Genomic DNA, 137,382 nt, shown 5'->3' with positions numbered 1-137,382 from the left:
GGGTTTTAGCGAGATCTCGGATGTAACGAAAACCGTATACGAATAACGGAAACATTAGTTTATGATTTTCTCCATACGTTTATTCACTTTTATAACGAGCTACTTATCGGTTATACCGAGCTAAAATATAGTCAAAATTTTCATAAAACTGTTAATGTGTCGATCGTTTAAAAACATTTTCGACCCTAAGCAATAAAATCCGACCGGATAGGATGCCGCCGGAATCGTATTACGTTCATGACACTAGTTAAGTGTCTAAGTACCTACCTAATTGGTGTTTTCGCCGACAATTTGAAAAAGAATACACGCATATGGTTGAAATTGCATGTAAAAAATCCAAGGTTTGTGAAGTCACTTGGTACTAGGTTTGTGAAGTAACCTACCAGCGTTCATTACAATAAAAACTCTTTTGTAGTTTATGAAAGTCATGCTTGTTTCGGGGACAAAATCTAATTATGTATTTTTGTTTGAATAGCGACTTTTTGTGTTAAGTGACCGCTCATTTAAAAATACCAATTCTCTGATATAACAAGTAACGCTTATAACGAGCAAATTCAGTCGGTCCCATCTTCCTCGTAATAACCAAGTTCGAATGTATAATATAGAAAAAAAAATAACAATATTTTACACACTACAATGAAGTAATATGTGTTCAAATAAATTCTCATACGTTCAAATTCATTTTTTTTATTTTACTAATAATGAACATTACAAATTATTAATTTAAGACGTTCACAACATGACATTTAGCAAACAAAGAAATATTATTAAAACAATATAATATAAAAGTTATTAAACAGTAGAAAAGTGTAAATACAAAAATATATACAGATACAAGGAAGTACACCAAAAAATGAACTAAGCAGACACACGTACATACATACGTAATACATAATTATGTAGGTAGCACATATTTAGTTATTTAAAAAATATATATAATCATAATAATTATTCTCCCTGCCTAAATAATTGTCGAGTAACTTTCCAATTTAGCTGGATTGTAATTATACAATGTTTGAGAATCACTTCAATATTCTTACGAAGATTGACTGAAGTGATCCTAGGTCAGCCATTATTGATAATACAAAGAATTTTGTTTCATACACAACACATCTTGTCCTCTCGTGTATGTACACAAATTATTCTGATAACAGATTCAGAATGAATGACTTTATTACAGGGTGTTTGGAAAATCATCGCGTAGGCACTCCAATTGACAAATAATTATACATTACTACGTACTCGTAGCAAGGTCAAAAACTCCACGTGGAAGAAAAACACGTAGGTACTGTGACACCCCCGTATGGTCCCCATTTGGGGATGTCTTTGTGTATCTGAAGAGGCCCGAATCGGTATCGAAGCCAGCAAATAATAAAGCGCTGATTACGAAAATAAAGAATGTTAAAAGTCGGCCGGCAACATTGTCTTTGACCGTTGGAGATATGCAACGTCGCCCAAGAAAAAAAAACCGTTGGGAATGATTTTTCAAGATGGCGCGCAGATCGCGACAAGCAGCAAAATAGCGAACGCGTACATTTCGCCCTCCGTAGAATAAAATTTTAAAAAAAATGTAACCATATAGTATATTAACGTAAATAAACTCGCCGCTTTCCATCATAATTCCGGTGTATCAATTATCTACCTCCAAATCCTAAAACGCAGACGATAAACCAGAAACTAAAAATAAAAGTGACAGTTGAAATATTCTCTTACCAAAATGGAGGGGAGTGATAGTACCCACTAATTATGAAAACAAAAAAAAAATGTTTTCAATAAAATTTTAAGACAGTTATTTTTTAATATTTTTTTATTGATTTAAATTTTACAGAACAAACGCTCAACTACCAATCAACAATGTCAATGTCAGTGACGTCACGTGAGAATAGGCAGACTATGCGTTAGTACTATCGGCGGCTATCGAGGGTAGTTTTTCATATTTTTGTATTGATGTATGATAATACATTTTGAAAACACTTCTGAGAAAATATATTATAACCAATAGAAAAAATGTTTTTGAAAAAAGTAAGACACCCGACAGGAATCGAACCTGCGTCTCTTGGATACCGCGCCATGTGCATTACCAGTATGCTACGACTGCCATGCTTAATTGCAACAAATTTTAACTAAAATATACTAATTAATTAAAATTAAAATATTTTATATAATTTACCTACAAACCATACCTCTTATTTAGTTAATTTTAGTTGTATGACACTATTTAAACCCCGCATAGTACGTATCACAACATGATTAAGTAAATTCATTCATTTGTCAAATTAATAATAATTACACCATGGCCCCCACAGGTGGGGGACTGACAGGGTTTTAGCCTGGGGACCCGGGCTTAGAGGGGGCCCGACGTGGCAGGTCGACCGTTTAAGTGAGATAAACACACACCACAAATTTTCTCGTATAGTAAAAAAAAGTCGCCTGCGTATTTTATTTAAAGAATATTAACATGTAAAAATATGTGGCTATGTGATGCAATTCGGCGTGATATGATGATTGATATAATTAAATGATAATACACGTGAAGAAATTTATGTTAATTGTTTTTAGTGTGTTTCTTGACTAATAAAAATGGCTATTTATCAAATATATTGAAGGATCGCATGTTACTTGACTACCACAAAAGGGAGTCGCAATCAGTTCTTCATAATTGAATGCCAAGTCCCGATAACTGAATAATTTAAGTGGGTTTCGTTAAAAAATACACAGAACGCCCTTAACTTTGCTTTGAAGAACCCTAGGGTTCTATTAGGGATACTATTTAGGGAACACTAAAGTGTAGCTGTAGAACATCACACTGCCCTTAACCTTAGCGGTAGGTATAGGGGCCGGCTTCAGGATATGGGGGCCATGGTTTACACTGTCTACTTGTGATATTTGTATAAATAAAAAACACTACTATTTCCACTAATTTTTGATTAAAAAAAATCGGTGCAGTTCGGTTATGAGGAATACAGTGGCAAACACATTTTGAAAATAGCCAATATACTGGATTATTTGTTAGGTTAACCCAATGACATTAATATGGACGAATCATCTGGAAAAGAAAATGACACTCACTTTATTGTCGGGTCTGCCGAATGGCATAATCTGTTCTAACGCCATTACAATAAAGATGATATTGCTATAAATTCCTGATGCTTTTTGTTGGGTCTGCCGAATGGTTCGGTTCGAACGGGTTCGCTCAAATGAACATTGAAATTAGAAACACAACTCTAACGCCATTACAATAAAGGTCATATTGCTATAAATTCCCGAAGCGTGATATCGCATAATGGAAATTGCGTGACGTCTACCTATACATGCGAATGCGCGAATTTACTTGCTAGCTACTAACTGTATTAAGTGCGTCGTGCATTAATAATGTTATTGGGTTAACCTAACCAAACCTAACCTAAACTAACCCAAACTAACAAATAATCCAGTATATCGGGTATTTTCAAAATGTGTTTTCCGCTGTATTCCTCATAATCGAACGGTACCAAAAATTCTTCTCACAAAAAAAAACCCCAAATATTTTTCGTGTCTTGGCTTGACTTCCAACGACTCATTTGCAAAATTAATACCATAAAATTTGCCTGACAATAATATAAATCAGCTAGTTTTTTTATGTCGTCTACAATAGCCATTATGTTTGACTTAGATTGTTAGCGGTAACCGTGACCCGTATGAAAATCCCCTCGTAGAGATGTCAACAAAGTATTGAAACTTTTATTCAAATACGTCACGGATACTGAGTATAAATACGCGTGTCTCTCTCTCCTTAGAGCAGTGACGTCCCGTGGGGGTAGGCAGATTGCGCGTCGCTTGGGGGCGGCAGTTACTCGAAGGGCCGCAAATCGAGGAGAATCATTTGTTATAAGAAATAACTACCTAAACTTACTAATAACGAAAATATATTTCCATTAAAAATTCAGATCACTGGTTGGAAACAAATGTATTAAATAACATAAAAGGTTTAACAGGAATGTATTTTTTGTCGGGTTCACGATGTCTAGTTTACTTCCGTTGCCCTTAGACGTCCTTGGTAACCAGAAAAGACGCGCTCACGGATGATAAAAAATAGTGTATAATAAATGGAGCGGCTTTTTGGTGCTGCCCAGGGGCAGCATTTTGTCTACCTAGGGACGTGACTGCCTTAGAGTCTTTTATTTTGGAAAGGTATTATGTGGTAGTTACTCGGATATGACTCTGGTGGTTGTACGGCAGTGGCGAGGGGTGGAGGTAGGCTGTTAAGATTCGACATAAATAGTGCACGTTAAACTTTGTCAGTCATATTTATTTCTTTTCGCCGAACTAAGAATAAAATTTGGTGCTGGTTATTTTTTTAAATTCATTTAAACCCTGCTAAAACTAAACGACAATAGTTTAGGTGTGCTATGGGTGATCTGTCAAAAATAGTGCACACCTTTCAGTCATACGTATTTATGTTTGTTGAATTAAGAATAAATATTACAGATGGTAATGTAATGATGTAAACGTGCCTAACCAAACTATAATACATAAAAAATTAAAAAGGGAGTAAACCCAAGAGATGCAGGTTCAATTCTTGTCGGGTGTCATACTGTTTTCAAAAAGATTTTTTCTATTGGTTATATGTTTTTTCAGAAGTGTTTTTCAAAATTATGTATGTTACATAAAAAAATATTCTTCTAACTATAAAAATCTAAAATTATGTCTGGTTTGATGGCATATTTTTTTAGATAGTATTTTACACATAAAAAATATTTTTTTTATTATCATCTACTATGGCTTGGATTAGGCAGGGTTTAATTGAATTTTAAAAACTAACAAACACTATCTACATTCTACACAACAGATTGGTTTTACTGACGAAGTTAAAGTTTAGTGTACACTATTTATGGCGGATCTAAAAAACCTACCTTCACCCTTCGCCACTGCTGTACGGAGGAGAAAAGGATTTCCAGGTTCTCTGTAATATGTCTATCTGATGTTTCAGGGCAAGAGAGATGGTGGAAAGCGATATTGGATACGGCCAGAGCTCACACAGTGATGTAGCACTATGCATAACTAACAAAGACATAAACAAATTACTCTCGGACAAATTCTTTCAATACGATATCGATACCGAGTATTGATAAGTTTACTTTGTACGTGACATTCCTACCCCTTCCCCAATATTAAACAATATTTATTTAGCAGTGTTGCCCGCCTCAGACACTGTCTAAAATAATATGCAAGAAAACGGACGGACGTGACGTCACGAGCTGTGCCAAGCACGCCTTTCCCCGCTCGGCACATTTAATAATATGACGGCAGGCAACATCGGAAGCTTTCCGCGGTTGGCAACTTTTTCCTGAAAAGTTTGTTTTTATTTCGTACTAGATAGTCGCTCGCGCGTGCCTGCTAGTATTTAAAGAGAAATTATTCTAAGTGTACAGTTTTCGAGTGAAATATGAAAAGAGCAGTTTAATAATATGGCATTATTAGACTCAATCAATAAACTCTATGGTTGTGTAGGTAAATATTTTAATTCGATTATTAAGACACCTACCTACTACATGTAGTAGGAATGTTGCTAAAAACGAAAGTGAAGAAAATATTCTAATTTTAAATTATTGTGTTCAAGGATTTGAAAATTGGCGGGAATGGGTGTGTACTTTCTCGATACACCGATGGTAAGGCAATTTAAAGTGCATTAATAATTTGTTAAAAATTAGACAGTAAGTATATGTACTTATAATATAACTGTCATATCGACTTTGTTTAGGAAAAAGGACGTAACCCTCGATTTTTCGAAAAGTGCTTTTATTAGATATCCAGTTAAGTGCCCAGAGCGTCTTTGGACGCCTTAATTACACCGATTCTTATGTTAATTACTATCAATTAACTAATTGCGGCATAGAAATGAATATTAACGATGTATACAACTAAATACACGTTCTGTAAAAAGGAAGTAAGCCGCAAATGCCGATTTATTATCTAAATTAAGGTTTTAATTGAGCTTTAATTAAGTTGTAATTTAAGGAAAAATGCATTTACCATAAATTTTAATGATTTTTCTGTAATAACTTCTTTAATTATTAGTAGATCGAAAAGATATTACACCAAATCATCAATCATCATGCACCTAATGTCTGTGCCTATTTTTTCTCAATATTTAACCAAAATCATTAAAAATACATTTTTTGCCTCTCTTGTAAAATTTGTTCTGTGTGAGTTACGCCCTTTTTCCTAAACACAGTCGATATGACTACAAAAATCATTAATCTTAGCATTCTATAGATTGTGTAGCAGTAAATTTAAATTATTTGACTTGACAGTGAATGATTGTGGAGTAAATTCACTTATTTTCAAAACTTGACTCCATTTATTCAATTCTGCCGTAGTCCCACTATATTATTATAATATTTTTCTATGACATTATTATTATTGGCATTATAATCTATTGATAAAGACTTTATCCATCACCACTCATATGAAATGGGGCCTTATTATCGTTTCAAATTCCACCTCAAGGTGTGTGGAATTATGTCCACGGAACAGATCGGCTTACCTACACGTCTACTCGGGATGACATCCCAGTCCAGTCTGTTGCAGTATAGCAAGCATGGCCCCCATATTCTGAAGCGGGCCCCCAGGCCAGGATCTTTGTCGGGCCCCCTACCTATCGCTAGGGTTAAAAGCAGTGTGACGCTCTACAGAAACTTTTTCCAAATGGTATTCCAGGTAAAATTAAGGGTACCTATTCAGTGTATTTTTAGCGATTTTTTGTATTTTTCAATCCACTTGAGTTTTGAAATATTCGAATATCGACATACAGTAATCAAAATTTGCATCACACAATCACATATTTTAAAATGTTATTCTTAAAGTAAAATAGCGCCGCAGGCGACTTTTTGATCATTAGAGCAAATTTGTGATGTGTTTTTATCTCATTTATAAGATAGTCGCGCCACGCGGGGCCCCCAGGCTAGAGACCTGTCAGCCCCCCCTTGTGGGGGCCATGGTGGCAAGTAACCACCTAAGCAGCTGATATCTACTTAAACACCAGTAGCTAAGTAGTACACGGAGATAACTAGATTGACTCCAGACCATTGGGCTTCGCAGTTCTTAACCGAACACAGTGGTTTTACCTCCAAGCTCTGTCAGCTTGGCCTAATAGAATCTCCGACTTGATTACGTGGCTAATTGCATGATGCCGATAACATCCTCTGGAAGTGTCCCCATATGTCTGTTGAAACGGAAGAACTTCTAAAGTCGGTCCGACCCTCAGTCGGACCAGTCGACCAATGCGACCTTGTATCTACGAGGAAAAACTCTCAGCATTTAAAAAGCTTGCGGCGTATTACATTATATCGAAGTACGAATCACGCACACTCTGGTGCACGCCAACCAAGGATCTTAGGAATTTGCTCCTGGGAACATTGAAGAGCATCTAACATTCGTTATGCCACGGTATACGTCTGCATAACGGTTGTGGAAACATTGCGAGTTTAGTTTTGATGTCCTGTTTTCTCAATCTATATCTGAGACCCACTAATTTGGACAGGTACTGGTACTGCACTATCGGCCTTTCTGTTCAATGGATTTTTTGATGATAGAAAAGTTGTCAGATTTCCACGTCTTAGCTTTTTGAATATTAGATCATTATGCATTATACATCATATTAATTGTCAATTAATTTGAAATAATTACAAGATAAAAAGAACTTTTTATATACCATGTTTTTAAATTTTCTGTTGAATCATATAAACTTGACAATTCTATGTACTTATTAATAATTTAGGACAAATAAGGCAACTGTCAACAAATCATTTTTTTGCTATTTTGCAACAAACAAATAAAAATACTATAGAATACTGAAATGTCACTTTGATTTCCATAGTAACGCACGTATATATGAATAATTTAGTTGCTAGGACCACCCCCTTAGCAACCAATAATAGTGGATTGGATTACGGATTTCTTCCGAAATAACTTTTCATACAAAACATAATTAACTGAAAATGAATTCAATTCTACTTAAAGATGGCTAAAAGTAGTAAAAGAATGCATTGGCATCGTGTTCTGATATATTCTAAAAGCTTCAAATGTCTAGCTAGTCGGGAAGTTAGTTAAAATCTATTGCAAGATTTGTACTGGATAAACAACCACCGGACAAATAAGAATACGAGCTAAGAGAAACGTGGTAATAAAAAATAAACCATCTTATGATAGTCACTGCATAACTACAGTGTTTAACCGTATTTCATTATTTTACTTCATTGTAAAATAGAATAGATTATTATTAATATACCTAATAGAATTTGAAGATTTACTCTTTAACTATTACAGTATAAAACTTATGTAGAATTTCATATATGAAAAAACGATTTTTTTAAATACTTACTTAAGTTTATAACCAAATTAATAAGTATCTAATTTTATATTAAGTAGCTAAGTGATTAAAATGGTTGTCGATCTATTTTATTATGAAAATACAATAAAAGTCTGAGTTGAATACAAATGCCGCATCCGTGACTCTTCCGTTTGATTTATTATAACGATTTTCACTAAACCAATTTGGGGCGCAGTCAGACAATATTATTTATTCATCACAAAAATTGAATAACAACATTTTTAACACCATCTTCTTTTCATGCCGTCACATCTAAGAAGGAATCTTCAAAATGATCTCCACCTTTGAGACCGCTTGACCGGAACAGCGAAACCATTAGAGATGGTAAAACTGGTCGATTTTGAAGACTAAGTATACTTACTACTAGTATAAAAAAATACTTAGTATAGAAACTTGTTCCAAAATACTTACTAGTATTTGGAATACTATATAGAGCGTTTGGCGTGCGTATGCGACAAAAGTTTCATACTCAACTGAAACTAAAACCAACTCCATATTAGTATTTGAAATACGTATCGGCTCAGACTGTGTATCGGCTTCAATAGAATCGATAAAAATACGCTGAGCTCTGCTTGTCGAAAAGTCCCATTTATTATAAAATTTTAAACACATTTTAAATTTATGAGTTATTTTTCTGTTAGGTTACAATATTCTTGTTAACAAAAATGAATAACAGTGATTTTTTTTCATTTTAAACATGTTTTGAGCGGTAATATAACAAGCCTAAGCCTATGCGTCATCTCACCACTGTGCTGCGACACAAAATTTATGACCTACTATTCATACATTCGAACACAATAGACTAATAAATTAAAATATGCCTATACTCAATTGCTATCTCGTTCGCGCGCAATTAATGTAAATAGTGTTGAAAGTCTACCAACTGACGAGTGCACAGAACAGCGATATCATCACAAGTTTTTTGGAATAAGTTTATTCGGCCACACATACTGAGTATGGGTAGTTTCATCCGAAAGTTGAGTACACAAACTGTTGACAGTATTTCCAGCTCACCTCTAGAAACCATGTCATAAGTTTCTTCAGCTACGATATTCGCCTTTTACTTCGAACTATTTTTCCTGCAGTTATCCTTGTAGGTATACGTTGTAGAATGTAATAATGATACTCATTTTCAATTAAACTCGTTGACACTAATTATTAACACACTACTTATGATAGCTACTCAATTGTAAATAAATTTATTATAAAGATAGGTAAATTAATATTTTAACTTCGCACAATAAGGATATTTTAATTGATTTTTTCCGAGCATTGGTTATTGGAATAAGTTATAGGGTCCATGCACTTGGTTTCTTGTGTATTATTAATTCTTCTCGACGTTTTGTGGTCATGACAGAAGCGAGAACCATAGAACAGATAATCAATAGAATTCCGATAGACTATATACCGATACAGTAAATTTTGACGCAGGGTTTTGAATGTGTGAGTGTCTTACGAAAACGAACCACGCATTATAGACGTGCAATAGTATGTGTAATATACAGAGCAGTTCTCAGTATTCGACGTATGACGTATTCTTGACACGTGTTTAAAGTTATCCCTTATTCTTCCTTACTCGAGATCGGTTGACTGCTTCTCCTTACCCGTTAGGTATTTCAGTTCCCATTATTTCTGAGTTCCCTGATGAGAACTCTTCCAGAAAGAATAAAAAATGATATTATATATATTTACACATATTATATTCTTTTAATACTACAACATGTCACGAGGCTTAATGACGGTAGTGTAATTATTAATAGAAGAGAAACAATCACAAACACCCAGGCTTTGATAAAATCACATAAATATATTATGACCTCACCGGGAATCGAAACCCCCGGATGAAGCCAGCACCTTATGCACTGATGTATTTCTGAATTCGTTAAAGTTGGTAGACTTCAATGGGCGGGTCATCTAGCAAGAATTGACAGTGCACAATCCCCAAGAGGAATCCTAGATACTAGACTGGACGGTCGAAGGTCGATTGGCAGGCTCAGACTTTGGTGGTTGGACGATGTCAACGAAGATGCTACAGCGACCGGTGTAGATACCTGGATGATACTGGTGTAGGATAAAAGGGGATGAGTGAAGTTCTAATGATGACAGATAACATTCTGAAGATGTTGTGTCCTAAGATATACATAATTACTGTTATTATGTATTGCAAAACAACGTGTAAATCGTCGCCCCAAAAGCAAAAGGGCACTTGTGCATAAATTGAGTTTTGAGAAACACACATTTTAAGTGTTTAAATTTGGAACACATGTGACCTAATTACTCAAGATTGAAATGCAAGTTTTATTTTTTTTATAATTTGTCATTTTTTGATTTTTAAGAGGTTTTAAGTCACATGTTACCTTTTTCCTATATGCATTTATGAATAGCTTTATCTTCATCTTTTAATTTGCGAGCGTCCACTTTACGCTTATTGTGATCTTCCAAAATATTTATTTGGGCCTCTTTGTCCGCTGCCAACATGTTTTAAAATTTTTCACAAATTTCACAAGTGCCCTTTTTCTGCAACGAAATTATTTTTTCTGTACAAAGGCCCTTACTCACTTTTAAATAATTACACTTGTTACCTTTTTCCTATATTATTTTTGTAAACATTGCACATAGTTCCTAAAATCGTGTACATGTTACCTTTTTCCTATACATTAAATGAAGATCAGTTTACAAAATACACAAGTAACCTTTATTTTCTTTGCTCAATGGTGAATTCATGGGTTTTGCTTCACAAATGCCGTTTTGCCCATAATGTAGAGAAATAATTACGAAGAAAACTGCATTCATAACTCAAAACCGTCAAAATTGCACATGTGCCATTTTGATTTTGGGGCGACGAAATATTGTTTAGTATGATTTGAGGCCATGATCTTCTTCTTCGTCGTGTCGGGTCTTCAATCGCTATAATGTGTCGCTCCAGAAGTTAGCGAAGGCTAATCATTTTCCTCTGCTAGTAGGATCTCGTCAAAATTGCAGCTGACTTACTGGGCAAGCCTTGCATGAAAATAGGTGATAGAAAATATTTCAAATACATGCAAAACGAGGCGATAATCAATATATAAGAAGTACGATGCACTATCTTCAGTTCTCGGCTCTAGGTTACTAACAAATTGTGATACGTTTCGAGGTCACAGTAAATACATTCTACCTATACCTACAACTTTCTTAACCACGTGTCTATTATATATTATAAGGTCGTGAGTTGTATGTACGAGTAGTTCGTACTTACATACTTAGGAACCGACATAAAAAATGTCTTTGTGAAAAATTTAAAATAGCTCCTTTGATTAATATTACTTTTCAGTGATAAAAAAACGTGAAAGTGAAAAATGAAATGGTACCATACCGGTTTTTTATTATCATAACACCCCATCGATATTTTAGTAGCTGAAAGAATACAATTTTCACATGGCACTAGTGGCACAGTTGGAAGAATAAAAATATAGACTAAATATAATATATAATATTTGAATATGTACCTAACCAATTTTTTTTAAACGGTACATGTTCAAACACGCGCGTGAACAACATTTTACTTCCTACTTCAATTATAGTTTGTCAATTTATGGCTACGGTCGTATGTTGTAGCTTAACCACTGGGGAATGCCAAAAGAAATGGCGTATTTCAAAAAAACACTACCTTATTCTTAGGTCAATAATTATTATAAAGCAATCATTGTTCGTAGGATGTTTATCACACTTGAATGGTCAAAGACATAGCTTATAATCAGTATCTTTAGAATCATCTTCAAATATTGTGTTAATCTTGCCCATTTTTTGAATAATAAAATGCCTAATTCTTGTCAAATTTGGGATCACAGAGATTATCAATATAAACTTTTATCGTAAATATTTCACTATAACAATGTCGATATAAATTATACTGATGGTTTTATAAATGCGTTTAAAAATTAATAAATGTAAAAAATCTTAACACCACTGCACATTTATGTACTGAAATATGACTATATTCTAAAACATTAGAGCGAGAGGTTTAAAATAATACTATTTTATGTAATAAAAATACTTTATGCAGTCACCAAATTTTTAAAATAAATATAAAGGATAATAAGGCTTCAAAATTATATAAATTGATTATCTACAACGTTTAAGGTATGTCCAGGATCATGCTTTGAAAATAGAACAAAACCTCCATTTTGACCTACGCTGAGCATGTCCCCCTTAAGGATAGCGATATGCGACTGGTCTTGAATTATATTATTAAATAATAATTGCCTCTTTATTTCAAATATTTTTATTTCCATGTAATATTGTGACTTCCCTGCCCAATTCTGAGATTTGTCGTGACTTGTTTGAAGAAAAATTAGCTCGATACACGTGTATTATATTAGCGTGTAGATATATTATTACGATATATAGACATGTATATATTTTAAACTGTTTATCTATATTTGTTGCGAAATCGAATATAATATTCCTTTTTAAACAGTTAAATTTGGCAGTCGAACATCACAGACGTTTACGGAGACAAAGTGGTCAATAGGTAACACATATTGATTTTTTCTTTAACTTCTCTAAGTTTCATATCTACAATTTTACTAGATTTCTATTTCTAATGCTAAATTAATCATGTCTATACTATCATTATAAAGTCATTTATCTCAGCACGCGCTTATATCATTATCATCAGCCTGAATCTATCCAATGCTTGATGAAGGCCTCTCCAAGCTGATTCCACTTCTCTCGGTCCTGTGCGTTGCGTTGCTACGTACTTCCGCAGAAATTTATCATTTCATCGATCCATTGGCCTCTAGGTCTACCTTGCGGACGTTTTGTACCTATTGGATACCACTGGATGACTAAATTTTAAAACGATTGTCCCTTCTTCGAGCTATGTGTCCACCGCATTTCCATTTGAGGTTTTTAGCAAACTCTATTACAGCGCAAGCCCTTGTCTGTCCCCTTATCCACTCATTCCTCTTTTTGTCCTTTCGTGTTATGCCCAGCATGCACCTCTCCATACCACATTATATACTATATCCATACCACACTATACACGACACTAGAGTTGGGGTTTTCCCGAGAAATCCGCGAATATAAAATAAATTACGCGAATTTTCTTAAAAAGCAATTTTCATCGATTGATTGAATATAATGGTACCATCAGCACACTCCAGTTCGCACAGATTCACGAAGCGCGTGAAGCCCATACCTCGATTTCGAAGTTATTGACTTTCGTAATCGAGGAGGATGGTAAAGGAAAACGGAGCAAGGATACAACCCTATCTGACCCCGGTCATGACCCCTAGAACTATTTTATGACAGTTTAGCCTATATCAACATAGCAATAATGTAGATTTAAATTATATGAACGGTCTTGGGAGGGATTCCGTATAAATTCAGTGTCCTTCGAAGGTAAAGGGGTGTGGAATGTCTTAGGCCAGAGGTGGGGAACCTGCCCTGCAGCCGTGGATAAATTTTGCAGATTAAATATTTTTACATGTTTTAATTAATATATTTTTGTTAGTCTTTTATTACTTTTATTTTAATATTAAAATTTAAAAAATACTATTCAAACTCTTTCCTACAAAACAGATACATAATAAGGAAGTCTAAAAAAATACGTTATCTACACAATTTTCTCACGCAAAATAATGTCAATAAATTATCAATCCGTCATTATTTTAAGCTAATTAGTAACTATTCAGTTATTTTTTTACAAAATAATGTACGTACAACTAGAAGTTTCTTAAATGCGGTCATATAAGGTTACAGCTAACGTAATGCGGCACCCCAACATAAAAAGTTCTGAGACCCATGCGGCTTTCCAAATTTAAAACATCTCAAAAGATATTTTTTTTTAAAAACGCGTTTAATTGTAATTTTAAATAGACGTTCTTGCCTGTATTTTCTTTAAATGCTTAATTTTCGAGATATTCGGCATTTAAAAACTAAGCAACTACGCCTTGCCAATGTTGTCAAATTCATTACATAGTATCCTACAAAAACAATTTGCTGTTAAAACCAAGTTGCTGTTTTTTGCTTTCCTGAAGTCCCCTAATTTTGACAGCTGCCTGTTTTAAGCCTACATGTAATCCACAAAGCAAAATACCGATCCTATGCTGCCCTTCCAAGGAAGAAGGCAGTAACTCGCAAAATTTGTGAAATTGAGTTATGAATACCATCCGTTAGGTAATTTTGAAAGCTATATATTCTGTTCACTTTAAATCAGAATTATCACTAAAATATCGTTAAAATCCTTAGTGAAAAAATGGACATCTGCTAAAATAATACAAATTTCTTAGCAAACACCCAGTAATTGCACCTATTTATTGCAGTTACTGTTTGTTTATTATTACTTTATTTGTATTTTAATATCCTACTAATAAAAATTATCACCGTTTTTTATTAATTCACAGTACTTAAGTTGGAAAAAAACCACATTATGTCATTTATCTCGAAAGTGTGTGAGAGTCAGTTACTGCCTTCTTCCATAGAAGGGCAGTATGGGCCTCCACAGAGTGGAGGTTTGTATTAACAGATTTTGTTTTTACGAGAAATGGATGTCAGCCACTTGCTCAACCTATTAGGACCATACTCTGACTCACAAAAATTGAAAAACAATATGTGTACTTTTGCCAGACCCAGGATTTGAACCTGTAACCCACGACGCTATAGGCCGACGCTTAAGCTGTGCGGCCAACGTGGATGTCTACATAACAACTTCAAATCCAAACCTCGTTATAATTTATGCTATTTTTATTTCCAGACTTCAATTTTCTACATTCTTCAGCTTCACCAAACTTTATTTGACGAACCTCCGCATAGTTTATCATCACACCCGTCTTGCTTCCTCATTTTTTGCGACAAGAAGATGGCGTCGAAAGCAAAGCGGCCTGCCGTCAGATTTCATCTGGGATCCTTGCAGAAGACAACGGCATTCGAAGGAGTGAGAAATAATAAAATAGTGTTACCTACTTATCAAAACAATCACCGCTGACCTTTTAATTACCACATTTAAATAACACGTTAATTATATCTAATGGCCAAGTACTCCAAACGCGCCAGTATCACTAAAGCGTCAATTACATTGAGCTTCTTTACGAGCTGTTTGTTGGCGAATTTAAAAGCGGGCGAATCAGCTACTGTGATTTGATGATTACACACAAAACTTTCCATTCGCTGAGAAGCCACAAGCCAGCGACTATTTTGACAGAACGTAGTTCGTTTTTTTACCGGGAGGTTGCTACTGCGCTCTACTGCGCAGACGCAGTAGGCCTACACGCCGGCGTGTAGCGTGGAAAGTTGACCGGCTTTCAACTTTTCTCGGTAGAGTGTTTACAACCTGCTTGTCAGCTTGTTCGATGATTACACTGGACGACTTTACAGGCAGATTATAAATTCGCCAACAAACAGCTCGTAAAGAAGCTCAATGTAATTGACGCTTAAATGAGTATCAATATGTAAAACAATCAACCAAGTGTACGGAAAAAAATATTCCCACAAAAAATTGTAAATCATCGGTCACATTCGTTCTAAACAGAGAGAAACTATATCAAAATGTAACCTATAATAGTTACTAATCAAATACTCCATGTTTTAAGTAAAGTTTCCACGGAACTCTAATAGAATTATTATTGTTTCCACGACGGTTATACTGTACAAGCTCGTTGTCTATATTTAACTATTTTTGAATCACTTTGTATGCGCTTTGAATTTACTCTTTAACGACGGTCAAGCTGTAACAAGCCTACTTGCGCTCATTGTCTTGATGTAACTAAAGTTTATTTATTAATCACGGTCAACTGGTGACCAGTAACTGAGTTCCGGATAGACTTGCGATAATAACGAGGATTTGAGGTAGGAGGGAAATATTGAGATGAAGGCGTCGATTGCCCCAACCATATATTATATTTATTTCATAATTATATAGGATAAACGAAAAAATATCTAAATTCTTGTTCATTATTAAGAACTTTCTGCTGGCAAGATAATTTATTAACGTGCCTCGTGTAAAACAGAAAAAATGCCTCAAGTCCCCCTATAGAATTGGTACTAAATCCCCTCATCATTTTTCACTACTACCAAAGAAAAGTATTTCATACCTATTTATGTTAAAGTTTTTTTCCCCAATTAATAATTCGCAAAATCATCTGTCTTCTAAAACCTTCCAATAAATCTTATTAATACTTTTAAAAATTGTCTCCAATTTTTTTAGAAACCACCACAATACATGTATAATATGCACGAATATTTTAATTAATAGTTACCCAATTATTTTTCCATACGTACAAATGAAATCAATGCTATATTTACTTGTTTTGTTCATCTGTTATTGGCTTCAATATAACGTTTTAAAAATAGAAACTGCGCAGAAGACCCGTGTGCTTTTCGGGCTGAAATTTTCGGGAAATGTTAAATTATTACATAAAGCCAATTTGATTAGAGTTCACCAGATAGCCCTGCTACTGAAATGTTTATTCAAAATCTTGTACTGGTTTTATATAAGTGTTTACATATTACTTACTTTGCAAAGGACTTAACGAAAGAGAACGACCACGCCATCTTGGAACAAGGAAGAGACTCTGGCGCCCCAAGCCCGGACCTGGCTCCCGCGATGCAGCCGGCCAGTGCCAGACTGCTGCATAATCAACAACGTAAGAATTTTTCATTAATACATTTTTTTTCTTTTCCTCAACAAATCTCATCGAGTTCCACTTGCCGTGTCAAAGGTTCTATGAGAATTCGAAATAAAAAAAAATCGAGAAATACAGTTGTCCACAATGAACGTTACCGCCCACTGCGCACTGTTAATTTTATTTCATTCGAAGCTTTCAAAGCGTTTAAAATATGCACGACAGTAGTGTACTGAAACAGCCGCGCAATTAGTAATAGAAGTGACGCAATCACAAATACCCTGATTATAATCATATAAATATATTGTAACCTCACTGGGGTCGAATCCGGAGGCCCCAGATGAAAGGCTAATGCCCTACGCACTGGAGTACGAGAGCCGCCGCAATTACTTGGGATCCAATGTTTCGCGTTCCAAAGCGCGGACACAATCATTATTAATAAATATTTCCATGCGCATTCAAATAAACACTTGTAGATGCGACAGGTCGCAATAATTTGCCGACGAGTACGTACAGTTATAGCTAAAGGCTAGGAATTCATCGCTAAGAATGTCTGGGTATAGTGAATTTACTCGGAAAAGTGCATGCGACCGCGGTTGAAACGAAAAGAAACTATAAGTAAATACGAAAATCAGTGGGACCTGTTAAATTTTATTAACACTGCCTTAAGGGCGGACGTGCTCAGCGTGGGTCAAAATGGAGCTTTTTTCTATTTTAAAAGCATGATCCTGGACATACCTTAAACGTTGTAGATAATCTATTTATATAATTTTGAAGCCTTATTATCCTTTATATTTATTTTAAACATTTGATGACTGCATAAAATATTTTTATTACATAAAATAGTATTATTTTAAACCTCTCGCTCTAATGTTTTAGAATATAGTCATATTTCAGTACATAAATGTGCAGTGGTGTTAAGATTTTTTACATTTATTAATTTTTAAACGCATTTATAAAACCATCAGTATAATTTATATCAACATTATTATAGTGAAATATTTACGATAAAAAATTATATTGATAATCTCTGTGATCCCAAATTTGACAAGAATTAGGCATTTTATTATTCAAAAAATGGGCAAGATTAACACATTTGAAGATAATTCTAAAGATACTCATTATAAGCTATGTCTTTGACCATTCAAGTGTGATAAACATCTTACGAATAATGATTGCTTTATAATAATTATTGACCTAAGAATAAGGTAGTGTTTTTTTGAAATACGCCATTTCTTTTGGCATTACCCAGTGGTTAAGCTACAACATACGGCCGTAGCCATAAATTGACAAACTATAATTGAAGTAGGGAGTAAAATGATGTTAACGCGCGTGTTTGAACATGTACCTAACCGATTTTTTTAAACGGTACCGTTTAAAAAAATGGCTACGGCCGTATGTTGTAGCTTAACCACTGGGGAATGCCAAAAGAAATGTCGTATAATTAATAAACAATTTTGAAAACTTCTTTTTGAAAAAAGTAAGACACCCCGAAGAAATCGAACCTCCATCTCTCGGGTATCGCGCCCACGCACATAGACCACTACTCTAAAGGAGTCATACTTAATTGCGACAAATTTTAACTAATGGCTTTTAATACTCACTGAGGGGCTTTCCAAATTGAGCTACTATTGACGATCGGCTTTTGTATTTTTATCCAATGGATGGAGGAGCCACTGTCGAAAACTACCCAATCAAGACTCGCAACTAGACAGAATCAGACATTCGAATGAAGTTTTCAAAATGGCGTCCATATGGTAGTTTGTAGAGTCTGTATTCTATAAACTGGCGTACACGTCACACGGAAAGCATTGTGCATCGCGTTCAACTGTTGCAAGTTTTCAATGGGAGGGAACGAGGTGGATGCTGAAGCGGGGGGGGGGAGAAACCGGCACGCCAGCTTATAGAAGACAGACTCTAGTTCCATCTTTGACCGTTCTTTAGATAAGTTTGTAGGACTGGATTTCTCGATTTCTCGGTGCGTGGGCGCTTGGGACTTTGTAGTTAATTAAATATTTATAATATCTTATTACAGGAATCTCGATATTGAACAATATCAACGACGTGTTGCGTACTCGCGTCGAGCACGAAGCGTCTCGCTCCACGCTGTCGAGATTGCACGACGAGCTGCGAGCGCGACTGCACGCCAAAGCCAGAGACTGCAGAAACGCCAAAGCTGCAAAACTCATTTCGACCAGAAAAGCCCGGACCGCTCTGGAGCTAGAAAGGGACACACTTATCGCTCAGGTCACGCGATTGAAAGAGCACGCTGAGGCCCATGAGAGGGAACACGCCGGCCACACGGACTCTACTGACGAAATAAATGCCATTCCTGATAATTCGAATATTACTGCTGACGTTAAGGTTTCTAAGGATAAGAAGCCTTCGAAAAAGGTACATACTGTGGATCCACATCTGGATATGTCCATTCTCTACCTCCTGCCACTTAGCATGTTCCTTAGCGCATCGCTGTCACATAACATATCGGGCGATCATCAAACAGAGTGTATGTTTCATGGCTTCATCCACTTCATCGAAACGTGTATTCGGCGTATTTTCATTTGTCTACCACACCGTATTATTTTGTTTGTTTTTTTTATACACTAATTTCATTTATAGTTTTAACTCATTATACCTTTCATGCACCGTTTCATGTCGTCATATTGTGCAACTCTTGGTTCCATGGCCTAACTAGCTGAGATCAGCTCTCTGGCCACCTTCGGCTCCCGCCAGAACGCCTGGCCTGGTCTGGCAAGTACACATACTGTTTTTCAAATTGTGTATGAGTCAGAGTATGGACCTAATAGGTTGAGCAAGTTGCTGACATCTATTTCTCGTAAAAACAAAATCTGTTAATACAAAACCTTCACTCTGTGGAGGCCCGTATGATCTTATTAGGATCGGACATGGTCGGGGAATTATCTCGAAATTTAGATCAAAGATAACCGTGTTTTATGTTTTATCTGAAAGCCGTACACGAGGTATCTGTTTGCAATGGTTTCAGATCGATTGCGTTATTAACACCGTAAAGTAAGTCTTTGATGCCCACAGTGGCCAAGTGTATAAGAGTATAATGTCGTGCAAATACAAATCTGTTTTTCAATGTGTATTAAGAGTATGGATCCAATATGTTGAGCAAGTGGTTAGCATCCATTTAACGTAAAAATAAAAATCTATTAATCAAAACCTCCACTCTGTGGAGGCCCATATATGATCTTATTAGGATCGGATATGGTCAAAAAAAGTTTTTGAAGGAAATTGTATGGAGATGCCATGTTTGGAATACCGTACCGCCCCCTAATGTTAAATCTAAAAATACGGGTTAGCACTAAAAAAGTTGAGTCCCACAGAAAGAAAGGTTAAGATTTTAAACATTAATAAAGTCGATAGGTGTGTATAAATTACAAGCAAACTTTAAAAGATTTTTCAAAAGAAAACAAAGTGAATTATCTTCTATGTCGAAGACAATAGAAATCATCATGCCTATTTAAACTTTCACTCCAACAACTTTAACAGAACCTTTACGCAGTTAATCTAATCATTTGATTATTAATTTAAATAAAACTCAAATGTAATTGTACCGATTCCACTTTTATTAAATATAACTGGAATTAGTACGATAAAGTTTTCGTTTTATTAAAATTACTAACACAATGCATTTCCACCATGAATTGACAGTTAACAACCATGCCTCCACATCCTAAATCGGGCGCCCATGCCAGAATATTTGAAGGGACGCCTTACCTATCGCTAAAATTAAGGGCAATGTGATGATCTACTAGTAGTTTTTTCCCCTAAATGTCATTCCACGGCTCCCCAGGGTTTTGCATGGTAAAATTAAAGACAGTCCGAGCATTTTTAGCGATTTTTTTTATTTTTAAATAAATCCACTTGATTTATTAAGTTGTCGGCACATAGAAATCTTCACATCATATTATGAAACACTGATCTTCATTCCTTTTTGTGGTAGTCAAGAAGCCAAATTTAACATGCGACCCATCGCCATATTTGATAAATAGCCATTGTTATTAGTCTGGAAAGATACTAAAAATAATTAATAAATAAAATTCCAATCGTAAATTATCATTTAATTATATTATTCGTAATATCACATCAAAATGGATCCCACAGCCATATATTTTTTAATAATAATATTCTTTAAGTGTAATAGCGCCGCAGGCGACTTTTTTACAATTATAAAATTTGTGGTGTGTGTTTATCTTACTTAATTAGTTGACTCACCATGCCGCCCCATCCAAACCCCAGGCCCCCGGGTTAGAGCCTTGTCAGCTCTCTCCTTGTAAGGCCATGGTTAACGCAATAAATGAAATTAAGCAGTTCAATTAGTCAATCAGGAAATTAATAGTTTTTCCTGCATTGGTGATATTTGAACTTATAATTATTGAACCTTCAGTTATCATATAAATATCTACTTTCACAATAATATGTACGAGTATGTAAGTAAATACGAGTCAAAGTTAATTGAATTACCAACACGAGGAACCTATTTTTCCAGGCTGATCAACGGTTAGCTGCTGGTCGATTGCTTCGAGAAGTTCAGCAGCTACGCAGTCGACTCACAGCTCTGGAAAAAAGAATTCTGGCAGAAAGCAGAGTAAGTTAATTTTGAAATAATTGATCGAATAAAATAATATTTGTAATAATAACGAGACATGGAAAGAAAAAAACATTGGTAATGTCATCATCATCATCATCATCATCAGCCTGAATCTATTCACTGCTGGATGAAGGCCTCTTCAATCTGCTTCTACTTCTCTCGGTCCTGTGCGTTGCATTGCCACGTACTTCCGCAGAATTTTATCATTTCATCGATCCTGCTGCCTTTAGCTCTACCTTGCTTGGTTGTGTACCTCTTGGATACTACTGGATGACTAAATTTGTCCAACGATTGTCTTTTCTTCGAACTATGTGTCCAGCCCATCATTGATAATGTAGCCAAGACAAAACACAATTTCATCGTCTGAATCTCGCTTCAGTAAGTGATTTATAGTTTAAAGAACTTGCAATGTACACAAATTCTACTCGAGCGCATCTATTCTATACACAAGACTACTATCGACGGCTATCGACGGCTATCGAGGGCAGTTTATCTTATTTATGTATTGAGGAAGTTAATTGTTACAATAAGTTAACCGTCTTAACTGTCAAAAAATGCTATGTTTTAACAACACTTCTCTTAGCTGTGTTAACTTTTAGAGCGAGATAGACAGTTTTGACAGTTTAGACATATTGCTTTAATAACATTTTAAGAATGTTAAAAATATTTGAAAATGGTGATTTAAGATAAACTATAACAGAAAATTATAAACGGGCGAAAGTTTTAATTAGATTTTCTTTGTACTTTTTCAGCGCAAAAAGCAAGCAGAAAGTGAACTGGCGATTCTTAGAGCAGCCGTTTCGAGGCAAAAGGGGAGCCGCACTGAACGAGCTCCTCTAAAACCACTCTGGACTGGGAATTAGCATAGCAATAACTGAGTTATAATTAAATAATTCAATTTGGAAGAATATAGTTATGATACTAACAGGAAGGATATCGGTTTCTCTTACGAAAGCATTTTCTTAAATGAAAAACATTGGTTTGAATACTTTGATAATATCTAGATTTTTTTGGGATTTTTAGATATAAAATTGAATAAAAGATACACGATGAAAATGAATGATATTATATTGTTCATATTTGTATTATGTAGATAATATACCAAGTACATAATATGCATCATAATAATTCTCACTTTCCACTATAATATCATAAAATAATGGTACCCAACAGAATATCTTATATCTCACTATATTTAACTGATAAATGTAATGAGTCATTCATTCACAGATTCACACTTAGTATTGATGTGTCACCTAATTACACAGAACCTCCAGGAAAATAATTTTCTAGACGAAAAATAAGGCATGTATTTCTGAATAGGCGGCAATCATTTGCCGGCCATGGGCTATATGATTCGTAGATCGCCCTCTTCATAATGGTGACCTCGTACATTCACCTTACTTGTGCTATTGTGAAAGGCAGAATGATAATAAACGATTATTAATATTTCTCATATAACATCAAGACCGTGTGCCAATGTTTGCAGAAAATGAAGATTTTCGATTGCAATTTTCGTTAATAAATTTCATAATTTTCAATATGAACCTATTATCATTTTCTACAAACAGTTTCCCATACTGCATTCGAAGATAAGCAATAACTAGCACAATATCTAAATTCACAGTATAGTTGATATTATGTAATACGTTATATTACCAAAATCGAGAAGTGATTACCTAAATCGTATTACAATTAACATTGGTTAATTGAAAATAATCATTGGTATAGTTCGCGCAACCAGAGTTGGGGCGGCCGAATACTCATACAGACGCATTCAAAAAAGGAACAGCCTCTAAAAGAATACTGTATTCTTCATAAATTCACCAATACACACAATCTTTCGTATCTGTGTCGCACCAACTCTGGTTGCGCGATCTATAGCACAACATATCAAATGAATAATTTATTGATTGGATTTTAGTGAGGAGAGTCACCATCTAAAAGCTCTAGGTCAATTTAAAACAGCTGATCATGAAGACATGTAATTACATTATATAATTATTAAGTTACAATTGATTATGTACTCACTCACTGAGAATGCATTTTGATAAGTATAAAATAAAATGGAGGACTAAATATGTTGTATTTTTATTATTCCCTGGATTATGGATAGCAGGATACCTGGACGATTGAATGATTAACGAGAGCACCTCGTCAATATTTTCTAGGTCTGCGCATCTATTCTATACACAAGACTACTTTCGGCCGCTACAACAGCTATCTAGGGTAGGAAAGTATTAAAGTATTAGTACTTATTGTAACAATTACAATACATTATTTGTAATTGTTACAATAAGTGCTATGTTTTAACAGCACCTCTCTTGGCTATGCTAAATTTCAGAGCGAGACAGTCAGTTTAGACTGACTGTTTAGTTGATGTTGATACGTTCCTTCCTACCCTAGATAGCGGGCCGAAAGCAGTCTTGTGTATAGAATAGATACGCAGGTAAGTGGCGTAAACAACAACTTGAGTGGAAGACAAATTATATTTTTAAGATCAAGAGAGACAGCGTACAGTTAGTTGACAAGAAATATTCTATATATCAAATAATTAAAATGAAGTCCGGCGAGGAGTGAGGTCCCAACTGGGGTTACCTGCAATTTTATTATAATGCAATAGCAAAAAATGACGATAATAAATCTAATCGTCGTCCCCTCCCATATTATACCTTCTTCTTATTGTGCCATCCCCTAGAGGAGGTCGGCCACCATCAAGGCGATCTTATCTTTGTCGTCTGCTATCCGGAACAGTTCGGTGGAGCTGCACTCGTACCAATCACGGAGGTTCTTAAGCCACGAAATGCGGCGCCGTCCTCCGCTACGCTTCCCATTGATCTTTCCTTGAATGACAAGTTGAGGAATGCTGTATTTTTGTCCTCTCATAATGTGGCCGAGGTATTGTAGTTTCCTGGTTTTGATACTACGTATAACTTCTCGGTCCTTCCCCATTCGGTTGAGAACTTCAACATTTGTCACCCGGTCAGTCCAAGGAATTTTGAGGATGCGTCTATAAAGCCACATCTCGAAAGCTTCAAGTCTCCGTGACATTTCTTGGTTTAGCGTCCATACTTCCATACCATAGAAAAGAATTGAGAGCACATAACAACGTACCATACACAGTCTTAGACCAAGGTTAAGATCTCGATTGCTAAGGAGGCGTCTCATTTTGAGAATCTTGCGATCTCAATTCTAGTTTTTATTTCCTGAGACTGGTCCCATTCCTCATTGACCCATGTACCTAAATATTTATAATGGGTCACACGTTCGATTGGTTCGCTGTTAATGACAAAATTTGTGTTGGTGTCTGGTGTCGCTGTTTTTGATACTAGTAATAGTTTTGTTTTCTTGAGGTTCATTTTTAAACCATAAGAATTACTGACCTCATTAACCTTTTCTACCAGTTGATGTAAACTCTTTAAACTATCAGCAATCAGCACAGTATCATCGGCATATCGTATATTGTTATACTATATTATACTTATAAGTATACCACTTAATAGTAAAACTGCACGGAAGCGGCAACCTAGCGAATTAATCATAAAAATGCTTATAATAATTTTTGGAATTGTCTGCGTGAATCAATCAATAATAATTGCATTGAAGCTTTTTTTAAACTGGCGAAAATAGTGAGGCTTGAAACAAATGAATCCGCAATTATCGAGTCATTTTTGGCATTAATTTTATGATTTTAGACTGCATCTAGAGAAAGTTTTTTTTTCTATTTTAGGTATAAAAATAATTACAAGATAAAAAGAATTTTTATATACAACGTTTTTAAATTTTCTGTTGAATCGTATAAACTTGACTTGACTCTTAAACGATCAAAAAAAATTGTACTTGATAGAAATAATACTGAAATGTCATATTTATTTCCATAGTAACGCACGTATATATTAATATTAATAATTTAGTTGCTAGGACCCACTTAGCAACCAATAATAGTTTTACTGTTTACGGATTTCTTCCGAAATAACTTTTCATTCAAAACAGAATTAACTGAAAATGAAATTAATTCTACTTAAAGATGGCTAAAAGTATTAAAAACATACACTGGCATCGTGTTCTGATGTATTCTAAAAGTTTCAAATGTCTAGCTAGTCGGGAAGTTAGTTAAAAATCGATTGCAAGATTTGTACCGGACAAACAACCACCGGACAAATAAGAATACGAGCTTAAAAAAACGTTGTAATAATAATTACTATGCCGTAGAGCTTCGTAGACCCTCTACGGCCTACGCCATATAGAAAAGTTGTATTGGAATTTGGCGTCTGACGAATTTGGAAAATGGTGTCTAGCAAACGATGTAAAACTCTGTAATTTTTCACCTATCTGCGCAGCCATAGTAAATTTTGTTAAGTTGGGACGCTTGTGATGAAAGGATCTAAAAATATTATCAACAACACACCCGGACGGAGACCCAAAATGCAATGCGATGGCTTGGCTGCATTCATAGCGACGTCACCACGCTAAGCGTTTAACACTGAAGAACTGCGGCCTCTATGACAGCCAGGCATAGATAGGTATTCTAGAGGTAGCTGAGATCCAAACAGGACTGTAGAGCAATTGATGGTGTTGATATATTTTGTCTGATTATAATATTTTCACAAATTTTGTTTAATGAAAAAATAATGTCTTATATACACGGAGAGCATTAAGTAATATCTACTCTTTTCATATCCCTAGAACTAATTTCCAAACCTTTTTCAAAAGCCTGATCATGCACATCGCCAGGAAAACAAAAGAATTCCTAGAAGATAATTGTATAAAGAAGTGAATATGGTCAATGTTGAACAATAGTTTTGCTGTTTTTATTTCGTGACAATTTGGAAAAAGACTTCCGCCTCGAATATTATTGGTACCTTTTAAGCCATGTGGCAAAACATCCATGCGTGCAATTTATATATAGGCACTATTCCAATACCAAATATATTATATAAAATCATATGGCGAAATCCAAAATAATTACAAGATAAAAAGAACTTTTTATGTACAACGTTTTTAAATTTTCTGTTGAATCATATAAACTTGACTTGACTAGCTTAAACTATTAAAAAAAATGTATTTGATAGAAATAATACTGAAATGTTATTTTGACACTCATATTGATTTCGTATATATTAATAATTTCCTAGCAACCAATAATAGTGGATTGGATTACGGATTTCTTCCGAAATAACTTTTCATACAAAACAGAATTAACTGAAAATGAATTTAATTCTACTTAAAGATGGCTAAAAGTATTAAAAAAAATGCATTGGCATCGTGTTCTGATATATTCTAAAGGTTTCAAATGTCTAGCTAGTCAGGAAATTAATTAAAAATCGATTACAAGATTTGTACCGGACAAACAACCACCGGACAAATAAGAATACGACCTAATAAAAACGTTGTAAAAATACGAGTAGCGTACTGTGGCATGGAAATGTGCATGTTGGGCATAACGCGTAAATATCACAAAAGAAACCAATGGATAAGGAAGCAGATAACAGTACGAGATGTGATAGAAGTCTCTAAGCAGATGAAATGGCAATGGGCTGGACAAATGCCATAATAGAGTGGTCTCCAATGGGGCACTAAACACCCACGCCACGCTGGATAGACGAACTCATAAAGTTAAATAGATGTAGGTACCAGGCAGGAAAGAACTATGGACCGAGAAGCTGGGGGATGCCTTCATCCAGCAGTGGATCCACCCCGGGTGACGATGACGATATGGCGATAGTAAAAAAATAAACAAATAAAACATTTTGTTTAAAAAGAAAAATACATCAGAAAACAAAACCACGGAGTTAGTCATATGATTATGTAAGCTCTCAATGGATCTGGCAAGGCATGAATTCACGTAATAATTTCCGGGTCTATGGTTGAAACTCTTCCTTGGAAGGTATACATGTTACGTCATGATTCCATGATGTATTCCATTATCTGAATCTCACCACACTCGCATATCTAAGAAAGTTTTGAAGGCGAATACCATAAAAGGATATATTGTATGTTTGGTTAAATAGCGACTAATACCCATTATTAATATAATACATACGATACCAGGCATGACTCCCACATCCTGAATCGGGCCCCCTACCTATCGCTAAGGTTAATGGCAGTCTGACGCTCTATAGTGGCGTTTTCGAGGTCAAATAAAATTCATTGTATTTTTTTGCGATTTTTTAACACATCAAATTATGGAGTTGTCGAGTATCAACACATATTAATCAAAAATTTCATTGCACAGACATATATATATATATTTTTAAGTAATAATCCCGAAATGAAATAGCGCTTTTTTACTATTAGAGCAAATTTAATATATTTGTTTATCTCATTTATGGTCCTCCCTTAGCCCGGGCCCCTAGGCTAAAACCCCTCTTGTGGGGGCTATGATATCAAGTGTGAACCGCACTAAACTATTAAGCTAATGATAACCAACATCTACTTATCCGTCAAAAAAAAAACAAAACAAAAAATTACGGAACAAAAATGGCCGAAAGATATTTTATTTTATATTAATTAACAGGGTCGCCCTAAAAGCCGCTGGATTGACGAACTGATAAAGTTCGGCGGAAATACGTGGCAGCGAACGACACAGGACCGAGAGAGTTGGAGAAAGCTTGGGGAGGCCTTCATCCAGCAGTGGATTGACCCCGGCTGATGATGATGATGATATCTACTAATCAGAGAGGTACTGATTTATTATACTATTCAATATATTTAAATAGACAAACAAACATATTAATTAATTACAGGAGTTATCAATATAATGATAGTTTTATTTTGGTACCAATATACAATATGAAATTAATGTCATACAGAATATTTATGGGCCTTTAAAAATCCTGTTTGCATCGGATTGTCTCCGTTGGCCATAATGGTAAAAGCATTCGTGTTATACGCATGTAAAATTTATACAAAATCACGTTAACTATTTACCGTTTGCGGTTGGTCGGAAACTTTTCGTGGTGGCCACCATATTTATTTTGTCGTGATTTTCAAACAGCTGTGGCCGTGTTGTTTTCCATTATTATTACCATGAATGGAAAGCGCGCATGCGCAAAACTAACCCGACTCTAACCTGAAACACTCCCACAATATGTGAGGTCGACAACCAGTTTTACTATTTATGGTCAATAAAATTTACTTATACATTATTTCTGTTATGACATTTGAAATTATTTTGACATTTTATAACTCAAGCAATGGCATCCATTTTTTATTTTAATAGTGATTTTACACAAATTTTATAGGATTGTTCAACTGAATAATAATGCCGAAGTGAGATTGACTTTTATACGCCCTGAAAATTGGTATTTATGTATAATAACAGTAGTGTGAAGTTATCTGCAAATGAACGTTCAATGTGAAGTCACTTGTAACTAACTTTATCAGTGGACCAGTGGTCCTCTTTTTGCTCAAATTTGATACATTTATGCTCAATCTCTGTAGAAGAGGTTTTTGTCTACATCTTTGCCACATTCGGGTGTGCTTTTATTTTAGTCTTGAAAGGACGTTGGGTTGATACAAATCGGTAGCTTCACACAATAAATGATTGTTTTTAATTAAATTTATTTTAATTACGTATATTTATATCAAGTTACCCAACAGCTTTTGTTATAATACAAAAAAACACATATATTACCATTTAATAAAAATATAATAAATCTAACATTTCAAACTATGTACCTATATTATATGACTATAGACAGGTACATTAGAGGAAATAAAAATTATCGATGTTGACCAATGGTGTTGCGTAAATGATTTTAAAATCATGACAATCTCGAATTGGACTTTTCCTCCTGGCCAATTAGCTGGGGAGCCTTGAAATATGGCCCCTTTAACCATACTTATACACTATACATGTAGGCCTTGGTACACTATCCTTCTTACTGATCTGCGGCTTGACCTCTAGTTTCTTTCTTATCGAAGAATTTCTCCGGCATTCGTGTCTACGGCATAGATAATATACTGCCTATGAGTTTAATGAAGGTGAAGAGTTTCCAAACTTGATCCAACCAAGAATACATCGCACCTTGATACCATATAGTTCATTTCTGAAAATACTTTTTTCACTTTGTAGAAATACCTTTATTGATAAGTAATTAAAAGTTACACTCAAAATAAGATTTTTCTAAAGCTTGTATATTTTTTTAATCAAAATATGAAAATAATACAATATAGTGGACCGCCATATTATAATTAGGATAGACTTTTGCGTGTTTTGTTTTCTTAAAATTAATGTAATTTATCTAGAGTCTTGAATGTCGATTTTAATATTTATCATATTCTCCGATAAAGAAATATAAATTTTGGGAACGGTTTACCGTATTTAATTATAAATGATTTTTTTTAAAAGACAAACCTACTTAGTAAATAGGCGAGTAATTATTATTAAAAAAAATTCTCTGACGTGATGGTTTACGATTTCTGTAGGTTAGATTGTCGATCTCTGCCGAAGATTCACGATGATTCGAGTCGGCGCTATCGACCCATAAGACAGTACAATAAAATTAGGGTTGTGCCATTTTTTGCAATGTAAATATTGTTTTAAACACCTGCGTAATAATATTGTGATTCAGAAAGTCAATCTGTTCATTCCGGAAACTATCATGATGGAATATCTCATACGCATAAGTAAAATAATGTTACATAACAAAATTATTTCTAAAGAAAATCTTCTTAACAAAAGTGAGAGTATCTTTTCATTCCAGAATATCTCATAATACCATAAGTAAAATGATGTTACTTTCTGTTTTTATTACGATAATCGGCAGTAAATACAATACCAGCACCTTTATTACAACTGTGTTTAAAAATTATTTCATCGAATTATCAATAAACTATACTTATTAGGTAGGTAAATAAAATTATTTCAGGAATTGCATTATATCTTTTTTATTAAAATGAATAATAGTCAGACCTACTAGCTAATTTTTTATTCTCCTTTCATTCAAAAACTTTATTAGATAAAATATAGCAGGATTAAAATCCTTGCATACCTATATACAACGTCAAAATCCTGAAATATATTGATGAAAGAATGAAAGATGAAAATAATCGAACCACTATTCTTTCTAAAATATAGAACGATGATGCCTTATAAAGTAATTCATGACGATCTTCATCTAAAAAGAATGGTAAGTGGCAAGTGCCGAACAATAGGAAACGTTTTCTTACAAAAAGAATACTTCCAAATTTTATGTTTTTATTGTGTAACGACGTATGTATACGTTTAACTAATAATGATAATTTTACTAAGAGCACTTACTCAATATCCTCTAAAAAATGTTTCATAAAAGAAACCCATTTCCTTGTATGGCAACCATGATTTTGCACCCACCGCGGCGATCCAAGTCCCTCCCCTATTGTATAAACAACATCACACCATTCTATATTCGTCCCTACAGTACATCCAAATTTTACATATTAAATTACTTAACCAATGTAAATATACCTCCATTTTGTAGCCATAAAAGTAATAAAAATAAAGTAAACCAAAAAGTGATTCGAGGAAATTCCAAATTCAAATGTAATGCGAGACAATCAAACGTCAAAAATTGGACGGAAATATTTTCCGGATGTGTACGTGCTTTTAACCAATATTTATTTTATGGTGTCATAATAATACAAATCGAAGTGCGGCAATGTTTTAAACTTATAAATAGATCAAAAATATAGATATCTATATATTGTAAGTAATAATTACATAATATTATAGCATGAAACATCGCATGAAGTAATGTTATTATTATTTTGATATTTTGTAACAGGAAGATAATATTATTGTAGTTTGACATACATATAGGTGATCCCCGACTGTTGTTTTTCGCTGAAATTCTGCGCAATTACACTAATAAAATAAAATTTCATGGAATAATTGAATGAATTAGACGAATGATGTAATCTTTTGCACGCAATAGTTTCGGTGACAAGATACGTGTTGTGTTTTATGAGAATTTGTTTTGAAATAAGACGTGTTACGTGTTACGTCAGTGGCCTAGTGTTTGAATTTCGTTCAGGTGTGTCTAGTTCATTTATTTTTATATTGTCAGTTGTCACACCTTTACCTATATAATATAGAGATAATGTAATAAAATACATAGAAAACTATAATATGTTGCTAAAATACTTGATTAATAATGGAATAGGTAGGTATATTATGCATGTTATCTATCAACAAAAAGTGGAATAGAATTTTTATGGAAAAAAAATCAATTTCATTCGTTATTTGACCAAAGTAATGCCATCATTAGGTATATTTATTAATGCAATGTTGTCGTCAAATTGTTATTCAATTCAAACCAAGAAATGAAAATATAAATAATATTAAATTCTACAGGTTTTGTCGATAGCTATTTCGGTTGTAATACCAATATCAAAACTAGCCAGTCTAGATAGTCTTGATAATGCTGTTACAACCGAAATAGCTATCGACAAAACCTTTTTTTTTTAAATAAAAAAAACTTGTAGAATTTAATATTATTTATATTTTCATTTCTTGTAAAATGGAATTCTTCCAAGTAAATACTAACCCAATAAATACATTCAAAACCATTTAAATAGGCAGGTAAAAAACTGATTTAATTGACATTGTATACTATACCTATTATATCCTGAGGATTGAACAAATAGAATTATACCGGCAAAATAAATCAAATTAAAAATTAAATACGTCATGATCCAAATGTCTACATAGTCGTTTTCAGCATTTTATAAACGAAATATTGTATACAAATGTCTCATTATTAATTACTGTTCTAAGATATAGAATATTGATATGTTTTTTTAACGTTTTTAGTGTTAGGATAAGAACAAGTCAGTCCTAACCATTTGAATTAAATATGTTGCTATGAAAATAATGACAACATTTTATACAGCATGAAATATAATTCGGTTTTACAACTAAAATGTTTTTGAAAGCTGTAACATGCTTGAACCCTGTTAATTTTTATAAGTATACGTCACATGTACCTACTTGTTTAATTCTCGCCACCTGAATTATTATTGTTTCAAATGGTATATTGTCAGATACATAATATATTCATGACATTGTATGATTTTTTATTATTATTTATAGGTATCTAATTTAATATAATAGTGTAATAATTAGTTGGGTATTTTCTGAAGATTTTTAGTGGCACATAGAGCAAATCGGATAAAGCTTAGATCAATTTTCCCTTTATGAATTTATTAATTTCTACACTTTCCAAATGATTTTTTTGTATTATAGTCTAAATAAGGCTCCAAAAAATATTTACGAATGCTTTAATATATAGCTATCGTAATATTACGAATTAAATAAGTAGATGCTTATTAATAAAATAAACATCATTAACTGTAAAAAATAAATTAGTTTTACAATAAGCTCGTCATATACCTACCTATAAGTCAATTACCATAAATAAGGCATTCTATATTTAATAATATTTCAAAAATGCTGTGCTTCGTCTTATTGCATGTTTTCTTTCGTAAATAGAATACATAAATTTTAAATATTAAAATACCTACACGACCATCAACATATCATGAAAAATTAAACAATTGATCTGCTCAATAATATTCTCGAATAAACATTTTAAATAATTTTGACGAGTGGTTCGACTCGAGACCTTTAATTGTTTAATTTTGTTTGTGATATTTTTTTTAAGATTTATTTTCACTTTTTCTAATTTAATAATTTCATGACTGGTTTGAACTGTTTCGAGGCCCCAAATCGATTGCGTCAAAGAAAATCGCCGTTAATTAAAAAAATATTTTTTTCGGGAAAAAACCACTGCAAAAATGTAATAAAAACTACCTTTAAAATGCTTATACTAATAATAATATAATTAATAAAATTATTTATTTGCAATGTAGAAAGAATTGAAAAAAATATTTTATCTAGATTTTTTTACTTTTCAGCGTGTGAAATAAAAAATTCTGTCCATCGATTTATTCAGACATCATAGGACGAAAATAACAAGGTTAGTTCGAATAATAGTCATTGTATAGCCGTGTGTGTATCAGTCAATTAGTCGATTAGCATTGTTGCTGGAAACATATTAAATGAAAAGATAAAAACAGTTTTTTTATATAGACATTATTAATTGAAGGCACGAGGATTCAAGGGGAACAAGCGCTGTATAAGTAATAATTACAAGATAAAAAGAACTTTTTATACCTATACCACGTTTTTAAATTTTCTGTTGAATCATATAAACTTGACAATTCTATGTATTAATTAATAAATACTTTTTTTGTACTTGATAGAAATACTAATAAATATAGAATACTGAAATGTCATTTTGACATTTCATATTGATTTCCATAGTAACGCACGTATATATTAATAATTTAGTTGCTAGGACCCCCTTAGCAACCAATAATAGTGTTTTACTTTTTACGATTTTTTCCGAAATAACTTTCCATACAAAACAGAATTAACTGAATATAAATTCAATTCTGCTTAAAGGTGTCTAAAAGTATTAAAAGAGTGCATGCGTCGTATTCTGATATATTCTAAAAGTTTCAAATGTCCATCTAGTCGGGAAGTTAGTTAAAAATCGATTGCAAGATTTGTATTGGACAAACAAGAAAAAAATTGTACTGGACAAACAAGAAAAGATTTGTACTGGACAAACAAGAATACGAGCTAATAAAAACGTGGTAAAATGAGTTTCGGAGCAGTAGTTGTCATATGATCGTCTCTGTATGAAACCTAATAAGCATTTTATTCTTATCATTGGATACCATTCTATGAACACCTTTATATTATAAAACGTTTTTATGTTTATCAACATCTCTAATTTAAACGTGTTGCCATAGCTTGTACCCCTTCATACTAAACATACAGAAATATAGATATATATATTTTAAAATTATGAATTACTTTAGAAACAGAATTCTGAAAATAGATGTTAACTGTTTTGTATGGCAATATTGAATATAATATAAGCATCTGAATCCATAATACTGGATTACACTCTCCATGTGTATAAAATGTTATTATTTTCAGAGCAATGTAATATGTATCTTATTTTAAAGGTTTTTGCCTGATGTTGTACTTCTTCAAAAACAAAAACAAAAACACGATGAAAAATAAACGTTTTTTTATGTTAAAGTTTTTTATGGTTTTACCGAGGCGTTGACTGCGACTCGCTGTCATATCGCCTTTTTTCATCTAGAAGAGGATCCGCCGATCAGGCCCTCACTCCAATTCTGTTAAAGAACTTTACAATTCTGCCAAGCTCTTCCGTCTTACCGACCGCCAGGGCACCTTTCAATTCGTCGACATTCTCGAAGGTATCCGCAATTCGCAGCTGTACTCTGTGTCGTTCATATAAATATACTCATGTACTGCTATATTATGTACAATGTCCTCCAGAACATCACATTCATCGCAGAGCTGCGAATCGCTTCATCCCATGAGCCCAAATCTTCAGCTTAAGCTCATTTCTCTTCAAAGGAGACTATACAAACCAGGGCACCGAACGTGGGGATGGTTGAATGGATTTACTCCATTTCCCCTTTTCTAAGGATGCCTGTGGTGAAAATCTATCCACATGCTTTGGCACATTTTCTTTATGTATGTTGAAGTTATATTGAGTCTTTTAAAAACAAGACGTCATTTACAGAATATTATAAACAGATATAAAGAATTTATAATCGCATTTAACTTTAAAGTCGATTTACTTAAGTACATCAACGGACTTGGATACATTTAATCTTCAATTTTTAGATTTACAAAATATTATACTTTAATGGCCATATTGCACCTACAATACTTTTAATTACCAACTTAATTAATTCATAATATTCGTTATTAACTACACAGCAACTGTACTTAGGTACATAGGTAATAATTTTACTATAGTGACACCACGGATTCTAGTCGTTGTATTATGTGTATTAAAACAATCATAAATATTGTCAGAATAATTAATACTATGTGTTTCAATAGGGAAAATAGGCGAAGAGCGACGCAGAAGAAAAAAAAATATAATCCACAATGAATTCGTGCGATAAAGTCCGAACGATGCTGCGGTCTCCGTCGCATGAGTCCATCAACACGGATTTGTCCCTGCTCTCCGTGTCGTCACTTTCCGTAGGACGCCACCTCACGTGCAAGGTAATAATCAACCTTTACGTTGCCTAATGACGATACATGTAAAACCTCCCTAAACGAAAGCTTTCAGAATCTACGTCATTACGTACTGATGTGGATATCACCGTTTACATCTACGTGTTTTTATATTTGTTGAGGCCATCTGCATTAATGATATTGTTCTCTGCATTCTGGCTTAAAAAAATAGATGGGCCTAACGAATGACTAACACAAATTAGCGTAAACGGGGGTTTAAAATTAATATATCATCAAAATTCTGAACCACAGATACTACAGGGGAAACATTTATATTTTTATCAGACAGTATTTACGTAATACATGGGTCATTTTTTAAATAAGATACTCGTATGTTCAAAATAGACAGAAATTCACATAAAAAACCGTTAAATCTATATTCTTACCTACTTTGTGATATCATGCTTATTATAGTTTATCGAAATGTGAATTGAAGGCGTCCCCCGAAAAGGAGTCTATATGCAAAAACAAAATTGTCAGGAGAGGAAAAAAACGTTTTATTCGATAATGTGGACTCTGGAGTACCTATATCTGTGATAATAATTATGTTCATGAAAGCACTCTTTATCATTGACATTTTTTTTGTATAATAAAATAATCATATAGACCCATTTTCTACAGTAAGCATTTTAGTATTGCTAATATCTCAAAAACTGTGGCTGATAAAATAATAAAACTTTCCAATAACGTGAGCAATGCTATATAGACCCGGTTTAGTCAATAAAATCACTTTTTGACATGCTGTATTATATAGACCCCTTTTCGGGGGACGCCTTCAATTATAGGTTACTTAAATGCATCTAGCATCCTTCGACTGTACAATATTGTGTTACACATACATATATTATATTATATTCTTTATAACACTACAACAGGTCATGAGACCCAATGTGTAGTGAAACAGTAGTGTATTTAGTAATAGAAGAGAAACAATCACAAAAATATCCAGGCTTTGAGAAAATCATATACTTAAATATCGAGGGTATACTGACAGAACGCATTATTTCAGTTTTTGCTGTTTTTCTGTTTTAAATGCCAAAATGTATACAATTTTACGCTCTACGCCTGGTAAAACGCACACAGGCATAGGATATTATAATGGTGAGAAAATAGAAACATTATTAAATCATATTGTTATTTTTTTATTCTGATAGAAAGCATGATAATGACCTAATGCGTTCTGCGTATACAAAATACAGGACTTTTAACATGTCGTATATTGTGTTTGCCATAAAGGTTAGTCTTTATAATGTAGAAAAAATGTTTTAAAATCATAAAAAAAATCTACGTGGGAGAACGCTTTGAAAAAAAAAGAATATCCTTTTTGCGATTATCTCAGAACTTGTTTTAATGAGTTAATGCTTTCTGTCAGTATACCCTCGATATATTGTGATCTCACCGGGATCGAACCCGGAGCTCCCAGATGAAAGGCCAGCACCTTACGCACTGTACCATTAGATCCGCCGTGAACGACTTTCGTTAAAGAGAGCGTATTCTATAAATGAGAAAAAGGATCCAAATGACCTTCAAAAGAGATTTACTCATTTTTTTTTATCGTATAGAACAATTTATAGCAGAGAAATCAGACCACGCGCATGTGGCCCCAGCTCCAAAAGCCCATTTGCCTTCTTTATTTCGAAAATTGTATGTTTTCGTGCCGAAAAATCTGTCGGAACTTTTTAAGGAAATATTTTTAGCTGGTGAAGCTTTTTAAAAGTTTGGAAGAAAAGCAAATGGTAGGAAAAGCTAAAAAAACTTCTATGCGGCGATTTTCTTCACTCAATGTGGTTGAGTGGATTGAAAAGGTTGGACACCGGTGGTTTATAGCAAATATATAGTTATAATTATTCTCTGATTAGATGGTGGTGATTTTTATAATTGGGGTATGTTATAGTTATTATAATCACTTACTCCGCAAGTAAACAATCCACTAATGTAAATACGACCTTATTGAGCTCACTGAAAGCTCATTCGAAATAATTGTTTACGACTTACGTAAATGAAAATTAATGTTATGATTTTCGTGGAATAATTATTGTAGAGTGGTATAACGATTTTTGTTTGCTAATAATATTAAAACTATTCAAAAAATAAATCTATTTCAATAAATCAAATTTTGATGTTTCTGCATCGTTTTTAATCTTCCAAAATCCAAAAGAAATAAAGTTCTTGCTTTTCGATGGTGCTAGGTATAGCTCAATTTTAGTATCGACTTTTCCTCAACGGCCTTCTTACAGTGGGTGCCTATGCCAATTATTTTTAGCTTTGCGGTTAATGGTAGTAGCAAAAAGAAACCACATAGAAAAAATACTCATCAACCAATAGCAAAGGCAGTAGGCTGTTAAGATCCACCATAAAAAATGCACATTTAACTTTGTTAATGATACGTATTTGTTTTTATTGAACGAAGACTACAATAATTTACTGATGGTATTTGTTAGTTTTTAAAAATCAATTAAGCCGTGCAAAACCAAGCCATAATAAATAATAGTCAAAAAATTCTCGTCTATCTATAAAATATCTAAAATTGTGCAATCAAATCATACATAACTATTGATATTTTATAGAAAGATTATTTTTGTATATAATATAGTTTGTTTTGGCAGGGCTTAATGAATTTTAAAAAAATGGTACCAACAATATGTGTAATAATTAATGTATTCTTAATCCAACGAAAACAAAGTTTGAATGAAAAAGTGTGCACAATTTTGTCGTATTACCCAAAGTATACCAAAACTATTATGATATGGTTTAGGCAGGGTTTAATTGATTTTTAAAAACTTACCAACACGGTCTGTAAATTGTAGTATTGTAGTTCAATAAAAACAAATACGTATGACTGACAAAGTTTAATATGAAGTATTTATAGCGGATCCACTGCACTAGAAGCCTCTGCCAAATGAATGGGCTTACAAATAAACGAGGCAAAAACTAAATACATGCCTGTTATGTTAATACGTGTACACACCACGAAAAGGCGCACCAAAGTTAGATATCGGTGCACACAAGTTTGATACGGTCGACAGTTTCATATACCATGGTTCTCTTGTAACTCGACATAATGATATTACAGAAGAAATCAACAAGAGAATCATGTCTGCGAATAAATGCTACTTTGGCCCGTTAAGACATTTTAAGTCCCGCATACTATCTCGCCGAACTAAAAGCACTCTTTACAAGACACTTGTAAAGCCAGTGCTCACATACGCACCGAAACCTGGACATTAACTCTGTGAAATGAACGAGCCCTGAACATTTTTGAAAGAAAAATTCTCCGCCGTATATATGGACTGATCAGGGACGGCACCAATTGGAGGAGAAGATATTATAATGCTGAGCTCTACGGGCTGTACGAAGATTGCAGCGCAGTTCAATCAATTAAGATTGGGAGACTGCGATGGCTAGGTCATGTGCACCGTATGAATGACAATAAACCGGCAAAGAGAGTGATGTCCAGCAATCCAATAGGGCGTAGAAGAAGAGGCAGGCCAAAGATTCGCTGGTTGGATGGAGCTGCCAGTGACTGCCGTATTCTGGGGGTACTGAATTGGAAAGCGGCCACACCGGATAGGGATAGGTGGAGGGAGCTGTTGGATAAGGCCAAGACCCACACCGGGTTGTCGCGCCCCTGTTGATGATGATGATTTATGGCGGATCTTAACAGCCTACCTCCACCCTTCGCTCCGGATAGGTTCTGCCAGTGGTGGTAATGGTGTCATCAATTTATTTCTCGGCCGCTACTGGAGACGCTAGTGTGTATCAAAATCCAGCCAGTTTGGGCTGACGTGAGCGGTGTCTCTGTCACCCTTCCCATACATTAGTATGGTAGTAACAGGTATCACTTCCTACGGAATGACGCACGAGTTTCCATATTAATATAATATGTACATACACAATGAGTGATCGATTGATTTTTCTTTCGCTCGCCGGTGACGCGGTTTCGCTAATATCGACCGCGGAAAAATTAAATGTATTCACATATGGTTTTGACATTTGATCGGGCACGGCCGATGAGAATTTATAGCTCCGAAGTTATCTTCATCGAAAAGTAAAATAATTAATATTTTATTAAACATTTCAGACGCCTGTGGACATGCAGCGCGGCCCCAGTCCAAATCCTGACGGGAAAATTCACAAGTGAGTAGTTATTCAAACCATTTGATACCCAGTACGTATAATATTATAATAATATATTCAATTGAAATTAACTTTGTTTGCTTAGTTATATAATAATAATGTAATGGTTTTTAAAGAAAGTTTTTCTTAATTTTACATTTCTATTTTAGTTGTTTATTACTAGTTGTTTTTGTTGATGGGGGGGCATAGGCCAATCCTCAAAACGATCTAAGAATAACTGTGGATGGTTTTGCTCTCCGAAACAACTGCCAACCATAATAATTTAGAAAAGTACAGTTGACGAAACTTTGCTTCAAAACCATTAACCATTACAATACAATTCTAAACAGTTTATTCTGCGTTATTTATAAAAAAATAATGATTATTTTTCTTTGATTGTCAAAATTTTTAACGCATTTATTTTAAATGAGCCCTGGGCTAATCCAGTTTGGAAGCCCAATAAAATCAACAAATCGTGTCTAACTTTTGTCAAAATACTTTTTTCTTTTCATTTATATTATTATATTAAGATCGTATGTGTTTAGTCAGGATCAGAGTTTAGATGAAACATAATATTTTAATTAAAAATCATGTTGTTTTGAGACTTTAAAAAATCTAGGTAAGTACTTTTAAAAAAATGGTATGAATATTAATAATTGTTTAACTAATAAATTATAAAGACTGATATCATAGATATAATTCATTAGTTAACTCCATTAATTCCCAATACGTTACGATTGTTCTCAGAAAGGACGATTTTACACTAATTCTTGAGTGTAGTATTTTGATTGTTTATAATAATTACTAATGATCCATTATTAGAATTTGACGATTTATTATACGCTTATCGAGTGTTTTATTATTATTGATAAGGCAAAGGTGTTTTACAAACACTTCAACTATTCATAATTTATTTGTTGTATTTTTTTTTATTGTGAACCTTGACTTAATGATAAAGTTTTTACCTGCTTTATTATAGTGATTTGTTATAAGTATAAGTTAGAGATAATAGTATTCGATGTCGATGTGTATTTGCCTTTTGGCGAGTGTACACAGTGCCTGAAGATGCCGAAATACGAAACCCGGGTCGCAAAAAACAAGTACAAAACTTAAATCCATTGGAATTTAAATTCAAATTCCATTCCATTCCACCTTCGGTCGATAGTATTAATATTACTTTCATTTTTGTTCTTATAAAGCTATTTTTTGTCTCTCCTGTACCATTTCAATTTAATCACATAGAATGTATTGATAATTGCGATAAGGATTTATAAATACAATTGTCTATGTCATTATTCCAGTTATTTCAGGAATAGCTAAAAAAATAAGTGCGTTAACAAAAATATTTGAGAACCTGTGTAACGTAAACTCAACATCACAGAACGAGTAAGGTGTTATATTATTATTTTCGTGTGAATATTTTACATCAAATATGTCGTATAATTCAGGAGGCCCGGAGACGTGCCGCTGGCGGAAGAAGGAACGGAGCTGCTGAGGGGTTGCGCCCTTCTCTGCTCGGCGTTGGGTCTTCGGCGATCTCTCAGCACGGGGGACGTTCCAAGAGCACTGTCGCCTCCGCCGGCTCCCAGATGGTAAGAGTACCACTATTGTATTCCGGGTATTTGTGTCACTCCTTTCACCGCAAAGAATTCATCATATTGAACTTTTTGTATTACAACGTTTGATGGCAACTACTGAAAGTATATAATGTGGTAGACACAGAACATACCTATAATTAATAGAATTCCGATAGGATACGAATACAGTAAAATTTGACGTTTGGTTTTGAATGTGTGAGTGTCCTACGAAAATGAACCACGCATTATAGACGTGCAATAGTGTGTGTAATATATGAGCGTCATTGCATAAACCTAGAGCAGTTCTCAGTATTCAACGTATGACGTGGTGTAACGGTCATAATAAAAAATATTTGGATCATTAGTGTCCATTTGTGTCGTTCGCGCTGCCTTGTCTTTTGGACATGCGACATCACAATATGAAAGCAAGCATAGTAAGTTGTTGGAACAATTTATGAAGGCCACGGGTCTTCCACTGACACAGACCTTGCGTTTCGTTTAATGCTAATATGAGAGGGTCCAACCCGTTCAGTAATTATCCGAGTCACGAACCTTAGTCGTGAGATTCTGAGAAGAATAAATAATAAGTAATATCCCATTTACCTAAATAATTTGTATTTTTTCCGTTTATGGGGGGGGTCCGGACCCAAAAACCCTTCCCTTGTGTGTGCGACTGCTAGGCGGAAATACATGGCACTAAAAATCAACCCGAGAGGTACCTATTGAAATAGATCAAGGCCCGAGCTCGTATCAATAGATCTTATACTTCCCTTATTCTGACACGCCTTTTCTATACTATTTCAGTGCCGGATCAGAAGCCCGGCTGAGCTGGGCCGGTGGAGGCGGCGGCTGCGGCATCGGCGGCTGGCTGGGGGCGGCGTCGCGCTCCTGCAGCACGTGGGTGGCGGTCGGCGACTCCAGGCTACCCTCGCCGCACCGCCCTGCGCCACCCATGCAGCCCCCGCCGCCCGCCGATCTTCTGCAGGCTCTCAACAACAAGGTAGATAGACTGTACAATAATTTATTAATCAAGGCTAGACGTTTACAAAGTGTGCCCCTCGATGTCTTAGAAGACTGCAGGATATTCGAAAATTTTAATAATTCCAGGAAATTTTAAGGCGTTTGTCGCGCTTCTAAAAAACGCTAATGTGTAAGGAGACTTATCCAAAAAGCTTGTTTCTGTATTATAAGCATGGCCCCCACATCCTGAAGTGGGCCCCTTACCTATCGCCAAGGTTAAAGGCAGTGTGATGTTCTACAGTAGTATTCCCTAAATAGTATTAAACGGAACCCCAGGGTTCCACAAGGTAAAATTAAGGGTGTATTTTTAGTGATTTTTTGTATTTTTAAATAAAATCCACTCGAATTATTCAGTAATTGGCACTCGGCATAGAACCACTGAATGATAGCGACCCCTTCTTGTGGTAACCGAGTGACATGCGACCCTTCGCCAAATTTGATAAATAGCTATTTTTGTTAGTCAGAAAACACATTAAAAATAATTATAAAATAAATTCTACATAATATTGTGAATTGAGGCGTGTATTTTCAAAGTGAACTTATTCTACTTCAAAACATATCAAACAAGCCCAGAAAACTGTTTACGATGTTGATATTGTTACATAATATGTTTTTTGTATTGGAATAAGTTACTTTTGTAACTAACACCGATTTTAAAGTTGATTTTTCTACTGGATTGAATTCTATTAGGTTCTTCTATACAACAAAATACTGGCATTCATTAGTGGTGGACCATCATAGTGGAACACCCCTCAATTATCAATTAATTATATTTATCATCATATCTATCACATAAAATTCCATCACACAGCCATATAATTTAAAATGAAGTAAAATAAATTTGAAAATAAAAAAAGCAAATTTGTGGTGTGGATTTATCTCACTTAACTGGTCGACCAAAAACGCCAGGCTCCCAGAGTAGAACCCTGTCAATCCCACCCCCCCCCCCCTTGTAGGGGCCATGATTATAAGTGTTTGTATTATTGTTAATTTATCTTCAACAGTGTCGACAAGTATACATCAAGAGGCGGCTGATGACCACTTACAGAGCTCTTGAGAGAATGTCACACAGCGAATTTAATCTTGACAGACTTGAGGTAAGGCAATTTAGATTATCACTGGCGTTTCATTATTAGGACATTATTAAAAAAAACTATTAATTATTTAGAACAGTCCTGCGCATCTATTCTATACACAAGACTGCTTTCGGCCTTTACAGCAGCTAACTAGGGTAGGAAAGTATCAAAATATTAACACTTATTGTAACAATTACAATAAGTTAGCCGTCAGTGGGTCTATTCTATACTTATCGAACACTAAATTGATAAATAGTATCAAACTTAGGGTAGGTTTGTATCAAAATATTAGCACTTATTGTAACAATTACACGAAGCCGGTTTTTATTGTTGCAATAAGTGCGATATTTTAACAGCAGCAAGATAGGTGCTGTTAAAATATAGCACTTATTGCAACAATAAAAACCGGCTTCGTGTAATTGTTACAATAAGTGCTAATATTTTGATACAAACCTACCCTAAGTTTGATAATATTTTTCACTTTATCACTTTAGCGGTCGATAAGCATAGAATAGACCCACTGATCTGTCAAAACTGTCTATCTCATCTCTAATTTATCACAGCTAAGAGAGGTATTGTTAAAACATAGCCTTTATTGTAACAATTACAACTAATTTATTATAATTGTTAAAATAAATGCTAATATTTGGATACTTTCCTACCCTAGATAGCAGCCGAAAGCAGTCTTGTGTATAGAATAGATGCGCTGAATCCATTATTGTCTCTCTGTGATAGTATCTTCTTCTTCTCTTTTTTATGACCTAAAAGGATAGTCACCCATCCAGGGAACCACTCAAATAATAGAGGCATTAGGAATGTGTTATCGAAGGATAAGTCAGAAACGAATACGTCATCAAACAAAGATGTTGAAGAAACTCTTTGTACTCTAATAAATAATTAATTACTGACGTCCTAACTGTACCTAACTGGAGTTGGTACTTTGATCACATATAGTGACCGTTCACTGTCAGAACAGACCTTTATTTTAGCATGGTGTCGTTTAGACTGAAGCTCACGTTTGTCCTCTATTGGGGAATTCATACTTTTTCGTTATGTTGCAGATACTATAATTTTAAAAATCGGAAATTGAGATTCAATATTGTAACCATACTAAAAATTCTAATTGTTATATCAGGGAACTTGAATGGATTTTATTAATTTTAATTTTAAATATAATATCTGCATACTGCCATATTCTGTAAATGCTAACACAAACTAATGCTTATTAGGTAAAATAATTTTAGATCATATTTAACTAACGTCATTAAAAGCAATGTCGACAATGGCATATTGGTAGGTACATGTCATGGTTCAAATTCACATGCCACCTAAAAAAATTATTATTATTTGTAGAACAAATGTGTGTACATATTTATTTTACTAACATTGTTCGATGTCGTGATCGCGCTCTAGGTGTCGAGAGGCACCGCCCGAGAGCTGACTCTGCGAGACGTAGAGCGCGAGCGCGGGAGGCCGCTTTCCAAGTACGAGAGGAATATGATGATCTTCGACTGGCTGCACACGCTGGAGGAAGGCGCACCCGTCGTCCCGTCGAACCCTCCCATGGATCACTGCGGAGAGACGACAGCGTGCTAGTTCACCGTCTTGGATCCATCAATATTGTAACCCATGCCAGGGCTACTTGTGCACTTGATAATGTTTTTCACAATGCTGCTTAAACTAATTCTTGTCTTTGTAATATAAGAGAATACTTACTTATATCTTTGTTGAGTAATTTCAATTGATGCCAGAGAGAGAGAGAGACATTGACTGCTTCTACGATACCGCTTTTACCGAGGACGTTTGAATATTTTTTTGCTGCGGTGATGGAGATGTTCATGGGTGCAAAAGTCGGACAGAACCCATTTTCAGTTTTGACTTATCTCCACCTTAGCAATATAAAAAAGCTCATTGATTGCATTAACCTTAATACCAATAGGTCGACCAATGTACGGCCGGATTCCATCAAACAGTTGGTATATACATAGCGTATGCGAATTTATATAAAAGCCTGTCATGTATGGTAAATCAATGGCTTTTAACAGCGGTGTCAGCAACAGATCTAGCACCTTTCAGATGCTTGGGTCAGTATGTCAATAATTGATCTGTCAATTGATTAGCTTATCAAAGCATGAGCCAGAATAAAAAATATTACCTGTATAAAAAAGCTTATTTATTTTGAATAACCAATGGATTATAAAGTAAATTTACTTGATTAATTTCTAAAGTGCCCTTCTATGGTCTTCTATAAAAGAAATTGGCAATGATCGATTTCAGTACCTACGGATTTGTGTCATATTTTCCATAACCCCCCTCTTCCTATTATCTTCAGGTGTGACATATTATATGCACTGATATGTTATATGAATTATCATGCTTTTTCCAATTAAATTTTCCTGGGGATTATCCCCTTGGACCCCCAGCGTAGAGTGGTATAAAATGACTAAATAAAATACTATCTTGACACTGTTTAGTTTTTTTATCCTTTATCTCTACAATCATGGTAATTCATATATTATACATTCCTTTATCTGGCAGCAATTGAAATTATTCCAGTGTCGAATTATTATCGTTATAATAATATAAAAATATTTTTATCTGAAAGTTGTCAATAGACTGAATAATTTCTAATAACTACGCTTGTATCGTCTCTTGTTAGTTTAAAATAATCTTCACGCTCCCCTCTTAGGCCAGCTCCAGACCATGCGTTGTTTTGTAAGAATGTCCAAGGAAGAAGAGCACATTGTTGGCACCACCAAGTAATTGTCACACAAGGCTCTTTATACTGTTCACCACAATTAAAAACTACCAATATTATGTGAAATAAGCGCATGTGTCTGAAGGCTATAATATGTACACTTACTTATCGTGATAATCTACTGAGAAATTTTAAATTTATATTAAACACAATAAGTAAGCGGCAATGTTATGGTTATAGTCCAGATTGACTCCAGATCATTGGACTTCTCAGTTCTTAACCGGACACAGTGGTTTTGCCTCCAAGCTATGTCAGCTTGGCCTAATAGAATCTCTGACTTGCTTATGTGGCGAATTGCAGGATGCCGATTACATCCTCTGGTAGCGTCCCCATATGTCATATTATAGTAATATAATGTCCTTGAACAATATATAGACAACAAAAAACAACTGCTTTACATTATTAAACGTTACAGCCGTTTTAAATTCATAAAACAAAATCAATCGAAAAATTCAACAGATTCAGATCTATCAGGATAAGAAAGTGTTTTTATAATAATATCTTTTATACGATATCACTGTATGATTAATTTTATACTCTATAAGTTTTATATTTATAATATACTGTGTTATATAAGTCAAATTTTTTATAAGCGCTTACAAGATATGGTTAGGTCTTGAAACTGTCTGAGATATTTATTCGTTAAACTTTACTTTCACTTCAAGTACTAATTTAATTTAAATTTTCTCTATCTGTTATATGCTGTATTATTTTTTTTTTTTTTTTTTTTTTTTATTATTTACTGTTTATAAAATGTGTTATTGTCCGAAAATATCATTACTTGTGACAGATAACGACTGTTTAAAATGACATGTGTGCTTAATGAAATAGGTACTCAACGTTGGGTTCACACACATCGTCGCTGTAGGATTGGTTTCCCGAATAGACCAAATGTTCAGGAGACGAAAAACAAATTTCATAATCCTATATTTAAATACATGTAGATATTTAAATTGTTTATGAATGAATGATGTATTCATTACCATTACAAAGTAATTTAAAGAAAGGGATGGTTCTAGTCCAATTAGATACAAAAAAACATTCTGCATCAAGAGGTCAACTTCGACAAAAACGGATATTCGGTAAACCAATCCTATAGCGACGACACGATAGCAGCTCTATTGTCGTTCAATTCCTGTTAAATAAAAAATGAACAGTTATAATCACAGTTTTGCTTAATTTTAAATATATGAAACGTGATTTCGAAGAGTGATGTCAATTTATCTTCTGTCTTGTTATTACGGTGTAGGATAATTCTAACCTATCGACTCTATGTTCAGATTATTGAATATCTCTTCATTAATTTGTGTATTAGAACCGCTTATGAACATGTCGCTCATTAAAGCTCCACACAAACTTTGTAAGTTTTCAACTAAGTATATATTTTGTATGTATATTATTATTATTGTATCATAAGATTGTATATTGAAATATTGATTATTTCACTTTTATTACAATTCGTCTATTGATAATGATCGAGGGAATAAAATTTTATCTTTCTTCTTATTGTACCTACCTATCTAAAATAGTAATATTATAATAATATATTTCTTATATTAAAAATATCCAATATACTACTCAAATATTGGAACGTCCTTAAAAGAAACATGTTCAAACATCTAATTTTTCTAATTGTACGATCATATCATTCTCTTAATGTTGCCATATTGAATAATGTAAAAGTTGATACCTGTTTGCATTTTGTATGTCATATTAAAATAGATTATATTCTCACTAGGTATCTATCCCATGAAAGATTTTTTTAAACTCTTTTCTTGAGGGCTGTCTTTACTTTAACAATACTATAAAATATTAATGCGTTATTTTATTTATATTAGGGAAATGCAAGAAACTCTTTAACTGCTACATATATACAGAAGAAGACATAACTTAAGTTTCAGAATCATTTTATATAACATAATGGAACCCATTAACGCTTTCGCTGCTGAAGAGATAATGAGATTTTAATTGCCCCCTTTAAAATGCACGTTAATTACATCGATCGGCCGCCTGGTCATTACGCACCGTGTGCGTCTTCCGAGTCCAAAGTATTAAATACTTTTAGCGAAACGCAGTTTTAAGTGTGATTGAAATATTTTTAACTACCAGAGCACATCTGTGACAAGTGGTTCAATTTTTTGTTACATTATTTTATTCATTTCATGTGCCAGTTATTTTTTTACCATTAATTCGGCCCCATCAATGCATTTGTACCAACTGTATGTTTATAAAATTACGGATACAGTAAAAGATGTTCTCAACGGTGTTGTAAACTTTCACATAGAAACAAATCTTTTACGATCCCTTTCTCAAAATCTTTTTTTTTTCTTTTGACCATGTTCGATCCTAATAAGATCATATTATTTTATTTCAAAACAGATTTTTGTTTTTATGAGATGGATGTTAGTCACTTGCTCAACTTATTAAGTCCATACTCTAGCTCCAAACACAAATTGAAAAACAATGTGTATATGCCACACCTAGGATTCGAACCTGGGACCTATAACATTATAAGCTGACGCGTAAATCGCTCGGCGATCGTGGATATTAAAATCATATCTAAAAATAACTAGCAATGGATGTGAAACTAATAATCTTTTGGGATACGTTGTATTAGACTAATACAATCCTCCAAATGTAGACAAATGCAGGAGATTCACGCACTACCCCTACAGTTAAAATATCTTATTTCAAATCTCTACTATTTGATTCTGCCTAAGTACCTACTTAATTTATTAATAAATTCCATACCAATTACAACTTTCATTTAACATACAAAAGAATTTATAATAATCGTAGTTAGTGATCACAATATTTTGAGCTTTTCATTTTGCATTCATCTAAAATACTAATTCATTTTTCTAACGCATAGATAGATAGTAAATGGAATACATAGTTAAAATTATACAGGCATTTATATCAACGATACGGTAGCCCAATTTTGAGAGTTGCCAACAGTGCCGGCAAACCACAGCTCGAGAAAGACAATAAAACCACAAACTTCACTCATTTTACACTAGATTTAAACACGGCAGAGTTGCTCAGGCTTAGGGAAACGTAGACACTATTATAGAATGTAAATAGATGTTGAACAGTGTTTGAAAATACATAGTACATATTGATTAATATTAAACCTAAAGAGTTAATAGGTACATATGTTCAAAATGTTATGAAAATATATTTAGAATGAATCAACAGTAGCGCAATGAAGTGAAAATAATATAGAACTAATTGTTTTGGAATCCAGCAATATTACCATAATTTATAAAAAAAATTATAAGAAATTCATTGTTTATTTTATGAAATTGAAATGAGGTTATTTGATTTATTGTGTAGTGTAATAAGTATTACAGACATCTAGTGACAAAATTACAAAACATGCAATTAAACAATGAAAAATTACTTGTAACAATATAACTAGTGAATGATTATAAACTTTTCATCAGGGTGGTGTGCTAGCAGATGGGGTTACGTAAATATTATCATTATTTATTCCTAATAATTTTAAATCGTCATGATTAATTGAAATACTATTTAATTGAATTTTTCAGTAAATAGTGTCTAATTCGACATCTTCTAATTCCGCCACTAGGTGACGCTAGCAACTATGGTATTTAATTTTATCGAAAATACGTACTCTTCAGATTTGTCTTTTGTTTAACCTTTAATATCAAGTAAAAGATGTCCAATGTTGTAGTCAGTCATTCAAAAAGTCTGTTTAACGATACAGTATTGGAGCTCACTATTTATATATTTATTGTATTTTTATGTTTAATGTTTAGAAGAAGCAAAAAGGTATTTCTATCACCTACGTAATGTTATATTATTTTTTAATACAAAAACACAATAATCTACTGTACACATTAATATGATCTACCATTACAGAGAGCCTCGTTTAATTAGAATTATGAATTAACTAAACAAATTATGAATTTAAAATTACAGGTGAAAATAATATTTGTTATACTTATAAAATTTGTTAAATTTCGAATTATTTATTTTGATAATTTTCTGTTAAGTGTGTGTGTATACAATCTAGTCACTGAATTTTTATTCAGGAACTGTTTGCTTATTTTTGCTAAATGACGATGCACGATTTGATAAAAACAATAATGAATTAAGATTGATTAGTGGAGGACAACAATTATTACTGTAAATGCGGGTATATTGCCATATCTTGATGAGATGAGTGTTCGAACTGAAAAATTGTTTAAAAATTTATAAAACACTGCTGATATTCAAATTTTGTTTATAAGGAATTCTGAAATGTTGAAATATTAATATACTAGGCAATTATTTTGTGTTTCTGCATGTAATAATAATATATACACCAAACTTAATTTTAGCATTAATTTTCAGGCACAAGGTTTTTACAAACCATGATTATAGTTTTTTCAGGTTTGGTATTAAAATGCTGTACAAAATAAATATATTGTTAGGTCTATTTTTTTGCGTGTATTTATGCAAATTAAAATTATGCATGTTGCAGATAAATTAATTTTATTAGTACAGTTGTTAATGATATCATGCTTATTATGAAGAGTTTCACTTTCGCATAAATAAAATTCAGGAGTTGATAACCACAGAATAATCATCGATAAAATCGGTAAACGTTATGCTACTATGTACATTGAAATGTATAATCTACATATAAATAATATGTACACGGTTATTTTTTCAGTTAAGCCTTAAATATTCACTTTTAAATTATTTACTCCCATGGTGGGGCAGGGTGTTGATAACAATATGGAAATATGCACAGACAAAAACCAGTCACCAACAAAATTACATTAACTCTAGAGGCCACGGGTAGAGCCCAATCCAAGCATGTCATATTCATCCAGTGGAAATCAAAGGTCACCAAAATTTAAAAAAAAAAAGATAGTCAAATTCTGAAAAATTATTATTCCCTATTGCTAGCGATAAAATCGTCACCTTGGTGGTGAACTGACCTACCCACATACATTTAAAAAATATATTTGTTTGACCAAACCTGAAATCACTGTCATTAGTTATAATATATCATTTTATAACCATCGAAAAACAATAATCCTAACAATTAATGATACTAAACAATAAAATTATATTGACTAATGAATTAAACCAATTTTAAATTTAATATATAATTCTATTGTAAACTGCTTTTAATAAAATGATTGACATTTTTTTAAGTAACTTATGTTTTATGATTGCTAAACCCACCTTTTTATCTAACGTAAACAAGCATAAATTATTAATTTTTACATCAATCATTGTAAAGATTTCTTTAAATACCACAGGGGATGGTGCTCTGAGATGTCGTTATCCGCATGGGAATGACTGGAGTGTATACTGAGCATGCAGTGGTATAACTTTAAGAGTCTATAGTCCCACAAACTTATTTGTAGAGCAGACAAAAGTGGAATTACGCCATACGTCATTTCATTGTCAGTTCTGTTCAGTTGCGAATCTTCATTGTGTAGTTTTCGACTGTGGCTCCCCCATCAATTACCCAGATAAATTTGTGACACTGTAAGGAGAAGATAAGAGGGCGGACCATGCAGCCTTTAGTCACATAACGCGATGTAGCTCTACACTTGGCTACATGCTACAGATGACTAAAGAGAGCCCAACATGACCAGCATTTTCTTCAAGCCAACCAGATTCTGGTATCCTAGGTTGCTATACACCATAAATAAGGTGTGTATGGGTGTACAGAATGCTGGTATGACACAAGAAGACTGGCAAGCAATAAATGGTGTAATGTTCTTTTACTTGGTTTGGAAGGAAAACTACAAATGACAGGTAATAAACACAATATTTTTGTAGGCTGTCAGTTTGTTTTATTAAATATTCTGGTGATTCTAGAAAATGAGAGTTCATGTCACTAATGACAATCAGTTTCTGGCCTTAGAGATATAGCTTGGTCTCCACATGCTCTAAGGAACAGACACAGACTATGAAGAAAATTTGAAATAATATTCTTCATTTTCTTCCGACCATGTCCGATCCTAATAAGATCATATGGGCCTCCACAGAGTGGAGGTTTGTATTAACAGATTTTGTTTTCACGAGAAATGGACATCACCACTTGCTCAACCTATTAGGTCCATACTCTGACTGATTCACAAATTGAAAAACATTATGTGTACTTACTTGCCAGACCCAGGATTTGAACCAGGGAGCCACGACGATATAGGCCGACACTATTTATTTACTTGCTTTAATTATGCTGTATGTATCTGATTACAGCGAGAAAAAAATTTCTTGGTAGGGGAAGAAAGAAAACAGATTATGGTTTTTACAAAAATTTATTTCTAACTTATCAGTTCTCAAACATAACATCGCAACTTCACAAATTAAACTAGAATACTAAAAGTAGCATTTCTCTACAAAATAAAGTATACATAAAATTATTTATTTCTAATGTGATAATATTAATTATATTAATATAAAAGTTAGGTAGTAGTTTAGCTAAAACATTCTGATGTGAGACTAGCGATCATTTTTACCACCATACATAAAGCAGAGGGCGCAGTCATATATATTATATATATTCAAAATTCCTTCACCTAAAATAGACACTGATGGAACAGAACAACTCAAGTTAGCATATTAATTTAAAAGCTTCAGATAGTGGGTAGTTTCAACTTCTTTTATTTAAATTGCTGTCCTCAGATCTATTCTTGGAATGCAACATGAGGAATAATGATTATTGGCGATACTAATAATGCAATTTCTATTTATTATAGAAAATAAAGGTTAGACTCCACTGGTCACCATTTTTGGCAAAAACTTAAATTAGCTCTACAAATCCAATGTGGACCTTGTCCGCCTCCTGAAAAGGTTTGTTATAACAGATGTTTTACGAAAACTGGTTAACCTGTTAGGTCCGCTTTGGATCAGAATACGCATTGAAAAAACTACATGGTAATTAACCGAACGCGTAAATCAAACCTAACTAACGACCAATGCTTACCTGAGTGGACAATATAACACTCGTCCATCGAGAGTTTTTGGGCAAAACTAAAACCAAGCAGATATTGAGTTGTGAAAATATACTGCTGTCCTATATGATGGTAAAAACCGGAGTCCAAAAATATTTGTTATATTTTTTAAACAAAATTTCATATTCCGTAAACAATAATGATGGAATTTCATTATTTCAATAATTTTAATGAAAAGGTGAATCATATATACATATTACAGTAAAATACTATAAATTGATTAAAGGGAAATATATTTTTTGAGAACTTTATTCAAATACAAGAGTAACAAATTGGCTGCAGTGTAGTCGCGATGGCTCATAACATTAATGATACGTACAAAACAAAATGGTAACCATCCTTCCGCCCTCATTCATATCCCTTGTGCATGGAAATCTAAGAAACTAAACATTAATCCGCCGTGTGTGACTTAGCCTAAGTTAAGTCAAAGTAAACACTAAATATAGCAGTGTTCATCAGAGTATAGAAAATAACCACAGACAATAAACATCATTTATTACAGTCACCGATGACATCTGTTTATTTAAAATGATAATAAAAAAAAACATTGCACGACAATAATTATACCAAAGGTTCAAATCCATTCTCAGTTGCATAAGAATTGATACGAAGAATTGACACAGTGAAGAAAATATTATTTGATATTCGACAACAGCGTATTATCAACCAATATGCGAAATTCACAACAAATATTTATATTCAGTAGTGTTAATTAATACCAGCATATTTACAGCGTAATGCATAGTTATACTTGGACACTTCAGTTAAAAAATTTCGACACCCAACATACACTGCCGATATCGGCGACATGGATGGAATGAGAAAAACAAGTGATGTGTAAGTTATTAGTTGAGGCTAACTTAGTGTTAATAACTCTGCATTACGCTCTTAGTCTCCATAATATTGTATGTGTCATATGTTTCGATACATATTGCAGAATTTTATTGTTATTTCAACAATTTAAAGTTATAAAATTTGTGGATAAATAAATAGGAACTTTTGTATATTTCGTTATAATTAAATTCTTTTAATTATTGGGTAATACGGAGTGAACAAAATAAAAACTGCGACAACGATATTTGGTTGCTATGAATACAGTTTTATTTATAAACGTGTGAAAACGTGTAACTTACGATAGATACAGTGGTTTACTGACAAAAGTAAGCTGTTAAATTCTGAAAAGTATATAAATAATATAGTCCACAAATACGTTTAAGAATATAACACCCAATATGATGGATATAGCCGTTTTGCTTAAACATTTAAAACATACAGTCCGTAACACAATGAAACCATGTCAAGATGAATCTCTCATGGTGTGATAAGAGTAGGTTTGTTTTGTTAAATAATCTATCCTATTATACCATGAGAGATTCGTCGTGTCATTTTCAAATGCTGTGTTTTCACAACAGATGGAGCATGTTTTTGGTTGTAAGAAAATGCATTTTTTTTCAAAAAGATATTTTTTAGTTCTTTCCTTCTTTCTTTTCTTCACCACCCGTCGTCGACTGCTCTCCTGCATTTTCCGTTGACGAGGATGATGAGGAAGAGCTTGAAGCTGTATCTCTATCAGCAGCCATCTGAAAAATGATTGCAATAAAAATTATTATATCTAACTACAATAATCGTTCATCATTATCAAACAAAAATGATGTTTTTAAAATTGGAACTACGCAGAAGAACCATGTGCATTTTACCACGTTTTTATTAGCTCGTATTCTTGTTTGTCCGATTTTTTCTTGTGCAGCACAAATTTTTTCTTGTATGTCCAAGATTTTTAGCTAACTTCCCGATTAGCTAGACATTTGAAACTTTTAGAATTTATCAGAACAGGACGACAATGCATTATTTTAATACTTTTGGCCATCTTTAAGCCGAATTGAATTCATTTTCAATTAATTCTGTTTTGTATGTTTCGGAAAAAATTCGTGAAAAGTAATATTTTCTACTTACTATTATTGGTTGCTAAGTGGGTCCTAGCAACTAAATTATTAATATATACGTGCGTTACTATTGAAATCAATATGAAATGTCAAAATGACATTTCTGTATTCTATAATATTTATTCAGTATTTCTATTAAGTACAATAAAAAGTTTTTATTAATAAATAGAATTGTCAAGTCTATATGATTCAACAGAAAATTTAAAAACGTGGTATATAAAAAGTTCTTTTTATCTTGTAATTATTAGGTTTAATTTTCTGGGAAATATAAAATTATATGTGAAAAACCAGACCAGCTGATATTAAACTCACTAAATTCAATGGTTTACAACGGTCAAATACATACGTAGTGTGTACAATATTATAATTAATACAAGGCAAAAGAATAATCCCATATATCTTATTAGTCCAGTCAAATTAGACTGAAAAATACGTTATGGTTGCAAAAGGTCGGGTAGAAGATTTTTTTTTTTAATTTGTATATATGGTAATGAGTGACAAGAAAACGAGTTTTGCCAATTCGGACGACTTCGGCACAACTTTTGGCGGGCAAAAAACTGCAAAATTTTGGGTGTTTTTTTGGTATTTCGGATTTCCTAAAATGTTTATTTAATACGTTTTTTTCTATCTCTGACCGTTTATGAGATACTTGCTGTTGAAAACAGTATATCGTCGCTCTAGGATTATATTGTCCAAGGCGACAATATGTGAAATGTTCAGGAGACGAAAAACAAAGTTCATTACCTTATATTTCAATATTATTTTATTTTTACATTTAATAAATATGTTGGGTAGGTAATGGTGGGTTTATTACATTCATGGAATTTGGGCCACAGGTAATGGAGTGACTAGTTAGATAGAGTCCATTAATTTCGTTGGGTTTTTTCAGTTAATATGCTATTGATATTAAATATTTTGTTATTGTTATTTGAAATTATCCTATAATTACCTTTTATTGGTTTAAGAATATCTTTCTGATTCAAAATAAGGTCAGTAATATTAAAATTATTAAGAATTGAAATTATTAGGGTACCTACTTATATAATAATAAAAGATTAGTTACCTATTAAAAAAAATATTTGGGGTTTATTAATTAGTTACTTAGAGCCCTATGCACAATCGTCTGTCATAATTACAACAAAATTACAACAAAACACTATCCAGAAAGCATTTCATAGTTATGATCGAGTTGTCTATGGTCCACCAAATCTGCAATAGCTTCGTTCTGTTTTTCTATTGAAAATATTACCATATATAAAAATTCTCTTTTTCATAATTTAGGTAAATTATTTTGTAATTGTTAAACGATGACAAAAATATGAAAAATATACAAAATAAATTCAATAACTATAAATACACAATTAATATTTAATAAAAATGATTAAATGTCTCCGCAATTAGTGAATAATATAAGTTATTTTTTGACCATGTTTTTCCCGATACGGTAACACTTGCCGTTGAAATGTCAGATTTTGTCATTTACAATTATTACAAATATATGCCATGATGTGAATAATTATATAGAGTGATTAAAACTAATATTACCATGTTGGTATGTAGGTAACTAAGCACTTATATATTTCAACTACCTATCTATTGGTTTAATATTACATAAATATCTAAATCTGAATAAGAAAAGTTAATTCATAATTCATTGACACTGACATTTCAATTCGATAATCGGTTTTACTAAATTAAGACATGTACAGAATCAAGAAAGTAAAGGAAAATATTTCGTATTAAATGTCACGGATATTTAATAGTTGTTCAATACCCATATTGAGATCAATTGTTAAATGAATTTGAGTGTATTGGCCGTTTTAAAGACACGTCAATTTATTTTGACAGCAGCTGTCAGTGGTAAATGGCAATACGGAAGGGGGGCAAGGGGGCGAGTTCATAACAAAAGTAGTCTATGGTTAAGGATTCCTTATTTCTATAATCTATAGTTAACAGATGGATTTCGGCTACTTACAATTTTTACTGTTATTTTATGGTAAGTACGAATTGAGCATCGCGCTCCTAGTTTGGGTTTACAAACTAGTCTTTATTGTCAATGGGCGCAATGTTCCAGATGGTGCGTGGGGGTGGGGGGAGGGTTAGTGGGAGTGGTAGAAAGGGCCACATTCTAATTTCTACTTTCACCAGCATTGAGACTCACAGCATCAACATTAACAATCAGTTTATTGTGGTTGACGGAGGACATCTCCTACATAAAGTAGTTTGGCCCCGAAATTCATGCTTTGATGACATTGCGAAGATGTATTCGGATTATTTGACAAAACATTATAAGTTACAAATTGAAGTTATATTTGACGGATATCCATCCAATGCTGCATCCAGTGGGACAAAGTTTGTATAAAGATTACACCGTATAAATTTAAAACCATGCCCTGAAATTATGTTTCAAGGAAACACTGTCAATCAGGTGGACCATGAACTTTTTTTGAGCAACGGAAGTAATAAAAATCGCTTGATAACACTACTTAAAACACATTTCTCACGGGTTGGCATAAAAGTGAACCAGGCAGAAGAGGATGCCGATGTTTTAATTGTAACTACTGCCATTTAAAAAGAAAATGAATTTAAAAGCGTAGTAATAATAGGTGAAGATATTGACCTTCTTGTACTGATGTCGGCAAGAGGACAATTCTTGGACAACTTATTCTTTCGAAAACCTGGAAAGGGAAGTAAACCAGATGTGTTGTTCTCGACAAAATCGTTTAAATATGACGCACGTACCATTCTTTTCACACACGCGTTCAGTGGGTGTGATACAACATCCTCTCTATTTGGCCATGGAAAGATTAAATTGTGTGGTATTTTGGAGAGAATATTCAGTTGAAGGAAGTGGTCACAGTATTCAAGAATCCAGATGCCAGCACTGATGAAATAGCTGTAGCAGGAGAACAGGTCTTATGAGGTTGTACAGTGATGCCTGTAGACCTGAGGAAACACTGGACACTGCGTTATCGGCTATTCATGAAATCGGCCAAACAGTTTAAATTTAATCTATCAAGACTATCACCAACTCGAGACGCAGCGCGACACCATTCGCTGAGATCCTACTACCAAATTCAAACTTGGCTTGGCAATGTTAAAAAACCAGAAGATTGGGGGTGGCAGCGAACCAGCAATGGCCTAATACCCGTGGAGATCATTAAAGATCCAGCGCCTGAAAAAATACTGAAAGTACTTTCTTGTGCATGCAAGAAGGGGTGCAGTAAAGCATGTACCTGTCAAAAATCAGGGATGAATTGTTCGTCAATTTGCAAGAACTGCAGTGGAGTAAATTGTGAAAATGTAGCAGATATTTCTGGATTGGGGGAAGAGGACGCTGAAGAAGATGACTTTTATACTCAAGCAGAACTTCCCAGTAATGAACAGGTAATGGATGATATGAAATTAATATATATATAATATCTCTCCATTCTTTTCAAATTAATGGAATATATTATATAGTTTTGTAGGACAATGATCCCGACGTGGGAGCTGCATTGCAATACTTTGACGACGTAAAACCTTTGCCTACTCCACCTCACCAAAGCGGCAGAAACGGTTAAAAAATTAAGATGTTTGGTGAATATAATTATTCTGTACATATTAACATTTGTTTTTCAATCATTACTAAAACTATGAATATACTTCATTTGTAAGATCTTAAGTTTAGATTAGTATTTTTTCTCATTAAAGTTTGATTTTTACTAAAACGCGTGTTTTCAACAGCAAATATCTCATAAACGGTTAAAGATAGAAAAAAACGTGTTATATAAATATTTTTAGGAAATTTAATAAGCTTTAATTCTGTGTAAAACAATATTTTTCTACGACCAACCGTTTTTTAGATAGCGAAAAACCAAAAAAACACCCAAAATTTTGCGGTTTTTTGCCCGCCAAAAGTTGTGCCGAAGTCATCCGAATTGGCAAAATTCGTTTTCTTGTCATTCATTACCATATATACAAATTTAAAAAAAAAAATCTTCTACCCGACCTTTTGCAACCATAAAGTACAGATTGACTGGACTAAATGTAATAAGTTTCTCAAGAATTTTTTTTTTTTACCATGTCCGATCCTAATAAAATCATATTATGGGCCTACACAGAGTGGAAGTTTTGTATTAACAGATTTTGTTTTTACGAGAAATGGATGTTAGCCACTTGCTCAACCTATCAGGCACATACTCTGACAAATACACAAATTGAAAAATAATATGTGTACTAGCCAGACCCATGATTAGAACCTGGGACCCTTGACGTTATAGGCCGATGCTTAAGCCGCGCGGCCAAGCCCACAAGTAATTACTATTGCAATACTTGCCTTCATACATATTATATTACTAACATCTTGATTAGCCAATGATGTGAACATATTTTTCACTCCTTTTTGCCATGAAAGACCATGGCCCAAATTAAAGTAAAAATGTTGAATGATCTTACCTTTTTGTACGCCTGTTCGAAGAGTTTCAAGGAAGCTTGTTGCAGGGTGTTGGTGGCGGTTTTGAGGGCTTCGGGGTCTGTTTCATCTTTGTTGGCGAGCAATTCTCGTACTTTAGCGATTTCTGCCTTCATTTTCTCACACTATAAAAAAACAACAGTCAAATGAAATTTGATAATGAGTACCTACATATTTTGGACTTACTCTGCCTTAGAGCAAAAATGATAAAATACTTTACATAATATTTTGAGGAGAAAAAACAGGTGAAAGTCATGAAGGAAAGACTGGAAACTGACTGTGATGAAAAGGAAATGTAATCGATACTAAATACATTTAGTAATGTAATTATGTGACAGTATATTGAAATTGAAATTATGGATAGCAGAACATAAATCGTCTAGTGTTTGAATTTGGAACTAAGCCTATCTCAGTATAAAAACTACTGAATGATAACGCCAAATGTTAGCATGCAGCATCCTCACTTAGCTGACAACTTATTCTAGTTTATCTATGGGAAGAAAGGTTTTTGATCAATTTACAAGATGTAACAAAGAAGGTAAAGCAAGATAGTAATTAAGTAAATATCTCATTGTGATTGAATGTTACATTACCTCTTCTTGTGGCAGCTGGTCTTTAAATTCTTCCATTTTGGCTTCAGTGTCGTGGACAATGGATTCGGCCTGGTTGGAAGCTTCCACTCTTTCTCTCCTCACCTTATCTTCAGCCGCATACTGTTCTGCGTTCTTAACCATGTTTTCAATTTCATCTTTGCTCAAGCCGCCTGATGACTGGATGACGACTGCGGAAATAGAAATAACAAACCATAAGTTCAAGTCCATATTAAAAATAATTACAAGATAAAAAGAACTTTTTATATACAACGTTTTTACATTTTCTGTTGAATTATTATGCTCAATTTGCTCAAACTTGTACTTGATATGAAGTAAATAAAAAACAAACACAAATATAGAATACTGAAATGTCATTTTGACATTTCATTTTGATTTCCACAGTAACGCAAGTATATATTAATAATTTAGTTGCTAGGACCACCCGCTTAGCAACCAAAAATAGTCTTTTACTTTTTACGGATTTTTCTGAAATAACTTTCCATACAAAAAAGAATTAACTGAAAATGAATTCAATTCTGCTTAAAGATGGCTAAAAGTATTAAAAGAATGCATTGGCATTGTGTTCTGATATATTCTAAAAGTTTCAAATGTCTAGCTGGTCGGGAAGTTAGTTAAAAATCGATTGCAAGATTTGTACAAGAACAAACAACCACCGGACAAACAAGAATACGAGCTAATAAAAACGTTGTAAAATATCAATGTCATTGTTACAAATCAGTAAATATAACAAATTGAATACCATTGAGCTCATGTACGTAATGCAAAAAATAATGTTCGATAGTATCACCGACCGTATAATACGATAATCCATTCCTGTTATATTATAATATGTATACGGAATCCATAAGATATTTTCAGCTGCAAACACGGATGAAAAAATTCAAAATGAACATTGTCATTGAGACTAGGACGATACTGTTCTATCCATAAATGTGTCGATTTCCGGTTGATAATGTGATTTGTTACATTTATAATTTATTTGAATATGTTAAACCAACCATTTCTTTTTCGAGGGGGCAGAATTGCACTTGAATACGTGTATCAATTAAGGCGCTAAGTACCAAAAACATAAAAACTGACATTTTTATAGAAAAATGTTCTACATACCAACGCCAATAACTTCAACTATAGTCTAAGTGCCTCAAGCAAGTCAAAAAAATACAGCAAAATAATTAAACCTGTCGACGTTGTAAGTCCATGGCGTGTTTTATTTATAATGGTGTAAGTAGCACTGCAGTGGTCAACGGCATTCAATATAAAATAGCTGACGATGGTGTGTTGACATTTGCTAGTTCTTAATACCTAAAATCATAGAAGCTGCCGTGATTGCTTCACACTGTAAAACTACATTTTTCAAAAGGTCTGCTTCATGAAATTTTACTGCAATGACTCGGTATTTTGTAACTACAGGCAATACTACTTTTTGGTACTTAGAGCCTTATTTAATATCACTTGTTGCTGAAGTAAATGAAAGACGTGGAAGTTTAGAGTGGAATGTAACTAAAGAGGAAGGAGATTACAATGAATAATAAATAAGACTCACTCTGTTGTTCTTTGCCAGTTCCCTTGTCCCTGGCGGAGACGTGGACGATACCATTGGCGTCGATATCGAAGGTGACTTCAACCTGTGGCACACCACGAGGCGCTGGGGGGATTCCAATAAGTGAGAAGGCTCCGAGTTGCTTGTTGTCAGTTGCCATTTCTCGCTCTCCTTGGTGTACTTTGATTTCTACCTGGGTCTGGCCGTCGGCAGCTAAAAACGATAAAACATAAACAATGAATGATAAAACCCATTTTAACCTTTCTAACGCGGCAACTGACTTTAGTCAGCCTATACGCGCGAGTCATCCGCGCGTCAGCTGACTAAAGTCATTTCGATTTTCGTTTGCCTAGTACTGCTTTCCGCCAGGCGCGAATAATTCGAATATTGATTTAATTTATTCAAAAATCATCCTTCTCTTGACATCTGTCAATGGATAGCCTAAACTTTTGTTCTATCTAATTTAAATAAATATTTTTCGGGAGCGTGTCTTGAATAAAAATATATCAGTCATCGGGCCAATTCAAATTTGCCGCGTATATAGTGTCTTATCGCTTCTTAGTGCATGTGCGCCGAAGACATTTGACTGACGTGTTTGTAACGATACGAGTTTGCGATATAATAAGTTATATTGTTTTTTAGTGATTGAAAAACTATTTGGTGCGTAAACTGTTAAATAGAATATTCGAAAGTTACATTGATCAAAGTGAATTTACAAAATATTTTTACAAAAGGAATGCTTTTGGAGATTGCATTCATTCGCCTATCTGCCAGTATATTATCCGCGAGTTTATAGTTTCGGAAAATAATTTGAACCAGGTGTCATTTAAATATACCTAGAAGTCCGCGATTTAATATGTCTCTTTGTTTATCATTGATTAACATTTTTAAATACTATTTTCTGGTTATAGTATTAGGTGAAACAGACAAAAATTATTTATTTACCCTAGTTATCAGCCATTTATAAAGAAAAGACACGAACACTCAGACGCCCGTTCCCGCATAAATGCGGAAATTGTCGTATTACGCAAACACCAGGTCCCGCGCTACTGAATTTTTATACACTGCGCGGCAAATCATCGTCTGCTGGTGTGAGACAGACACTTGAGAATTATTTTTTTCGTAATACTATTCAAAAGGGTTTGATTCATGACTACTATTTTTTTTATGTAGAATTCTTCTTATATTTATAGTCGAAAATAACTCGAGTTACTTACTATCACGTCATTATAATAAAATAAGAGATTACCTATTCTAGTACCAGGTTATTGAAGTAATATAATAAAAAAAAAACAAATGAACTTGAAAATAAAATTGTGGTGACTATAAAGCATTTAGAAGTGCAAAAAGTGTTTGAAATTTAATATTTTACGAATTGTAATAGGTATTCGAAAAATAAACCATTTTGTTATATAAACTATGTGTCATTCGATTCCATTCAGTTCGGGGTCAATGGTAGGTACAAACCAGGCACTGGTGGTAAGTACATCACTCTCAAATAGCCAGTAGTTCTCAAGGATGATTTATTTATACTCGGCCTGCAGTGCTGCAATGTGTATGCGAGTTCAAACAAAAGTTACACAGTTTGAGATGTCCTGGATGCTATAAAAATGAGTTATTTATGACTGATATTTTTTCAACACACTCAACAAAAATGCTCATAAAAGTCATAAACCATATTATTATTCATTATGTGTATGACATATTTGTCGAAATGGTAGCCGGTAGACTATAAGAATACTGAACTGTTCTTACACTTGTTAATCTGTCATCGACGCATTAGTCCAGCACCATTTCGTAAGTGTCATGGCGCCGCTCGAGTAAGCTGGCATTTTTTCAATGAAGAAGTCTTGTTCGTGATTTCTTATCAGATTTAGGCGACGAATGTTTATTTTTAGAGTCACATAAAATATTAGGTTCTGTCATAATCATTTTTGAACTTGACTCCGATTTTTTACTACTCTATTTGTGTATGTTTGACTGACATTTATTACGATTTATTGATGCTTGAAATCACAACGCGCACTGTTGTACTAAGTCGGGATTCGTAACGCTTAGAAAGGGTTAACATAAATATCATTGAGTATTAAACTACTACAAATATAAATTGTTTTAATGCTCAATGGGAGACTCGACTTCGTCTTGACCTTGTCTTGAAAGTACTCTTTGATTTGAAATAGCATTATAATTCAACTAACCTGTGGAGAACACTTGACTCTTTTTGGTAGGAATAGTGGTATTTCTGGTGATGAGTTTAGTGAACACTCCTCCGAGGGTTTCAATTCCAAGTGACAGTGGTGTGACATCGAGCAAAAGAACATCGGTGACGTCTCCGGCCAAGACTCCGCCCTGCACGGCAGCACCCACCGCCACAGCCTCATCGGGGTTGACGGCGCGGGATGCCACACGCCCAAAGATCTCTTGGACAGTTGCTTGCACCTGCCAAATGAATTGTATTCTATTAATGATACACCGATAACCATTTGCTAAAACTCTAATGTAGTGTTGGCATTCAAATATCATTTTAATTTCAATTCATAATATTGAGCCATATTTTTCCCATTGTAGGTATGTATTTATGAAAATTTTAAAACATTTAAAAATGATCAGAAATAGGGATTTTAAAGATGGCAGTACGTTTGAATACAAAAAAATTACAGACCTACAAATTTATCTGAAGAATGGGATGGGGACTGGACAAAATCTGACATTTTCAACATGGCGTCCTATGGTAGTTTGTAGATCCATTTTTGGCCATTCTACAGATAAGTTTGTAGGTCTGTATGTATAGTGTGGCTAAGACATCCATAACTATTGACTCCGCATCGGGTTACAATAACAATTTTTTGTTACGAGGGTGGGTCAATAATTCCTTAGAAAAAAGCATTAAAACAGGTTTTATTTTTGTATTTTTTTTTTATTTCTCAACATAATTTCCTTGGAGCTCAATACACTTGGTTAGACGTTTCTCATTTTTTTTTTAAACCGTCAGAAAAATAAGTTTTCGGAAGGTCCTCAAAATAAGCATTTGTCCGATCGATGACTTCTTCATTTGAAAAAAAACGTTGTCCACTTAGCCATTTTTTTAAGTTTGGGAAAAGGAAAAAGTCACTGGGGGCTAAATCTGGCGAATACGGTGGGTGGTCGACCAATTCTAACTTCAATTCTTCAATTTTAGCCATTGATCGTAAACATGTGTGAACACGGGCATTGTCCTGATGAAAGAGGATTTTTTTCCTGTTTAAATGAGGCCGTTTTTCTTCAATTTTGTTTTTTAGCTGGTCCAATAAAGATGCATAATAATCCCCTGTTATTGTTTTTCCTTTTTCCAAATAGTCAACGAAAATAATTTCACGTGCATCCCAAAATACAGTAGCCATAACCTTACCAGCTGATTTTACGGTTTTCGCCTTCTTTGGACATGGTTTGCCTTCGCAATTCACTGCTTTGACTGTTCTTTCGTCTCGGGAGTATAGTGGTGTATCCATGTTTCATCTACAGTCACAAAGCGACGAAAAAATTCATCCGGATTGCGTTGCATGAGCGACAACAGGGCTTTAGAGGCCACCACCCTACTGCGTTTATTGTCGACTGTGAGCAAACGCGGCACCCATCTTGCAGAAATATTTTTCATGCCCAATTTGTCATGTAAAATAGAAATGACGCTACCTTTTGAGATCCCTGTAACCTCAATTATCTCACTCAACTTTAATCTTCGGTCACTTAACACCATATCGTGGATTTTATTGATCATTTCTGGTGTAGTCACCTCTACAGGACGTCCTGAGCGTGGTTCATCCTTTGTTGATGTACGACCACGTTTAAATTCATTTAACCAGTTATAAATAGTTGCGAGTGAAGGAGCAGATATGCCGTGAACTAAATCTAACTCATTTTTTGTTTCCTTTGCTGTTAACCCTTTTATATTAAAATGTTTAATAACAACTCTAAACTCAATTTTCTCCATTTTCCATTTTTCCATTTTCCACAAGCATTTTTTTTTTAATGTACGAGAAACATACAACAACCCGACCAATCTGATTGAAACTTCGCAGCATACTGAATCGGTAGTGTCGCTGCATGAAAACAAACCGCTTGCAGTACTAGTCGCGCCACCTGTCGGCTTTTCTAAGGACTTATTGACTCACCCTCGTAGGTTAATACATCTGCATCCAGCTCTAAGTTTCCTATTATGTGATGATTTCGCTTATGCGGTGATCACGTAGTAGGTACGTGTAAAATCACACCGTTATACTTAAACTACTGTCGTTATGGGACCAAAGATCTCCCAGCACCAAAGGGGAAACTTATTTCATAATAAAAGAAGGAAAGAAGGCAAATGAATATTACCTTGGGCATTCTAGTCATGCCTCCGACGAGAAGCACTTCACCAATGTCTGATCTCTGCACCTCAGCATCTTGCAGGGCTCTTTGGCACGGACCAACCGTCCTCTTGATTAATTCTCCGACCAAATTCTCCAACTTTGTGCGGGTCATCTACCAAAAAGAGGATCACACAATTAATTCATATCCCATTTCTACAGCGATTTGAACGACTAATCTTAGATAATATTATTATACATAATGAATGGTTAACGTTAAAATTAGTATTTATCAGCTGGGCGAACATTAATAAAACAAAAAATCTTGATTTTCATAATATTTAGTGTATCGTTCCAAAATAATGGCATTCAATTTTATTTGGAGTAATATTCCATTTAGATACATTATAAATACCCACCGTTCCGTATCTCCAGACAATACCGACTGAAGGTACTTGAATTTAATTACTATGGTTGAACAACTTAACCTTGAAATTGGGATTTCTTCTACCGCGCACGAATTATATAGGGTAAATTTTTATTGTTACATTATTTCCGACTGATCTTACATGAAACCTATTGCATCGCTTTCTCTCGCTGCTGCATGGCTCTCTCGCGTTGCTCTAACTATATCTATATTTTCTATAAAAACTATCAACGCTTATTTTGTTTGTAATTTAAGTTTTATTATTTACCTGAGATTAGTTTAGATACCCAATTGACGAAACGTCACAGAGAATGAGTTCAGTGTCTATCCCTACCGTGTTACAACACTTATTCGCATTACCTTCAGATTCATATGTTTGGGTCCAGAAGCGTCCATTGTGAGGTAAGGCAGGTTGACATCGGTCTGCATGGAGCTGGACAATTCAATTTTAGCTTTCTCCGCCGCCTCCTTCAGACGCTGCATCGCCATGGGGTCCTTGGTCACATCTACTCCTTGCTGTATCAAAGTATATAATATTTAACAATTCATTCACTTTACGTAATATTTGAAATGAAAAACAATAATATATATATTATGTGGTATTTATCTAATTCACAGGACAACAGTAACTTTTGAATGTTCCTCTTTGATGGAATTGAATCGAAACGATACTATCCTGTCAACAATTTCCTAAACTTTTCTGTCACTGTCTTGATTTATATACTAGGGTTACAAGATTCTGAATGATGGTTGATGAAGGATTTATCATTCATACAATATTCCAAGTAAAAGACAGTTCCCGTGATAACTTTTCTACGATAATAATTTGTCAGACTAGTTAATGACTAACCTCTTTCTTGAATTCAGAGACGAGGAAATTGACAAGGACGTTGTCGAAATCTTCACCTCCGAGGAATGTGTCTCCGTTGGTCGACTTCACTTCAAAAACTCCTTTCTGAATTTCCAGGACGGAAATATCGAAGGTACCACCGCCCAGATCGTAAACGGCAATACTGTTATGAAAATAAACATAATTAACAAGAAATATCGCAAACAATTTCATAAGTATCTAATTTTATGTTACACATAAAAAAAATTGGGATGTGAGAATGTTTTTTGAAAAGGCTAGTTCAGAAAAACTGAAAAATATGATTCACTCCCAAATAATAATGCAAGGAAATGTAGAGGACAGCAGAGGCGTAGGTAGTAGGAGAATCTCTTGACTATGCAACGTCTGAGTAACTCAATGTCCAAAGCATTGGTGATCTGATACTATTGGACTACAATAGGAAGATATACCGCAAATTGATCGTCATCCTTCGATAGAAGATCGTCACCAATAGACGTATAAATATGGAAAAATATACATTTATGCATCTTGCACAGTAAATGGTGCAAAACAATCATCAAATACATGAACATTTTATAAAATGACATATGAAATTAATTTTCAAAAGTCTCTGAGATTGTTCCATCAGACACTCACTGACATGGCGGTATTAATTCATATCAGAAACTGTGTGCCTCAATACCGAATAGAATTGCCAACTTAGAAAAGAAAAAATATCTCTTTAATACGCACATTTTGTCTTCGGTCTTATCCATGCCGTACGCGAGAGCTGCAGCTGTGGGTTCGTTGATTACTCTCAGGACATTCAAGCCAGCAATTTGACCTAGAAATATCAACACAATTACAATGTCATACTACAGTAACTTGTCAATATGTCAAGCAAATACAGACGAATATCATATTGTCCCAGATATAATGCGAACCATATATGTATTTTGCATGAACATTGAAAAGGAAAATTAAATACAAATAATGGTTTATTTTAATAAAATGGAAAAGCATGTTTATGGAAATGATTAAAGTCCACAATGGTCTTTTTTACAGAAAAATATTTTAGGTATATCGCATTATATCCAGTGGTACATATAAGATTACATCTGGCATCAAAACCATAACACTGATCCTATCCTCTGAGACTACCTATAAATGAAACTTTTAAAATTATGACTTGTGGAAACAATCCATCTTCATACTGGACAGGATGTACACACATCATGCCATTATCTAGATTCAAATAAAAGATAGTTACCGGCATCTTTGGTGGCCTGACGCTGTGAATCATTGAAGTATGCGGGAACTGTTACAACTGCATTCTTGACGTTGGTGTTCAGATAAGCCTCAGCAGTTTCCTTCATCTACAATTATCAGATAGACATTGTCATAATGGATAGTGCACAATTTGATATAAAAAAATGACAATAATAAATAATTTTTACATAGATTACAATTCGCAAAATGATCAACATAGCTAGAAAATTAAAGACAAGGAATTCTACAGCTGATCTTCTCTATTCCGAAAGATAGCATCTGAGGTAGGTGAAGATAATATTGATGTAACTCAATCAGAAGACTTTGGGATAAAGTCTACAGAAATAAGTCAAACACTCACTGGCATGGCCTTTAAAAACAGACAAGAAACTGGAATCCAGTAGGGCCAACCGGTGATGTCGACATCAAAATAACATTCTTCTCCGCTGCGTAAAACAGTTTAAAAATAACAAGTAGAACTATCAATTATTATTATGTTACCTTGACGAGGACGAATGCTCCGATTTGACTGGGGGAATACATTTTTCCGTCTGTAGATTGCACCCATGCATCTCCGTTTGATGCTTTTACTATTTTGTACGAAAGATTCTTCCTGTAATATAAAACAATAATGTTATTCATGAATATGTATTGATGCCAACGATCAGAAAGAGGCGTTTCACGTGGCATGTGTTCCGGATGCCTCCAGAGAGTGTGATACAAACGTGACACAGTCGCACAGATTCTTATCACCATGTGGCAAGGGATGTAGCGATAGACTGAGGGAAGCGGTGCTATCTTGTGTTTGCCATGTGCACTAATCCGCTGCTGGATCGTAATAGAATGAAGTAGTAGTATTAATGCTATACACACATCATAATGGAAAGAATTAATTTCAAAGTCTTCTACATATTATAGGCTAAAAAATATATTAATTGCATTTACGATGACAACTAACTTATACAATATACATGACGTATATAATTAAAATTATGAAAATAAAATTTAATCAAATCAAATATTCAAAGGAGTTTTAGGCATTTCGGGGATTCAGTGTACTTACCAAAAAAAAGACAAGTTTAGAGGTAATAATCATATTTCTTCGAAACAATTACATTCATTATGTATTTGCCACTCATTATATTAGATATTTTAATATTTACTATGGATAGATATTGAAAACGTCATAAAGACAAAAAATAATACTCACATGTCTTTCTTGACTTCTGCGTCATCGTAGCGTCTGCCGATCAAACGCTTTGTGGCGTAGAAGGTATTGGCAGAGTTAGTGACAGCCTGCCGTTTTGCAGGTGCTCCCACCAAACGCTCTCCGTCACGAGTGAACGCCACATGGGATGGGGTCGTGCGACTGCCTTCACTATTCTCAACTACCTGTTTCAACACACATTAATAATTCAATACAATCAATTGATTCATCAAAAGTATCATTTATATACTAAGTAAATGGGATTTCCATTATTGTCAGAATGTATTTTACCATAAAACCATTATCAAAATAAAATTGTGCCGGCTGGTAAAAAGAGAAGTTTTTTAAGTTGACTAAACTGTTGATAGATTAAAGTTTGTTTTTATTAAAAACATTAATCTATTGAACTATGACATTGGACTAATCTTAGGCCATTTAATTTCACAACTGTGAATGTTCATATGCATTTATAGATCAGACATCTATAAATCAAGATATCAGGCTCTACAGTTTTATCTATGCTTAAATTATCATTCAACACAAAGGGGGTTGTTCATAACTCTTTTTAATCTAGCACCAGGTCGACCAGTTCTTTGTTTGCCTTCCGGCTTCTCAAACGTCAGATACATTGTAATGTAAGACTCATCCATCCTGTGTACATGGACCAGCTATCGAAGGCGGCCCAATGTGCGGGCTCCCCTACAAAGTGTTCAGCTCTTAATTGTATTGTCTACACCCCCAACTGTGTCATTGATGGGTCTGAAGATACCACGCAGCACACTCTACTTAAATGACTCTTCACTCTTTCCATGCTTTTGGTCATGCACCCGATCTCCGAGCCATATATTACAACAGGTTTTATTACTGTCTTATACAAGATACATTTCAAGTGTCAGTTCAAAGGTTTGGAACGTAGCACCCTAATTAGACTGAAGTGACATTAGTTGCTCAATATTCTAGTTCAATGCCTCTTTAAATTTTACTAAATATTATGTTCAAGATTTTACTAGCAGATGGCGTTCATATCAAAACATTTTTTAAATTTTGATATTGACACTCAATTTGTTAATGCATCTCATGTCCACTTTCAAAAAATTTATGTCCTAATTACAAAAGTCTGGTAATAATGGTTACGACCAATAGAGGCAGCACAAGCGCAATACCACAAATGTACCAATTATGAAAATCTTTCAAAGACAAAAAAACCTTACTTTTTCAAGCATGATACCCAAACATATAGTCACATTGGTAAAAAAAATCAATATTTGACCGATACGACACATTTCAGATAATTTTAATTAATCGGACTTCCGAGTATGATCAACAAACCTTGGCTTGCTTTCCTTCCATGACCGCGACACATGAATTTGTCGTTCCCAGATCAATACCAATAACGGCGCCTTTAACTGTTTCTGACCTAAAAGAGGAAGAAGTGATATTACAATAATTTCGAAACTTTGTCTTACCAAAACTATTCAACCTATGGTACCATTACCATTATAGTAAGCCACACGATCAGTGCTGTGTACAGGGATTAATACATTTAGTGCAAGAGGTCAATCATCTAAAATGGAGACATTGAAGATATAAATTTTCGATGACAATAATATCCCACATCAGCGCCATCTTTAGATTAATAAAGCCTGAGCATATCTTTTTGCACAAGCAACGAGTGGTCCACTGTTCAGCTGTCAAAATCAGATCCAAGATTGCTTGATATATTGATTCGCCCTTTCTCGTTTCAAATTGAATTATAAAAAATTCTCAAATCAATTATATTAACTATCAGTGTTATTTATAAATAATATACATTCCTGTTATTCATCAGCTGTCAAAGTCAGACTAGTCCTTCACACAAAAACCGGTGGTAATATCGATTTCCAAAAAATATTTAGCATTGATCTATGCATTACATTTGTAGGTGTGTTAATGCTGGTGTATTATTTATCATGTAACTCATCTATCCAAATCAAACCATTCCCTGTGTGAACGTGACAGACACGTCAGTATGAGCACTCTATAGAACATTGACAGGTCATCCATAGACAACAACGGGAGGGGCGGAAAAAGTAGGACCAGTCGTTGTGAATGTATCAACTTTCTACTTGAGTCGGCAATGCCAACACCCAAGACAAGGATTGCAATGTTTGAATATTGTAACTAAATATTGAAAAAGCACCCTCCAAAGTCATGTTAAGAGGTTCGGTGCGATAAAAAAAATAGGCGACCACAATAAAATGTCATGTATTTATAGTTATCATAACTTCTATATACATAATATGATCATAATTTATTAACCTTGAGAATTGGACCTACTACAGTTCTCGAATGCACCATTCTCACAACCAGCAGTCAAAGGAACTAATAGACTGTCATTGGATACACAATACAAAATTGCCTCTAGATGTCGTCATTCAATGCACCATAAATAATTTGCAGCATCCATTAGATATTTTGAGAGGCATACATTTCGCAATCATTTGTGACAATTGCAAAATGTGTTAAAAAGTTTAAGGTTATGTAAAAATCTGCAGCGGTCTCAAAGGTCTTCCAGACAAGATGTGCGTTACGTACTATTGAAAGCGTATAAATATGAAAAAGGGTACTCACTTGTGTCTGTATTGGATGTCATGTCTGTGGATATTTGAGCACACAGGAACTCCAGACTAAAAAAGGGATGAAAAAATAATTAATCGCTTTGTCAAACTACGCAGCGGCAATTTCAATCAGGTTGCATTACGTTAAGAATGAAAACTTGTTGCACAATTTATTTGAAAACGATACGTTAATGCTTAAATTACGAGTGATAATACATAGAATCAAGGATTTAGTCAAGTGTAGTAAGATATATGAAGATAAGTCGCAAAGGTCTAACTCTGTATCTGACATCGTACTTACATTTCTTAAAATTGTAGAGAATTGTCTCTGTGTGGCAAGATCTGTTGCGATTCCCGAACATTCAACGGCCTTTCGGCTGATTATTCTTGCGGCACTCAACATTTTGTATTTTAATTTATAATGAAATTATACCGACTAGGAAGTCTAAATTTCACGTGCGGACCAATGCGGATGACGCAATTTGCAGAGAAATATAATGTCCGCGAGATGTCACTAATATCCACATTTTAATGCTATTATCACTATCATACAAGAGATTTTAAAATATCACCTCTCATCATTAAAAAACTTCATGCTAAAAAATATTTCAAATAGGTAGGTAAGTAATATGTATTAATTTTAATGCTCATTCATATAAATAATTAATGATTTAAAAAAACCCTACATTTATTAAAAGCTATGTCTCAACATAAAATAAGTTACAACTCGTTGTGTTGAACTACTGATTCTATTATAGTGATAATTGTCAGCTATAATACGACCAATGAAAAATCTGCTTTCCAAGGCAGCGAAACTTTTTTTAAATGTATGGCTAACTAATATGTACTTACGATGTCAATTTCCAGAATATTCTAGTTCCATTGGGATATTTGAGTCGTATAGAATCATATTATGTAGAACTGTGCACTATTCATCGTTTCGAGAAAATGACGAAAAACGCTTTGTTGGATTTTTGAGTTTTATAAAAGCATAAAATATTTTTCTACTTTTAGAAATTAGAAATACTCAACAGAATTTACGTATGTCAGAATTATGATTGTTGTAAATAATTAAATATACATGTTTTAAAAGTGAAGAGTGCTACATTTGATACTCACATAGTATACAGTTCTGTCTTCGTTACCAAGGTTGTGTAACGTTCTGTATTTGATCCCAAACAATTGTAGATGACGTCACTAAGTAGTAGTTCAAATTTACCAGTGCAGTACATCATTATAATAAAAATAATGTATTTTTTTATTTATTGATTTCAATACTTTGTACAATATACAATATTTTGTACCATCGCGAAAATTTTGTCGATTCCCAATATTGAATACTTACCTACCTGTTACCGACTGAATTAAACTCTTTATTAAATTCCAAACCTAACAACGTTTTCCTTTCTATTTAAATTATATTGTGGCTGATTTCATATTTTTTACAATAGGTAGGCCTCAAAGAGATTGGACGGAGCTCTTCAACCTCTTTGGTAGGACTGCGAGATGAGAATCTTGTTTGAAAAATTCTAATTGATTTCAATGTACCTAAATAATTTTACATGGCACAAGCAACCTTCTTACCACTAAATTGCTAGGTGTGAGAAAATATTGGTACCTACCACTGGACTATCATAACTAGTTGGCAAAATATTATATTATAGACCTTGAATGCAGCCCCCATGGTCGAGTGACAAAATCTCCGCTTCTGACAAATTCACATGTTGTTTTTTCTGTGTTTGGGTCCAGAGCATTGACTAAATAGGCTAAGCAATGGTCACCCATTTTTTCGTAGAAACTGTTTAAAAACCTCTTTGGAGAGGCGATGGCCAAGATCCGCACCTCATAGTAGTCAATTTAAAAAAAGAGAGATACTCGATCATCTGAATATCACCATATTCATTAGAAATCATCCTCGCCATTGATCAATACTGAAATTTTCAAAATCAGGAATGAAAGATATTTTTTTGTTGGTAGTAGGTAGGTACCACCTATCCGAATTTATTATCATTATTTGGAATTTCATCCCCAATTAGTATGGATAATCAAGGTCTTCTTCCAGCCTCTTGAGTCCAAATCCCAATGGAAATAACTTTCACCATCCTGTTTTTTTTCTTTGAATGTAATAATTGTTGGTAATTTTTTTATATTTCCTCATTTTCCTATAGGGGTTGTGCAATAAATAACACCTAATCTGTTCCATTATGTGATCCATATTATATTATGGTCTATTCAAGGGTTGTGGTATAAAAAGGACAATATCTTTTCATTAGTAGGTATTTAATTTGTTGTAGTAGTTCATTAATTAAGTATTTGTTGTGTTTCTATAGTATTTTGAACCCAATTTTGATTGGATGAGCATGCAAAAGGAATTATGTGAAAATTACCCGTAACACTATATCCTGGACAAGACATGTAAATCTTGATCAAACCTGGGTTTATATTAGGTTAATTAAAATAAAACACAGTATCAGTGATGCCAACTGTACTATAATTATAGTACAATACTATAATTTGAATTCTGCGGAAAATGTAAAATACTATAATTTTACGACAAATATACCAATATACTATAATTTTAAAGGATTCAAAACGAAAAATGTTCCTGTACTATATATTTTTCAGAAATACTATAATTTTTACGCCTTTGTACTATAATCACCATAGAAAAAGATGGCAACACTGCACAGTATGTACCTAGTACTTATTTTACATTGTTTTATAATTATTGTCAGGACTGGTTTCGTCCGCTTCAGAGGGACATTGTCAACTTATACAAAGATTATACAATTTTACAACTACCGCATGTACTACATGTTGTTTTATTTTAATTAGTCAGTTATGTCTTTCCGCCAAGAATTGACATTCAACACCATTAAAGAAATTTACACTAGGCTTGTTTACGGTTTGAACTGATTTGGAAAATACTAGCTGGAACAAAGAGAGTGGATGCAAGAGGTACCCTTATAAATCTAATATAAGCCACAAAAAAAAAAAAAAAAATTTAACTTGGCACATTGTATCACACTGTATTGTCAACGTTTGATATTTTGTTTCTGTATTTTGACACACTAATTTTAATTGTGCGATCCATTCACAAGTTATTTATGGCATTATTATGTAAAATTACTCTACGGTTATCACTACATTTGCATTATACTGTGACATTTCAATATAGGTAAATAATTACAGTCTTGTTTTGAATCCCGGGTCTGGCAAATACACATATTGTTTTTCAATTTGTGTTTGGAGTCAGTGTATGGACCTAATACGTTGAGCAAGTGGCTAACATCCATTTATTGTAAAAACAAAATCTGTTAATACAACCTCCACATTGTGGAGGTCCATATGATTTTCTAAAAATCGAACATGGTGAAGTAGTAGTTGTTTGCTAGCATCAATGACATTAACATGGACGAAGCATCTGGAAAAAAAATGACACTCACTTTTTTGTCGGGTCTGCCGAATGGCATAATCTGTTCTAACGCCAATGCAATAAAGGTGATATTGCTATAAATTCCCGATGCTTTTTGTCGGGTCTGCCGAAGGTTCGAACAGGTTCGCTCAAATGAACATTGACACTAGAAACACTGTTCTACCGCCATTACAATAAAGGTGATATTGCTATAAATTCCTGATGCATTATATCGCATAATGGAAATTGCGTGACGTCTACCTATACGTGTGCGAATGTTGCCATGCGTGAATTTACTTGCTAGCTACTGTATTGAGTGCGTTGTCCATTAATAAGCTAGCATTGAAACAGGCATTGCAACAAACAATTAATTCTAATACACTAGCGAATCGCCTATGGTGCCACTGTATAACTGATTTACCTATACAGTACATTTCGGCTATATTAATAATTGTTCGAAATGGTCATGTATGTTATAATTAATAAAAAAAATAGTATCCATTCATAACAAAAGATTCAGGGATTATCTTGGGAATATCTGCATGTCATGTAATAATTGATCGAATTGACTGTTTGAATAAATCTAAAATTGTGTGGAAATGTTTGCAGTTTGTGACAAATTAGGATAATAATAGTGTGATGTTTGTCATGCGACTAATTTAAATGTTAGCCCTGGTAGTCCTATTTTAGCTTCATTTTCATATACATATTTAGACTTTTGAGAAGGTTTTTGTCAATGTCACATGTAAAAGCTATGCCCACTAGAACGGCCAGACTTCACTTCACCTTGCTATCCACTGCACAGACCTCAAGCGCTGACTGTATCCCTGCCTTCCTGCGGGTCAAGTCGCAACATCTGGCCATTAATGGGCTCAGAAGTCTATTTTATGGATTATTAGCCGTCTACTCTATACATGTATACATCTCTATACATCAATTTGGCACCACAGCATAGACATTTCTTCATCACTAAATTAACTATTAGTTTGGCTATCGAATGGCAGCAGTCAGCAAACACTGGTAATTCTTATCCTCTGTTAATTAAATCCCAACTCTTCATCTCTATTGTCCATTTGAAAGTGTCCCAAAGTCGAATTATGATACATACTTAGCTATTTTGTTGTTTTCAAAAATGCACTCAAATGATTGAATAGAAAAATATGAAATGACACGATAAAAATTGAATTCATAGATACTACATAAATAATTATAATACCGCATTGTGTAGTGTAGATAAATATTTTAATAATGATTTCTTGATCAAACAATACTAAGGTGTAATATGTAAACTCGCTGTATTTAAATGCACATTCAGTAGGTTATAACAAAACAATAGTTACATAGTACAATATTTTATTATCAACGTATTTATAATTATTATAAAAAAATATATAAAAATCATCAGGAATGAACTGAAAAATATTATAATATTATGAAGAAATGTGGCCTAGTCTTATAACTATATATAAATACTTAGAATATTTTTTTTGCCTTACATAATTAAACAAAGTGGGTATACTTAATATAATATAGTGTTATTTGCAAAACAATAATTATTATTGAAAAATATAAAATTGCCAAACCAAAACAACTACCCTGCAGAAAAAAAATGTAGATACATAATAAAGGAAGGAGTAGGTAGTACAAAATGTTTAAAAGCTGACACAGCTTGCGAGCCTAAGGCCATCCGCTCACGTGAATACTCAAAAAAGACAAAACTGAAACTCCAGTATCTAGCTAATGTATTTCAATGGCGGCTAGCTGACGGCAAGACTGGAATCTCTCAATTTCAAATCGTCCGCGACCAAAACCGAAGAGACGTGACATGCTAGTCTCCCGGTCTCCAGTCAGTTTCCAATCGCCCATAAAACAGTGGTACCAATATCAGTAGATTCGATGAAAAATCATATTTTCTTACCAAAATTGGTAGCACTGAACTGAACTAAATAAGCAATAACAAGTCAAGACGTCAAAAGTTCAAGATGGGCGAACCGATTTTTAATTTAAAATATGTGGCAGATGTTGAGAAATACTCCTGCCTGTATAATTACAGGCTGCCAGAATATTCCCGTAAAGATATTACTGAAAAAGCTAAAAAGTAGGAAAGACAATGGGTCCGACAGTTTGAGGTTATGAGATTATTAGGTTTCAGTATCGCCATGTGCGAAGCATCAGTCATTGGCCAGTTTATGAGTTCCATCACCAACCAGTTCGTCAGATTTTAGTTTCTGCGTGAGCGAATGGCCCAACACTACAAGGTCCTAAGTGTTCATCCTTGAGAAAACAAACCCAACAATGAAGTAGTATTCTAAGCTGCCTCATTGTTACATTGTTACATTTGTTTCGTCAAAGACGAACGCTTAGAGCCTTGTAGTTCTCCACTCACAAGCTTCCCATATTCATATATTATCTAAAATAGACATTAAACATAAATAGTATAAAATTGCACTAATTAGTACTAAAATGTAAATGCTAGAAAAACGTAGTTCGGTTACCCATAACAAACTCATAAAACATAAAACAAATTACAATTGAATGCTGTGCGTTATCACTAATTACGAACATAATAAGTAATTGCAAAAATATACAAAAAGTACTTATTACAAAATATTCATTTCAAATAACTTCACTGATATTATTCTAAATCGTAAAATACAGAAATAAGATTAATTAACAATAAAATGGTACTAGATATTAAAAACGTATCCAGTTGCGATATTCATAAATAAATAAAATTTTGATACTTAATTGTGTTATTGCATTGCCAACAGGATTGACATTAAAAAATATTTATCATAATAATATTCAATAAATAAATAATTTAATAATAGATATGCTAAATTTATTATGCCGTACAAATTATAGATCCTTTCGTATATTTTGATATTTTACCTATATCAGGATTCACATTTTGATGATAATCGTAAAAACATTTTAAAACTTCGGTAAAATAGCTGTGTGCGAAACTGTATTTTTAAAACGTTTTGGATTTTCTTCACTCAACTAAGTATTACAGCGCCTGTACACGTGCATGGATTTACTTGCAGCAATATGTGTATTTTAAACTATCCCGATAATAATTCTTTACACGTAAAAGTGCTGACTGTCTCACCAATCTCATTCTTCAAGAGTAAGCAAGACGTGATATTGTCATTTTATAGTACTATTTATTTTAACAGGTAGTGAAAATCGGTTAACCTCAAAATGAGTCTCTGCGCGGTGTAGTTCGTCTTTTTACCGGCAGGTTCGCCTGCGCCTATTGTTCTACTGCCCAGTCGCAGATATCGAACAAACCAACTGTCGCGTGAAAATGCAGAAACTTCCGAAGTTTTTTGATTCATGCATGCAATCTTGCAACTTGCATGGTAATACTTATTTAAATGTGCATTTTCTTGTTATGGCCGCGATAATATGTACTGTCAGCAGTAAATACATGCACGTGTAAACGGGGTATTATATCAAAAAATTGTTATCCCCATCCGTACAATATTTTCCTACGATATAATTAGACATAATAGATATTACAACATCATTGTGTAACAAACTTAAGGGCTCTGAGATTTAGAGGTAGGTAACATTGTTTGGCATGGATTCAATGCCTGAATTACCAGCATAATAATGGGTCTCAGAATACAGAACAGATCAATGTTCTACAGCGCCATCAAATGGCAAACAGAATGGCCAAACCATCTATCTGAATGTGATATTTTTTAAATTGTCTATGGGATGCTTAATAGAGTAATAAATTAAAGGGAATAAATTTTGAATACAAGTGAAAATGATCCAAAACATGTTCGATATAACTCTATATTTATAGTACATCATAGCCTACGAATTATTCCGAGTATCGATATAAATATATAAAAACCACCATTAGACTATCTTCACTACTGTTGGGCTTAACTGGGCTACAAGTAGACTTAAAAAACAATTGTGCTGCATTGAGCATAAATACGTGTTGCTTAAAACTAGAAATTAGATTTACGGCCACAATAACAGTACAGTGGTAAGTAATGATTTTTATTTCAATACCCACAACAAAATACAGAAACCTGAACAATGAAATTAGGTGAATTTTTTTCATACAAGAATTATAAGAGTATTTTGGCAAGTATAATTAATAACAAGAGAAGTATTCACAGTGAAACGTAAGTATTTGTATTCAAATCTCAGAACACACAGTTAAATATTTTCCATCTGTTTTCTAAATACGTATTCACATAATTAAGTCAGTATACAATCGCTATTGGAAGTAAAAGACATGTTAAGACTGCTAGGCAGTTAAAATCTATAGTGGAACAATCCAACATTAAACATACGCAGATGCGATTTCTTCTACTGCACGGGAATTTGGTGGGGCGAATGTGATTATTGTTACAGTTGCTATTCTCGAATATACAAACGTCAAGCCTATTGCATCGCTTTCTCACACTCAGCGCCACTTTGACTATGTCTTGTTTTCAATCAAAACGTCACACTAATACGGTATGTGTAGATGGTTTTTAAAAGTTGGCAAAATATTACCGATGCAGTGATACGAATCAAACAGCTATGTCAATTAATTACTTGTCGACATTGGGTGTTAAAGGGTCATTTATAAAGTTAATGCATATTATGTAACATACAATATTATTTAATACTTGCCATAGATTATTTTATACTTAACATTTTTTTTTATCAATACTTACTAGTTGTCGATAAAACACTTTCCATTTAATCTAATCACTAAATAATAAATTAGAAGCCGTGAAAGACTTCATGGAGATTGGGAATGGTCAGTATATCAGATGGCTTCGAATTGTTTTTTTTTATGTTACTGTGGCCGAAATCCCATTTTCTCTTATAACCCTAGTAAAATATTATGAACATTACCGGAAATACATTTTGCTATTCTTCGTTCCGCGCGACAAAATAAAGCCTTATACGCCGCATGGTTAGATTTTTCAATATATACAAATGTTCTACTGGATGGTTATGTGGTCTTACATGTTCAACTTTTCCAAAATGTAATCATGTATGTATTTACATAATAATCAACAAGAGCAACGCCCGGGTTAAGTACATTGTATTTCCAGTAACACCTACGTGATACAATTAAAACAACTTAAACTTTTCTATAATAATTAACAAGAGAATCAAGTCAACACATGAAATCGTTTAACCGCACCTATCAATAATGAGACAGATCATTCTATTAACAGAACTGAACAGAATTTTCTCTGGTCATAACAAAAGTTTACCCAGTGTGTAACCATTCATTCAGCAATAATTATCTATTGCGTTAAAAGCAAGCAAGAGAAGACTGTTGGCCTCCATAGAAACATGATGATGGAAGATGTCGATGACACTTCCCACCGACTAACGCAACATCTGAAGTAGGGATTGCAATACAGAATGAAAATACGAATACCAGTATTTCGGTATTTCCTATTGAATACCGATATTCGTGAAATATATGGAAAAATCTACCAATAAATATATTTGTATTCCATGTGTTCCATGATTCCATGGGCGTTAAAGGGCAACAGAAGTAAACCAAACATCACGTAACCCTACAAAAAAATACAATCATGTTAAACCTTCTACGTTAAATAATCCATCTTGTTTCCACTTTCAATACCGAATGGTATTATCTGATTTTTAAAACCGGTTTTTCGGTATGGAAAAAACTGGCATGCCGGTTTCGAAATACCGGTATTGCAATCCCTAATCTGAAGTAACTTCTACAGATTCGGAAAAGGTTATCGGCACATTTTCAACAGGAATGATGAGGTTAGTAACCGAATAGAAGAGCTTATCTAGTCTCTCAATTGGTATCAGAGCTGTGGAGACATAAGTAGCAGAGGATCGATAGCAGTACCAGCACCTTTCACTTCAGACGATTCATCCATTCAATAACAATCCTCGCACAAAAAAAACAATCACAAATTGAATCTAAACTCAACTAGATGCGTTTCCTTGAGGCAATCCATCGGAGGGAGTATTCTCTTTTGTGTCGTCGCTGTCTCCGCTGACCTTATTCATCGAAACTTGCTCTTTCTTGAACGCTTTGAAGCCTTCGATGGAGTCTTCCATGTGATTTCTGCAAGCTTCTTTCTCGTCGAATTTCAAAAGGCATCCTACAGCGCCAAAGTACCTGAAGCATAATTACAAAAATTATGAAGTAGGTAGGGTAAGAGCTACTATTATGGGCCAGCTTCAATTATTGGCCACTTGCAGATAACATCTAGTTTTTTAAGATATTTAATCAACATTGCCATCTGTTACGTTATTAAAAAATCTCGTCATTTGTTCCTCCGTTGGTAAAACAGATAATTGTTACTTTTAGCATTATAAAACAACCTCAAAACCGCATTTGTATCTGACAGTTCGAGCGAAACCGTGAAATAAGTGCGATTTGTTGTAAATTGTATAAGGACATGACTTCTGTTAAAAGGTATGTTAAACATTTAATATCATACAAAATGCTAATCCAATTGACAATTATATATGCATTTGATTTATGTATACATCATTAGACATATATTTTGGAAAAAATAGGTGGGTAGGTATATTATGATGGTGGCCAATAACTGATTCCAAAATATGTCGATTTTCCTTTATTGGCCGGCCTTGCTAATAATAGAATATGTGACTAATTAGTAAAGTATTACATTTATTATTAATCATCTTTGTTTTTATTATATTTCTCCGACATTCGTAGATAAATGTTGGGCACCTGGCCCATAATTGTAGTTTTGATGGCCGATAATAGAAACTTTTTTCTTGATTGTTCCAGAATAAAAATGCATCAAAATAAACGAATGAAATATAGTCAAGAACTGAAGAATAAACGAAGCAATAGAGAATATGAAAGACCATAGTGAAGAGTATTTGCGTTCAGTAACAAGAAGATTTGAAATACCAAGAAGCACACTAAAATTCCATCCGCAAAAATCCTCTACTGAAAAGTTTTGTATGCTGTTCCGACTGTGAGAAAACTTCAATGATTCTCATTTATCCGTTATGCTACGTCAAGATGTTTGTTAACTTCTATTAGCTAGGTATAAGATCTCTTTTGAATTTTTGAAATCAATTTTCAACAAGCTCTACGTATTTAATTAAATATGCCTATCTCACTGTAACTCAATGTGAATGTGTTCTTTCTATTTTTAAGTAATATACGTATGTCTAATAAAATGACGATAAAGTTGCATTAAGTACTTGATTGAACACTTAATAATGATGTGTGATCATAATATTACATAAACTGTTTTTAATTTTTGTTTAAATAATGAAATTACAGCAATTTCGGGGTGGCCAATAATTGCATCTTTTGGTGACCAGTAATTGAAAAAAGTGGCCAATAATTGTAGATTTCTGCCTTTTTTTTGATTATTTTTTTTATGATGTAAAATATATTTTTTTAAATGTTCTGATAATTGATTATTATAAACAAATAAACAATTTAACAAATAATATTTTTTTATTTCACCTTCCTAATGATATATGTCCACAAAAAATTAACAAAGTTGAAAAAATCCTTAACTGGCCAATAATTGTAGCTCTTCCCCTACATAATTTTACTAATAATTATTGCAATATGTATTCTATATCACGTGAAAATGCAGCCATTCAAATTTAAACTCATCTACGCGTAACTACGATTCCTTTGACATAATAACGTCTAAAATGTAATAAAATCTGTATTTTTCTTTCCAATAAACATTTGCGTACTTGGATTCGAGGTATATATACAACAAAGCTTTATACAAAAGAAATTATTGATGAAGATGCTTACCCCTCATGCTCCAAGAAGAGCGCCTTTAGAGTTCCCTTGGACCAGTAGTCCATGGCGTATGCCAGCAACTGCATTGCGATAGGATTCACGCGCAGGAAATTTCCGCAGAACACCACCTGTAATGTAAATAATAAAATCTGATGCAATGACGAATGAGTATTTCTATCGGGGGTTAATCGAAGTTGCTGAGGTGGCCCGGATGTCAATGATATCTATTCTGGAAGGTTGTGTTGATGTGTAATGCGTGACATGGTTTATTCGGGACACAATTAAATAATACACAGTGTTGATGTTTCTTGGTTTTGTATTATAGATAATAATTTGGATACGGCAATACACAGGAATGGCACATTAGTTTTTATGTTGAATTTAGTAGGATTGACATTATGATTTTAAGGTTGAAACGTTATGCAGAGTTGCGCGCATAATTTGACTGTATCGTTGAAAACTGAAAATGAAACTAATTTATTGCCTGTCATTTCCTGTTCGTATTATTATCTATGCTATATAAATGAGCATAGATAATAATGCTTTAGGTATAGGGTTGAGTAAACCTCAACATTATCTCCAAAATGGAATAGTACCAGGTAGCTAGGATCATTTATTATTAAAAGATGAATTTAATCCCAATTTATACATCATATATGCACATCAGGAATGTTCGCAACATATGATTTTAATCGGTAACCTAGCGGACAGATCATATGAACGCTTTTTAAAACTGTCATTGAGTATGTAGCTATGGCATGCCTGAGCTTTGATAAAAATCACTAACATCCGAACCACGGTAGACCCATAGATTGGACCATTCAGCTTTATTATGTATCCACATTGTTGATATGTTTACTACTGCTCCAAACAGGGACATAGCATTCAACCGCAATCAACTAAATAACACAAAACATTTTGACTTACCCTCTCTATCCTCTCATTGAGAGCGCACAGCCTGGCGATCGATCCGATGTTGTTGGTGATGGTAACGAGTGTTGCCCTCGCTAAGTCTTCCTTGCTCACGTGACTTCGCCTGTCTGAAGAATTCATTTGACCAAAACTGAAAACAAACAACAGTGTTTGTATGTGAAACTTACACTACACTGACTAAATAATTAATCACTTGGACTAGGTTTTCAGTGAAACATCGTAACATACTTTCAACCGCTGATTAATTTTATCAACAGATATTAAAATTATATTACACACGCTAGCATGGTGCGTGCCACATAATATAATGATGAGCATGTGCCGAATTGCAAATTTGAAAAATTAACATTATTTGTCGCATCCCATCTGATTTGAAGATGATATACGTCTGAAAACATTTTCATTTATTATTTAATTTAACGCCCCACGGTGGCCGCGCGGCTTAAGCGTTGGACTATCATGACGCGGGTCCCAGGTTCGAATCCTGGGTCTGGCAAGTACACATATTGTTTTTCAATTTGTGCGTGAGTCAGCGTATGGACCTAATAGGTTGAGCAAGTGGCTGACATCCATTTCTAGTAAAAAAAAAAATCTGTTAATACAAACCTCTACTCTGTAGAGGCCCATATGATCCTTTTTAGGATCGAAGAACATGGTCGGAAAAAATAAAAAATTTAATTTAAGATTATAATATGCCTAGTATTATAATATATTGATAAATGATCTTATTATTCATCCTTTACACTTGTCATAATTTACCTGCTAGCGACGAGGTCTCCGGGCAATCCGAACCTTGCGTAATCCCCGCCGTATATATCTCGCACCAATTTATCAACACGAGTGTTGTCGCCGGCTGCAGCCAGAGCGGTAGCCTCTTCGAAGGTTCGACAGCCAGTCAGCAAGCAACATAATCCGAGGAATGTACCACCGCCCAGACTAAAACACATATTCAAATATGTTAATATGATTTATTACGGATAAGAGGAATAGTTTTTAATTTGGTACACATTTTGAATGATTAAATTAATAATAACCTGGTTCCGCTGATTCTCCTGTAGTCCTTGGGTCCTCTGACAGCCAGAACGGAGACTCCCGACCCAATATTGACAATGATAAATGGATACGGGGTGGAGAAGTCAAAAGGATGCCTCGTGTATAAGGATGGTGCTTCATCTGTACTCTGCAAACCAAACAATAGATTTGTATACTTATGGAGATTGGAGGAATCCTGACGACATCAATGAATCAAATTAAATAATAAATTTGGTTTGAATTACAAAGATGAATGCCATATTCAAGAAATTTTTAATCTTTTCTATGCCTCACGATATGACTAAGGCAGTATCTGACAGGCCGCAGACATAAATTGAATGTTGAGCAAAACTCTTATTACAATCGCTGTAATACCAATAATTTGTGGTTTAGTATTTCATAATTATTCAAACAGATGTCACGGTATGTTTACTTTGTTATACTATGCAAATCAATCGACAGTGGTTAGTAATTTCAGTTTAAATTCGGACGAGATAACTCGCGAAATTTAGATGTGCGGCCTGTTAATCACGGTCTCATAGAGCGAGATAACGCGCTGAAGGCATAGAACCCGTTAAACATCCTCGGTCACACACATATTACAAATCATCAGTTCACAACATTACTGGTGAGTTACAGCACACTGAAATGAATCGGAAGTCAGCTGCGAGATATCATTCTTTCAATAAAAGAATAGAAAAAACTCAAGAAAAGAAAAAAAAGACGGTGGGGCATTCTAAAATGTGACATTAGGGGGAGGTGGGTTAGAAAGTATCCAAAAACATTCGACATGGACGACCATAAAGAATTACATTAATCACCACACTTCTTATCTTAGATATGAGGCAATGGTTATGTTTTCAATTATCTTAGATATGAAAAAATGTTAAGACTTACAGGTTCGTTGGAGTCTTCGTCAACGGGAGAGGGGTGGGGCCTCGGTCCACCTTCAGGGGCATAGTAATAGCATTCGGTGCTACTCAACGTGTCGATGTACAGAATACCGGCAATCAAAGCGTCCAATTCATCTAGTTTCTGAAGTCGCATGTTGACCTCCTGAGAACAATACTGATTAGTTCGTAGTATTATTTTTTTTGTAATGCCTATTTTGTCAGAAGAATAAGGTTTTATTCAAAGACTATAATAACTAGATGCAGTCTTAGGAACTTATAGTATTACAACACGTAATAGCAATTCTTTAGTGTGCTTGAATTGGTAAAACCATAACAAAATTAATATTCTGCAAGATAGTTTGAAAAATGGCGGTAATAAATCCTGTTCATAACCAGAATCCTTGGCATTTCATTATTATATACGTTATATATTATAATTATTGCTTATTTAAATAATCTAAATAAAGACTGTTTGGTTTATTTTCCAGCCAATCACTGGCAGTTATAAAATATGAATGTTTTAGTTCTGGTACAAGTCAAATATGTTTCATATTCGAAATTGGTCAACACAATTATGTACATAGTAATAAATAAAACAATAACATTCATTTACAACAAATCTAAGTTTCATCTTTTTGCATGGCAATATCCATTATCCGAGGGTAATTAGGACCAAAAAAATACCTCTTAAAGTGAATTCGCTTAAAACGGGGACTAATATTACTTGGTAAATGGGTTTAATTGGGACACGTTTAGAATAGAAAAAGACACGTGAGCAAGACAAAAATAGCATAGGATGGAAAGATTGAAAGTGGCAGTTGACGACTGTGAGCTATTGCGCTTGTGTTTTCTATGTGTTTTTGCATTCTCCTGCAAATTCGTAACTGCGGGGACTAACGAATACTCGGATAATACAGGGGGTCCTATATATCATTTCGATTGACTGAATCTTAAATTGTCTTGCGAGTTTTGACATAATAATATGCTGGTGATGTTAGTGAACAAATGAATCCGCTATGTGAAATAACTGCCAGCTTATTTAATTGTTATTCAAAAAAAGTAAGACACCCTGCAGGAATCGAACCTGCATCTCTCGGGTTTCGCGGCCATGCATATAGACCACTATGCTAAAGGCGCCGTACTTAATTGCAACAAATTTTAACTAATGGCTCTTAATACTCTTTGAAGCGCTTTCCAAATTGAGATACTATTGGCGATCGGCTTTATTAATACTATTTATTAAATAAATTAATACGGCTTAAACATTGATAGGTTCCCTGACTTTGAAAAGTTTAATTCCTATTGATGGACATTTAATGAAATATATTTATACCTTTTTAAAATCATCCTCAAACTTATATGCGCCACCGCCGGTCGCGCAGACGGACGTCAGCAGAGCGCCCATCCCTTTAGAGCGAGCAAGAGACAGAAATGCTCCCATCTCACTCGTTGGAAATCTGATGAAGTGAAGCGTGCCCCTCCTACCTCGAACTCGGACATTTTCCATCTAGAATTTTCGTAAGAAATAAATATAAACTGTGAAACAACCATAATTTGATTCAGCCGCGAGTTTCAAACTCATTAACACTCGTTAACACATTATTGGGTTCCACCTCTTCCTATCCATAGTAGCCGCTCTTCGATTCAGTACTCTTAAGCGTGCAGTAGTCATTATTAGATCCAACTAGTCAGTGAATTGTTAGCCTGCCTCTTATAGAATCGCTCGACATTACTCTCTTCACTGGCTTGGTGTCATTCATACAGCCCAAATGACATATCCAGGTGCAGTCTTCCAATAATTATTGATTAAATCTTCGTACATACTGTAAAGACGGATATTAGGTTGTAATTGAGCCACTCTGAGCAGTAGAACGATAGTGGCGAACCTGCCTGCTAAAAAACGAACTCCAAATGAATTTTCAGATTTGAGTGATTTTCATTACCTGTCATATGGTACGAAATAGTAATTGCATCTCGCTCACTCTTAAAGAATGAATTGGGACAGTCAGCACTTTTATGTGTAAACAGATATTGTCATGATAGTTTAAAATAAGCACTATTGCCACCAGTAAATCCATGCACGTGTACATCCGCTATTAAGATTAGTTGCAATTGATTGTCACCAATGACAATGCACAATAATATAAATAAATAGTATGTAAAGTATGTCAAAGTAACTAACTTGCAGTCGAATCAAGTGTCCGTAATTAATATGGACATGGCTCAAATCATAAATCATGTCTGATAGCGTGCAAGACAAATTGCTTATTACAATCTGAGTAGAAGAAAAAAGTGCAACGGACTCGAGTGAACATTGATATCGAGCATCCATTACCCCTCGCTGTCAATCAAATTTTATTATTTATCACAAATTCAAAGTTCTAAACAGAACATTAACATACATTCGTAAAGTCGAAATAAATAATTGCGGCGTGAACTGTCTAGTCTGATGATAGCGGGTCAATTTGATTACCTTCATATAATTTATACGTCTGTCAGTGGCATGCGGTGACTCTTACGTGGGCATGCTCTTCAATATGTAATTGATTTTATCCATCAAAGAGCCATTTACTAGATACCTTACATTAAAATATTACTTACTCGGAATCGCCTATCTATAGATGTGGAATATATCATGGGTTACTGCCAAAAGTTGGTAATTTAGGTATCTAGAGTTAACAACGGATTATATTTCTATATTATAATAAATATGTATGCTAGAAAAAAAAATCAAGATCATCCGATACTCATCCGATACATAGAACATGCACATAAAGCACAAAGAAATTAGCATTATGCTTGATTTTATAGGGCACTCCATAACATGATTTCAACACCCAAATTTTGGCAGTACCTAAACCCACGATATGTGGAAAATGTGTATTTTTGAAAATATATTAATTGTCCCTAAATATGTAAATATACTAATCCCCATGGTGGCCCAGCGGCTTATGCATCGGCTTATAATGTCATAGAACCCAGATTCGCGTCCTGGGTCTGGCATAAACACATATTGTTTTTCAATTTGTATTTCCTAATAGGTTGCGCAAAGTGGCCAACATCCATTTCTTGTAAAAACAAATCTCTGTTAATACAACCTCCATATTGTGGAGACCCATATGATCTTCTAAGAATCGAACATGGTGAAGTAGCAGTTGTTTGCTAGCATTGAAATAGGCATTGCAGCAAACAATTCTAATAGACTATAACTTTGAACAAGGGATGCGCCGCATAACACAGCATCTATGAAGCATTAATACACCACTGATCAATCAACTAAAATATCAACAATCTCCTCAATTTACGGTGGATTTATTTTTCATATTCAAGTGGAATCGTGATCATTTTTGAAGAAGACGATTGTAGAGAACCTAAATTCTAATGCAGGGGTAGTCAACCTGGTCCCTACCGCCCAATAGTGGGCGTTCCAGCTTTCATGGTAAGCGGTAGGGATTTAAAAAACATTTTTATTATGTTTTCATTAAATTCCCCGTGACAATTTAAATTTCAGAAAATATACTATTTGTATCGCCCTTGCATAAGTTTAGTTTACGTTATGTAAGTGATACTAAATGGCGCTATAGTGCAACCGCAAACAAAAGAGCCTCGTCCCAGAATAGCTTGCGCATCTCCCCCCACACCACCTAGCTGTAACAGACAAGCAGAGCTGGTAACCGGTGCCCCCCCTCCCAAACCCAATCCACGATACGCGAGAGGCATGCGTAGACGACGATAACAGTAGCAGGCTCTTTTGTTTGTGGTCGCACTGATCAGTACGCAGTCAAAGTTGTGAGCTTCTATATATGCTAATTATAAATAAAAAGATAGATTTAACTACAGTAAGTTGTTTTATAAAGATTTATTCTGCCAAACTTAGCGAAAGTCTGACATAAAGTTATATGCTTTAACTTGTCTTGCTGTAACTCTGCTTTACAAATTTTATGAAGTAAAGTTACTTCCCTACTTTATAAATAACCATTACTGTCAAACCTATGGATGGTTAGAAAATTTGACTACTAAGAGATACAAAAGTGGGCGGTATAGGTATAAAAAGGTTGACTATCCCTGTTGTAATGTTTCAAAAGATTCCCTCCATTAATAATTACATGTTTCGTTAATTATTGCATATGTAAAAAATTTAACAAAAATAATCAATTAGGGAAAAGTATGACATGTAGAATATAATCCTGAACGATCAGTGCAGGAAAATAATTAACGTGATAAGATCGTGATTTATGATGTTAACCACTCGTCATACAAATCATACCTATGCATGATCTGTAAATAAAAGGATTAGGCACCCAATGTCGACTGTCACCCAATCAGTATGCATTTGTATAAAATATTTATATTTCCAGTACTTATTTCTGTTACCGTCAATTTTTTTAAAATGACAAATATTTGAAATTTTAATATTAGTTATCCATAATACAACATCATGCGGAGAGGGTCTGATATAATGTAATAATTTGCAATAAAGAGCACCCCTCCTGTGCATCTATTCTATACACAAGGCTGCTATTGACGGCTATCGAGGGAAGTTTATCATATTCATGTATTGAGGTGTCAGAACAGTCTATCTCGCTCTAAAAGTTAACACAGCCAAGAGAGATGCTGTTAAAATATAGCACTTTTTGACAGTTCAGACGGTTAACTTATTGTAACAATTAACTGCCTCAATTAATGTTCTGTACATTGGCAAATTAAAATATGACAGCTATAAACATTTATAGTAGTTATCTTTGTGCAGCTGTTTTGATCTATCAACATCTTTGGCATCTATTCTATACACAAGACTGCTTTCGGCAGCTACGGCTGCTATCTAGGGTAGGTTTGTATCGAAGTATTAGCACTTATTGTAATAATTACTTCCATTTATAAAATGTTTCTATTTGACAGATCTTCGGTGTTTTACTGTCAGCGTTAACTGCCCGGATAATCCAAAAATCCATTGACTGGTGATTAAGCCGACTTATTTAAATAATTACTACTTAACTGTGCTTATGTAAAAAAGAAAATATTGACAGTGACAATAGCAAAAGTTTGAGAAACAGAAAACTAGCGAGATAAATTAAACATTCAATATTCATGATTAACAATTTATATACCTGTAAGTGTCCATCCCTGTGCCCCGTGTTACCATAGGCACTATTCCTGGTGAGGTATCTCCTGATATTGCGGAGAGCCTCGGCCTCGCGAGCCAGCTCCCGCCTCGAAGAGTCCCTCGGTTCAAAGTAAACCAGCTTCGTCAGCGTGCCACCGATGTCCATGCCGAACCACGGCATAGCTACACAAAAAATTCACAGATTCATCAATGATATTGTAGAAAGTATCTCTTCACATACTGTGAAATATTAAGTATTACCACAGGAGCATAATTTGGTAAAAGATTTTTATTAGGTTCGTCACATATTTTTCACTAATTTTTTTTTTTTTTTTTTTTTTTCGACCATGTCCGATCCTGATAGGATCATATGGGCCTCCACAGAGGAATTTTCACTAATTAGCCTAACAAAAAATATTTGTAACTTTGTCATTTGTGTGATATTCAAACGGTGCATCGCGACCAATACCGAAGGGCAAGTAGTTTGAATTTTTTTCAGACTGTCTTATTTTTTATTAGACCATGTATGATCGTAATAAGATCATATGGACCTACACAGGGTAGAGGATTGTATTAACAGATTTTCGTTTTTTACGAGAAATTGATATTAGCCACTTATTCAACCTATTAGGTCCGTACTCGTACAAATTGAAAATCAATATGTCTATTTGCCAGACCCATGACATTATAAGCCGACGCGTAAGGCGTTCGGCCATCGTGCCAGACTTACTTAATACAAATTGCACGGTGATCTATGATTGCAATGATAGATCCTATTATGGCACCAGTTTGTGACCTTGTATGCTTTCTTTCACGGTATAAAATAATTTTTGAACAGCACCTATATATTCACCTTAACAATTGGTTTTCAAAATACTTTCAGGAAAAAAATATTATGTGGAAATTTCCACGGATTCAAGATATGAGAGATTTGAGGTTGTTGTGGTGACATTCCTTCCAACTATGACGTTATGCATTGCTTGGGGGGTGTAAATTATGGAAGGAATGCAAATAATATAACTTTTGAGAGTAAATTCCATGGTGTCGACTATTTTTCTGACTGTGTATGGATCGCTACATGTATATTATATCAAAATTTAAATAAATCCTTTTTTATACCTAACCTAACCTACATAAAATTTGAGACTAAGAATAATATGGGGTGGCATTTTTAATACTGAAAACCAGCAACGGTGCATCCATTGGATAGCGACCCGTGTACTTCAGCAATTAAGCAATCTGTACCATACTAATGTGTCGAAATTTACTAACATTTAAGGATTATCTCAAATTCTGTTAATATTTTCTAATAAGTATGTTTCGCAGGTATTCCAAATTGTGTATGTTCAATAACGAATACTACATTTATAAAATTCTGTTGAGAAATTTAATAAAGAATAGTTGGACATATTATCATCATTGAAGAGATAAATCCTTCTTTTCTTGCTACTCGTGGACTTTGAATGACAATGAACACCGTGTAACAATGTTTACTTTAAAATTGGCATTGGAGCGATTGTAATTATTCAAATAATACTCAAATTTAATTTCTAATTACATTAGAAAATAAAACGCAATAAGTAAATGAACTATTTATTGCAATAAGTAAATGAACTATTTATAATTAACGTGATTCCCATGAAATGATGTTCCTGACAAAACCATTGAAATGATGTTCCTGACAAAACCATTCCCGAAGCACGTGAAGATATTAAAAGTTTGCAAAAATTTTCCTGATCGACATGAATAAAACACAATGGAACAATACCAATTACATAATAATGTAAATAAATTAAAATACAGTATGTTAATAATGCTACGTCAATTGTTGTTACTCTACCGATAGCCTATTGTAGGAGTATATTATTACTGCGTATGTTTACGTATATTTAATAATATAGGAAACTTCATTCATGAACGGAGTATATATTTTGAATAATCATATGTGAAGGCTTAGAGACGAGACCTTTGATCCAGGGCCGTTTCAGATTAGAATGGGATACAGGTGGTAGTACCAAGACTAGATGTTTATTAAGAACCAAAGTAAAATAGAGTATATCGTTATATAGTTGAGCAGGTATTAAACGCGTAAAAGTATTTTGTCTTATGTCCCAGAATTCTGTATTTGCCGACCTCAGGATTAGTTGGCAAGTACAGCCTGCCTTCCCGGAATTCGACAGTCACACTCTAGGTAGGCAATCTTCATGACTCCTGACACTAGTATTTACACATAAAGATGAAACATATTTTATCAATTTGCAGCCAACCGGTTTATTTGGTCGCAAAACACTGGTTCTGGGTTGTTTCTGGAGGGCACTCAAAATGTTGGTATCACAGACGATACAATATAAAAAATATAAGATTACAGTACAGCTATAAGTCCCAGAATTTATCTGAATAATAACAGACAAACAAGATAATTTTAATTAAAAACCAAATGTTTTCATTATGAATAGAAGAAAAACTTTTTTCTGCCAGACATGTGACGGATTTTTCACAGATCAATCAGGACATATAAAATACAACTAATTTTATACTGTTCAAACTAGCATTTCCCAAATGGGAACACTGCCACTAACTTTCTTTAAATGTTAAAATAACATGGGTTGATTGTCGTATAGCAACTGGGAATTATGTTAAACTCACTGCTTCAGCGATTTTGTTAATAATGATATATAGAGAGCGCCTATTTTTCGGCAAAATGAAGCCGTGTTTCTTGCGTATAACGCACAGTAGAACCTCGATTTTATTATTATCAACTAAACTATGAAACGTTTTACCATCGTATTACTTCTCAGTACGGCTCCCAAATTTAAACACAACATAGTTAACAATATGTTCCAATTACCACTAACTTTATATTTAACACAAAAACAATAAATTTCAGCAACACGTGCTCGCATTTTTTAAATAAATGTGATCAGTCTAACCCATTTTTACCGGCGAAGATTTGAAAAAATATTTAATTCAACCGTAGAAATTCTATCTTACTCTATCGCATAGTGCGGAGATATAGGCATGCCGAATGCTTACTCACTCGCACTTTTGTTTCGTTTTTCTTCAGGCCTTGAAGGAAACCAAAGTGGATTATCTTCTATATTATGCCGGGTCCACACTGGCAACATGTCGCCGGCAACCTCGTTAAATTTTACGATAATTATCATAATTGCTTAAGAAATTTTACGATAATTATCATACTTATCATAAAATTTAACGAGGTGCCGGCGACTTGTTGCCAGTGTGGACCCGGCATTATGCAACATCTTTACGTGCCATCCTTTCAAGTTCTATTTTTGGTTTAAAACATTTTTGAAAACAGTTTATTGCAGAATTCTAGTGCATGCATACGTAATTATTCCATTGTCAAAAAGCCTCCCCTTTATGATAAAAAATTGTTTAATTTGGACATAATGGATTCACCAGTAAGACTAAATTTAGACATATATTATAAGACTTGCAAAGATTAAGATATGAAGATAAAAATAATAAAACGGTTTAATTAAATCAAATGAGATTGAATTACATGGTTGGGATTGCTCCGGAGGGGAGTCACCGGCCTCCGCTTTCTGCCGAGCACCGTCCATGATGCCGCCGCGACTCTCCAAACGTCCCCTGCTGAAGAAAGTATAATGAAAAGAAGATAAATAATATCCGGTATTTTCTTAAACTGATTTGAGAAAAATATAATTATGTGTCGGTAATTAAGATTCTACACAATAGTAATGCAGAAGATACAGGGTTATGTTCTCATTCTCCCTCTGTGGTTCGATACGATGTTAAGCAAATTGATAACAACTAATACCCTTTAAATACCGGGAATGGTGGTACCTGGCGGGCCACGAATTTCTATGAAAAATAAAACCTTTTTTAGAAATATATTAAAAGTATATCATAAAGACTTGTATATCGGTTAAGAATATCACCATGAATACAAGAGACGTCAGTATATTGTGTACAATATATTAATTCATTTAAAACAACCGAACGGGGCTAGTGTAGTGAGTGTAAAATACAATGTATATACGTTGCTCAATTTCTAGACGACCGTGCATGCACGGATTTGTAGAGCGTGTAAACGCTCGTGTGACATACATCCGGCAGCAAAAATCCCATTATTGACGAAAAGCGCTGAGTTTTAAGAGAAAAAAATATATTTTACCTGTGCAGGACCCTCCGTTTGGCGCGGGCTGTTCTGGCAACCAAAATGGCGCCCCCTTCACGCCGTGGCAACAGCCTCATCACACCGTCTTACTGCTAATGCTGCAGAAAAGAAAAAAATTGATAAGCATTACAATCATTATATTTACATAATCACACCAAACCTCCAGTAGAAAACGAAAATAATTTGCTATGTGGCCTTCCACAGTGTGAAGCTGTGCTTCAACAAAAGATTGTTTGTCAGCCATCTATTCAACCTGTTGGGTCCACACCCTGATTCCAAAGACAAATGTTGACTAAAAAACGGCACATGACTTTAAAACTGTACTAAAATTCGAATTACTCCTGACACCATCTATAAATCAAGTTAGAATTAATGTCATTACCTTGATTTAAATTACAAAGATGGTACCAAATTACAATTTTGTGACAGAATTTGAAACTCAGGCAGCGGAGTTATTAAGAATTGTTCGCAAGGGCATAATTGGTTAGGAACATTCATGAATACTAAATAAAAATGTCACAACCTTGTATTATGTCAAGTCAACAGTGATTCACATTCACAAAGAACAACCCTCTTCTTTAGCGATGACGTATTTAAATGTATACTAATTTTATTAAACATGTTCATCATAACCGTGCTTATCGATTCAACGATTAATAATTGCCATTTTATAGTATAGATATTCTGCGATCATAACCGAGCCTATTGATTCAATGGCACAGTGGTTACTCTCAGTTGAACATCTTTCTATTTTCTGATATTTTGGTCCATAATAAGGTTAATGTTTTAAAACTAGTTTCTGTTTAATTTTTATGGATTGAATATTATATGTTACAAAAATTAATATTATAATCTTTCTGAAAGTACACCAGGATATTTTTGGGTGCCCACGTCGTTCCATACTCAGTCGTCGCAGGTCAAAGCATCACATGTACAACTTCCGACATCCGCTCTAAAACACAATACAATTCTGCATTACAAAAGCGACTATTTATGTATGTACGTACGTCATTTGAGTGACAAAGTTCAATCAAACCGAATGTCAGCAGTGGTGTAGTGTTAAATAAAAAAAGTGCTGAGACAATACACTGTCTAATTTTTTTTATCCCATAGTTCAATAAACAGATTTTTCAACATTTCAATAGTTACCAGAGTTAGATGCCAATGAATAAGGACAATAATATGGTGATTTTTCTATTAAATAATTGGACTTAAAGTTGAACTTTTTTCATATCTTCACATCCATAAGTTTACAGGATATTGACAAACCCACAACATGCATCCCCCATTCCTGTGATTCCCAACTTTTTTGATTGGCGGAACCGTCAGAGGTTTTTTTTTAAAATCTGTCCCACCTGACTTAGCCACATTATGCTCCAGAGGGATAAACTTCAGCAGTATCCAAGTAGTGGCATATCTAGGTAAAAGTGCCACCCTTAAGCAAACTTAAAATGCTGTCCCTAAATAGATTAATTACATAAATTCGTTACCAATCTACTATACTTTATTGACACCCACGGTGGCCGCGCGGCATAAGCGTTGGAGTATCACGCTGTGGGTCTCAGGTTCGAATCCTGGGTCTGGCAAGTACACATATTGTTTTTCAGTTTGTGTATGAGTCAGGGTATGGACGTAATAGATTGAGCAAGTGGCTGACATCCATTTCTCGTAAAAAACAAAATCTGTTAATACAAACCTCTACTCTGTGGAGGCCCATATGATCTTATTAGGATCGGACATGGTCAAAAAAAAAAAAAACTTTATTATTTCTTCAATCTTAAACTGAACTGAATCTCCTCACAGTTGATTCATTCACTACTTACTGCAGTATCCTTAAAAAAACCCTAAACAACACATGACCTGTCTGTCTCCATGCTATAATTTTTATCACTTCCCCACACCGTTGCCTGAACTTCCCCAAGACAGCCTTACAGCATTACCAATAAGCCTTGTTATAAGTTATACGTAACAACTTTCCATTGTTTTATATATATTATAAACATCCCATATTTTTGAATTACATAGAATCTACCCAAATAGCATTCATAAATTGATATCTACATCTACTCCTTCGGTCCCTCCAATGTTTATTGTAAAAATGAATATGGTATTCAGTTAAAAATCAATTACAATAATGGTGACTTACAGTTTTTCATAAGATTTCTTTGATCTATTCTGTAAAACGCGTCCACTTTGGTGTTGAGATTTTGTATGGGAGGGGATTGTATAAAAAATGTTAGAAAAAGTTCTGGAGCACGATTGTCTTGAAAAAAGTCGCAGGTCGATGACCCAATGTGCACCCACGTCACAACATAAATGAATGTCAATGACACAAACGCAGAGATAAATGCAAATGCCTCCTGTTTAAATCTTGAAACGCGTATCTTTAACTTTTTGATGATTACAGATTATTAGTTATATGTAGGTATCTTGAAAAGAATTAATATTGTAAATAAATCAAAGATGAATAACATGTTTACGGTTTAATGCCAGTGTTATCAATAAATAGTGTCAACCATGACATGACATTTCACAGGTTTGCCAGTGTTATTGATCTTAATTCGTAATGAATACACCATAATACATCGTGTAACCAAGAGAGAAAAGAGATCAGATTGCCCTATAACACCAGACCAGACTATCGCAAGAGGACTTGTACTTAACTCCCGGTTACAAAGAGCTCGTTATGTGGAACTTCGTTAGAATGGAATTAAAATATTATCCGACACATTTGATAGGCAGAATAAATATTGCAGTTGGGTAACAGAGAATCAGATATATATTTTGATTTACAACTTTTCAGGAATGAAAATTTTCGGTACTGTTCGGTTATCAGGAATACAGCGGAAAACACATTTTGAAAATAGCCGATAAACAGGATTATTTGTTAGGTTAACCTAACCAAACCTAACCTAACCCAACCTAATCTAACCTAAACTAACCCAAACTAACAAATAATCCAGTATATCGGGTATTTTCAAAATGTGTTTTCCGCTGTATTCCTGATAACCGAACAGTACCAAATTTTCTTTAAAAGTGTTTATGTATTTCTTTAAAGTTTTGCAGTAAAAAACTACTTTTATAGTTACATTTTTATTATTAATTCTTTTGAAATTATATTTATTAAATTAATTCTCCCATGATGGCCGCGCGGCTTAAGCGTCGGCTTATGATGTCGTGGGTCCCAGGTTCGAATCCTGGGTCTGGCAAGTACACATATGGTTTTTCAATTTGTGTATGAGTCAGAGTATGGACCTAATAGGTTGAGTAAGTGGCTGAGATCCATTTCTCATAAAAACAAAATCTGTTAATACAAAACTCCACTTTTTGGAGGCCCATATATGATCATGTTAGGATTGAACTTGATCGAAAGAAGAAAAGAAGAATTCTCTACGGGCTATAGGGATAATAATCATTTTGAGATTTAAATGTGAAGCGACTTGTAAATTAAGCTAAACTACATGCACAAATACAGAAATTGATAAACATATATCGCATTAATATACCTATAATTCACATGTTGTCGTTGTATTTAAGAAACTCCCATTTTTCATGACAAAATGAAATCTATAAAAACCAAATATCTCAAAACTAATTCATTTGTCCTTACATACTGCAGTTTTACACTTTAGCGCGAATACAAGTTCAAACAGTCATATTCCTTGTATCAGCCTTTCTCTATCCAATTCAAATGGGATTAATGAGTTTTACAAGATAGACTGGTGATATTATTTATGTAATTATGATAAAATTCATTATTTTTATATCACCATATTTCTTAACAATTTCCTATACATTTTCATACAAATTACAAGGTTGATGGGTATACGTCAAAAAATTTCTTAATGGCATCACCGTAAAAAGAGAGTAAAGCAGATTCCTCTAACCGCCCCCCCCCCCTAGTAAGTGACCAAATTGAGTACTAGGCACAAAAGTTCTGCTATACTGCTCGAGTGCCTAAATGGAGGTATTGAACATATCAACAGACTAACTATTTGAGAGAGAATTAACATTAAGCATTTAAAAATGCACGAAAAGTTTGATTTATGAAAATCAACATGAATCAGATAACAAGTGGAGTATGGGATATAAAACCAGATCATACCAACCAGTTTAAAGCAGTCAAAGATTGATACATACATGTATATCTACTTCATAATACAAAATAACCTTGGAAATGAATTATTTAATCATTATTATCTAATCAGGAATATATTATATATTTTTAATAAATATTGTAGCCAAAACAATGATAATTTACTAATAAGTCTTCAGATATGAATCACAGCAATGTTCTGAAAATATATTTATTTAAAATACCTGATACACTTTAACTTAGTATATTATTTTCATATTTTTTACTGTGACTCATAGATAATATTAATATAATATAACATTGTTTTGTCTGAATGATATAAAATTTATATATAGGTGGGTACCTCTACATACATAAGATAATGCCACAAATGTAAGAAGAAAAAAAAGATAGAAGATAGAAGATAAAGAAAGAAGGAGGTTCATATTATTATGTTCAAATTATTATTTTTTTAAATTAAAAACTAGTAGGTACCTATCGATACTCTGAAGGCGAGATACCCTTACGTAGCTCCACTGATTCGATCATATGTGATAGAATAATACTTATTATATTGTAAATTTTTTGAACAATTTGAGAATTAAAATAAACAATAATCGCAGCTTTACTGCTGAAGGCTGAGAAAATGTATCTCTCTCCACCCGCTGTCTGGGATGACATTACCTATCACTCCGTGTCAGCCGGTCTTATTACGAGATCTAGCTCAACCATCGGGTTCTATGGGAATTAAATCTTATGGTGAAGACACCTTTTGGCGGTGTTACTATGTATGCCTTACTTTTAACAACTGTCTTAGTACCTATCTATCACCTTTAATTTTTCCCATTCCAAGTAACAAAATAAAACACACAACCCCACTTATTAATGGCAGCTTTGATAACCTAAAAAAGGGGTCTAAAATCTGGTTCTAAACGGAAAAGAAGAAAGATGAATACATCCCCTAGCTCCTTCCACTCTTCTCGGTCCCTAGTTATTACTGAAACAAACATTCATCTTGAATTGTTATAATACCACTAGAAAAAATACCAGGTGGTAGCGCAACCTGTCAACATTCTTGGATATGGTGATATGCTAGTACTGCACTGTAGGCATCCGTCAAACTATTATGAGAGTATCCTACCACTTATTTTGTTTTCTTTAACGACCCGATTGAAATATACGATTCCTTTATTTGCGTGGCAGTTTATTTTTCAAATTTAGAATTTGCGTTTACATGTGTTTTCTCTCAACTCATCCCTTTTAATACGTCTTCTCCCTGTCTCGCTTTCTCCTACACATTTACATAATAATATGTTTTCTCTCATGCGTTACAGACAGATAAATCAAAACGAATATAATATATTGTAATATTTTGTACTAACCTAAATACTTATTATTTTTATCCATGAAATTTTAATAATTATAATGTCAATATAAATAAGTTTAAGTATATATATTTATATAAAAATGACCCAGAAATAATTTTGAATATGACACCAAAGATAATATTATGAAGAAGACCTTCAAAATCATCAGACACATATCACAACCAATTCAAAAGGCATAAAGACAATACAAAAAATTCTTTTTTTTCCTTATGGGTACGTATTTTCAGTATGGAACAGCGAATCGTCGAAAGGAATTAGGTAGGTATAGGAAAGTAGATTTCAATAGAAATTATAATATATTATATGCTTTATGTAGGAGTATTTAATAATCCGGCATTAACATAATATTACAATATTTTTAACAGTGATCAAGACGTTATTGCTTTGGCAGATTGCAGCTTTTCTAAAAAAAATTCTAAATGCTGACTGGAATAAGAAATAGAAAAAATTGTCAGAAAAGGCTAAAAAATGAAAAAAAAATATTCGACAAGAGGTAGGTAATTTCATAGTAATGTCGATTTCCAATAGAAACAAAAAACATCCCGAATTCTAGACTTGATTACAAGAATTCTCAAATCTCGAGAAATCACAAGCTCTCTCTCATCTGGAGGTAGCCATGTTCACTTACCAATAGTGAAATGAAATGGCAAGAATCTCAGCCATCTCAGAATCAACAAGACGAGAACAGACAGCAAAACACGTGTTACAACCGAAATAGCTATCAACTTTTAAAATATTCCGCAGAATTTACTACTTATAATGGAATTCAATGAAGTAAAATGCTGACTCAATTAATAATCAAAACACGTATTTATATACCATGAAAGACCAATTTATATTATGATAAGTATAATATTATGGGAACAACGCCAGAGTAAATGAAGCCAAAAAACCCTCAAAGATCACATGAAAAATAAACAGTTCCGAGAATTTTTGCTATGTTGCTATGAACACAAAAGAAAAAAAATCTGGAATGCACACACCACATATGGAAATGATGGATGACATTATGATTCCTTACATCGTGATGCATGGAAGACCCGATAGACCGTTCTCCCGAGAGATGGAAAAATAATCAGGACTCAACTTGCCAATAATCTGACTAAAACAAACCTCACCTCACTATCGACATCTAGAAACTTAAACTACAATAATGATAATTTACATCCCCCCTTTAGTCTGGGTAAAAAATAGTTCAATAAAAATGAAACTTATTTTTTCATTATGAAAAATACGACATCTTGTTGATTTAAATCCTACAAAAGAAACCCAAGAGTCATGACTTTTTTTAAACTGCATTTTTTTACCGCGCTCTGGTTTATAGCCAGCCACCTGTGATGTGTATTCCATTTGAACATTCGTTTTTTGCGCTCAAGTAATTGAAGATAAGAATAATTCATCATTAAATTGATGTGCATCATTATAACACAATAAAAACGAATGAAGAAAATTAAAATTAAATATTGCAAAAATTGGGTCAAACACAGCTAATGGCAGTTGCCTACTTAATTATTATTTGTAGCCTTCTTCAAAAACGGCGTAATTTTTGTGTCATAAAATGTATTTATTAAGGTGGGTATTGCCATTTTTACAACGCCTGATAACAAATCGACTGAAAATAAAATTCAGCGGGTGGATGCGTTTACGTGGGCAGACTGACGACTGATGACCCAACCTTAGGCGACAGTGATGGTAAACAATCAAACATGAAATCGAGGGGGCGGCGGACAAATAGGTACAGGATTTGTCCAGCTAAGTGGGTTTTCTCGGATTTTTCCGTTTTCCTTAACGTGCCTAATAATGGTAATAAATATTACATGTACCTGCCAACTGCGATTAGGTCCAAATAACACGCTAATTAGATAAAATAATCGTCAGTCAAACATGATAAGTAAGTATTGTAAAACTTTCTTGGTTTTTGTCTGCCTTTGAGAATTAGTTCTAAATAATTACAAGATAAAAATAACTTTTTATCTACAACGTTTTTAAATTTTCTGTTGAATCATATAAACTTGACTTGACTAGCTTAAACGATCAAAAAATGTGTACTTGATAGAAATAATACTGAAATGTCATATTGATTTCCATATTAACGCACGTATACGTTAATAATTTAGTTGCTAGGACCCCAGACCACTAACAACCAATAATGGTGTCGAAATAACTTTTCATACAAAACAGAATTAACTGAAAATGAATTCAATTCTACTTAAAGATGGCTAAAAGTATTTAAAAAATGCATTGGCATCGTGTTCTGATATATTCTAAAAGTTTCAAATGTCCAGCTCGTCCAGTCGGGAAGTTAGTTAAAAATCGATTGCAAGATTGGTACCGGACAAAGAACCACCGGATAAATAAGAATACGAGCTAAGAAAAACGTTGTAAAATTCTGTCGGCGCATCGGTTTTTCGATCCAATAATCGTTATTTGAAAATTTGAAATTTTCTTACATTTTGATGCACCATTATCACAAACTATGATTAAGTATATGAGGTAATATTAGGTTCGGGTGGGTTATGTTAGGTTAGGTTAGGTTTGGTTAGGTTAGGTTTGGTTTGGTGTCGAAATAACTTTTCATACAAAACAGAATTAACTGAAAATGAATTCAATTCTACTTAAAGATGGCTAAAAGTATTTAAAAAATGCATTGGCATCGTGTTCTGATATATTCTAAAAGTTTCATATGTCTAGCTAGTCGGGAAGTTAGTTAAAAATCGATTGCAAGATTTGTACCGGACAAAGAACCACCGGACAAATAAGAAAGAATACGAGCTAAGAAAAACGTTGTAAAATACTCAATAGACCGCATAAAACTTGTCACTTAGAATAATAGTGTTGCAACTCTACATTTACGGAAAATAAGTATATCTATACCTCAGACGTGGTCATATAATATATAATATTTATATTAATATATTAATAAATAATAATAAATAATGTATTAATAATATATATGCATAATTGTAATATCGGTTCATTTCTTTATAATACTTTTTCTTAATAACTGAACTCCATACTATTCTGATTCGGTTGAGCCTGTCTCGCCCCGCAGCGTTGCTACAAGAACAATCGACGCGATACAGACTTGGCATGTTAAAAGACGCAGGGCATGGCACTGGAATGAAAGAACAGCGTAGTCGTGTGCTTGTCATTATATGTTCCGATGATGTAACGTTAAGTAGTGACCTGACTGTAGTTGACACCATCATAAAATCGTCATTAAATCTACGACAATCAACAAAGCAGTTATGATACTAATTATTTCCGCGGAGTTGTATAAATAACATACATTAAAATAATTTATTGAAGGTATAATAAACTAAGACACTATTTTAGAATGTTGGCAACTTTCTTCTCTGTGAGTACACGCCTTAAGGGTGTTGCTCTCATCCCTTCACTTTGTTACGATAACGAGTATCTTCCAAGCATAATTTTTGCAACGAGCTAATTTTTATTAACCGCTTTATTCTGTATTGAAATTATTTTTACTATTTATAAATTTCTAACTCACGTAACTCTGCCAAATAGAAAATCACACACAAATCCCAAAACAGCTGTGAATGTGGTGACTATTTGCCGTTTATTTGTAAAAGTCAGGTGAGTTATAGATTTTGAATGGTAAAAAAGACTTCATCGTTCTTCTGAGAACATTCCTAAATGACCCGGCTATGCGTCTATTCTATTATAATATGGGTGGTTCACAATAATTATGGATCCTGAGATATTTGGACCTAAAGTTAAAACTCCTTTTGTAAAATTCAGGAATGTTTTCACTGTACATACCTTAGACTATAGATACATATAGACGCCACCCGTTGCATTGCTAAATGAAGCCGCGTGCCTTGCGTTCGGTTTGTGAGCGAGCGAACGCATTCGTCTACAAATGTTCGAGACCATAGACCATTTCGCTAGTGCTTGCCCAAAGTGCTCGCACTAGACGCTCAGAATTAAAATATAATTTTCTATTTTTTTACGTTATATAGTATTTTTAAGCGGTCAAAATGCAACCATTAGATAAAGATATCCATAATTTAAGTTATTTTAAAGAAACACTAGGTCACTGATATTAAAATATATAATAAAATACAAATAAATTATCACGAACATGTATCAACTTACTTATGAAACGTAATACCATCTTCTTGCTTATCAGTACGGCTACCACATTTTAAGACAACACACAGAACCATCTTTTCTTAATTAACCAAAAATATTTACCATTGACTTTATGTTTAACACAAAAAATATCAATTTTAGCAACACGAGCTCGCAAGATGTCGACGCTATTTGAAGCGTTTCGCCCCGATTTGATGGCGATACTTTTGGAAACTGGCTTGTAGCTAGTAGACCTTTTATCTTACTCTAGCGCGTGTCGCAGAGATTGTAAGGGTGCCGAATACTTTCTCACTCGCACTCATGCATCGTTTTTGTTCAGGCCTTGGTACATACTCTTGCCATATTTTGATAGTACCTAAATGGATCAATAATTTAATTAAATAGTCGAAACATAAAGTATATTCAAGCTTTATTAAAATTAACAAATTAATGTTAGCAAATACCTCTTTATACTGCTGAAGGAACTGTCAAAATGGACAAGATTCACATTCAATTTGATGTATTATCAATACTAGTATTACCATGTATGCGGAAAATTGTAGAGCTACGATTTTAATAATAATAATATTAACACACAACATATAAATCTGTTTTATCTAGTCACTGAAACAAAAAAATCGAATTTTATGAAAATTAGACTTGATCCATGATTATTGTGTTATTTGAGTATAATTTAACAAAACAAAGAGCCCTCTATGGACTCCTATCTCCCGCCAGCCCTATCCAGTTTCCAGGCAGTATTGCCAACCCTCGTCGACAAAAACATGCCAGATGAGGTAAGAAAATAAATCCCATTCGCTGCTGACCTTTTAATTCATATTTAATTGCCACATTTAAATAACATGCTAATTATATCTAAGGGCCACCTGATGGGCAACGCACAGCATATAGAACTTGAAAAATCAATAAAAATTAAACTTTCCTCTCAAGATAAAATATAAATGTCCTATTTAGCTATATTAGTGAAAAATCAACGTTGAAATCGGAATGTTTCAGGATCGGTTGTGAGCCCTTTGTAGCATAAAACCATCTTTATTTTGAATGCATGTAAAAACTCATATTTAGTAAATTTATTTATCAAGAAAGTCCAGTGTTTTTTTTTATGAAAACTTTAAAGTTAGACGTGACGTGCAAAATCGTTAGATTTTACGCAACATGTCAGATATGATGTTTGCAAGCTTAACTACTATAAGAAAAATGTTAGATCCGGCAAGTAAAACACCAATTTATCTCATTGTGACCCGCCAGTCGCAGCTTTGCGCTTTTTGTGGGCTTGGTGACCCATTATAATGGAGATACAGTAATAGTTCACGATTCGTTTTTATTCTGTAAGTACCTATATCCCGTTTTATAAGCCTGTCCAAAAACTCTTTCAAATACTACTAACTTATTTGATTACATATAATATCATTTAAGTTGGTACCAGTGTGAATGAAAACTGATATGACTCTAGACAAACTAGCGTTCCCGCCGATACTTTGAAATTAAAAAAATCGAACCAACGTAAAATAAGAACACTGTCGAAATAAGAAAACAAAAATACTGCTATAATAAACAGATCTGAGGGTTTCGGTTCACATACTGATAAGAAAGAAAAATGTCACCAATAGAATTTCGCGCATCACTGACAAAATTATTGCAATCGTCAAGGCGTTTAATACCAATATTAATAATTATTTTTCAAGAAGAAATGATAAAATTCAATGTAATTCCTTCTCGGATGACTGCATTAAATATGTTGATAAGTAAGTGTCTTCTCAGAATTATATTTTTACATTTATTCTCCAATAATTCCGTAGACTGTGTAAACGTAAAACTAGGGTTGCCAGTTGCTAGACGTCTCGTAATTTACGGGAGTGTCACCATATTTGACCTGTCAATTTGATATACCCACTCGTATACATTGTTACATAGGACATGACAATATTTAATTTGAAACCTCTAACAAAACCGATCAAAGACATATCTGTAATAATCACCATTAGGTAGAGTTCATATTTACCGACATACCATATCAATTTTCACAGTAAACCTTTGACGAGACAGCAGACACGAATGCAATTTGCAACCGTTGTTGTATTTGATCCTAATTGAAAGGTCCTGACGGACCGAGATTTCTTTACTAGGCTGTCTCTAGTTTTCAATGCTCCTACATCGTATTTATTTTCGTCCCGTTTTTTTCGGTTACATGTAAATTGTACCTAAAACATTTCACCGTGGCACAGTTCGCCGTGAGCTTTCTTATAGGAAAGAGATGTCTGTATACTATACGGTCTCCAATTTTATTAGATTCAATATGAACATTAATTCAATTATCATAGCTGATTTTGGCAAAACTCATGAATTCAAGAATGAAAACCTAAACTAACCTAACAAAATAATCCAGTATACCGGCTATTTTCAAAATTTGATTGCTGCTGGCTTCCTATAAACCGACAAGAACCGAGTTTTATTTAGACATTCATTTTATCTCAGTACTATACGACCCAAAGAGGTTGGACAGTCTTTAATAACGACCATACAATTCCAATACAACATTTCACGGTGAATTGTGATACGGCAACGTACAAATTTCCGGACACGGATGTCATGGTGTATTTTTGATTGTTTTTTTAATAAGTATCCTAATTTTATTTTCATATTTTTAACGAAATCAAAAACCAAAGGCTGAAAAATAATATGATAAGTGACCAAGGCAAATGACCGCAACTAGTAGAAACACAAGACACATAGAGCAGAAGTCGAAACTGTTGAAGTTACGCGAATATTTGTTTTCTCAATTCCAGATCACAATGAATTAATATATAAAGGGCATTTTCCTTGGTGACATCTCAACGGACGAACAAAAGAAACAGTCTAGAAGTGAATATTGTCATTGGTCGTAAAAATTTTGCGATGTCAGTTAAATTTAAAATAATTACAAGATAAAAAGAACTTTTTATATACCTACAACGTTTTTAAATTTTCTGTTGAATCACATAAACTTAACTTGACTAGCGATCAAAAAAAATTGTACTTGATAGAAATACTGAATAATGAAATGTCATTTCATGTTGATTTCCATAGTAACGCACGTATATATTATTTAATAATTTAGTTGCTAGGACCCCCTAGCAACCAATAATGGTATCGAAATAACTTTTCATACAAAACAGAATTAACTAAAAATGAATTCAATTCTACTTAAAGATAGCTAAAAGTATTAAAAATGCATTGGCATCGTGTTCTGATATATTCTAAAAGTTTCAAATGTCTAGCTAGTCGGGAAGTTAGTTAAAAATCGATTGCAAGATTTGTACCGGACAAATGAGAATACGACCTAAGAAAAACGTTGTAAAATGGCGTGATCTGAATTTTTCCGAGAGACAAAAACTCTTTCGTCAAATCAACAGCGAAATAGAAACTACCGGAGTACCCAACAAACATAACAATATTCATGATTATTAATTAAAATAATACAATTTAAGTTATTCGCTTGTTTCTTATTTTTACATTACTCTTGCAGGATTAAAGACAAATCATTGAAACTAATAAAACCTCGATCACCGTCCCAAATCCTTCCCCGACATTTATGGCAACCCTATCGTCTGAGATGTCCCACAATTTGTAAACAATTGATTTATCAACGGTTCAACAATATTCAATAACATTTACTTCTTATCAATAATTAATGTAAATTTTGAAAATTAAATTATATATGAAATTGGTATTGTTAATTTCAGCATTATGCGAATGCGTTATCGTAATGAGTGGAAGAATCTGTGTTTTTTTTTAAATCCACTGATAAAACAGTTCAGTGCATAAAACTTTTGCAGGCGTAATTGTAGGTAATAAGATTAATAAGACATACGTAATGGCATTTAATTATTTAATGTGTATATTATATAAATATATATATAAATTCATTCAAGAGAAATCGACATATTAATTTATAACAAAAAAATAAATAATAAAACATATTACCGTAAAAAAAATCACACGATCTTCACTTCAACGCACGCAACACAGAAATTTTAAATTAAAAACACGGACACTAAAAGAAATTATCGAATTAATATTAATTAAAAAAAAAAAAAATAATAATCACTTCACTTTGCGACACGAAAATTGCACGAAAGTGATTATAATAATATACACTGTTTTATACCGCATGTATTATGTCGGCTTATGAAAGTGTAGCAAATTCAAAAAAAAAACGTCCGAACCGGTAAGTGTTCAGAAGAATACTAAATTCGTATTGGAAATGATAATAATATGATAATAATTATGTGTGTGTGTATACGTCGTCCGCTGTCAAGCGAGGTGGTGGCATGGGCACTTTGATAAACATTTTTATTAAGATAAAAAAACATAAATTCATAATACTATATTATATTAAATTAAGGCAGTGTAGAGCTCACTGTTAATCCGGCATACGAGATAACACTAAAACAATTGCACAGCAGGGCATATTATCTATGAACAGGTATACATTATACATAGATAATATTAAAACTGGATGCAACATCATACCGATCATGCCATATTATGGAAATAATCATAATAAATAATTACAAGATAAAAAGAACTTTTTTAAATACCACGTTTTTAAATTTTCTGTTGAATCATATAAACTTGACAAGTCTATGTATTAATAATTTAGGACAAGTCAACAAATCATTTTTTTGCTATTTTGCAACAAACAAATATAGAATACCGAAATGTCATTTTGATTTCCATAGTAACGCACGTATATATTAATAATTTAGTTGCTAGGACCACCCCCTTAGCAACGGATTGGATTACGGATTTCTTCCGAAATAACTTTTCATACAAAACAGAATTAACTGAAAATGAATTCAAATCTACTTAAAGATGGCTAAAAGTATTAAAAGAATTCATTGGCATCGTGTTCTGATATATTCTAAAAGTTTCAAATGTCTAGCTAGTCGGGAAGTTAGTTAAAAATCGATTGCATGATTTGTACTGGATAAACAACCACCGGACAAACAAGAATACGAGCTAAGAAAAACGTGGTTAAAATTGAGTCCTTGAGAACTACAGTGGTGTAAGTCAGGTTATTTGTGTTTTGAGGTATTAAAGTTTTCATTAAAAACAACATTGAAAATTGTTCGAAAGTCCCACCACGTTAATTCTAGATATTTATTGTTCGCAAATATTTTATTTATCTGATTTTTGGATTTTTGAGTAATTTTGTATAATTTCATCTTAGAATAGAGGTGCAAAAGACGTAAACCAGTATCATTTACGTGACATACACCATTATAACCAAAACTTACTTGACTTACAATTCAATTTGATACCATTATGAATAAAAAACGTTAGTAAGATTTTATTATAAACATGATATAGGTATTTGAAAAAGAAAAAATACAAGCATAATAAAGTTCTTAGAATTGGAAATTATACTTACTTATTACAAAATTAAAAAGGTAAAAAAATGAAATCCTAAAACTTCAAGCATTTTCCAAAGGATCTTCACTTTCCAAAATGTGGCCATTGTCACATTCTTCAGTTGAGTGTGAGGAGTTTAAATTCAATAAATATGCATTCTCTACTGGTGGAATGAAATTGGTGGAATGACACATGATTAGTATATATATATATAGTATATTAGTTTATGCACATGACTTACACCAGTCTTGTTATAAACTGATTGCAAATATATTTTTCCTCTAATTTGGAAGGCATGTAATCTATGATTTTTTTAAAGAATTTCGATGACTTGAATAGTCAGCCTAATGCATAATAATATAGCCTACCATTTTTTTTCTTTTATTTTTTTAACTGTGAATTCATGGTGGAACTGCATTGTATTGTTGCTTTTATTTAATAAAACGCAATTTTTTTTTTTGTAGTACTTATTCCACTTTTAATTAATAGATTTAGGACGAAACCGGTCCTAATCTATTAATTAAAAGTGGAATAAGTACTACAAAAAAAATGCGTTTTATTAAATAAAAACAACAATATAGCCTCCTACCAATAAATGATTTTAACTCATTTTTCGAAACTTTTGACTTACACCACTGTAGTTCTCAAAGGCTCAATTGATAATGCTGTAAGAGGAAACCGGTCGTATTATATTATAAGTTTTGAAAAATACGCATATTATTTAACAAACATAACAAAATAGCACCCGCAGTGGACAGGTGGTAAATTGTCAGCTAATTAGGAAGGCAGTGTTCTTCAACCGGTGGTCCGCGGGCTTTGCCGCCCTAAAGGGTTCGCGAGTCGGTGAGTCGGTACTCAAATAAAATTATACAAATGTAGAAAAATAAATATTTATTAAATCATACATATTATGTATACGAAGAATTTGGTTGCAAAGTACAATCATTTATTTTTAATTATTATTATTTTACCTCATTTTTTCAAATGACGGATGTTTACGTAAGTAAAAAAAACGTCTAAAAAAGGGTGTTGCTCTGTTACCCAGTGTGCGACAGGTATAACTAATTTTTTATTTAATTAAAATTGAGAAAGATTTTTTTGCTAATATGCTCGAAAATTTTTGTTTGTATGTATCGAATGTAATCATTTTTGATATATTATCATATCCGAGATTTGAAAGGTTATAGTTTGTTACCGCAGCTAAAGCTTTTTGATATAGTTATCATCACAAGATTTGAAAGGTTATGGTTTGTTATCGGAGCTAAACATTTTTAATATATCATATCACGAGATTTGAAAGGTTATGGTTTGTTATTGGAGTTTAAACATTTTTGATATCTCATTACGAGATTTGAAAGGTTATACTTACCTAGTTTGCTTTATTTGGAGATATAATTTTTCATTAAAATATTTATAATTGCTCATTGTCTTAGTAGTGGTAAGTTACAAAGTATTTGAGTTAAATATGCTTTTATACATTTCAATGATTATTGGTTGTCAATCCTTCAAAAAGTTTGTGTTTTTGATTTTAATTCGGAAATTCAGAGGTATGTCATGTGATTTAAAAAATATTTTATAATAATTACACATATTATTATAAATCCCTGTTCTGTTGAATATTCTTTAGTTGAAAATGTGCGTCAGACGAGGACGAAACCGGTCCAGATATTAAATAAAAGTGGAATAAGTACGATAAAAAATTGCGTTTTATTAAATTAATAATACAATGTTTACCCATTTACCCATTTACCCATTTACGCACGCATTTATATAGGAAGGAAATCCGGGGTTACTGGTTTCAAAGAAGGTTACCTCAATTTAATTTTTTCATCGATGACTATTTCGGTTATGGTTATAATATTATGATCATTATGATTAAAATTAAAATAGTCGAAATAGCTATTGACGACAAAATTAAATATAAGTGTTGCATACCTACCTACTACAAAACATTGGGGAATCGCTATAAAGCCTTGTAATACACATAAGACCAGTTGTTATCCGAACCTTTCGGATAAAACATGAATCTTGTGCATTTACATCATTAGGTTCAATGCAGAGTCGTTAAATGAAATTATACATGACCATCGACACGCTGTATCGACAATGTCTCGGTGAAGGCAAACTGTGGTTTACATTATGGATGATTGGTACGTATGACATAATATTATCACTATTATCAATATTATCAGTTATCGCTTAATTGCTAAACGCGTAATAATTTAGGGCAAAGCCTTGACGGGTTCAACTCCGGAGACACCTAAATGGCAGCAATAACCATATCAATCACCTATGTAGAGACTATAGAGCATAGGTGTCCAAAATTTTGACTTCGCCCGACCACTTTGAGTGAAGAGGAATAATTGTTTCCGTCCAGTTTTCAGACTAAATAAAATAAATCTTAAGTAATCAAGTGTAATAGCGCCTGTACACGTGCATGGATTTACCGGCAGCAATAGTGCCTATCATGACAATAACTGTTTACGCGTAAAAGTGCTGAGTGTCTCTCCAATCTTATTCTTCAAGAGTAAGCGAGACGCGATGTTGTCATTTTATGGTACTATTTAACAGGTAGTGAAAATCGGTTAACCTCAAAATGAGTACAGTTCGTTTTTTGCCGGCAGGTTCACCACTATCGTTCTACTGCACAGGCGCAGATCGAAAAAATCCCTGCTGTCGCATGATAATTCAGAAGCTTCCAAACTTTTTTGATTCATCCATGCAAGCTTGCAACTGCAGGATAATAATACATGTTCGCCCATACATTATCTTGTTATGGCCGCGATAATACTTATTTTATTGGTATTAAGCTATATTGTATAATTATTTATGTCAAAAAATCTTCAGTACGATCAACTTTTCTATTAAAAATTTTAAATTCCGTCCAGAATCCAAGTCAAGAGCTTTTTTAGGTTATATAAATATATTCTGAAAACACGATAGGTAGTGATAGGTATGGGTTTATGTAGGGTGTTGATTTATACTTTTACACTTATTGAAAACACTGATTCAGGGACATTACGTAAGTATATTTCGCTTGACAGGAAACAATTAATTATTAATAACATTTGTAATCGTAGGCTTTGGCGTATTTATCGTATTTAGAGGCGACGTAAGGGCTCAACAAGGGTAGGTAGCCGACTGACCGTACCCACTTCTTGACCCTCAGTCCGCCCAGAAACAGATAACGGTAACTTTGTGTTTCTTTGGCTGTGCGTGCATCTTGGTCTAGCTTCGACTCGTTTACAGTTACAATAATATGATCATTATATTCTCAACTCTGTCGATTGGAGGATTGTTGATAGGGGATTTAGGCATTATGATATTTGGTAACAGTAGGTACTGGTACTTCTCTGTCAAAAAGAAAGTCGTCAGCTGAATGCAGAACTGTGCTAACTTAGATACCTACATCATTCTAACACACATTTAAAATATTTTAGAAGGGAGGTCTTTGAAACAACCTACTTAAGTTATCTATTATTTATACAGATAAAATGTATACCTATCATATTTTAGTAGGACTATTGATGAAAATAATGATGCATACATGTGGCAATATGTTTTGCTTTTGTATAATAGGTGTATGCCTAAAATATTATTTCATAAGCTTGCCAACTAGGCATCTTTAAGATAATCCTGGGGCGGAGAAATCGTTATTAATTATTAATTTACATTACATTTCACAGCTCTAATAAGAATGATTTTGTCACGATCACATCTCCTTTTTTAGATTTATTCAGTAGGGCGATTGAGTATTGTTTTTTTTTTCATAAATCAATATTTTCGCTCCAATACCAACCATATCCACCCCCCCCCCCCCCAACACCTACGTCCTACAGAGTTACATTATACATTTATTTAGTTATATATACCTACACATTATTACTACAATAGCTGGTCGCGACACGAAAAAGGTTGGGAGCCAGGTATACTATAGCTGCGCCGACATAAGAAAGCGTAATTTAAACATAGACAAGTAAATCTTATTTGCCTAGTCAAAATTAACAAAGATGGACAAATCTGAAACATATTTAATTTAGAAAGTTAATACTTAAAAAGACCTATATTAACATAACCTGGCAAAAATTATGCTCTCACTGTCGTACGTTTTCTTACGTCGGTGGTGTTTTTAATCTCGAATTTATTTCTGATTTAAACATACATATTATTATATTTACACTTTATTCACATCAATCATTATCCTTATGTGTTTATTTCAATGTCAGGTATAAATTAACATAAACGTCACACATCAGTCATGAAAAATAATAAAAATATACCTATATTCGTTATGTTATCATGGTATAGATGGCACTTGGTTGTTATTATTAGTTATTAATTCTTATTTACACGGCGGTGTTTATGTCAGTTTGTGTTTATAATTATTACACTTTATTTATGGGCAACAAAAAACTGTCAATATTAGTATCTAAGTATACAACACATACCGTAGCGTAGGTATGGTGCATTGGTATCCACAACTTTTTTTAACTAATGAAAATTTGACCGTGATCTACTTAGGAAAATGCGTGGGAAAAAGAAATATTGTAGAAAATCAAAACAACATGACTATTTTTAGAGACATTTTCAATGTCGGGCTAATTCCGCTGGAGGCACAAGACGTCAACAGGTGTTACAGGTGACACAGCATCGCAAGGGAATTTCCTCATGCTGTTAGGAAAGAAGTAGTGAAAATTTTAGTTTTTTTTTAATATTTATATACCTACATTATATTTCGAACATCTTAGATCTCTTATAGAATTAGTTTTTATACAACGTTCATTTGGTCACGCTCATAATGTACCCTGGTCTGTACTAGGTAAAGGTAAGTGTACCTTTAAATGAGGCTGATTTTCCAGTCACGCTGAACGTCTGCGCTGTCGATGATCGCTGGAAAATTAGCCTAAGCACCGCCATCTTTAGATAAATAAAGCCTGAGCATAACTTTTTGCACAAGCAACGAGTGGTCCACTGTTCAGCTGTCAAAATCAGATCCCAGATTACTTGACATATTTATTGATTCGCCCTTTCTTGTTTCAAATTGAATTATAAAAAAATCTTAAATCAAATATAATATTAACTATCAGTGTTATTTATAAATAGTATACATTCCTGTTATTCGTCAGCTGTCAAAGTCAGACTAGTCCTTCACACAAAAACCGGTGGTAATATCGATTTTCACATTGACAAACGTCCTAGTGTATTATGATATTATTATACACAGAAGAAGTTTACTTACTTTGATCGTCACTTCCAATTATTAATAACACAGAACCACTAAATCAGGTGAACTCCAAGGTCTCCAAGATACGTTAAAATAATCTGAAAGAAATCTGAAACTAAGAATACTCCGAAAAGTGAACACGACAGACGCGTCAGTATGAGCACTCTATAGATAATGACAGGCAATGACAGGTCATCCATAGACAACGGGAGGGGCGGAAAGGTAGGACCAGTCGTGAATGTATAGGCTTTCTCTTCAGTCGGCAATGGCCGAAGACCTAAAACGCCCCCCAGACATTCTGCACTGTTTGCTCTACATTTTCGTGTCCGGAAACTTGTACGTATGCAGTTCGGCGAAGCACACTTCACCGTGAAATGTTGTATCGGAAATATATGGCCGTATATTAAAGACCGTCCAACCTCTTTGGGTCGTATAGTATCTACTGATATAAAATTAATGTCTAAATAAAACACGTTTCTTGTCGGTTTACACTGTACAGGAAGCCAGCAGCAAACAAATTTTGAAAATAACCGATCTACTTACTGGATTATTTGTTAGGTTAGGTTAGGTTAGGTTAGGTTAGGTTTTCATTCTTGAATTTATGAATTTTTCCAAAATCAGCCATGAAAATTGAATTAATGTTCATATTGAATCTAATACGATTGGAGACCGTATGGTATACGGTCATCTCTTTCCGATAGAAACGGCGAACTGTGCCACGGTGAAATGTTTTACGTACACCTCACACGATCCTCACGAACAAATTGGGCGGTCTGGAGGCAAACGTTTCGATTTTTCAGTCGATCCCTGCTTCCTGAACAGAATGCATGGTAAAGGAAGGATAGATTCTTCAGGCATTGCAGCCACACCGAAATCACTTTGGAACGGTGTTGGTGTCATTTGAAAGTAACGATAGCAAAACTGATAAATTAGTCGCCTACACAGGGCTGCTAGAAGTATCTGTCACCATTCTACCATAATATCTCATTTTGATCTAAAAACTAAATATTTGAGTACCCGCATGTAGCGGCTGTAGCTATTGACTGTAAAATTAGAGCTAAAAAGGGTAATGAGAGGGTAAAGGGTAGTGCTATATACAATCTTTGAATGCAATACGGAAACCTGCAACAAATGAACATTTTCGATTGCATATTTCGTTCAAATTACTGCCATTTATTATTATTATTATTAATTATAATAGTGCAATTGATGTTTTCTATGTAAATATTTATAGTGTATTTTCCAAGTTTTTTCCCATTAAGAAGTCTTCGGGTACTTCGCGCAGCTACCCTAAATGGTTCACTCATAGCATTATTAAATCCATTGACTTGAAAGCCATCTGTCATAAACGATGGAAGCGCTCGAAGTGTCTGAATGATTATGGTGCTTTCTCCGATATGCGCAGAAGAGTTCATCGCGCCATTGACGCTGCTCACAAAGCGTACATTGAGAAAATTTCCTTGAATTTAACCTCAGACCCGAAAACTTTTTGGACGTATGTTAGGAGCTTACGTAACTCTTCTGCACAGCTATCGTCTATGTCTTTTGGGGGTAGTGTATTGAATGGCTATAAATCCATCGCTGACGGTTTTGCTGAATATTTTAGGTCAGTTTATTCCACGATTCCACCAAAACTTCAACCTCAACCTGAATACTTTTCGTCTTCTTGGCCCATACTAAATATTGGTCCTCTGGATGAGTCAGATATGAAATATGCTTTTTCTAGACTATATCCGAAATCCTCAGTAGGTCCAGATGGCATTCCTCCATGGCTATTAAAAGGATGCAAAAAACTTTTAAGCGATCCTTTGTTGTATATTTTCAATATATGTTTAAGTAAATCTACCTTCCCTGAATGTTGGAGCTTAACTCGTATACGACCGGTGTATAAAAATGGCTCGGTATCTGAAATAACTAACTTCCGACCAGTGGCTGTTCTCTCTGCACCGGTCAAACTATTTGAGTCCATTTTACATAAATATATATATATACACATGTGGATGGTCATCTCACTGACGCTCAACATGGTTTTCGATCTACTCGATCAACAGTTACCAACCTCGTGGAGTACACTGAATACATATCTCGTTCACTAGACAATCATTGTCAAGTTGATGCAATTTATACGGATATGTCAAAGGCTTTCGATCGAGTTGATCATGATATTCTTTTAACTAAACTGAGTGCAGTAGGCGGATCTATTAATTTTGTAAATTTTTTCAAATCTTATTTTTCGCATCGTTGTCAATATGTCGAGTACGCTGGGTGTGCATCTGAAGTCTTTCAAACTCTTTCAGGTGTTCCCCAAGGATCAAATCTTGGACCAATTATGTTCCTCATATTTGTCAATGATATAGTTAAAGCCATGGATGGAGTAGAATTTTTACTTTTTGCGGATGATTTGAAATTATATGCACCGATTCGCAATGAGTTGGACTGTTGCATGTTACAGAGAAATCTCTGTTCAATTGAAAGTTGGTCAAAAAAGAATAAATTAGAATTTAATACTGACAAATGCTTTTGTATTACTTTTTCTAGGTCAAGAACTCCGATTAAATACAATTATATTATGTCAAAAAATTCTTTAAAACGTCAATCTGAGGCGAAAGATCTTGGGATAATTTTTGATTCTTCATTATCCTTTCACTCGCATATAACTTCCACGGCTCTACGTGCGAGTAAGCTTCTAGGATTCATCATGCGACAATCCAAACCATTCAAGAATCCTAATGTATTACGTACAGTACACTCTACGTCTCATTAGTGCGTAGCATTCTTGAATATGGGTCGATTATCTGGTGTCCTTATGAGGTTTCCTATAAGCTTATTTTAGAACGCGTCCAGAAGAAATTTCTTCGATGTCTTTATTTTAAAACATTTAACTATTTTCCTTTCGATAATTCGTCAGATGATTATTTTCCGACTGCCTTTCTACAAGGCATGCTTACTTTTCACTCTCTTGAATCTCGACGGTCTCTTCTGCTGTTGAAACACTTTTGCCTGTTATCGCGAGGGATGGTTTCCAATCCTGGTGTCCTAATGAATTTGAATTTCCATGCGCCTATCAATTACCTACGTGGTCGCAGTCATGATTTATTCTGGATTGGAACCGTTTCCTCGTGTCAAGCCTATCAGGCACCATTAGCGAGGGGTGCAAGACTAGTAAATGCGCTCCCTAAAGACATAGACATTTTCAATAATGTACTTTGCATTTTATTTTTGAAACTGTATTTTTCTGTATAAAATTGTATATTTTCCGTTCTCAAAAATTATATTTTTCTGTATTAAATTATACTTAAGTATGTTTTGATTATTTTTTTTTGTTATTATTATTGTTATTATATATATATTTCTTTTTCTATATTCTCTTCTCTCTTGTGAGGGTAATGTTTGACTTATAATGTAAATCTCATGTTGTGTACGTCTTGAATTTAGATTTGTTATGTCCACAATGTTTTGTATTCTTAAATAAATAAATAAATAAATCATTTTCTATAAACGGTAAAACTATAATATTGCATTCGAAGTATAAGCAATAACAGCGTCGAAGGGTGGAGGTGAGCTGATTGAGATCCGTCATAAATAGTGAACATTAATCTTTGTCAGTCATACATATTTGTTTTCATTGAACTAAAAATAAGTACAATTTACAGATAGATGGTGTTGGTTGGTTTTTTAAATTCATTAAAACCCTGCGGAACCAAACCATAATTGATAATAGTCAAAAAATACTCGTCTATCTATAAATATCTAAAATTATGCATTAAATCATACATAATTTTGGATATTTTATAGATAGAATCATTTTTTTTATCTTTTGTAGTTTGGTTAGGCAGGGCTTAATGAATTTAAAAAAAAATAAGCAACATGTGTAAAATGTATTTCTAATTCAACGAAAACAAATAAATATGAATGAAAAAGTGTACACAATTTTGTCAGATCGTCCAAAATATACCTAGGTACCAAAACTATTATGGTTTGGTTGAGACAGGATTTAATTGATTTTTAAAAACTAACCAACACCATCTGTAAATTGTTGCCTTAGTTCAATAACAACAAATACTTATGACTAACAAAGTTGAATGTGCACTATTTATATCAGATCTTAACAGCCTACCTCCACCCTTCGCCACTGAGCAATAACTATCACTACAATCAAAATTCACAGTTTCGTGTAACGGCCTGATTATATTAGGCGTTGGTTCGGTGCGAGAAAATAGTGACATTGTCCATACCGAAATACCTACACGCGCTGCGGGAAACAGCAGAAACGCAGCGTTTTTGCCGTTTCCGTAATTCCCCGCCCGGTGTGGCCAGACCGTGAGAATTTTTAATTAATCACTATTACAACGATTGCGTACATATTAAAAAAAACTAAACATCATTGAGAATTATCTGCATAACGAAACAGATGCATTACTTAACACAGTAAAATGTATTAGCAAGACGTTTACCACACTACCACGAGTTTCATTAACGTCCAATGTCAAGGCAGATAATAGGTACACGCATAGACAATTTGTAGCCACGGAAATGGCACAAGGAAGAAGAAGATGTTTGATAAGGAGATGTCAGCAACTAGCTACTTATTTCTTTATAGTATTGAAAAAGATAAAGCGTTGAAAGACTGGGGACCTTTGGACCTCATTGCCGACCTTAACCTCCGGTTTATTATTAATAGGACATAAACATACGTCGTTTAATAGAATGCGCATTATACTGTGTACGAAACGCTCGCTAGACTTCGTCGCGGAGCGTCACGTCGGTTATCGAGATCGAGCCCGCAAGATTAAGTCATTTTGACAGACGACGCCGATGAGTTTGAAATAAGAAGAAATACGTCTTGGTACAAGTTGGTTTATAGCAGGGGTAGTCAACCATTGTATACCTACCGCCCACTTTTGTATCTTTGTTAGTGTAAAATTTTCAAACCTCCCACCGGTCCCACAGTAATGGTGATTTATAAAATAGGGAAGTAATGTATTGTGTTCGTCAAAATAACGTACATAATATGCCATCCATAAAGCATTATTATTTGCAATGGTATACTCGTCCAATTGCATGGAAAATGGAGAGTTTTGGAGAATACTTAATACGTTTTTTTCAACATTAACTGCCATTTCTTCAATTCGTCGCTTTACTAATTACTATCGCTTAGGGGCAACATTTTTAAAATTTCAAGTATATTCTGATCATCGAACAAGCTAACAAGCAGGTTGTAAACACTCTACCGAGAAAAGTTGAAAGCCGGTCAACTTTACACGCTACACGCCGGCGTGTGGGCCTACTGCGTCTGCGCAGTAGAGCGCAGTAGCAACCTCCCGGTAAAAAAACGAACTACGTTCTGTCAAAATAGTCGCTGGCTTGTGGGTTCTCAGCGAATGGAAAGTGTTGTGTGTAATCATCAAATCGCAGTAGCTGAAACAGCTCGTAAAGAAGCACAATGTAATTGACGCTTTACTGCTGAGATAAATTCTTTTATAGAGGGTATTATTATAGTTTCTCTAATATTATAGCTTTTACCACTTTTTGCAATTAATTGTGAAATACGATAAGAAATGTTCATAATGAAAATGTTTTTAAAACCCCTACCGCCCACCATGAAATCTGGGACGTCCAAAAGTGAGCGGCAGGGACCAGGTTGACTACCCCTGGTTTACAGGAAGCCAGGCGGGATCCGCGCTAATTTTCATAGCCGACTCTGGCAAAATTCATGAATTCAAGAATGAAAACCTAACCTAACCTAACAAATAATCCAGAATATCGGCTGTTTTCAAAATTTGTTTTCCGCTGTCTTCCTGAAAAACGACAAGAACCGAAATACTATTCTTTATTAAATTCGCTGATTCGATTTACATTTGCTGTTGGTTGGGGATGCTGTTTGCAGAGATGAATTTACCGTAGGGTTAATTGGTAGGGAGTCCCGGGGACCGAAAAATAAATTAAAGGCAAATCCATGAAAACATCTTAAGTCAGAAGCGAGCCAAGCGGGAGTGTTAGGGATGCGAAAATCCGGGAAAAAAAAACATTTTTAATGATATTGTTAAGCTTCCGCGATACTACATCGAGTCTCAACTGATGACGATATTAATATTTCATCACATGCCATATTATGTATCTCTCACAGGGTGGAAGTTGTATTACCAGATTTTATTTTATTTACGAGAAATCGATGTTATACACTTGCTCAACACGTCAGTTGTACCTATACAGCATGTGAATTTTTCAGACCCGGGACCCACGAAATTATAGGCCGACACGTTACCCGCTCGGCTACCGTGGGTTTACAAATTCTATTTTATATGCAGTCTGCTAAATAAAGGTTTATATCATTATTTAATCCCCCCCCCCCCTATTCATTGCAACTTTTAATAATGACTGTGATTTAGTAAAACCACTGGATTCTTTAACCAATTGCCGTTTTCCAGACCCGGGGATTCGAGCCCGGGACCCACGACATTATAAGCCTGTCGCGTGGGCCATCGTGGTAAATTTACGGTTAATATTAAATCATCTATTTTTTTGTGAATCATGTTTTCTTCAAATAATTGAATGCTTTCTCCCACAGGACATTTTCTGCATCCGACAGTGATAATATTATGCAGGATTGATGGATGGTGGAGTTGGTTTGATTTTCTATTTATATAATATGATTTGGAACCTACCATAAAATGACAACATCGCGTCTCGCTTACTCTTGAAGAATGAGATTGGAGAGACAGTCAGCACTTTTACGTGTAAACAGTTATTGTCACGATATTTTAAAATACGCACTATTGCTGCCAGTAAATCCATGCACGTGTTCAGACGCTATTACTTAACAATGTACGCAATTATTGTGGTGATTTTATAACACGTCAATAAAATGTCTGCAATTTTGACATAAATAAAACAATATAATAGTTACACTATTATCTCTTGCGTATTACGTGTTGAGTCAAGAGGTTCAACCTTATAAACATCGACGATGATTTACTGACATTCATTATGATTTATGAGCAAGCTGAAATACGAAATATCACATCGATTTCAACAATAGTATGATTAATTTGAAAGACACATAAATATATTTCAGTGAATATAAAATGTATGTCGAACAAGAACTTCATTGTCCACTTGTTAAAACTGTGAACTAACAATCCCCTCCTGTGCAGTTAATCGCACTTCCATTTTCAAATGAGGAACGCCCCCAAATTTATCATTTCATTTTACGCTTCCGTGGTGTATGGATCCATCAATTTACATAAATTCACGCATTTTTATAATAAAAATATGTCTGAAACGATCAAGAGTGATGTTAGAATTATTAATAGTAAACTTTTGGATTACGAAGAAGAAAAGTTGCATCTAAAAAGAGACCCGATACATTATTTAAACACGCGTTGCCGCCATAACAGGTAAGTCACTGACAAGTCTTCTATATGCGACTACAGCGACTTCCTGTTATCGACTATATTTTGTTATCGGACAGTACCTACCATTATAACAACTAACATTTTTTTTTAATTTTCGTTACGTTATCGAATGTTTAATGTTATTTTTATAAAACCCATATTAAAATTTGCGTCTAAATATCGAAGAACTAGAAACCATAATCATATGGTTTTTATAATATCTACCTAATACATCGTAAATACTTATGTAATGATATTGAAATATCTTTTTGAATATACCTACTACTGAAGCATTACATTATTAGTAAGTACATAATATTGCAATCCAGCCGTACTGTTTTCTATTGCGTTGGATTCCGTTGTCGTATTTTAGAGAGATTTCGGCAGAAAAATCGGTCGCTAGCCTGCCCCACACCTCCCTATTCGTTTGAACGGATATAATTAACTATTTTTACCACGTTTTTATTAGCTCGTATTCTTGTTTGTCCGGTACAGATTTTTTCTTGTGTGTCCAGTACAAATTTTTTCTTGTTTGTCCAAAATTTGTATTGGACGATTGAAGATTTTTAACTAACTTCTCGAATAACTAGACATTTGAAACTTTTAGAATATATCAGAACACGACGCCAACCATTCTTTTTATACATTTGGCCATCTTTAAGCAGAATTGAATTCATTTTCAGTTAATTCTGTTTTGTATGTTTCGGAAAAAAATCGTTAAAAATAATATTTACTACTCACTATTATTGGTTGCTAAGGGGGTCCTAGCAACTAAATTACGTTACTATGGAACTAACTAACGTTACCTACTATGGAAATCAACATGAAATATCAAAATGACATTTCAGTATTCTATAATATTTATTCAGTATTTCTATCAAGGACAAAAAACAGTATTTATTAATACATAGAATTGTCAAGTTTTTATGATTCAACAGAAAATTTAAAAACGTGGTACTTATATGTATATCTTATATATATTTATCTTGTAATTATTTTATTATTCAAGGACCAATTCTTAAATCTTGTGAATTATTCGTTGAATAAAAAAACAGTTAATTAAATTATAAGCAAGTTCAAGTTACAACAAAAAAATCTTGGGGTGATCCGTGACGTCGGTTAGTAATTAAAAGTAATTAGTACTTACCTACTTTGATTTAAAATACAAAATCCGTTCACCAATTAATAGAAACTCAATTTGGAAACCGCTTCACAGAGTATTGTAAGAGTCATTAGTTAAAAATTTTCGCAATTGGATATGATACCTGTAGCTGTAGCATCATGGTCAATGTGCGAAGGCGCGAAACCTGAGAGACCCAGGTTCGATCCTGCTGGATGCCGTATTTTTTTCCTATTGGTTATATATTTTCTCAGAAGTGTTTTCAAAATTATGTATGTTGAACGGATAAGTATATTATACCTGAAACGTAGGAAAATTACAAAAATGAAAAAAACAAAAGAGCGGAAAACTAAATGTTTGACTTGCAGCATGAAGCATAAATACCCGAGATCTGGACAAGGTATTTTAAGTAGGTCAATTTAAAAAATGGTCCACTTTAAATCCCTTTCAAAGAAACTCTATGCTTTCACTCGAAGAGAATCACTTCCATCACAACTATACGACGAGATTCTTGATGACACAAAAATATATATCATAATAATCGTGTCCGGAAACTTGTACGTATGCAGTTCGCCGTATCACACTTTACCGTGAAATGTTGTATCGGAAATATATGGCCGTATAGTAAAGACCGTCCAACCTCTTTGGGTCGTATAGTACAGACATAAAATCCATGTCTAAATAAAACACGGTTCTTGTCGGTTTACACTTTACAGGAAGCCAGCAGCAAACAAATGTTGAAAATAGCCGATATATGTACTGGATTATTTGTTATGTTAGGTTAGGTTTTCATTCTTCAATTCAATATGACTTTTGCCAAAATCAGCTATGAAAATTGAATCTAATAAAATTGGAGGCCGTATCCATCTCCTCCATCTCTTTCCGATAAGAAAGCTCACGGCGAACTGTGTCACGGTGAAATGTTTTACGTACAATTTACATGTAACCAATAATAATATAGTTTGTGTCGGTAGAATTGAAGAATTCGAATTTTAATATACGGGGAAACCGGATGCATTGGGCCTCCAATGTTTTAATTTCTAAAAGACTGTCAATATTTTAAAATTGGTTATGTTTTGATCAAAAAAAAACCTACTTATTTATATTGCAATAATAATATTATTTTAATATTGATCACGCCGAATTACCATGCAAGGATTTATCTGTCAGTCAGCATTCTCATAAAACTAAGTGAAACACGTCCAATATTCGTGCAAATAACATGACAATATTACGTAAGTAAGTAAGTATAATTATATTATGTCAGTTTTGATGAACCTTTTCGAACACCAAATATGTTTCATAAATTTTACGAAATAATGAAATGAAGTCTCTCGGATCTATGGTTCAGGAGATGCGACTGAATTTCACGACAATTTCGGACAACGGCTATGCGGTTGTCAACCTTAAAACAGTATAGACCAGGGTTGGCGAACCTTTTTACGTACGCGTGCCAAAATTTCCCTAATAATATTTTTTGACTGTCAGACGTGCCAAACAGTTTGTCAAGGCGAAAAAAAGTTTTTTAATTTTCTAAAAAAAATAGTTTTTAAGAATTTACTTTCACCGTATTTCCAGCCGAATGCATATCTTTTATTCTTTGAATTTTCTCCCTTGTTTTCAAATTAGTCAAAGAGGTCGTGGAAGCATTTAAACCACTCTTCTTTCAAAATATATTCTCCATCACTGAACGATTTTCCATTTTTAGAGATTATGTTTGACGCAAAATAACAAGCAGTTTTTGACTGCCGATTATTGATTTCATAAGGTTTGTTGATGGAATATTTTTATGTTTAATTCCCCGATCCTAAGGACCGACCTATGCAATTGTATATTTACATTAAACGTAATGATTATTCTTAAAAAGGATTTGCCTGCAATTATTATACAATGCGATTTGTCATTTATTCATGAATTTCATCGTTTCCGTTTGCGCATCGATTAGTAAACATAATATAAAAAACTGAAGAAAATACGCATGGCTATGTCGTCATTATTTTTCAATATTATATAAGTACTTATAAAATAGTAATTTATTTTTTCTTCAAAATGAAACATTCGTGTGCCATGCAGAATCATCTCGCGTGCCATAGGTTCGCCATCCCTGGTATAGACAATAATGTATACAGCTGGTGCTTTGAACACCTTCTTAAACTGTTTATAAGGGGTTTATAATAAGGGGGTATAAGGGGTTGTAGAGAGAGAGACGCAACAAAACCAATAAAATATAAACTAATTGATACTGTGAATTAAATATAACATACTGAAATCAAGGGGTCTCGACAAAACCGCCCGGACATTTCCGCCCAGACATTGCCGCCAAAACAATTTAGAAATGAGACAATTTTTGTTGTTTGATTTAATAAAACGCATAATTTTTTTGTAGTACTTATTCCACTTTAATAAATAAATTTGGACGATTTATTAAATCAAACAACAATACAATGCAGTTCCACCATGAATTGACAGTTAACAAAATAAAAGAGACAAATTTTATTTTTACATAATATTTAATTTTAGATAAGTACACACATAAAAAAACATAAATACGTACTTAAGATAAGTACATATATAAAAATAGAGATAAGTATTTAAAATATTTACAAGATAAAAAGAACTTTTTATATACTTACCACGTTTTTAAACTTTCTGATGAATCATATAAACTTGACAATTATGTATTAATAATTTAGGACAAATAAGGTAATTGTCCACAAATCATTCTTTTTCTATTTTGCAACAAACAAACAATAATATAGAATACCGAAATGTCATTTTGATTTCTATAGTAACGCACGTACCTATATATTATTAATTTAGTTGCTAGGACCACCCCCTTAGCAACCAATAATAGTGGATTGGATTACGGAGTTCTTCCGAAATAGCTTTTCATACAAAACATAATTAACTGAAAATGAATTCAATTCTACTTAAAGATGGCTAAAAGTATTAAAATAATGCATTGGCACCGTGTTCTGATATATTCTAAAACTTTCAAATGTCTAGCTAGTCAGGAAGTTAGATAAAAATCGATTGCAAGATTTGTACTGGATAAACAACCACCGGACAAACAAGAATACGAGCTAAGAAAAACATGGTAAAAATAGTATATATTCCAGGTATTCCATTAGGGACTCGGGTACCTATAAGACTGTAAGCTATGCAGCTGCATCGGATTAAACATGTATTATCGGCTTTTTTTTGTTTTTAGTACTAAGTAGTGTTAAAAGCCAGGGAAGCCTCTACTAACAGCTGCAACGGATTAAATCTCAAATTAGGTACACTGATTATCGTAAGTATGTAAATTTCTATCGATACGAAATTCGAAAAACCAAAATAGCGCTTGTTTTATATTAAAGTCTTGTATTTTTGCGAGTGGTTTTGTCTAGGCAGATTTGTCCGGGCGTTATTGACGAGCACTAGTACGGGGGGATTTGGTTTGTCGGCAATGTCCGGGCGGTTTTGTCGGGGTGCCGGATCTACTTAGTTCACTCGATGTATTTTTTTTACTCGCATTGCAATGTATTTTATTTAAACATTGTTAACGTTTACTTTTATTTGTTTTTTTGTGTCGCATTGTGAACGTTTAGAATTTGTAATTTGTCATGTTGATCATGCTTACATATGTAAAATAAATAAAATTGAATAATTGAATCAAGTGGAGGTAAAAAAATATCGAAAATCGTGTGGTCATTTATGGACGATTCCTAATTTATGTGCTCTCAACTCAACGTAAAAACTTTAAAATTTTCGGCAAGACGAATGCAAATGACGCTATTCGGGTAAACGGCTGAAAATGCAAACGATTCTAGTATTGTGGATATTCGTTAATATAAAAATGCAGGGAAAACAAAACTAACTCTGCTCTTTGTAAAATGTAATTCTACCACGTAAGTTCTCAATTAATAAGGTAATTATTGTCTTCAAATGGTGTAAGACGTATTTACATTCGGGCCAAGGTTTTTCATAGATTACTTTACATAAGATTAATAACAAATATTTTGTTTACATAACAACGCATGCAATGTTTATTGCTAGGTACGTACTTATCCAAGTATTATTATATCATTCATATCAAAGTCAAAGTTTGCAACAGTGCTTTTAACTCAAGTGACCGCGAATCCTTGGAAGAAGGTCGCAACTCATGTAGTTATAGTCAGGTTGGTTTTAAAAATACGAATTCTAGAATTGATCAGCGTTATGTGATAATGGATTAGCATTAGCTTGGTACTTACTTACTTATCGTGTCCGGGATCACACCGCTCCTTTCCAAAACGTTGCAGCGGAGACCGCCCTGTCATTGGCCTTCAACAGGTCCTCCTCAACACACTCAATCCCAATTCGAGGGTAAACCAACATAATATGCTTCGCATCCTGCACCTTCCCACACTCGCATGAGACATCCTCGCCGGTTAAGACACCCCACTTCTTGAGGTTTGTCTTGCATTTTGTGACATCGACTGTTCATTCGCCGCTTCTTCTTCTACTTCTCTTCGTATATCAGGAGGAGCTATGCCTATGATGGGGTATATTTTATCAACGAGGGTCGGTCGCAGGCATCCCGATATGATGCGACCTGTCTCGTTGGAATCACAAAATACCATCAACAAAAGGATTAGATTTGTACAATTTTTTTAAAATTTTGTATTATTTCGCCCAGTTTCGCCCAGGAGAAATTGAAATACTAACTTTCCTTATCTGACAGACGCTAACGTCGGAGTCGGGAGGAGAGTAGGTCTACTCGACGATGCAAGTAAAACTCATTAAGTCTATAGTTGATTTTGAGTTATTGATCCATAAAATACGGATATAGAAATAGCCGTTCAAGAAGACATAAATCAGGTGAAAGAGATATCAAAGCAGGACCAGTGGCGGATTTAACCTGTCTCGCAACATAAAAAGCCACCCTGGCACCCTCCCCTCGGCATTTGGCATGGCCTCGTTATCATTCCGAGTGCGGCCTTAGTATATAATGGATGTGCTCTCTCCTATGCCTTTCCGTTTACTTCGCACGTTCTACAATACATATAGGTAGGTAACTTCATTAGGTACTTATATACACATATAATGTTTTAGACTTTTACGGTTGTTTGTTATCGTGATAGATTTTTGAGTTGCCACCGCGTGTTCTTCCTTCTTTCCTCAAGGTTTCGTGCTCGTTGACGAGACCATTAAGTGTATATACTGTTGGGCATGGCCCCTACAAGCGGGGAGGCTGACAGGGCTCTAGCCTGGGGGGGCGGCGTGGCGAGTCAACCAGTCTGAGATGAACACACACCACAATTTTTCTCTAATTGAGAAAAATCGCCTGCGGCGCTTCTATACATAGAAGATTAAATATGTGGCTATGTGATGCAATTCAATGTGATAGGTACAATGATTGATATAAATAAATGATAATTCACGTGTAGAATTTATTATTAATTATTTTAGTGTGTTGTTTAGTGTTTAGTAAAACTTAGAGTAGCACAACGTGGTATGGAGAGGTGCATGCTGGGCATAACGCAAAAGGACAAAAAGAGGAATGAGTGGATAAGGAAGCAGACAAGGGTTTGCGATGTAATAAAGTACATTAAAAGCCTCAAATGGAGATGGGCTGGACACATAGCTCGAAGAAAAGACAATCGTTGGACAAATTTAGTCATCCAGTGGTATCCAAGAGGTACAAAACGTCCGCAAGGTAGACCTAGAGGCCGCTGGATCGATGAAATGATAAAGTTGTGCGGAAGTACGTGGCAGCGCAACGCACAGAACCGAGATAAGTGGAAGCAGCCTGAAGAGGCCTTCATCCAGCAGTGGATAGATTCAGGCTGATAATGATGATGATGATCCTGACTGATAAAAATGGCTATTTATCAAAATATAGAGACTGGTGGCTGCCACAAAAAAGGGATGCAAAGTGACGACAACTCAATTATTCAAGTGGATTTATTTACAAATACAAAAAATCGCTAATTATACACGGAATGCCCTCCCTTTATAGGGAACACTCTTGTAGCACATCACACTGCCATTAACCTTAGTGATAGGTAAGGGTGGCATCAAACATCTTGGCCTGGGTGGCCGCTTCAGGATGTGAGAGCCATGCTGTTGGGTGTATGAACACGAACACCGTTCCAAGTGCGTCGTAGAGTAAATGAACGGGACGGATATTGTAAATGTAAAGAGACGTAGGTATAATCTTGGATCAACGCAACAACGTGGTCCGATTGAATGACAGCCAATGCAATTTACTACAAGATTTAAATGTAAATATACGCAGCAACGTCACGCCGAAGAGCCGTACGACGTTTTCATTTTTTTCGCCGCGAAACCTGGTGAAATAATTTCAAAATCAAAATAATGACATGACATAGACCTCATTCGCCTACGCGAAAGTTCGGTTACCTAACTAAGCGATTCGTTAAATGTCCACACTCGAAAGAGGAAAACTACATCATAATAATAATCTTTCACAAGAAGAGAGATTCGTGCTGTCGGCCGAGGACATTTATTTAAAGTCGTTAATGGCAAAAATAATGTCACACGCCCACCTGTCTCCAATTGATTGACAAAGATCATCTTTGCCTTTTATGTTACTAATTGCCTATATATCGATTTGACGACATCTCTGAGCCTCTTTCTTTGGATACGGATGTATCTGAAAAACATCCAGATACCAAAACGAGAACGCTTATTCTTTAAAATATGTAATATACTTAACTTAAAACGATGTAGGCGGAGCGAATTGGATTGGTCACTTAACTTTAAAATTGGATGTGAGTACGTGGTAGGTACGTGGATCGGCCAACTCCTATTTGATTATCTTTATTTAAAATCAAATTCATTCACTCATGAGCAACTCACTATACCAGTGACGTCCCTAGGCAAAATGCCGCCCCATTTTTTATACAGTATTTTTTATCATCCTTTCATGACTGCAATATCTAAGAAACGTGTTGTATGGATACATTACTAACAAAATATATAGGTAGGTACCACTAAATCTAATTTAAATGTCATACTTCAATAGACAATATTGCGTGTTTTAGATACATTTAAATATACACCTGACAACTTTCAAAACTCGCAAATGACTGACAAAAATATTTGGATAGATTAATTTGGTCAGTAGGTACCTGTACCTATAATTCAAATATAATTCCCAAATATCACGTGGCATTGCTAGTCATCAAAGACGTGACGTCCTAAAACAACGGAAGTAAACTAGACATCGCGAATCCGACAAAAAAAATCAGGTCTGTTAAACCTTTTATGTCAATCAAGACATTTTGTTTTCAACCAGTGACTCAATCTTTTAATGGAAAGATATTTCCGTTACTACTAAGTTTAGATACCTATTTCTATATACACCTAATGATTCTCCTCGATTTGCCGCCCTTCGAGTAACTACTGTCCCCAAGCGACGGTCAATCTGCCTACCCCCACGGGACGTCACTGCACTATACGTTAGTCCGTGTATTATACCGACCATCGTCCATAAAATTCATGTCTAAATAAAACACGGTTCTTGTCGATTTACACTTAACAGGAAGCCAGCAGCAAACAAATTTTGAAAATAGCCGATATACTGGATTATTTGTTGGGTTTGTTAGGTTTTCATTCTTGAATTCATGAATTATGCCAAAATCAGCTATGACAACTGAATTAATGTTCATATTGAATCTAATAAAATTGGAGACCGTATAGTTATAGTACATAATATACGGCCATCTCTTTCTGATAAGAAAATTTACGGCGAACTGTGCCACGGTGAAATGTTTTACGTACAATTTGCATGTAACCACGTTACACATGTGCCTCATGAATATGTGCGTGTCCCTGACAACTTGCATCTGCAAGGACTGTTCCACAATAGGTTTATTACAATCGTTTGCATACGAAGTTACTGCTGTCAACCGATCGCACTTGTGTATGAGCTTATTAGAGATTTTTTGCTTGTCAACATCAAACTTTTCCGGACTACCGCCCTCTTTTATAGCATATTTTATAAGGCACCCCCCTGCAGTCAGTCAAAAATTATATACTGAAAATAAATTTTGACAAAGACTTTTCAAAATGCGATGTTTGTTTTTTTTCGTGAACGAACAACGCATTACTCCTGATGACCCCAAAATGCATCAAATGATTGACACAGGTGTGAGGTCTAAATTAATTGTATCCATCGCCCTTTTCAGTATCCGACCGCTCCCTAAGCTCCCTGTTAGCATCCAGACAAAGTTGCAATTTCCCATACCTTGGAAATCACTGCTCAACTACAGTATGTCAAGTTGGACTGTATTTTGCGCTAGCTATAATAATATATAGACCACAATATTATATACCCATGGGCATGGCCCCCACAAGGGGGGGCTGACAGGACTCCATCCTGGGAGCCCGGGCTTAAGGGGAGCCCGGCGTGGCGAATCGACCAGCCAAGTGAGATAAACACACATCACAAAATTGCACGCATCCATGAAAAATGTCGCCTGCGGCGCGATTACACTCCAAGCATACTAACATTTCAAAATATGTACTTGTGCAACGTAATCTTCGATGATTCTCTGTCGATATTCGACAACTCCACAATTCAAGTGGGTGTATTAAAAATACAAAAAAATCGCTATAAAATACTTCTTTATAAATTTTACCTTGAACACTATTTGCATCACACAACTTTACTGTAGATCGTCACAATGACTTTAACTTTAGCGATAGGTAGGGGGGCCCGCCGAAGATTCTAGCCTTGGACCTCGCTTCAAAATGTGGGGGCCATGCCCATGGGTATGAAATTCAAAAAAATATAATATGCTTCGTCCAGTGTTAATTGTTTTGTGTGAGCCAATGCTGATTACGCGGGTTTCTAAATCCTCTAAAAACCTTGGAAAATACACATGTTATAGGTACTAACTAAGGACTACTAATTCAAAAATGTCACTTGCGGCGCAATTTTGCTTTGTGTGTTTTACACGAAACAAGAATTTATTAAACACAATTAACATTTAGAATTCGAAAGGTGTTTTATTTAATAATTTCATAGGTGTTTTTAAATTATGTAGGTATGTTCAATAAAGAACTTTACATTCTTAAATCTTGTGAATTGTTTGTTGAATAAAAAAATTATTTAATAAAGAACAGTATCGAAGAATTGAAAATCATAAGTGTATTCTGATAAGTAGTGATAATAATATTATTACACCCAGAGATCAAAAGGGGATACCCAACCCAGTTCCGTCCATTTTTAATATGGGGGTGGGGCTAAGATTATTAATATGCCCCCGTGGCTCATAAACATTCACTTACGTATTAATATTTTTATTCGCAAATAAATAAATAACTCAACTCGTTTTATTTCTGTAGGTAAAGAAAGACACATCATTTGGTACCTTTTTATTAATTGCTAAGCGACATCGGTTTCGTCCAATGTCAACTGACCTGAAATACCCTAAAGCAGAGCTTCCCAACCAGCGTACCTCAAGATAACTTTGCGATTCAGATTTTGTTCCGTTCCTAACTGGCAGAATGCTTGAACCCTCGAAGTTAATTTCAGAAACATTCTGTCGTCTGAATAATTATGGTTTATATAATAAAATATGACTGTTCATATATTGGAATATTGGAGAAAAGGCCATACCTAAATACTTTTCAAACATTTGCCATCTTATTATAATAATAGGTCTACATCCTTATATAAAAAATCTTTGTCGTCGATGGCAACAATCAAGAATTCAAAAGATCATCTTAAAAAATGTAAATCTAAAGATTTACGAGTAACTCTTTCAAGCATCGACCCACATACAGAAGCGCAAATATTTCATTGCATATATGGATAATAAATAATACTTGTATAGTTCCTTAATAAAGGTCGACATTTATTTTTATATGTTTCTATAGCAGCTATTGAAGTAACCTTTATAATTTGAAAATGATTTGAGTACTTAATTAGAATTTGTGGTTACAGCTACTTCTTGAGTTCTCGTCTCAATGCATAACATACACCATTTATAAAATTCACTAATTATAATATTGCCTCTTACTTATGTTTAATTTTCAATAAGCAATCGCCATCCAAATTCCAAATGATGGAATTAAAATAGAAATAGGTAGGTACACAGAACAAAAACGTACACATTTATTATGTATAATAAAATACCAGTAACGGCTTAAAAACAAGAAAATAAATTGTGTTTCACTTACCAAAGTCCATAGTTATAGTTGATATCTGATATTACTGCCAATGCTGATTAAAAAGGTATTTCTACTTTTTTTACTATGTTTTTGTACGAAATGTCATGCCGGAGTTTTGTGAGAGTTTCCGTGAAAATATTTGAACACTTTTTAATTTGCTAAGAGACGGAGGAAGATGTGAATATATATTATTTCTGCCGAAAACACTAATATAAAATATAATACAATTGAACGCAGTGACAGAAAAAATATTTCGTGTGGCGTGATGTTTTGCAGAGAGCGTCAATTATTATTTTTTTACTCTAACCGACGCACTCAAGGCCGTGAAAAACTAAAATATTACTTTGGACTCATACATAATTTTTTTCATTCAACAGAATAATTAAAGTAAACTTAAAACCACTGAAAACGTCAAAGAAAACTACGAATCACGGGCAATTTTCCTTGAAAGATTGTCATTAAGTTTTTGTTTTTTTATCTGAACGTTGTTATACCTGTATACGCATGATTGCCAGGACTCAATACAATAAATATCCCTAATTAATTTAACAATTAACTTTAATAATTCATTTTTATCTATTACATATTATTAGGCCCTGTGAAATATTGAGAAAATATTGCACTGATAGAATTATATAATTACATAAATAAAATGCATGGATAAAAACGCAATAAAGAAATTTAAGACATCCGACTGGCAGCACTGAAGTAAATTAAACGATACGAACCGAAACATTATGTTATTTTATCAGTGCAATCAATTTATTGGCCATAAAAACTGAACATGGCAATGCCATAAATATAAGTTGAGCAATAAACTTCTGATAATACGCAAGCCATGTTTATCAAAATGCACTTTTTACCGTAATAAATATTGCACTTCGTTGACAGCCAACACGCGCGTATCACTATCACTTTAATTATGTATGTATTGTTATGGGTACCTAGACTACCTAGTAGATATTTTTCTTTTAAAATAAATAATATAAGTACCTAATAATATTACAGACGTGGTTAGATAAGGACTATGTACAATAGCTTATTTTAATTACACATAATACATACATACTTACTGTCTTAGTTACTTAGCGTCTGATCACTTAAGCCGCTTTGACACGGTCCAAGTACACTTGGATCGAGTGCCATCCAAGTCATATCCAAGTGACAGCTTCATACTAGTTATTCCTATCCAAGTTAACTTGGATGGCACTCGTATGAGACATCTTCATACTAATTATTCCTATCCAAGCTACTTGGACCGCGTCCTACTCATCCAAGTTAACTTGGATAGTACTTGGACCGTGTCAACGCGGCTTTAAGGGCCCGCTGAAGAGCCCGCCGTTCAAATATAATTTAGTATAAAAAGGACCTCGGCGTCGTAACTACGTCAATTTAAATCGATCTTTTCGCAAAAATCACTAATCATCGGAGATTTTATTTCAAGAAATATTATTATTATTACTGATAATTTCTGCTGCGCGGAGAATTATTATTATTTTATGAACACCTGCGAGATGAAGCCGATCAGAAAACAGGGCTGTCAAAATAATATTAAGCATTCATATTTTTTAAATGTTAATTTCATCATGGTTTTTAATCAAACCTGTGCAAGTACGTACTGATAACTTGGGTGGATTTTGTAGCAAACATACTATTGATATATATACGGGTATATTATTATTATAACCCAATTCAAATTGAACATAGGTTGATACTCAAATACATACTATTATAGTATGTTTATGATTTCGAGAAAATAATACGATGGTTTAATTAATCCATATCAATTATTTGAAAACATTACATTCGCACTTTGCACAAAATTACAAACACATTCGAAGTTTGCCGCACACGTACAGACCACGTGATATTTGTTTACGCAAAATCGTCGCTTTTCAAAATGGCGAATTTGATTACCAGATTTTACTGCGATGAATCAGTATGTTCCTTTTTGTCTTTTTTTATTCGTAGGTTTGTTTACTATGTACACCGAGAAATTTCCATTTATAAACTCGGAAACGATTTTTACAGAAGAGTTTTGGAATATAATGCAACCAAAACTGGAAAAAAATTCTATCATGGGTGTTGACTTCCTGAATTAGCTAACCCCAGGTCCATGCCACTACGTGAACCACAGTGGATATTAAGCCATTTCCACACTGGCAACAAGTTGCTGGCAACCTCATTAAATTTTACGATACTTACCATAATTGCTTAAGAAATTTTACAATAATTATCGTAAAATCTAACGAGGTTGCCAGCAAATTAACTTGTTGCCAGTGTGGACCCGGCATTAGATGCACAAAACTTAAATAATATATATTATAAATAAAAATTTAAAATTATAAATATATATTATGATTTATGTCTTCGACAGCCCTGATGAAATAAATGTGAAATATGAGTCGGATCAGTCACAGAGCAAATTTAATTTAATTTAATTTTACAAGTTAATTTGCTGGCAACAGTAAAATCTGGTAATCAAATTCGCCATTTTGAAAAGCGACGATTTTGCGTAAACAAATATCACGTGGTCTGTACGTGTGCGGCAAACTTCGAATGTGTTTGTAATTTTGTGCAAAGTGCGAATGTAATGTTTTCAAATAATTGATATGGATTAATTATACCATCGTATTATTTTCTCGAAGTCATAAACATACTATAATAGTATTTGAGTATCAACCTATGTTCAATTTGAATTGGGTTATAATAATAATATACCCGTATATATATCAATAGTATGTTTGCTACAAAA

General features: G+C 34.0%; 4 protein-coding genes across 10 annotated transcripts; 2 read left to right on the top strand and 2 right to left on the bottom strand.

Moving 5' to 3' along the window:
* Positions 1 to 15,212: 15,212 nt before the first annotated feature.
* Positions 15,213 to 23,668, top strand: LOC147066885 (uncharacterized). Its single transcript, XM_085954760.1, has 5 exons — positions 15,213 to 15,287; positions 16,875 to 16,995; positions 19,010 to 19,368; positions 21,491 to 21,589; positions 22,345 to 23,668. Exons 1-5 carry the CDS (start codon positions 15,213 to 15,215, stop codon positions 22,453 to 22,455), a joined length of 765 nt encoding a protein of 254 aa, XP_085810886.1. The 3' UTR covers positions 22,456 to 23,668.
* A 7,339-nt stretch (positions 23,669 to 31,007) lies between these two features.
* Positions 31,008 to 46,969, top strand: LOC147066884 (uncharacterized). Its single transcript, XM_085954302.1, has 8 exons — positions 31,008 to 31,280; positions 33,491 to 33,552; positions 35,529 to 35,696; positions 39,790 to 39,845; positions 41,273 to 41,416; positions 42,206 to 42,401; positions 43,426 to 43,518; positions 44,911 to 46,969. The coding sequence occupies exons 3-8, from the start codon at positions 35,577 to 35,579 to the stop codon at positions 45,091 to 45,093; spliced, it is 792 nt and encodes a 263-aa protein (XP_085810428.1). The 5' UTR covers positions 31,008 to 31,280; positions 33,491 to 33,552; positions 35,529 to 35,576; the 3' UTR covers positions 45,094 to 46,969.
* A 6,490-nt stretch (positions 46,970 to 53,459) lies between these two features.
* Positions 53,460 to 72,932, bottom strand: Hsc70-5 (Heat shock protein 70 cognate 5). Its single transcript, XM_085954019.1, has 15 exons — positions 72,744 to 72,932; positions 72,456 to 72,511; positions 71,175 to 71,262; positions 69,849 to 70,030; positions 69,140 to 69,251; positions 68,640 to 68,745; positions 68,123 to 68,213; positions 67,391 to 67,553; positions 66,901 to 67,056; positions 66,142 to 66,288; positions 63,990 to 64,230; positions 61,795 to 62,004; positions 60,231 to 60,418; positions 59,622 to 59,762; positions 53,460 to 54,821 (listed from the first exon to the last, which is right to left on the bottom strand). The coding sequence occupies exons 1-15, from the start codon at positions 72,843 to 72,845 to the stop codon at positions 54,708 to 54,710; spliced, it is 2,097 nt and encodes a 698-aa protein (XP_085810145.1). The 5' UTR covers positions 72,846 to 72,932; the 3' UTR covers positions 53,460 to 54,707.
* A 6,259-nt stretch (positions 72,933 to 79,191) lies between these two features.
* On the bottom strand, positions 79,192 to 135,540 carry fbl (pantothenate kinase 3 fbl). Of its 7 annotated transcripts, XM_085954051.1 has the most exons (12): positions 135,491 to 135,540; positions 134,637 to 134,833; positions 95,747 to 95,847; positions 95,111 to 95,202; positions 91,592 to 91,770; positions 87,817 to 87,990; positions 86,488 to 86,646; positions 85,593 to 85,738; positions 85,318 to 85,494; positions 84,553 to 84,688; positions 83,638 to 83,753; positions 79,192 to 81,993 (listed from the first exon to the last, which is right to left on the bottom strand). In XM_085954051.1, exons 3-12 carry the CDS (start codon positions 95,824 to 95,826, stop codon positions 81,798 to 81,800), a joined length of 1,455 nt encoding a protein of 484 aa, XP_085810177.1. In that variant the 5' UTR covers positions 95,827 to 95,847; positions 134,637 to 134,833; positions 135,491 to 135,540; the 3' UTR covers positions 79,192 to 81,797. The 7 variants fall into 7 exon arrangements, with proteins under 7 accessions (XP_085810177.1, XP_085810179.1, XP_085810183.1 ...); XM_085954053.1 differs by lacking the exon at positions 134,637 to 134,833; XM_085954057.1 differs by lacking the exon at positions 134,637 to 134,833 and having other exon boundaries at positions 95,111 to 95,199.
* Positions 135,541 to 137,382: the final 1,842 nt, after the last annotated feature.

This window comes from Rhyacophila brunnea, unplaced genomic scaffold (genome assembly GCF_057557595.1).
Source record: "Rhyacophila brunnea isolate RB1 unplaced genomic scaffold, BYU_Rbru_1.0 scaffold_4, whole genome shotgun sequence".
NCBI lineage: Eukaryota > Metazoa > Arthropoda > Insecta > Trichoptera > Rhyacophilidae > Rhyacophila > Rhyacophila brunnea.
The sequence above is the reverse complement of the archived record's forward strand: the minus strand, read 5'-3'. Positions and strand labels throughout refer to the sequence as shown.

Coding starts and splice junctions, on each gene's coding strand:
- LOC147066884 (XM_085954302.1), top strand. CDS start 35,577: ATGAATTCGTGCGATAAAGTCCGAACGATGCTGCGGTCTCCGTCGCAT. Junction 41,417..42,205: donor CCTCCGCCGGCTCCCAGATG/GTAAGAGTACCA, acceptor ATACTATTTCAG/TGCCGGATCAGAAGCCCGGC. Junction 43,519..44,910: donor TTAATCTTGACAGACTTGAG/GTAAGGCAATTT, acceptor ATCGCGCTCTAG/GTGTCGAGAGGCACCGCCCG.
- Hsc70-5 (XM_085954019.1), bottom strand. CDS start 72,845: ATGTTGAGTGCCGCAAGAATAATCAGCCGAAAGGCCGTTGAATGTTCG. Junction 68,214..68,639: donor TCAGGCCACCAAAGATGCCG/GTAACTATCTTT, acceptor TGATATTTCTAG/GTCAAATTGCTGGCTTGAAT. Junction 67,057..67,390: donor TCTCTGAATTCAAGAAAGAG/GTTAGTCATTAA, acceptor ACTTTGATACAG/CAAGGAGTAGATGTGACCAA.
- LOC147066885 (XM_085954760.1), top strand. CDS start 15,213: ATGGCGTCGAAAGCAAAGCGGCCTGCCGTCAGATTTCATCTGGGATCC. Junction 15,288..16,874: donor AGACAACGGCATTCGAAGGA/GTGAGAAATAAT, acceptor TACTTTGCAAAG/GACTTAACGAAAGAGAACGA. Junction 16,996..19,009: donor ACTGCTGCATAATCAACAAC/GTAAGAATTTTT, acceptor ATCTTATTACAG/GAATCTCGATATTGAACAAT.
- fbl (XM_085954051.1), bottom strand. CDS start 95,826: ATGAGGCTGTTGCCACGGCGTGAAGGGGGCGCCATTTTGGTTGCCAGA. Junction 84,689..85,317: donor GGAGACCTCGTCGCTAGCAG/GTAAATTATGAC, acceptor GTTTGTTTTCAG/TTTTGGTCAAATGAATTCTT. Junction 83,754..84,552: donor TCAATGAGAGGATAGAGAGG/GTAAGTCAAAAT, acceptor TTTACATTACAG/GTGGTGTTCTGCGGAAATTT.